General features: G+C 40.0%; 1 long non-coding RNA gene across 1 annotated transcript; it reads left to right on the top strand.

Annotated features, from left to right (window-relative positions):
- The first annotated feature begins 60,524 nt into the window (after window positions 1–60,524).
- LOC128853875 (uncharacterized) lies at window positions 60,525–143,430 on the top strand. Its single transcript, XR_008452686.1, has 3 exons — window positions 60,525–60,651; window positions 71,302–71,423; window positions 142,034–143,430. It is a non-coding gene; the product is annotated as an uncharacterized LOC128853875 (long non-coding RNA).
- Window positions 143,431–144,179: the final 749 nt, after the last annotated feature.

Genomic DNA, 144,179 nt, shown 5'->3' with positions numbered 1-144,179 from the left:
CACTTTGCATGTGGCACTAAACTAATTTTTCAAAAAATAATTCCTAACCACACCAAAAAATCTACTGGAAGAATTTCTGAGTTTGGAGGATGTCTAAGTAGTTTTTCTACTCCCAATGCACTTTCTTCTATAACAAAATAACTGGTACAAAACATAAAGTGCTGTATCTCTACACTTACCACATAGCCCATACCCTGCCTTTATACTAAATAGCTTTCGAAGACCAATTTGTACGTGGTGGACCTAATGAAAAAAATGCTCAGAATTTTTATTTTTAGGATACAAGTTGGCTACTTCATTATATACAGCAGTGTTTGCACACTTGCAATCAGTTAAACTAAGTTACTATTCCTCTTCTAATCCCATAACATGTATATCCCCCTTCACTGATGCCAAGTATTTGCTTGGCCCTAGAAATTTCACCAGCAGCGCACACAGCATTCACAATTCACACCATGCCAGTTCAGCTAATGCAAGTCCTCTCTCTGCTTCGTTTAATGGATCACCGAAGAGTGACTTTGGAGACTTATCTGAAAAAGCCTACATTGTGAAACTCGGGATTTCTGTTCTTGGATTGAGCTTTCTGTTGTTTTAAATCTATCCTGTTTGTTGTTTACTGAAGTTTCATTTTTGTAACTACAGAAAGTGGTCTTCTACACCAGGAGCTCCCACCTACCTGCAGTGGCATCTCCCACACACATTTGTGCCTAGGAGGAGCTTTTTGGGTGCTCAAGCCTTCAGCTACGTGCTTCAGGAATCTTTGCCTTGTGTTATATTTTTGCTTTTATTCTGATAGGTTGTATTTATGTGCACCCACCAATTCATTCCTTGTGCTTCACCTATTCACTTACTTATATTCTTATAAAAGAAAATTGGCTAGTCTTTCATTTGGATAAAATGGAATTCAAATCCTAACAAGTAGATAAGACAAAGAGGTATAGAGACATACAAATTGCTATTAAACATCTAAAGCTTTAGTGTGGCCATTTGTAATATGCTGTTAAACCTGAATATATTCCTTTTAAAATATTCTAAACTCAGCAATGATGTTCAAATTATAGAAAAAGTTAGCCATTCAAGATTTGTTAGACACAGACAACAAGTTACATATACATACACATTCATATACATTTAAATTCACCTCCTACTTATTTGGACCACAAGCTTTAACTTAACTTTTACTCTCAGAGTTTGCAGAACTTCATTGAAAATCAGCTTAAAAAATCATCAGGCAATTGAAAAGTCCTCTCACCTGATCAAGTGATAACCTTGCAGGAATCTGAATGGTGTATCTCTGACATCTGCCCATGCTTCTTGCAAACTTTGAAATATCAAGTCAGGTTTCAGATGCAAATGTAAACTAAGTGAAGTGACAGTCGGTGATGAAGAAACATGTGACAGGATTTCTTATCTGTGGACTGCATAACAGATGAGGGATTTTAGCAATCAGGTTTCCTCAGGAAAGGACAAGCTTGTTTAGTGTGTTAACCGCAAGAACATCTTGGATCTCAAGTCTTTTATAATGTGTCATTACCAATCCACCAACGGCAGACCTGGCCTAAGGTGGAGTGGTCACTTCTGCCATGTATTTAACACAATTAAATTCTGCCCTCTAACTCTCCGTCTTTTCTGATGTAGGTGTGATTTTTAGTGCTATACTTTGACTAGAAAGTATAGGGAAAACATGGCACCAAAGACTATTAGGCTAGGAGTAACTTTTATTTATTTTCTTCTCCCAGATTCCACCAAAAGGGATCTGTATTTTAAAACTCAAAATTTAAAATTAATTTCCTGTTGTCAGCCTGAAAATTCCATATTGCCAAGTGAATAATATGACCTGCAGGATCCCCATATTGTGCTATTTGCTCTCTGCTTCGGATCTGCCATCTATTTCTTTATGGACAGATTCATTAACAAAAACAACACACAAATACACAACTGAAATCTACACCAGAAGAAGACGAAAGCCTTTACCTGGGAATCCTGGAGACAAATGAGACATTGTGTTTTTGTCACCATGGAGATGTAATTGTTTCTAAAGCTTTTTGCTTTCATTTAGCCAATTATGTGATGAGTATGGGACAGGTCAGAGAGACAAAGAGGGGGAAAAGAACTATGAGGAGTGTGAGGAATGCTAAATGATCTGAAAAAATAATGGATTACAAAGATTTTGTTTTCATATCATAAGCAATAAAAAGGGGTAAATGGAGACACACACCCCCCACCAGTTTGTTCCCCAAAGTATCTCATAGTTTTTCTTTAGAGAAGTTTACATAATTGAAAATTGCTTGATACCAGGCAGTAAAGATAATTGTAATAAGAAGTAAAAGATATAAACTATAGTATTTATAATAGACAGATGAATAGGTGAATACATTATAGACATAAAGTGAAGATCTTGACATATCCTGGCAAAGACTCATATGAAAGTGACTGTCAAATCAAGGTTACCACTGCATTTGACCACTCAGCTTGACCAGATATGTTTACAACTTTCACTTGCATATATTTTACATATGTGTATCCTGGGAATCTTGAAATTTCCTCTTCATTGCTTATTTTTAAATCTTTATAGAGAATTAAATTAAATTAAATTAAATTAAATTAAATTGTGTTGGGCAAAATCAAGAAGTTAATCAAAGACAAAATCCAATAAAGTTTTTGCTTGGAAAGTACACCTAGAATTACATAGTTACACTTGGGTTGTATTTTTAATATCAGTAGCTTTTTCATTTCCAAACATATTCTATGATACATGCACACAAAAAAGTGTTCTTGAACAACGTGATTTCATTTCTTCATTTGTAATAACATAAATGAAAACAGTAAAATATGAATAGTAGGAGCGTCACCTGTAAGTAATAAAATGTCTTTCTTCTGTTGTGTTCAACATCACATCTATTTCATTGGCTTGAGAACATATATTAAAAATGAAAATGTGTAAAAAGTCTTTGCAAATTTGAAACTCAGAACTGAAATGATAGAAAAACATTCAGATGTTAGATGCAATTGCTGTTGTTTATGTCAACTTGTTGATTCCAGAAAATCTGGTTATCAGAAAATGACAGTCTTGATCACCTATCAGCAGCTGTTTTCTGCTATTTTCACAGAGCTTTCTCTTTGTTGAAAAGAAGTAGAAGGTGATTTTTATTGTATAAATAATTTCATCGGGAAAAAAAAAAAAAGTGGAGATATACCATACTGTGCCCCACTTCCATAGAAACAAGTCTTCTCCTGCCATCATAACCAGGTCAAACATATTTTTTACACCTTTACTCCCAAGAAGTTTGCATATTGTATTTCATGCCAGGTAAAGCTCACAATGTTCATTATTTTGGCTGTTCAGATAGAGCAGTGAGATCTTCTTTGTTTTCACACATAAGACGAAGTTCTGTCCTCTCTGTCATACAAGGACTCTCCAACCTGCCAAGCAAATAGTTCCAGCTCATACAACAGATGCCAACATAAAACGTCAGCAGTGAATCCTTTGAGTTCCAAGCTTTTAATCTTATGCTTAAGTATTTGCCATGGTAGGACTATTTTTTTCTTGATGATTATTAGGCTTATTTTTTTATTATCTTAATACATTGAAGCCTTATTAGTGCTCTTAAAAATAAATGTAGCAATGACAAGATATGGAAGTGTGTTTTTATATAAGGTTACCTGTGAATTTCAGTGACGTTGCTTCAGAAAATGCCTGTTGGAGTGCCTGCTGGTTAGGAACATCCCTTTTTATCAAACCGGAAGAACTTCAGTTCTTCATACCAAGGCTTTGCATTTTTTCTTCTTTTCAGACATTAGCAGGTTCCCTATGGCTGGATTTTCTTGCTTTACCATTTCTTAACTCTGTCAAGCTATCTGATTACAATATTAAATCATGTACAAATATAGCTTAGCTCAGTGGAGCTAATAAACTCACATATGTTGTCAGATGCAATGTGCTTGAAGTTCAGACATGCTATTAAATGCTAAGCAACTTCAGCCAAGATTTCCTTTCTGAGAGCATAAAGACACAGCAACTTGTTAAGATAGTTCCAATGTTATATTAGGCAATTGAAATCTCCATCTCTGCTTGTTTGCATGATGATGAGATTAATTCGAGCATGTGCAATTAGATCATTAAAAGCCAAAGGTTTTACCTGTCCTTTCTCTCTTCTTTTTAATGTAGCCTGAGAGCACTTTTATTGATATGTTCCACATAAATTGAGACATACTATGACTATATATCTTGACCTTTTCTCATACTATACTTGAGTTTAAATGATTCTCCTTCACAATAAGGCTTTTATGCCTGACGTTAAGGTATGCTCTGTGCAAAGGTGAGAAACCTCATCCTAAGTAATGTAAAATTTTATTTTCTAATGTACTTAATGACTAGAGTCTTGGACTCACCTCTGCTTAAAATTTCACATCTCCTGAGTAGTAGCATACCTGAAGTTTTTTAGCAGAGAGACATCCAAAGAGAAAGTTTTGCAGGACATGTGTGTATATGTTGGGGGGGGGGGATGTTCAAAGTAAGGAAATTTCAAGAGAAGAGGTTTGTACTAAATGACAAGAATATAGGTTATTCATTATCAGGTCAATACTAAAATGGGGACAAAATTCAGTCAGAGAAGCGTGGGGAAGAACTCTCTGCTATTTGTGCGGTTAGTTCATCGATGTCAAAACTCTATTGTCATATACTCAGCAAGTCCATATATATTACTTTCAATCTCTGTTTCAAATATGACCAGAGAGAATTGTTGTTTCTGGAGTTCTCTGGGTACATGCGGTTTGATCCAAGACCAGTCCGGTTAAAAGCAGTTATTTCTAGATTCTGTATCATTTTGAATTTCTCTGCAACATATACAGACAAAAATTCAATGACTGGAAGAGTATCAAACTGTGTATCAAAGTACCCAAGATCTGAAATAAATAATTGCAAATCAATCTATTTTTCTACTTCAGACAGACAATATACCCATTAGAAAAACTGACAGCTCATTCAATTTTAAGGGAAAATAATGTCAATGATGTTTGTAAACTGCCAAGTATTGATGTGGGGAAGGCTTACTAAGCATAATTTGTGGTCATTTCAGAATCATTCAAATAGATTTCGTGCTTGCTTGTCTAGGAGAGATCTCATCTTACTGTGGTCTGCTACAGAGTGCCAAGGCACAGTAAGCTTGGCAGCCGGCCAGTTTATACCACTTCTTTCTACTATATTTCATGTTTCCCATACAGAGCAGAACAACACATCCCCAACCTTGGTCACCTGGCACCTCCCTGGGAATGGGAACAGGCAGAGGTGGGGCCAAGACGTTGGATCAGCACATCCTGTGGCCAGGCAGGGCAGGGCTATGGGGAGCCTGCTCTAGGGGCTGATGGCCCTGGGGGGCTGACATGTGGTCCTGGGCTATAGGTGGGTGGGAAGCCCTGGCAGCTTGGGAGGGACCAGACAGGGCTGGTGGTCAGTGCCCTCAGGGACCTGATAGCAAAATGCTTTTATCAAGGAAGGTTCACTGTGAAGGCTGTCACAGTGAAGAAGACGAAGCCCTCCAAAGGCAGCAGAGCAAGCTCTGTGCTCACAGTTTACGCAGCAGCCGCGCACTGAATAGGGCTGTTGCTGGGGCAAGATTTTTAGAAGTTCCGAAGTGGCTGAAGTGACAGATCCCCACTGGCTGTGGCCAGAGAAAGAACTCAGTACACAAATCATTTATGCTCTTCAAAATTCAGTGCTAACTTTACCACGACCAGGTCAGAACGCGGAGATGTTAGAGGCCATGGATGGGTTAACAGCTATCTTCCTCCTCAACACCTAGCACAGAGGCTAGTGAACAGATTGACATTTTTCAGACTTTGTGGAGGGTGGCAAGTTAGAAGCACTGGACCCAGAAAGCAACCACTTACAAAATCAGCAAAGCATGTCCATTTGGCTTTTAATTGACTCCCTGGAGTCTGAATGATGAGAAATTTGTGTGTCTTTTCCTTAAAGCAATACAAAGACAAAAGAGAAAGGGGAAAGGGAAAAAAATAACCCAAGAGTTATACACAATCAGACAAGGAAAAGTAACCAGAGGTTTTAATATTAATGAGGAAATTCCCCGTATTTACACCACCAAGTTGTAATTTCCTTTTGCAATAAATAAATTTTATGATGATTATTACTATTGTAATCATTGTTATTTTTTTCTAAGAAAATATTTCAGTTGCTGATACTCTGTGCAAGGTGTAAATACAGTTTCCATTGTTTCAGTATTGGTTATTTTTTAATTATTATGTCTATATTCAATGCTACCAACACTCTCTGGAGTAGATTTTGTGTTCTTTTGTACAATCAGACGTTCCTGCAATGTGTTTCTGCAATTCTAAGAGTAAATAAGAGTATCAGCATGACTGAATAAGAGTATCAGCATGAACCTCTCCAGCTTAACTTCCACACAAATCCTGTGTAGTGCAGGAAACAGTATGCATTCTTTCTCTCTGCATAGGAAACAGTATGTGATCTTTCTCCCTCTTATTGTCTGTTAAGGTTTTACTGACCAAATGAAATTCCATGATGCTTTTTGTAAGTCAGTTTCCCATTGACTGGAATGCCTTAAATCCTTTTCTTCTTTCTTTCTTTCTTGCTTGTTTTCTCTTTATTTCCTCTCTCACTTGCTCTCTTGCTCTCTCTCTTTTGGCAAATGCTGACAGTTTCTAACAGATAAATCTGTCTTACAAACAAAATAAATAAATAAAAGTACAGATTTTCAGGGTCAACAAGAAGTTCTTTGCATCCAGAATGAAGTTAGTTGAGGGAAGGGAGGAAGGAAGAGGTAAGAAAAGACATGGAATGGAGGGAAGATGTTTACACAACACAATTCAGTGCCACACTGCCATTTTTGGAAGCTTTTAGGATCTACTTCCTACCAACTTATGATGAAAAATTGTCTTTCTTTTACTTTGTCTTTGAGAGAGGTAAATGCTCACTAGGCATTATACCAAAACTGATGAGAACTGGCCTGTTTGCATTTTAGAGTTTTGGTTTTGTATCACAGAATTTGGGTCTTATTTATGGACTTCCCAATATGAGAGGTGAGACAAATATATAGTTATTTCCACAGCACAAAATCCCAACTAAAAGATTTATATAACAGTGCTATTTCAATGATACTAATATTTTAAAAATGGCTTTCAGGTAAATTGTTTTGTTTTGCTCTACAGTGATTCCAAAGCCTTTGTAGGTCCTCTACAGGATACCACAATTCCTGCCCACTTGGCTCAGTCATTCTCCTCATTTCATACAGTATGCAAGTTTGTGAACTTAATTTATTTGTTGTCAATTTTTCTTCAAATCATTTGGTTCCTTATTTTCCTGTTCCCAAGATAGCTTAGTTTCTAGCAATGGCGCAGCTGTGGCACATCAGTTATTTTTTCAGCTGTCAGACAAATATATCTTCCCTCAGCCACCACTTTACTGTGGAAATTCTAGAAGATGTATTAGGTATACAAATGTGTTACAAACTATGCCATGACATAGAAAGAATAGATCTCCTGTTTGCCTGAGATTCCTTCAGCTAAAGTTGTTCACTTCTTCCCAGCTCTGTCTGGTTTTTGCAGCAAGCTAGTCTTTAATCTGCATCCAAAACACCCAGTCATTCTGGATGTCCCCATTCACTTAACAGAGAAGGTCTCTGCACCTTCTCTCCCACACTAAACAACACAAAACAACAAAACTTATGCTCTCTCAAGACTATGGTATTAATCTGCATGAATTTATGAATGTCGTAAGAGGTCAGGTAGTGAAAAATGTTTATTTAGACATATCATGCTTAATTTAATAGCTGGACAATAGCACAAGAGCAACTTCTGACTAAAATAACCAGAAGATTCTTACTGATTGACTCAAATGACTAGTATTGAAACACCTGGAGAGCTCCCTCCAGCAGATAGCACCTCAACACCTGATGTCCTGAACATCACAATCTATGAAATTAAATCTATGAATTAAATCTATGAAATTAAGTTAGGATGCACAAACAGCAGTTAATTGTAAACCTAAAAAATGGCTGTTAAGACACACAAACTAGCAGGACTTGTGTTTTCTTCATGAAAATGAGTGCGACACTTCTACTTGGTCTATATGAAACTTAAAAAAATAACATTTTCCCAAGCTTAATTGCCTTGCTAGCCAAACAAACAGAGAATGCACATTAAAAATATAAAATATTAATGAATACTAAGAATCTTTTGTGAAGAGTCAAGTCAATATCCTGCCAAGAAATTGTCCTGGTATAGACACAAAAAATGACTGGTTCAATCTAGGAATCATCCTAGCTACAACCAGATAAGAGAACAGCAGTGAAACATCTTACTAGTCAGTAAGAAATAGGATGGAAAATAGAATTAAATGGTCATTAACACATTTTGCAAGTTTAAAAATGTAGAATGATAAGGGAAGACAAAATAATCAAATATTAATACTTAATAAGTAATGGAACTCATATAATAAGATTCCAAAAATAAGGAACAAGAAAAAGTAGGCTGGACTAAAAAAAATGTTTAGATTAGGTGATAACTTCGTAAAGACGTGATACAGAAGAACACCAAATTATCACTGTCTATTTTTCTAAACCTTACATGTGGGGTAACTATATCAGAGCTAACATTGCTTTTCTCAGTTGCTTTTTTTTTTAGCCCCTGGCAAGAAGCATCCAGATCCACAGGTTTAAGACCTCTGACTGGGACAACATGTTTCCTTGTAACATTTATGAACAGCAACAGAACTGGTGTAACATTTAGTAATGAAAACAGATAATTTGCACAGTCTATTCCAATTTCTTCAAATAAATAACTTGGAACCGTCAAGAATATTTAATGTTAACATAGTTAGAGGCAATATACAACAGCTGGAAATCAGTTTAGAAGTTATATCTTCAGAGAGGAGACTATCCTGGAAAAGATACCTACATCCAAATCTAGACACTATTAGCAGTACTCTGTTGAAAGAGCTGACCTGATAGTTGGTTTTATAAAGGGTTTAGATGGCAGCAGAAGGAGGGAGGTACTCTTGCTTGTTGGAACTAAATAGAATGGCTGATACTACAGAGTCAGACAGAAAAAACTGAAAAAGTTCTGGCTAGTGCATTTTGCTGTTGTACTCAGGATCTATGTACTATCACATTTTAGAGAAACAAGTCTAAGCTAAAAACTCTGCTTTCTCACATTCTTTGTGACTTCTATGGTTAAAACAGCAGACACCTGATTAGTATGCTGGCTTCCAGTCGCATCTCTTCAAAGGATGATTTGCAAGGGGCAATCCAGGTTGGTGGGCTAAGTACTTTACAGCAAAAACCAGTGAAAGACTGGGAAAATGGCAATTGCCTCTGCAGAGGGAACAATTTACATAGAACCTGTTTCCTGTCATGGACAATTCACAAAGACCGCACTAGGGTCAAGAAAACAACTAAGCCCTACACCAGGACACAGGTTACGGCAGGAGCCTCCAGCAGAAGCACTAAATCACCGCTCCATGTCCTCCTATCACCCCACACTGCACTCACAAAACCATGTTGCAGGCTACAGGCTTTCCAGGTTACCCTCACAAGGCCTGTCACTGGAGCCTGACACCGTTTCTCTTCTTCCCTTATGTTTTCCTAGACCTGCTCTTGCTCACCTGTGCAAGACAGTGAAAGCTGGCAGAGTGCTACAAAGAGATGGTTCCCTTGTAAAACTGCACTAAAACGTAATCTAATGCACAGCTCAATGAAACATGGACACCCAGGTGTAACATCTGACATAGACAGAGTTACATTCTCAAAATAGCCAACTCCTACCCCAAAGAGGTCTTTCATCCAACTCAACTAAAGCAAGATAGTCAAAATTCTTTGAACTGGTTGCTCATATTAAGCACTTTCTTTGATCTGTGAGAATCTTTCTCCACCCCTATCTACTTAAGTAATTTCTTAGAAAAAATTATTCAGGAAACAGATATAGCATCTCAGTATTTTACTCATGTCGTACAAAAGAGACAGATGCACTTACTCAGGCTGATGAGCTGCACACTGATCATTGATTTCACCCACTGTGTGTATTTCTGTTTGGGAAATAGATCTAGTGCATTGTAATTCTTTCAAGCTCTCCCTTCTGACAATGCATTGTATATTAATGAGGTTAGAGTTAATCTGTCATTTGCAAATGGTGTGCTGCGAGTCAATAAAGTTTTGATAGGAAATAACAGTCCAGCTGGGATATTATTACAGAAAGTCAGAGGAATTTTCAGGCAGAATAAAGTGATAACGTTGCTAGCTCCATTGTCACTGTCCCTGTAGGGAGACAATAGAAAAGGTCCAAGTACCCCTGTCCCTCCCAAGGAACAGAGTTTCTGTAAGATTATCATTAAACTGCTAAGTATTCCTGAAAGTCCACTTGGTTCTAACCTTACCCTTAGGCATTACAGAGGTTTTGGAAAGATATTTCTTTACAAAATCAGGATACCATCTAATCTTCTGTCACATTTTCTTTTTCCGGGGCATTTTTCCTTGAAATAGTCCCATTTTAATTAGCAACAAGGCCTCCAAATGTAGGACCCCTCTTCACTTTTACTCAGTGGTGCAGCTGATTGAAAGGTGCAATTCAACAGAGGAGGGAGTGAAATATGGGCTGGCTGTAAATAGAACAGACATCTACAAGTAGATAAACAGGCATCTCAACATCTTAACGTTGTTGAGAAAGTGTGAGCCCAGCACACTTGGCTTTAATTTCCTGACTATCCTTTCTTCTCATACTCTGACTATCAGGACTGAATTGGAATTAGCTGGCTACCTGTTGTAGGTGGATATTAGGAAAAAAAAGACTGGCCTAAAGATGGTTGGTAGTCTTTTGTTGTTGTTGCAAAGGCAATCCAGCATTAAAGAAAGAGACGTTTAAAGAGACAGTCAGGATTGGAACAAGATCGCAAAGACACTGAAGACTGTGTTACGATTCAACTAAATAGACAGTGGTATCGCCCAGATTTAAAGTTACCCTTGAGAGTTCATCTAGTGAAACCGAAACCATCTGTTCTCTTTAACAAGGATATATTCAAGAACTGAGGCACTTGAGTCAGACAAAGTGATATGCATATTAAGAAGCAACATACTGCTTGAGTATTACCAGAATTGAAAATAACCATATTCAAGAATATCTGCCAAACGACATACATGTAAATCACATCTACTGGTTGGTAATGTAAAGGTACTGATACCAATCCAAGTTCAGAAATCAGACTTGCAGTAATTAAGCAGTGATTAAGGTAGAACCTCTAGATAGCCTAAAAGTATGTATAAACAGATGTGCTTTTTCCTGTACTCTGGCCAGCAGACCAAAGCAAAGATCTAAAACTTGGAAATGTCAGACTTCAAGTTGCCAGTGAATGCTTCATCTGTCCCTAGGAGAGAATGCATTGGGATACAGTCTCTAATTGCAGGGTCATTTACTATTTTACCTCTAGGATGGCTGCCTTATCCAGTATCTGAGACAGATGATGGTTGTTTAACAAGCAGATCTTCAATATTTTACTCTTCCTATACCATTCTGTGCATACTTCTAGGCTGTATAACATGAACACTTTTCCAGTCCTTCCTGGAAGGTAAAAGTCTTCATTTTCTCATGAGGATTTCTCACTTCTCATTACATGATAGTGCTCAAAAAATTTCCTGACAATATCCCCTTTTTATCAACTGTAAACTGAGGCAAAAATGGTTGAAAGTAAAAAGCCTGGTTTGGAGTCTCAATTGTTTATGTCTAAATGGTGGGATGGGCATGTTAGAGCCTGAAGCGTGACACAGGGTTTCATCCAGACTAGGCAAACCGCTGGATACCACAGAAGATCCCTCCAGATTGCTTTCCAGAGGAGAGCTCTTCTCTAAGGAGATACATCCAAGTCTTGCCCTGACAGAGAGGTAGGACATGGCTGAGATGCACAGCACCTAGAGTACAGTGTTAACCACTAGGACACATATCCTTTACTTTTTTGAGTGACTGGACTTGTACAAATCTCCAGATACACCAGAATGACTCCACTAACTTGTGTTGGAGCTGAGTCTACAACTTTTCTGCAAATCAGACATCAAGGCTTCAGCCAGTCAGTTAGGAAACTTGGAGCTTATAGTTAATGACAATCTGTGAAAAAAACAGCTTCACAAAGGTATTTGGACAACTAACATGCAGCAAAACACCTAGATTTCCAAGATACACTTGGCAATCACTGTAAGCAATCATCTCCTGTTTGGAGCATCTAAGTACTCAGAAATCTGGTCCTAAGTGATTTGCCAGCGTCATATATGAATTCTGAAGCTGAAGAAAAATCTTGTTCCTTAGGATGCTGTTGAACAGTAACAGAATACATGAAAAATAGCTCTGGAAGGGTCCTTGATTCTTACCCAGTCCATTCCCTTGCCTCCAAGCCTTGACTCCCTCAGGGCAAGATCAACTATTTCTAAATTATGTCTGGTAAATACTTTTGTGCCCTTTCCTAACACAGAATGGTTGTAAAGCTGAACTATATCATCATTATAAAGAACAATGTAGTTAAATGAAAGGTTTAAGAGTAGAAGTGAGAAATATATTTCAGGCCAAATCTTGCAGGAACTTTGACTATGAAACACTATGGAAAAAAACTTTTTTGTTACAAACTAATGGGTACATGAAGCGTATCCTATTTAGTATTCATTTCTATGAATCTGATTCGGTAATCCATGCAGTTACACTAGGCTTTGAGTCTGATTCCCAGTGGATTAAAATTATTTAATACTTCACCCATATTTGCCCCTGTATAGGAAAGGTTTAGAGATTGCACAGCCTTTAAGATACAGACTTCAGAAATAACACAGATCCTGTGACTGGAAATTAACTTTGTTTAGTTTAAAGTTGCTAGAGCATGAAGTTTGTTTTTGCAACTGAGACAACAAGCAAAGAGCTTTAAAAGAAAAATTAGAATGGCTGTACAGTAGGGGCTGGGAGGGAAAGAACTCCCTTCTATTAGCAATGTCCAATGTGGTGTGTGATAAAGGTGAGGGAAGATTAATCAGACTGCTGAAATGCTTCCCCCCACCCCCATCCCTTCCAAGGCACCCGACTCTGGCTGTACTGCAATATTGCATCAGTTCTACTTGCAGTGGTTTGGCTGACTGAATACAGACATGCTTGCAGGGCATCCAGCTACAGGGTAGTTTTATATAGCTGCGGATACTAGCCAGCTAGTGTAGAAGTGCCAAAAATCAGCTAAATGTTAGAATACAAATGTGACCACTGAAGAATTCATAGGTATAGTAACAAAAGTCATATATATACACACACATGTATAGATACACATATATACAACCATATATATTGATTCTATCTTACTCTCTGCAGCAGACAGTGAACAATATTTCTTCCTGCATTTTCATTCTACAAAGTGCCTTTTCTGTTTCTATAGCAACTTCTGTTGTTTGTAACTTGTAGTTCATGCTAAATATATCCTGATTTAAAAGAGGAAATTCTAAAAAGTTAGAATAATTGCTAAAGATGGCAATTTTAAAATGAAATAAAGTCATCGACTGTGCTTAATAAGTAGCCTGCTCACCATAAGAAACGCTGGATGTGACATCCATTATGTAACTTGTAAAATGGAAATGGGGCTTTTATTAGTATGTCTCAGGTTCTTTGTTACAACCTGAGTTACTGCCGTTTGAATGACTATGTAGCGTTCTCCATCAGAAATTCAATCAGAAAATAGTTCCACCTCTTGACATACTTATCTTCCTGTTGTGGGACCCTATCATACAGACTTCAGAACGATAAGTGCAATTAATGTGCTACTTTCTCAACTGCAATGATTGCAGTAGGTGTCCCACATCGCATGAAACCAGATTTTATGAAAAGGAGCCTTAGCAACGGGCAGCAAGATAACTGTGATGGATACTATTCTTTTTGTCCTCCTTTAAATGAAAAGTCTTTTATGGGTGATCCTTCAGCTCCAGATGATAAAGGTTTGAAATGGTCCCTCTTTTCACCATCAAATCTTTATAAGTACACATGGGTTTTGCAGGACAAGTAGTCTTCCTCTCCACGCTGTGCTGCTACACTTCGGGCAATGTAGAATGTTTTATAGTATTATGTATTCACAGAGAGGAACACATTCAATACAAGAAACATAGCTGTAAACTTTTCAGCTGCAGAATTGCACTACAGCGAGCAGTGCAAAAGGAATGTCCGTCCAGTGGGCTCATGGCCTCCAATAACTCCTCTGCTGTCTTCTCCACACCATGCCCCAACAGTGGCCTCCTTATGTGAAACAGAAAGGGCTTAGTATCTAAACATGGATGGAGCAGGTCCATCCAAACCTCTGGTCTGTGCCTAAGGACTTCCTTCTGAGAAGGCAGAGGAGAGAGGAATTGCAAGAAAAATGGGCAAACCAGAAGGTCAAATTTGTTAACAAGCAACTTCCTTCTTGTGTGCAATACCTAATATAAACCGGTGAACGCAAGAGTGAGACACTGCAACACCTCTGCTTTAAAATACCCTGAAGGCACTCCGAAAGATCTTAATTAATCTTTTTTCTAGCTAAATTGAATACTTGTGGGGACAGAGATGGCACTATATTTGTTCTGAACAGAACACATTGTCAGCAGCCAATAAATTAAACTGTAATAAATGGAGTCACTCTGCTGCTGTGCAGTTTTACGCAGACATTCCTACTGAGATCTTTACGTGTTGGTGTATGCTTCTCCTTGAACTTGCTCTGTTATCTACATCTTTCTCCAGGCTGATGATTTCCAATTATTTCCTTGTTGATCTCTGCTTTTTGCCAGGGGAGACACAAAAGACATCTCTGCTTCCCTCCACCTCTCATTACATTCTGCAGATTACTTCGGTTTATCCTTCTCTCTGCTGCTCCCAGCCATCTTTGCCTTTTAAAAGTTTGTTGGTTCTTTCTACATTATTCATACCTTATTTCAGCATGAACAGATTTTTCTTGCAAGGACATGTAGTTATGAGAAGAGATATGCAATTGTATGAGTATTCATCAAAAAGATTAGAAGATTAAGGACTTTTGGCATGAAGGAAATTAGTTTCCTTGCCTGTCCACTGGCTTTCCAAGTAAACTTAAATCATGTGAGTTAACTGTGGCAAACTACAGACTAGCTGTCCCTCTTGTCTTTCTTTCCCCCTTCCACAGTTTGCAGACCTGTCTCTTCATTGCTATTCTTCTTTACACCATCAGTCTTACAAGAGATACCAGGAGTTAAGTGGCTGCCAAGGTCTCATCAGCTCTAGATGGGAGCAGAGCAGGTATCTCACTGCAGATTTCCTTTTCCGACTCCAAGCCATTCTATTCTTTCTGCATTTTAATTTTTTGCTCTGTGATGCAAGAAGCAGCTGGATCATGTTATTTTAGATTGCCGCAAGAATTATCATCCAAAGAATTAAAATCCCCAAAGGTGCACAACGAGTCAAGATATAACATTTTTCTTTCACTAGCTTTGACTCACCCCCTCTGTCAGATGTTCTACATTGGTGCTGGCTTGTTTAGTCACTCGTATCTTAAATTCTTAACTGAGACACAAGGGGTAGCAGCATTTTCTTAGACAGCCATTCTCAGTTCAGGTAAATGGATACAGTTCTTAAGAAGCTGATGTAGCTACTTAAGGAGGTCAGTGATATGCCACATACAAGATTCTGAATTTTTTTTTCTGAAGCTGTAGGATTTCTGAAAAAATCCAAAGTTTATTTGAGATGTGCATGATGAACCTTTGGTAATCCATGGAGAAGAAAGTCATATGCCTCTTAGTGCTTTCGATGTCATCAGCTCTTTCACAGTAACAAATGTATTTTATAAAATGCATTTATATTAAAGGCACCTCCTGATTCAGGAAAATGCTGTGGCATATTTAAAATGTTGGCATTTTAATCTTTACTAAGGTGCTAAGTATTTCATTCAGAATATGGCCAGCATTACTAATAATGCAGCCATTTTTCTGCTCAGGGGCATTTTGGGCATCCTATACTGAGCATGCTGAACACAGGCTACTTTACTAGAGCTGCCAGTGAGTATTCAGAAAGTATTGTTCTACTACAGCAAATTCAGTGCAGCCACTAAGGACTGAGGCCTTGGTGGAAATGTGTCAGTTTCCTTTTCTATGTTCATCTCTAGTGATTTCTGACCCATTTATGTTCAAACTTACCTTTAAAAAATGTCACGTGCTCAGCACAGAAAAAGTGTGGCATCTGATTCCTCTCATCTTCTACCCTAAGAAAAGCAAATGCCCTTAGAACTTCCTTCTTGGCAGACAGCAGGAGAAACTGTTCCTGCATTAATGGAGAGACCTGAGGATGTCCTACCTTCATACCTAGCTCAGCCTCTGGACTAACCAAGGAAGGCTCTGCTCTCAAAGAAGTGAACCCTGGTTTTACAATGAGCCTAGCACAATCTGGAACAAGTCTTCAGCAGCTTAAGCAGCACAGAAATTCAGGCAGTATTCAGATACGATCCATTCTGCTTACTGCATCAATGTTTTAAGTTTTGCGAGTCACGAGACATGAGTCACAAACATATACCCAGACAGTCTAGCAAGGAAGCACCACCCTTCACTGACTCCAGAAGAGTTCATCTTGGTAGGGAGCTTAGAGACTTTCCAGTGGAAGGGCAGCTACATCTTATTGGAAGCCTTGCTTGGAAAGGCAAGAGCTACGTTTGTGGCTCTAGGACAAATGCATCTTTCAAGAAAGCTGTTAGAGGGCCATGCAACACCTCTGCCTGTTCCTGCCCCATGTCACACTCAGATTTCCACACAAGGACACTGCATAAATTCAGGCTATTTAGGCCTGATGGAAAATTTCAGAGCTTTTTTTTAAGACTCGTCTGCTAGATGCACACAAGCCAGAGTTAGATGAAAACCTACCAGTAATTCAGCTGGGTATAGGCTGTCAGGTAAGTGTTGTCTCACCTTCAGGGTGCACTTGCTTGTAAAAAATAGTTGGGATCCCAATCTGCCACCATCTTTGCTACATATTCACTGTGAGAAGTTCTACCAGCCTCAGTAAGAAATAAACAAACCAGCCATAATGAAAACCCTTCCTTTCCTCACTTGATTATTGGTAACATATACATATTCATTAGCTGAGTGTTTGGCAGAGAAAGGTGCTCCTTCCTTTCCCTATGCTTCAGCAAGTCTTTACCCTTTTCAGTCTGTGGCAAAGAAAACCTTTTTAAGTGCAGACTGTAACTCATCTAACTTTAGCCCTGATCAAATCCACATCTGGAAGACATTAGGATGCACTGCAATTTTTAGAGTGTGGGTGTCAGGACTCACTCATTCACTTTATATTTTTAAAAGTGATGCGCATGCTGTGTTCCAGACCACTTCTGGTACTTTGTACTTAAAAGTGTATTTTAATTTCTGTTCTATTATGTTGCCTTTTTCTTTTGGGAATGATTTTCTGCTGGCCTGTGATCTGCTCCATAATTCAAGTGGAAAGATTCTGAAAATAAAACAGTCTTCAATGCAAGACAAAATGTGCTTGTAAGTTTAAAAAATAAAAAGGATTTGTATCTTTCTCTGAAGTATAGTGATTTATAAGCTTCTGAGGGGGTGAGGAAACCTAGGTATTTTAGAAGGTGGGATGTATCTTAGAAACTGCCCTTTGGTCTTCCAATACCCTCATGAACACGTATCTGGAGGATTTGAAGCTGAGACCTAGGATATATATAATTGCAGAGGAAAAACATCTGAGGGCAGCTTCTGACAGATGATTATGTCAAGGAGGTGTGACTTCTGCATGCATCTTGGCCCTGGATTGCCTACTCTGAAAATGAACATGCCTGTTTTAATCAGCATGCCCAGGATAACAGGGCTATATATTTCACTTCTATAGGTATAGGGAAGATATCTGTGTCCAGCAGATCTCTGTGTATGAAAGTTCTTCTTCCTGTTGCTGCCCCTGACTGACCCCTTTGGCACAGGCAGGGCTTGGAGAGACATTTCAATCAAAGAGAGTCTCCTCTAGTAGAAAAAGGAAAGGCAGTAATTGATTCCTCTTTGGCTTCAGTCCGAGATTGTGTTGGCCTTTAGAGTAACCAAAAGTAGGCAATGGATGCGGGCTGTTCACTGCAGACACCTGAAACAGAGGCACCTAAGGAAGAAAGGCAGCATTTTGTCTGCTTCAAAGAGGAAAAAGACCCTGCCCTATCATCAAGGACACGCTATGCTTTCACAGTATGACCCAAGGAGGCTTTTGCAGATGCTCTGTGGGGATTTCTGACTGATCCTGACTCAGTAGGGTGAAGCAGCCCTTATTCCTCTCCCAAGCCCCTGCACTCAAAAGGAAGCAGGAACTACACAACCCAAAAGAGAGCCGATATGTACTTTGAGCAAATCCGAAATCTGGATAATTGAGGGATCAAGACTGCAGGGTGTGACAGAAAACACCGCTATTCTACATCCTATAGGTGGTCTTAGGCCTTTATCTTCACTAAAAGTTTCAGCACAAAGTAGGAGCCTAAACAGACCTGATTTTCACCCTACCTTAGTTTAAAGGAAAATAATGCAGAGAGAGGGCCACAGCTGAGCCTACAGAGGGCACCAGGACAGGAAAATGAGGAAATGTCAGTGTGTGTACCTGGAGGTTAACTCCAGGTAGACAGAGTAGTCTTCTTTGAATCCATGCTAATCCTCCACTATTGAATAGATTTATAAGGCAAATATTCTTAAAACTTGCTTGGCACCATTTCTAAACAGATCAGTTATTTTCATTACTGTGGCTGAGGGCTGTGAATTAGAAAAATTTTAAAGTGAGAAAACAAAAGGGAAAAGAGTTTCAGAAATCATGTCCTCCCAGGATGAGTGAGTGTGCTATGTTTTTAAATTGTTGAATATTGGGTGAACTTAAAAGGAGAGACCATTTCCATTGTTCCTGAGGCAAGAATCACTGGTGGTTTCCTTTGAGCATAGTCCCTTTGCACAGAGCGTGCAAAGCAGCTGAAAGTGTCTCTGCATCACCTCAGTCAGCCTTCAAACAGACTAAGCAGGATGTGTAAAAAGAAGCAGCCACTGGGTGTGTCTTGCCTGTAAGAAATTAATAAGGCTGAATTCATATTGCAAGTGCCTTTAGGCCTATTATAAGAAACTACTGTATCTTGTTTGGCAGGCTGCTCATCATGCAGTAATTATCTCCCTTTTAGGAGCACACTGACAGAAAGTACAGTCAAATTCTCATTACAGCCAGTGGCAAAACTGTCGAATTCAGCAGGAGTTGCAGCAGTGGATGCTAGCATCCTTCAGGCCAGGCTGAGAAGGAAAAGGGAGTCCTCTCCAGCAGGAACTGCAGCCTGGTAGAACTGAAAGTGCAAGTTGGTGAGCTATTTTTGTTATAAGAAACGAACTATTTCCGTATTTTTTCTTCTTTTAAGTTGATCAACTTAAATAGCCTTCCTTTCCTTAAAACTCCTCCATTCAAACAAATCCTTTCCTTTTCAAATATGCATACAAATGATGGAACACTTAGACTGCTGGTCATCTCTGCCATTAAAACACTGGCACTTCTAATCCTCCAAAAGGTACACTGTCGTGAATTCAGCTTCTTCTCTTTCAACTTCTGCATTTAATTAATCTTTTTCTGAAGGGCATGTTCTTGTTACACAAAAGAACGCCTTGATGGTACTAATGTTCAGCTGAGTGACCTCAAGTTGGCTAACAACTATCACCCTATAGTTTTCCAGCCAATTGTCTCCAGAGGTACTAGAAAGGATTATTTATTATCCCTGTCTCACTTGGTTAAAAAAAAAGACAATTATCCCTGAAAAATTAATTTCATTTCCTTAGGAAACATTAGAAATCTGAAATGCAATATTATGAAAATGCTGTGGATTTTAGACACAGTTTTAGTCTAGTTGGATATCAGTGCAGTCTTTCTAGTGCAATAAACATTGGTATAGCTGCGGAGCGTTTTGGGTTAAGTTAGTTTCTTTGCCATATGAAAGGGTGATAGTAGGTACTGAATGTGTTCTAGATCAATTAGTTTTATTATAACCAGACATCATGGCGGCTATAGGGCTTAATAAATCATAGCTCGATCCACTAGTGAATAATATTCTTGTTGTTGCTTCAGCACTTATAAAGCTACCATGTAAGTGCTGGACAAACACGGACCAAAAACATAGGCCATGCCACAGAAAACACGCACTTTAAATATGAGACAAAAAGGTAGCTGTTTGGTGACCAGGAAATATGAGACAGGAATAATGGAACTAGATAAACAGGATTAAGACGGCGTGGGAAGTCAGTGGGAGATATAGGTCAGTAAGATAAATATTGCAGGTGATCATATTTGTGCAAATCACAGTGAATTCACATGGATATTGAGGGGAAAATACACTCAAAAATAATAAAAAATGATAAATAGCCGGGGATATTTGTTCCATGTGAATAAGAAGTTTTGGTTGCAAATCTATGGGGGTAGCACAAATTGCCACTACATCTGGAAAAGAGAACATTAAAAAATGCACTTCTAGCTCTAGGCTATGGGCCTGGCAAGCCAGGGTAGAAGAGGCAACAGTCCAAAGAAGGACTTTGCACAGAGAAAAGGAGAGGGCAGAAAAAGAGCTCTTTTGAGGTCCTTTGCTTCCCTTACCCTGGAAGAACCATCTTCAGAAGAAGGCCTAGTTCTCTTAAGGAGAAGACTTCAAGGGATATTGAACATACACTTTCTGTAAGGAAAGCAAAAGACCAAGACAGATTTCTGCTGTGACTGCCTCAGAGTCCTTAAAGCTGAAATGTCTGGCCATGACTATTAGACATTTGGCACTTTCACAGTATAAACCTGGGAACAAAAGGCCCCAATTTCCTCTTGTGCACAATGGTATCTGTATCTCAAGGAATGAAAATGGACTTCTCCTCCCTGTCCCCATGCAATCTGAGGACCAGCTACAGGATTTGCACCTGCTAACTTTTCATTTTTTTCATTCTTGCACCTCTCTATGGGCCTTAATTCCTAATCATCTATGCGCTCTACACAACTTTTTGTCCAGCTGCATAGCCTTGCTTAGTTGTAACAAAGGATCTAAGGCAAAAAACTAAATGAAGCCTCTATGTTTCCCTTGCAGACAGGATGTCCTTAGTTCTAGCACAGGGAGGCAGTTAATGAAGAGGCTAGCTTTGTTTCATGTCAATACAGCCTATGCAAGCCAGCCAATTTTCTCTATTATTCTATGAGAATATGATTTCTTTCTGGAGTGTTGTGAATACTTGCTCTCTCATATGGATGGTTTCAATGGATCATTTCTCTAGGAACAGTACACAATTCTGCAGGGCACTTGACATTTTTATCAAGGATGTAGGGTGAAATTCGATCATATTTTATAAATACCTGTGACTATGCTATTAGAAACCAAGGTCCAGATAACATCAACTGCCAGAGCATTTTGTCCCATGATGGTTCATAGAGTGTGATTCTTAGGAGCAAAAGTGATATCTGTAATGTTTATAAACTCTGTGAGATGTGTTTATCTCCACCATAACACTGTGTGCGCATTGCTAGGCTGTAAACAACAATCTATGAGTATCAACCATGAAAATATCTTTCCTTCAAAGCTACAACAAAGAACAAAAGCCAATAGCTTTGAGGCCTAAGCCATTGAATTTTCCTGAGAATTCTTCCATCTTGCCTTTCATACATTTAACAGCTTATAAATTGGATTTGGTACGATTGACCTGGAAACCAGATTCTCTTGTATTTAGGTTCTTATCTCACCATCCTTGTCTCCTAGAAGAGCCTAAAGCAATACAATTAATAGTCTATTCCTGAAATCACTGATCTACACATCTGATTATTTTAGAAAGACAACGATTCAAATGCTTTTAAATTTGTAGTCCTTTACTTGAAAGAGTGGAAATACAATACTCGTATACAGAAGAATTCTATTTTAAAGAGGGATCAGATTTTCATGTGTGTCTAAAATGCTGTCTTTTACGAGCATTATGAGTGGTATATTCTATGTATGTGGAAGATGTACTCTCTGAAGTAAATCTTCACCTAGCATACTTATAAACCTAGCCACAGTAAAGGCTAATCATGGTTAACTGTGGATAGTGCCCAGGGGGGACAACTAGAAATAAACTGCCAAGCAGTAAACTCCTCACATAGTAGAACCCTCTTGAAAAGCTGATGCAAACATCCCCAGACTCCTAATTTATCTGGTTTCTCCTATTTTATTCACTTTCATGCCTCTTATAGATATCTGCTACATATCTGCTTAGCTGCATTAAGCTACTGAAGAAGGAAGACTTTGAAATAGAGAACTTAAAATGTTGAACAGATCAGTGATCATTAGACTGTGTAATTACCCAAAACAAGTAATTCTCTTCTATAGTGTTACTTATAAAATAAGTCCCAAATGGCATTAAAGAAAATTAGAAAATTTGCAAATAAACGCAAAGCCTGAATATCTCCATATTCTGTCAGTTCTCATTTCTCTGTGCCCTCTTGTTCAGAACAAGCATTCAGAATGGTATCTTGCCAGAAAAGTTGTCTGCACCACCACAGCTTTGGACAGAGATGTGAAATGGAAACTCATGTTATCTCAGGGAGCATCTCTAACCAGTGTGACACTTGTGTAAATTACTTTGTCAGTATTTCCACTTCTTATTGAATTCTAGGTAAATGGGTCTAGCTCACAGGTTCAATGAAGGAATCTCAGAAATCTCTTGGTAGAGCTGCTGGTTGGCATTGCACCAGTCATTTCTCAATATCCTTAATGACTCCTGCAGCATTTAAGGCTTCTGAACATCTGCACTGGCCCCATTTCCCCATGTCCATACCACAGAGAACCAGCAAAGATGCCCCAGCTGCTCCTCACCTCTTGGGATCTCTGCAGACAGTGAGTGTTAGTGACCCAGGCAGCAAATTATAATTTCAAAAAGGGACATTAATTTCAAAATATTTTATTTCTTTGCAGTTTCCTGAAAGGATGTGTTAGGTTTGAGCCAGATGTTTAGTAATCCTTGCTAAACAGGCTTGAATGCTTACATGTGCTTCTGTAAGAACAGACTTCTGCAAAGCCACAGGATTTGTCATCTACTACCTTTGTACGTGACAGAGCATCTTCACATCCCCCCGTGGATCACCAAACAGGACAAGTGGATGTTTACCTTCCTGCCTGATGTCTGGTGCTTGTGCTCCAGTTCTCAGTCTATTCTCTTTTTTCACTGAGGCTATATCTCTTCCTGACAACGAAAGCACTGAGGATCAAAGCCAGCTAAACCATAGGAGTGACTCAGAGCCCAAAAAATGTAGCTGAAAGTGGCAATGCAGAGTGGCTCACACAGCCTATATCGGCACCACCATCATTCAGTGCCCCCTAGAACGGATTTCTGAGGTTGAGCCCAGGGTGAGCTGTCCCCCTGAAGCTGGTGTCACAGGTATTAAATAGATGGCAGCTTTGAAGGGTTTATCTCCTCTCCATCTCAAAACAGAGAACAGAGCCCTGCTCAGCCCAGGGAGAGAGGAAAGAAAGGATCACTCCTCCTATTTGATCTCCTTAAAGATTAATTTCTCACTACGAGAGATTCAAGCAAGGGACTGAAGCTTCAGCTTTTAAGTGAAAATTTATGTTATGAGCCTTTCCTTTATTTGAGAGAGATTTGTTTTGTTCTTGCAAAGTCTTAGGAAGGATATCTTTCAAGGGTCTATTTTAATGGCAGATAGTTCTGGTTTAACCTCACTTTTGCAGCTTATGATGATACAAGAAAAAAAAATATTTTCCACCGATATTGCATATCAAAATATACCATATTCAATGATGGCATTGGATTCCAAATACTTATAGCATTAACAGAAAATTATGTTTGACAGGGGTGATGTGCATAATGCTGGCATGTTAATCAGTTCCACTGAGCAAGGTGTCTTTTGGCCAAAAATATCACTGAATTTATAGTATGAGTCTGCTAAGACCAGAAATTCTCTCACCCAAGACAGAGATTTTGAAGTGACCAGACTAGGGGGTTAGATGGTATTTAGACACATCAAAAGTCAAAATAATGTTTCCTACATCTGATTTCCAGAATATTTTATTAATCCTAAGTAATGAACCCAAACAGCAGGTAGTTTCATAAAGAACAAAAATTCTTCATTTTACACAAAGGAAGGGAATTCATCCTGGCTACAGAAAAAGCCAATTTCAGAATCAGAGCCTAACACTAGAGGCATTGGCTTCTAAACCTCAGAGAAGCCCATTTCATTTTGCCTAATTACGAGTCCAAATTAGCCATTAATGACTTCCCCAACTCCCATTTGCTTGCTACAGCAGGATAAAAATCAGAATGCCAGAGGAGAGAAAATTCGCGTGCTGGGACTCACAAAATCTGAAAAAGTAGTAATTTTGAAAAGCTGTTTTTCTTCTCAGATGCGATGGTGACAGCTGCCCTCAGAAAAACATAAACAGACGGATAGGGAATACTTTTGTTAGGAACTGAACCCAACATATATCTTAATAGTGTTAAGTCAGGTGTCCCACAGTAAAAGAAGAAAAATGGAACAGCAGAAGGTAATGAAATAAATTTCTCCAAGATCTTCCTCTTGAGGGATGAGGAAGAAAATACTGAAGGGATTTCTACATCTCTCTGCTTAGTTGCTCTTAAAGGAGGCTCCCAGCCACATTAACCTCCATCTATTTGGGTGTCCTTGGGGATACGGAGAAATGGTGCCATGGGCCAGAGCCAGAACACTGTTCCAGCCTTCCCTGCCCTGGCATCAGCTGTGAAAGTAATACAGGGCTGTGACCCCATGGAAACCAGGAGTCCAGGAGTGGAAGTATCCACTTCCCCACAAGGACAAAAGAATTGCCAGTCACAGATCTCTTCACAACAGAGGATATCAATGCCTCCTGCTGCCCCTCTTAAAGGCTAATTAGACTGGAAACTCTTGGCAAGTCTTTACAGGAACTGTGCTGCAGGGACTATACAGTCATTTCAGTGCTTCTAATAGAGGGACTTAACATACAGTACTTGCAGTATTCTTTATGGCATTTCTCTGGATCTCTTTCTTTCCTCCCTCTTTGCATGCCAATGTCACTATTGCACGCAACATTATTCTCATTTTCAGACTTCTGCTGCACCTGAGCACAAAAGAAGACAGGTCTGCTTCCAAGCACCTGCTCTTTTGCAACTGTGCTACAGGCAATTTTAGCTTGCTAAGTTAAGGAGCATGGTTTAGTTTCCATGTGCTTGCAGATGAGCCAGCAAACACAATGTAAGCTGAAACAAAACATCTCAACTCATTGTTCCAGGCAAGAGTTGCTCCAGCGTATTTTTAGGGTGACTGTATTCATGTGCAGACTCCCATAGCATGGCTGAAGTGACAGCCTGTTTCTTTAAGAACTGCTGCTACAGACCGTTACAATACAGCGAAACAAGGAAATTGCTGCAACTCCCTGCATGTTTGATTTCTTGAACTATCAGTAGAAATGCTCCATCTGCGTCTTCCCATCTGTACTGTGTGTTTTGGAAAGACAACATGCCAAAACTTCTCCTTTCCTCTATCATCCTCCTCCCCTCTAGGCTCTTAGTCCTCACCCCCTTCTAGCTCTCCTCTTTCTTTGGAAATATTGGGGAGAAAACAATGTCCAACGCTGTTTCTGTCTCTTGTTTTACTTCTAATGACCTTGGAGGGAGAGGATAAACCTTGCCACCTCCCTACTCTGCTCCACAAAAACTACATGGGCTACAAAATTCAAAGGTGCTGGTTCTGCCTAAAACCTGTTATACAGGCAGGTGAGTCTGAATGCAAAAAATTGTGTTGTCTTTCAAATGCAGTGATTCTGGGAGAAGAAAGCCAAAGTTTCTCTGGGAGAAAATGGGGTGCAAGGCCAGAGGGAGAGGAGATTGGATAAAATAAGACCAGGAAGCAAAAGGAAGCCCTGTAGGGTCAGTTTCCTACTGCCAGGGGAGAGATGGTGTCAGCACTGCTGCTCGTTGCCTCCCCCAGTACTGCTGGGCTCCTCATGCATCCCATCTCTCAGTCAACCCTCACAATGTCAGCAGCAGCAGTCTGAATTTGCATGGCTGTGCCACAGACAGAGGGAAACCATGGCCAGTTTGATGCTCCCAAAATCTACTCCTGGAGGCAGCTGCTTACTTTGTCCACGTGGCTAGCTGTTTGGAATATTTACAGATTCTCTTTGGATTTTATTCCCACACAGTCTTCTGACCACTGCATTCTAGGAGGTATGTCTGCTAATCCTAAAGTAATCCTAAAGCACATTTAATCAAAGAAGAGTTTGCCTGTCTGTATTATTTTGGCTGGAAAGGAGCAGAGGAGGAGCTAAGACTGTATTTCTGAAAAATTAAGAACTTGTGAATGTTTTTTTAAAAAACTCCAGAACACACTGGATTTGTAGTTCTCATTTATCACATGACTCAGTCACGTGGCAGAAAGTATTAAAAAAAAAGTGACTTTTCTTGCCACAGACATCAAACAAGTAATGAACAATCAAAGCAAAGTGCTTAAAAGGAACCCAGAATGAGACAACAGTTGAGTAGGTCAGCTCAGATGAACTGTCACAGGCAGGGAAAGCAGTCACAGACAAAGCACAAAACCCTCAAAAATGGCCCAGTGCCAAACACCAGGTAATCCCGAAAGGAGTCTGACCTGTAAGAGCTTTTAAAGCTCCTTCCTTTCTTAGATTGCCATCCAATAAATCTTTTGAGAACATACCTACATGTGAATGTGAGTAACTGTAATGGAAACTTTCAGATGTTTGCATTTAGAGATGTGCTCAAGTACTTTGCTGAATCACTATGTGAACGTGAAGAAGATTTAGTGTTTTACAGAAGGTAGCTGCAAAGACTAGAATGAGCAAAGGTCTCAAATCCTTTTTCCTGGGATTCTTAGAGCAAGCATGGTGTTTAATTGATAGTTATAGTTTCTCATCCCTGCTTCTCCCTCTCTCCCTTCCTCTTTCTTTGCCAGCATGAAAAAAATCATACTCACACAGACAGAGAATCTCAGTGTCCCGATCTGACCCCAACACTAGCAGCAATATGGGACAATGTTTAACTATGGAAAAAAACACAACCTCAGTGTGAAAACAACCTCAGCGGGCTCTTTGTTTAACATAGCTTTCTCTCAGAAGAGCAAGTAACTGTGTTTAACACTTATCAGGCACCAGCTTCTCTGATGCTGCACCTTAGTCTGTGTCCCTGTAGGCAGCAGAGCTGCAGATCACCTGGATACCAGTTCAGAGGTGGGAGCAGCCACCACATAATGGTGGATATTTCTTCTGTGAGAAGGTGCTTGGGTTGTGTCTCCACCGTCTGGTTGCCCCTGAGGTTATTACTGAACAGCAGGCTGTGTACCATAAGGTGCCGTTTTCATGCATGAGTAAGTAACAAGTCACTAGTCAGTCTTGTTACACCAGTGCTGCTTCTGCTAAAAATAAGTTCCCCTCTCCCAGTTGCTCCTTGACATATTCACGCTGCATTTAAGATAATGGTGTCCAACAATATTGCTTGGCTTAGCTTAGGATTTCTGTACCGAGAAATTTTTGAGGCTGGCACATCAGACTGTTTAACATCCTAAATTATAAAAAAAAAAAAATTATAAATGATGGTGTTTACTTAGGGCTTCACTGTGCGTGTCCTCAGTGTACTAAATGTTTCCGACATGATTCTCTTACAGATGCTGAGCACATGTTCCTACAATGTTTCACAGCTGCGTTTTCACCACAAAAAATGTTCTCCCTTGCATGAAGCACTCACTGGGCTTTTAAGGCAGTGCCCTTTGCTTCTAATAGTTATTGATTCCCTGAATGCAGGGGAATATGAATTCAATTAGCTGGTCATAGCACTGTAGTTCAGTCGTTGTCAGCATTTCCAGTATATAAGCTTCTATTTTCAAAGTTTATATAACATAACCACAAAAAATCAGTCTGCATTGAAGTTGGCATTTAAGGTCCTTTTACAGATTATTAGTTCATAAAATGCACTAATTACTTTTATTAGTTTAGAACCACTGCTTACTGCAAACATACAGTGTGTTTCCAACAAAAGTTTCTTAAAGATGGGCATTTCCACTCCAGGCAGTGCTAGGCAGTCATATTCAGAAGAAATTATTTTTCAAATTGGGTGAAAAATTGTTCACAGAGGCTTCTGCAGGCACTGCAGACTGCAACTCCAGAGTGCAAAAATTCCCCATTGCACAGAATGGGAGTAATGTAATAGCCCTTGAAATCAATGCCCCTTTAAAGTAGGTCATGACCTATCTCAATGTTTTTGACCAAGCTACTTACTGCTGTGTCTTTTCTCAAGAAATATTCACTTCTTCAGGTTTCCTCTTCATTCTTCAACAGCAGTTGGGCACCAGCACTCTAGTAAAATCAGTGTTTTTAAAATGGCAATGTTTACCTACATCCTTAACTTAGCTTTAAATATGAGGACATCTCCCCATCCGAAGAAAGGACTGCAGTCTATGCTGATCTCACTGCTGGCTCTGCAGTGACACTGTCACCTGTCTCCCTAGCTGTGTATTTCTGCCCCCCTTGTACTCACTCCAGCATTACTTTGCAGATAGGTTTAGAGAAAGGTCAGGCCAGAGGCCACTGACAGCTGAACTGACTATCCAAAGGTATCCTTCATGGTAATAATAAACACAGTCCAAAAGGTTAGATCACCAGAAAGCATACTTTTATATTTGCAAGTCAGCTAGGATCTCAGCAGTAACTTCCAAACAAAAGCAAGGACTTCCTACACGAAAGTCCTTCTTGAATTCTAGCTTAACAGTAACTATGAGATGCTGGTGTTCAGGTGGGCAATATCGTGCTTGGAACTCACTGGGGGCTGTAATCCAAACACCTTTTGCTCTCAGCAAAGGAAGGCACTTCCTAGCAGCTGGTTGGTGATATTGCAGCACTGAGAGAGCCAGACAGCCCTGTCTTTCTTGCTCCAGCTGAGCCAGGAACTCAGCATAGCAGCTGCTTCTTATCATGGCAGGACAACGCTCTTGTAGGAGAAGCTTTTAGGTTTCACCTGCCACTATGGTCCCAGATCAGAGCGACCAGGATCCCCCAGGTCTTACTGTGGTGAGCTTTCGTCCACATGAGAAGCAGCTGCTCTTGGCTCCCAGCTTCTGCGGAGCTAAGTGGTAGCCAGGTGAGCCTGAAACTATAACTCCTAAATTTTCTCTTCCTTCTTTTCTGGGTGTAACGATTCAAGTTGGAAAATAAGGAGTTTCTACTGTCTTCTAGAAATTGCACAAGCCTCCCAGCTGGAGGGGTTTTCCTCCTCTAGCTCTAAACCTTTGTCATATTATCCCCCATGTCTTAACTATACTTTCACCCATTTTCCACTCCTTCACAGCCATTCCCTCACTCTGTTCCTTCTCCAGTTCTCTGATAGGCAGCTGAAACACACTCAGCATTTAAGTGCTTGGTATTCTCAGTGCACACCATCAAGCTGCCTAGCACAGAAGCTGCAAGTTTAACATTCAGAACAGTTCAGCCTGAGATCACTTACCATCACCCAGTCTGCTCTGCTTGGGTGCGTCTCCACCTCACCCTGTCTGCAAGCCAGGCTAAGATGTGGGTATGAGGTGTGGACATCATTCATTTTTCCATGCTGTGTCCTATTTGTTTTCCACTGGAGGGAAACCCACTGAACATGCATGGTGAGTTGCAGCTGGTCCTCTGAGCTGGGCATCTTGGGGACAGGATGGAATCGCCCTCAGAGCATGTGCCCTTCAGAACAGATGCAGCCTGAATATCTGTTTTCAAGATGTTTAGCTTTGGTCTTTCTGCTATCTAATATTGCTTTTCTAGCTGCAAGTAGTATCGTTGAAATATGCAAACTTCTAAAATACCTAAAATAGCACAAATGTTTATAATATGCTTGGTATTAGGATGGCATATTAAAACATATTTGCATCTCAAAAATTTTAACCTGGAGCAGACTTGATACTATCTGAATAATTTGTTTAAGACAACATAAAATAATTCCCTCCTCTTCCAGGGGAGATATAATGCTTACAGAATCTTATCTTCACAAACAGAATTTGTATTTTAAGCTTGCAAATTAGAATTTGCACACTAAGAAGAGTCAAGCTGAAAAGGACTTAAGTATATGTGATCAGCAAAGGAAGAAAAAAATTGCTGAAATGTAACACTACTACCATGTTAATATGTGGCAATCTTATGACAAGTAAATGTATAAGGACTTCTTTGCCAATGCGGAGCATTCTCTATGGAACATTGATTTAAATATAGCTGAGCCTTTCTTTCTTTAGTAGGTCATAATGTAGCAGTAGTATGTCCTCTGATGTCCTCTACTTTCACAGTTGATACAGGGACCCAGCTAGAAAGATTAGAGAAAATGAGCGGCAAGTATAGAAGCAGTCTGTAACCATTGCCTTGACATATGCAGTGGTATAGGACCAGTGCATTTCTGGAAGTGGTAAGAATCATTATTAACATCATGCTAGGAATATGCACCCCTGTAGTCACTCAGCTGTGGATTAAGGTGAGAGGCACTGCAGCAGCACAAATTGTACTAGTATCATTAAGGCTGAGATGTCATCTCTATGCCATGAATGGTAGCCTCTCTGTTCCTTTTCGTGTAGGTGTATCTGTATACATACCAATATAATGACAACTATATATTCAGATTGTCACAATATGAGCAAAAGTAATGGCTAGAAAGGAGCAATAATGCTGTGTCAATTAAACAATATGCATTTAAAAAGTGCTTAAGTCTGAAGCCACATAATAGCTTGCAATCATTGAGAAGGGGTTTTAATAGCATGCTACTTAAATCAGTCTGCATCAGCTGTCCTCAGCCCACTGTGGAGTGAAGGTCTTTTTTTCAATGTTCCTGGATGGATCCACACTATACTTGGTTACTGCAGACTAGTGAGATCAGGATGACTTTCTTCTTCAGGATTTCCCCAAGTGCTCTTTCCCAACTGAAATGTAGACTCATTCCCTCTTAACAATACTGTGACCTTCACTGGTATTTATTACTTCCAACACATTTTTAAAAGGTTGGCAGGGAAATTAAAGGGATTTTTAATGCTGCCATATCTGCAATACATTTCCTGTAAGTTTGATAACGTACTTGTTAGAAGTTGTGTGCTTGTAAGTAATTTGCCACTCACCCATCCCTTTTGCTCACCCAGCCCTGTGAGGAGAGGTCAGAGCCTCTATCTTAACACCTTATCTTTGTATCCACATCGTCGGTCAGGTGGGCTGCACTGCTCGTGTCAAAGCTCTCTGAGCCAGCACAGGTTGCTGAAAGTAGCTTAAGCCTTTAGTCTAGGATGGCACCTAAAGATTTGTCTGAGACTATGCATGTGAGCGCAGGAGAAAATATTTGTGTGGCTGGTAGGGCTGGATCCAAGATAGTGGTACCATTAGCCAGGGTCAGACAATGGGAAAGAAATGATACAGCAGCCTCGCCCTGTCCCTGTCACTCCGCCCTCATGCCTCGCTCCCCACCACCCCCTCACTCACTGGATTTTGTACAGATTGTGTAGAATAGGCCTATAGAACTGCCAACATTTCCTCATGGCTGTGGAGGGGAGCAATGCTGCGTGGCAGCTGAGTGCCCACCCTCACACCTCAGCCCTGGCACCTGCCAGGGCAGCAGCTTCTCCAGCTGCTTCATAAAGTACCACAGAGGCTCTGAGGGCTTTTTTTGTTTCTTTTTTTTTTCCTGCTTGTTTTTATTGAGATTATAGTGGTGAGGTGTCAGACTTTTCTGAATGCTCAGAAAGAACTCTGTTCTGGCTCTTCTGTCTAGTCAGCTTGTCACTCCGGGGTCTCACATTACAGAGAAGGTGAGAAGACACAGCAGCAGTTGTCATACACTGTTGATTGTGTTTTATGGGGTCAGTAATTTCTAGCTCCTGCAAAAGCACCTAGAATGACTGAATGTGGGTTGCTCCTCTGGCTTGCTCTCCTCAGGCAGAGTGAAGGCAGTAGCCTTGTGAATGCTTCTGCGATGCTGGGCTCACTGCTCTTCTCACACCAGGAGAGCACGTGTCTCTCACCCACTGCAAATATCGACCAGCCTGTAGGAGGGGCAGAACTGCTTTTTTTTTAGCATAAAGAAGCAAGCCAAGCTTAATTTTCCTTTCATAGACTACCTTTCTTCTCTCCATGTTGGGCAATATGTACTACGCAGTTGACGCAGTTGGGAAAATTCCAGGAGAGATTTGGCATTGACATTGCTCAGGCTGACCCATGAAATGCCAGAGAGGTGTTAATGGTAAAGGCTGTTTCTGGTCACTGCTTGTGAAGCCCATGGAGAGGCACCATTTTCAGTCAAGTGCTTCCATTGCAGTGCTGCCTCCAGCCACAATACTACTCGGAAACACTGAGGATTGGAAAGTATGTGGGCATCTGGAAGTGCAGCCTAACCTATGAGTTCCTCAATATATGCAGCATTTTGTAAAATGGCTTTAGTATGAAAGGTAACTGCTAAAGCCATAAAAACACATGATTAATCAGGGGAAAAATGCATAGTGTATGTTTTAGACTCTCTATTTGAAAATTCTCTATGAATTTGAGTCTGATTCTCCTTGTGCCAGGAGATATGCCCTGGCCTGGAATATCTGCTGCACTGGGACTTCTAAGACATTTTGCCTAATTTAGGGAAATACAGAGAAAAAGGGTGGTCTCCAGATGATGGAGAGTCTATTGACCACTTCCATTCTTTTCATCTAATTCAACTGGAGCATTTTCTCAACCTTTACTCATTTAAGCATTTAATTACTTTTGTTTTCTACCTCTAGTTTGTTTCCATGATGTGTTTTTCTCCATTTTCAGCTGTTTACTATTTTCCCTTTTGAAAGACTTCCCAGCATCCTTTAAATTTGCTATTGTGAAGTTTCATCTGGCAAATCCCACCCTCCATTTTGTTTCCCCAGAGGAACATTTATATGTTAAATGCGTTAAAGTTCTTCTGCAGAAAATGAGAGTTTAAGCACAGAGGGATGTGAAAGGAATCTAGCACATGACTCAGCTCCACGTTCTCTCCCACAGTGCAAATGCAGTGAGTGAAATAGTTATCACAGCAATGTGCCATGGTGAGGGGGAGATACCACTGTGTGGCATGTCCTTACCTTTCTCCCGTCCAAATCTCAGATGGAGGAAGACAGCTTGCTCAGCTGATGTACATGAGCCTTCTGCTAGCATCCTATCCAAGCACTGACTCTGAGAAAACACAGTTTTTCCTTTATGTGCACCAGTTAGATGACACCTAGATTCAGCAGCATGGCAACAGACTGCTTGGTAGCTGTGTTAGAAACAAGCACTAACCATTTCCCTATGTAGCTGTCTCTAAGGAGAAGTTCAATATAAGTCAGTCCCTTAACATCAGTTTGACATCATCTTATGTCTTTGCCACATTAATTCAATTTATTAGCCATTTTGATCCACACTTTGCATTCTATTTAGGATGCCAGGGGACCTGTTCATCCCTAATGACTGAGGAAGCATTTGTGTTTTATAAGCTATTTGGGACACACCATAAGGAACTAAAAGTGTCGGGTTTATTTTCATTGTTAAATTTACCATGTACCCAATTCTCATGCCATTGAAATTGATAGCAACCTTGCCGGGGACCACTGCGACAGGAATGCTTTCTGGAATGTAAGGAGCCCCATCAAAGATGCATCTAACATGTTTTCCCCACAAAGAAGCCTACTGATGTCTTTATAAATAATGCATGGAGAATGTTATCAGGGTGGGGACAAAATTACAAAACGTTAGTTTGTTGTTCTGTCTTTTATCTCTAGCTAAACTTTGATCTCTAGAAAGTGTTTCTACTGTCATATGTAAGAGTTTCCTTAGTCTTTACTCATTAGCATATTAAGATTCAGCTGACTAATTTCACTCTTTTTCTTTGATCTTTTTCCTTCAATGTGAATTACTCTAGCTGAAGAGTTTGTACATGCCTAAGCAAAGTTCATCTTCCTTTCTCTGTACATTCAGACATTTGGAGGTTTCTCTGCACTGCATTTTTGCCTACCTATCCTTGCTTTTTCAAGTGTATTGCTTCTGCACTTTGCTAGGCTTTTCTTTCCAGGTGGTCTTTTGCTGTCTTAGGTATTCAGACTGCTGCAAGTGATGTGTCTCCAGAGCACTTCCCAACTCCTCACCCCGTTGTCTCTATGGATTACAAAGCCCTATAGGACAGTTTCCCTATTGAGGTAGGTATCAGCATCCAATCAGTGCTGCTCTATTCCATACTCTTCTTTGAAAGAATTTATTCGTTTGGGAGCCGGAGAATGTTGTAGATTTGTGAGTGTAGGGTTGGGAATCAGTAGTGTCTGTTAGGATCCAATGGTAATCCAACCTTAGTAACAAATCAAGAAAAGGTGTATCAGGTTGTTGGCTTCTTGCACATTTCTGCTTTTGAGTCTATGTCATTGCAATATTTGGAATTATGTAGGTGCCTGGACCATGCGCTTTGTTAGCTCCAGCCTATGAAAAATGGACACACTATGGCAGAAGATGCAAGAGAGGGAAGTGCAGCATAATACATATATGCTGGACAGTGGAAGCAGCCGCATCCCTCTCAGCATACTCCCTCAGCCCCCCGGAACACAGAAGATTAGAGACAGATGCACTCCCTACATTTCCCACCCACTCACTGCTCATTTGCTCCCGAAGGGAGCAAAGAAAACATATTTTCCTTGTCCCCATATAGAAAGACCCCATTGCTGTCAAATCCTCAACCTATGAGCATCATGTGCGTATGCTTGTATACACACATTCATACTCCACCTGCTTCTTTCCACATAAGATTCATGTTAACTCTCTGCGGAACAAAAGAATTTTAAGAAGACCTTGGAGACAAAGCAAGGATTGACTTGAATGCTGTTCACCCATTGTTCACAATTTCACAGTTGTGAAATCAAACTGCATATTATGGTCCGTGCTTCTTTTTTATATAGGGATGTACTACCTGTTCTCAGGACAGGAAGATATTTTCTCACAGGCCAATGCAGAACTCAGAGCATAGTGCTTTATCTAGATGGATCCTCACCATATGGTAGTTTCATGTGTTGTGTCTGCCAGATCATACTTGATGCTTAGCTAGAATTGTCTATCAGAGTTGGAGATTATACTTTTTCAGTCAAACATTTGTTTGTATTATATTCTATTAATGTCTTCCTCATGACTTGACATAGATCAGTGCAAATTAAAAGAGGAATGAAACTGCAGGGCTCTGGACTGGTTGGGCAATTGGCTAGAGAAGAAGAAATTGCAGACTTTCCTTCCTGAACAAACTTCAATTTTTTGGGACAAACCCATTAAGTGGTATTCTGTGACACAAATTGTTTTCATTCAGCTCTGATTTTTGTTCATTATCATCAACTCTTGTGAAAAGATGGAGCCTGAATTGCAGAAGTTAACCCAACTCAGTTAACCCAACAAATTTTTTTGAGAGGCAAGTATCCAAGGTGTCTGGGCAGCTGAGAAGAGAGTCTCTCCTCTAATTGCACACCCCTCTAGCCTCCTGCTATAGAAGAACTCTTCAAAGGGAATGTGTGAAGGGAATTATGTATTATTCATTTAATGTGCCAGTTCACCACCTCTAGCTATCTATGACCTAGGCAGCTGTTCATGATACACACCAGTCAAGGCAGCCTGATGCTGATCTTGAAAGATGTAATGCCGTGCCTTTCAACACTGTGAGTCAGCTTCACATACCATGACAGTTTTTGTGTGCTAATGGGTTAGCTCTACAAATATTTGTATTATGACCTTCTTTGTTACTTTTCTTTCCCTTTTCCACCCCAGGACATCTCTGACCACACTGGATTCCAGCCTGAGTGAACAGCGTTTTCTCTCCCAAAATGATGTCTGGTACAGACACACGTCTCTGACAGATGCTGTGGATGAAAGCACAAAAGCTCTCACCCACAGGGTTATTCCAAGCTCAGCAAATCAATGTTGTCTTTGCTGAGAAGCAGGAAGAAGGTCTGCATCAGTAGAAGATGGGTGAAGCACTCACTGACTCGTCGGATCAGGTCATATCATGGAATGCATCATGCAAGGCAGCCCCTCTGAAAAAGCAGTTTAACTCTGCGCTTCACCATAATGTTGATGATGGGATGCTAATTTAGCATATCTGTACCCACCTTCTTTCCATATCCAAGCTACAGGTCCTTTAGGCCAGATGAAGCTAACTGTAGGCTGGTACCATTTCATCTTGACATCTTTCATGCTTGACAGCCATTTAACTTTGTTACTTTGTGGTGCATCTTCTCTCTTGATACACTTTACAACAAAACTGCAGCTCTATTGTTTTTTCTACTAGCAGGCAGACACCACAATCCAGACACAAACTACTGCAGGACAAATGTAGGGAAAAATGATAGTTCTCTTTGCTTTAACTCCCTGTATGCATGGTGGCAACTACAAGTAGAAAAAGTCAGCCCTCTCTGCCTCAAATTTGCCTTCTCATATCCATATATCTTCTCTCAGTTCTGACAAGCACCATCCTCTTCCAGTTTTGCTTTTGGAGATTGTGAGAGCTCTGAACGTTAGTACTTTTTCAGAGCTCTATAGGTATCGACAGCTGTTTTCTCCCATTGAATGTGAAGGATGTGTGCATCCAAAATCTTGTATTTACACTAAAGCTTCTCATTCACTTTCATAACACTGGCCAGGTAAACACACTGAGGAAAACCAGAAAAGGGGAAGCTTGCTGTCCTCAAGATTCCTGAGTTGCTCACAGGGCCTGGAAAGCATGCTCCCTGGTGTTTATAGGATGTCATTAATATCTAGGGGTGAAATACAAAAATAACCCGAGGAGAAACTAGAGGGAAGAAATCACTTTATGCAAATGTAGTCAGAAAGTCTTTAGAGCAAATGGCTTGAGCTGGCTGGGAATGATCCAACAGCTGTGGAAGCTTCCTGTCTGCTTCTCAGTGGGAACAACATTGATTAATTGAGCATAGTAAAATCGTACGCCTGACGAACAGGTAAAAAATTGTTGCTAGAACTACAAAATCACTTCTGGGTAGACACACTGAGTGTGCAGTAAGCTACATGACATGGTGCAGTTTAACATATTTTAAAAAAAAGGAGCGTGGGCTCAAGCACTCTGTGGCGTATCATTCTAGATGTAACCATGACACATTATAAAAAGGAGGTGATTTAATATATTTTCCCCCTGTCTGGTAGCTCATGTTTGGCTCATTATTCACACATGTCTGAGACAAATGGAGGGAAACTGTGCTTTGTAATCTGCCATGCTGCAGGAGTGGGGAAAAGAGCAAACCTGCAAGGGCATGAGCTGGAGCTTGGGGTATCCCTGAGGGTCTGGTCAGGCTTGCAGGGGCTGGGGAGCTGGTGGTTTAGCAGAGAGGCTCATAGCTCCAGTCCTGGATTTACTCAAAACTGTTAGTGCTGAATAGCAGGAGCTGTAAATCCTGCCCTGTGGCAGAGAGACTCCCTCCACCAGTAAGGCCATCTGGAATAATTCTCTAACTGATGTAACTGTCAAAGGTGTCATATATCAGAGACAGGGGAACTGGTGAAGTCCTTCATCCTGTCTCCCTCCCCTCCAAACCTCACCTGACTGCCACTTCATTAGGATGCTGATCACCCCCACACTACATCTTTTATTTTAATGTATCTCAAGGGCTTGAGAGGCAGGGCCAGCTCGACTGTTGTGTTTACAGACATTGTCATGATGAGTTGGCCATTTCTGGCTCGGCAGCAGCAGAGTTGTTTTCAGACTCACAAAAATGGGAAAAGCCAGGCAGAAATCAATTTACAGTGGAAAGCAGGGAGTCTTTTCTGAAGCAACTACATGGATGGCTTACCCATGGGCCAAGGAGGTCTGCTGTCCCATGGAGTCAATGGGTTTCAGAGCACCGGTAAGATGGCAACCTTATACCACTGCCAGAGCAGATTGCTTTAGGTGAAATATGCACATTAAGCCTGGGAATAGAGGATGCCTGCAGCCCCGCGTGTGCTTGGCAGCCCTGAGAACCAGTGTCAGTCTGCAGAAATTAAAGCAGCCTCCAACTCTGCTTTGAGCGAGAGTAGCTGTGGGCTTAGAACCAGGAAAGGAAGAGCAGAAAGCGGGATACTCACCACTTAGTCTTTTCATGCTTTGTGCCAAGCACTGCAGTGCTGATACCACAGCTGGGTAGCTATCTTGTTTCCTTCATTACCGTCATGCTGCCAGTCCATTCAGGACAAATGTTGCTCATCTTTAAGAAGAGTAATGGGACATAGCAAAAAAAAATCAACACAAAAAAAAGTTCTATGTTATTGTATGTGATTTAGGCTTTTAAAAAACTATTTTCCAATACCAAAATACTTACACATCACTTCTTAAAAATACGTAACAAGAGAATCTAAATGCAGGGGAGAAAACCAAACCAAAACGAAAAAACAGTTAAAGGGCTTCTAATATGTCAGGCATAAAGCAGAAGTGTTTACTTTTAATCATCAGTAGTGTCATTGTAAAGTGAAGAGCAACTTCATTGCATCAATTCTTTGAGGTTTTATGTATGAAGAGCGTACTCGATACAAAGGCAACAGGCACGTGTGCATCATTTGCAAGATATGCATTTGCGGAATCATTCTTACAAAGCTTTTTAAAACTCTGCAGACCGTAACAAGTCAGCATAGTTAATCTACTCTTTAACAGAAGGAAGGTCCCAAGAAGAAAACATAAACCAGCAGCTTCCCTCAGCCAGACAGTGTAAATTACAAGGATTAGGAAATCTTACCTCTCTCTCAAATATTCTCACTGCCCTCTCCAGCTGCAGGTACACAGCAGTTTTTTCTCTCTTCTTAAATATGTTGTCACAGAGACACTACAACTGTCACTAAGCGGCTCAGTCTTGGTCAGCAGTGGGTCCATCTTGGAATTGACTAGTATTGGCTCTGTCAGACATGGGGGAAGTTTCTAGCAGCTTCTCACAGAAGCCACCCGTGTAGACCCTATCTCTGCTACCAAAACCTTGTCATGCAAACCAAATACCATCAGCTACTTAAGTAAATGTCATAATGTGTGGAGGAATAAGAAGCACTGAGTATCCCAACCTCACCAACACTCACAGATAAAGAAAAGTAAGTTTTTGCTGTAGGATCCTGGAGTTGAATTTCCTCCCAGTGAATGCCAGGGTAGGATTATATTTGGGCTGTAGCCACATAAATTCGTTGATAAATTAGATCATAGTGTTATTTCCAGGGAGTAATTTACTTAATCTAAATCCTGAACAATGTTTTTGACATATGTTTTCTTTCCAACTAATTTCAAAGAAATATTAAGCCTTATGGACATGCCTAAAGTTAGGTAGGGTAAATTCAGATTCTGTATTCTGGTCCATAAATAGCTACATGTGATGAGATCCTTCATCAGATCAGATCTTCAGAGCAGGTCTTCACTTCAGAATAAGTCGATGCAAATATGAATATCCACTTTAGTGGTTTAGATCCTTACTGGGGAAAGCTTCTTCTCAAAATTCTTTAAATGTAATTCCTTGATTCTTGTAAGAAGCAGCAGCAGGTTTAGTCAGTCCTTGCCTTACATTAGTAGAAGCCAGCATCTATGGCATCATATGATGTGGTGTTAAGGGTAGAATGGGACTGATCAGGTGACTATTATGTGAGTTTTAAAATAACTCTGCTGGGAATTCTATCTTCACCAACACCAGCCAAGTCTTATTTGACTTTTAATACTGAAAGCAGCATTGTAGCATTGGTCTTGTAAGAAAGCACATAGAGTTTTCTGGCAGGAGAAAAGACCCATCTTTGCTGCTCTGGAGCTCACACTATTGGTCCTGTGAAACAGCACTGACTGTTTGCAGGTCAGGTAGTTCCCACACTCTGCTTCAGGAGAAGGAATCAAAGTCATGGGCAAGTTCCATCTCTCTCTTTCTCAATGTTTTCTAGCCCATTCTTGATGGTGTACAATACTAGAAAAAGTTCCACCTTTTGGGCGAACACCACTGAGACGTTGTTGAGTTTCAGGCATCTTGGGCTATGCCTTATCAATCCATAAGCAATGAGGAAAGAAAGCAGGCAACAGAGGGATTTTTAAGAGTTCATTGAAGCACAAATGCTGAGCTACCCTTCATGTGTGTATTTTATTCCTTGCCAATATATACAGAGACTGAATGCGGAAGGTGTAGTGTTTTTTAAACTATCCCAAACTTAGAGATGTATAACAAACTTATAAGAAGGTTAAAAAAAAGTTTAATGTAGGAGACATAAACAGGCATCCATATATAACATAAAGGCAACTTCCTTAGCAATTCCACCTTGTAAAAAGTCATTCCAGAAGCAGCAAATACAACTGAGCCTGCTTTCAAGTATGCCATTGTATTACATTGACCTCAGTTCCCCTCAAAATTTTTTTATTATTTCCTATCACAGTACCCTCATAGCAGACTATGTCACATTTTTCACCTAGGTTTGCCAAGGGCTAGAGGCAGCCAGACTTGGTGCACACACTGCTGGATGCATCAGCAAATGCTGCCTGGCTAATGGGCTGCCACTCTCACTGTTGGGCAGACCCTGCTGCCAGATAATCACTGAAAATTCCCTGTCTCTTTCCCAGGCAATGTTTTCACAGGAATTAGACCTGGGTTCAAACAAGGTGTCACACAGCTAAGGATGGACAATGGATGACAGTAGGATTGTATGTTTTGCCCAGTGTTTGTCAATTTTAATTTTGTACAAATGAAGGAATTAACTTTTCATGGTTCTATTCTGCCTTTTTCCTCTTTTTCTGAGAAGAAGATTGCTCCGTAGTAGTGTCACATTCTGCTCCCTTGGAAGGGCTTTTGTAGTTTGCTCCATTAGAAAAATATCTAGAAACTCTTCCTCCATGTAATTCATGTAACATTATGTATTTTAACAGGATAGAAAAACTAGTCGCTTTGCAAAATCTGTAACTTACAAATAAAGAGACAGGTCCTCATTTATTATAGACTCTGTGTGCCCCATGGACTTCAAGAGGCAACACCAAATCAGAACTGTGAAGAATCTGACTCACAAATTTCAATGCAAATCACCACAGTCACAAGTTAATGCCTACCTTAGCAGTGCATTTTATACACTAACCCCATGTCAGAAAGGCAGCCAAGTGCTACGCTGATAATACTTTGTAGGCAGTCAAAGTGGAACCTTATTGTTTCACATATAAACAAAACTTTAAACAACTTAATTTTCCACCAATCTGTTTGAATTCTTTGTAGAGGATAATTTATAGCCAGGCCGGCTTGACTGTAATCCTATCAGCTCCTAGAGGTCAAGTAGGTGAGGTGCAAGTGTAGTAGAGGGACGCAGGAGCTAAGGAAGAGACGCAGGAGCTAAGGAAGAGACGCAGGAGTGTTACCAGTTTATTATATGGCCTGACTACTATGAACTCGCTAACTCAGGGACACAACTCTGTTATCAAGGAAAGGCCATTTTAATGAAAAATACAAAACTTTTTAAAGGATAATTCTCAGCCCCTGAGGATACCCATACTCAGTTTTAAAAAGTATACTTCATGGACCTGACTTACCATTAAGGATTTAATACTGATGGAAGTTTTAGAACTGTGCAGAAAGCAAGACTTTCCATCTCTCATCTTTCTAGAGAATGTGTGTAATCTTTTCTCACAAAGGTGTCTGCAACTGATTTGCAAGGGATCACTTAGAAGAATTGAACCTTGATCTTGGAAGTGCAATACAATAGAAATAAATGACAGGCTTCTTAACTCTTCCTAAATCATGCAGATATAATCTAGTCTCTAAACTTTTGGACCAGATTGGGAACTGCAAAACTCTATTCTGTCCCTCTCTCCTTTAAATACATATTTAAGAAGGAAAGAATGATAGTCCTGTGATTAATCCAAAGAAATGGCTTCAAGGGGAATCTCAGGCCAGTGGTAGGGTTGGAGATTGGCTTACTCAGTAACTGTCAATTAATAAGGCTTAACCTGACAATGCCTCCATTCTCCATCAATAAAGGGCAAATGAGAATTCACATCTCTTTTGTACTGTCTGTCTTAAAGCTTTCGTGATTTCGAAGGGCTTTGGGACTGCTAAATAGAAACTGTATATTGCACAGTGTGTACAGCCTTTATTGTGGTTTACTTAAAATTTAAACGGTCCCTTTGGTGACCACATCTACAAAGGTGCCACTTGACAAAGATCTAGAAAACGGTGGTTATTCCAGGGACATTAGGAGGGAAGAGAGCAAACTGTCCTCCTTTGAGGAGGACATAATGAGCTATAATGAATCAAAATAATGACTTTTTATGCATGGATCCTCAGTAGTTCTACTCATTTGAAAATGGCAGACTTTTATTTGTCCACTGATTAAGCTTACATTTTTTCCTACTTCTTCTAGACAAAGACAGTGAGGTTTAAACTTTCAAAAATCAACAAGTAAAACTGCTCTAGGCAATTCCCAGTAACATCAAGAAGAATTGCAAAGCTATAACCTGAACACTGGAAAGTCCTGAAAACCTGGCTGAGTTATATGCCATGAAAATAAAGTCTTTAATCAAAATCTTGTTAAATAAAGTAGTATGAACATAAAACTAAAAAAAGTATGAGCGACAGGGAAACTAAAGGAAGGCAGCGTCTGTCATTTTGTAGGCAGACTGTTTTCATAGCTAAACCTGCTTGTGCACGATGGATGATAAATACCTCATGCTTTCAAGGAGGCCTGGAAAAAAAAGGCTCTTTGAGAGATGCCTGCTGACTCTGTTGCCACGGCAACTGCAATCATCAGTGATAACCCAGAGCCTCTAGGTTATACTGTGCATGCAACCCTATTAGCAAGTCCCACAAAATATTCCACATTAGCAATAGATGAGGTCATCTAGTGGTCTAATCCCAAGACTTGGAACTTAATCAAAGAAGATCTAGATTCAAGCAAAGTCTGTTTCTGATACATGGTATTCCTATGTCTTAATGATACTCAGTTCTTGCAGATGCGTAATACCTTTCATACAAAAAATTTACCTGAAGCTTGCAGGCTGCATGTGCATTCAGCTGCTGCAGTCTGCACTTGCATGTTAGGAAACTAAACCACAGAGAAATCAGAAAGTTGGGCACAGAGAACTCAAGATCACATGCTAGGAATCAAGAATAAACACTGTTCTTTTGCTGTTCCTTATCTGGGTGAATATGTTTTCATGAGTCCAGCAGAACCTCTTCTAAAAAAATGTCATTGACAGGTTCTTGTTTCACTTCAAATCTGTGACATGTTCATTCTTTCTAATGCCTTTCTGGATGCAGAGGAGACAAGGCCAAAGTACAGAGGGACAAAAGTTGAATTTTTTTCTACTATCTAGCCTTAGATTCACCACTGTGAGGGAATTTCCTACCAGGCATTGGTGTCTAGTGCTGTCTTGCCTTATGTTAGCAAAGGAAAAAGTACATGCAGCTATATGCTTGCGAATGCTTACTTCCTACTAAAACCCTGCAGAGGGCCTGGTAGCATCTTTGGAAGCAATTGTGATTCTGGAGAAAAGGCGCTGTCATCCTACCCCAAGACACTTCAGGCTTAAAGCACAAAACTCACTTGTTACTTTGTATCACCCTTGCCTGTTCAGAAAATAGAGATAATAGTTCTTTTTCCTCAATTGCTGTGTGTTCCCTATCCTTGGCTTGTCAGCTCCTTTGAGCAGGAGCTGTCTGCAACGACACATATGCATGACATTTACCATTATCAGGCCATTTTTCAGCTGAAGCATCTCCTGGAGATGATAGTGTTATAACATCGGTAATTAAATAATTGCATGAAGCTGGTACCTCCCCATTCCATGGGATTCAGGCATGATTTCTCTTGCATACCCAAATAAAGGAAAGAATTTCTGCCAGAATGAAAATGAGCTCTGGTTCTGGATATAGGGTTGTTAGTACACCACATATGCAACTTTCCTTTCTGTTTAAGTGACTTTGCTTTTCCGTTGTTCCCCAGGTCCATTACTTCTGTACACATTTTAGACCAAGGAAGTATTTTATTCTCCTGTCAAACGCTGCTTTAAAGTAAATGAAAGCATTAATACGCCACCGTATATTAGCTCTCCTTTTGTTTAAGGCATCTGGGAATAAATGTTCAGATTGTTTGAGGGAGGGAGGAGAGTTTCTGCCTGCGGGCAACTTTCCGTAAATCTCAAACATCTTGAAATATATACCACTGAAATAAATTAAAACATTCAATACATCTAAACACAATTTTCACCTCTGGTAATGAAGAGTTCTCTGAATGGACTTATCATCTTAACGACTAGACTAGAGAGAGAAATATGTTTATTTCACATATTTTATTATTCCATTACTTTCATTTCAAAGTTTTGTGGTGAAATGTGGTGGAGAAATCTGGCTGTGTTGCAAGCAATGGAGTCTACTTTGTTATTTGTCCAATATAAACTGGTCAGTTTTGCATTTTCCGAACATCTCTTTAAGGGACACTAAACAATTACTGGTCACATTTATTCCAGGTTACTGTAACTGATTAAGGCCTGTCACTGATCCATTATACTGCTTTTCTGAAGCTACAGCAGTATAGTCCCACTATCATTAATATTCAATCTATGCACTTGTACATTTTCTAGGACTACAAACCGGATTCAAGTAGGGCCTGGGTATACAGTTAAATCTTTGCCACATTAACTACACTGCGAAGAACTGATGCATATGTGCTTGTTTTATGCTAGCTATGAGAATACAGGTGATATCTTGTTTCTTATAAAGACTGTTATCGCAATAATAACTCATATATCTAACTTTCTGAGAAAATCTGGAACAGGAGACTCTTATCTGCACTGATGCTTTGTACTATAAGACTGCATCATTTTTGATTTTGCATCAAGCAAAGCCCTGGAGAGGAAGTTGTTGGATCTTACAGCCTGAGATCAAATAACTTCTTAAATTCACTCACAGGTTTCATAGTGTATATCTTACCCTGTATGATCTTATTAAGGATAGGAAGCAGAGCTATAATAAAAGTACATAATATATGCAGAAATGTGAAGTCATGCCAACACTTTTTGGAAATGGATCCAAGATTCCATTTTGGTTAAGATGAGAGGCAGAAACTTTAGTCATTCAGCATTGCCTTAAGGCAGAGTTTAAGCAGAAAAAAAGTGCTGTGTGATTGCTAAAATGCATAGGCGGACAACGATGACTTCAGTTCCTCAAATAGCTACACTGTAGAATAGGGCAGGACAAAGACAGAGTGCTTTGAAATCCCCTGGTGAAAGTATTATCAGTAGGATGAGTATTTTAATTGCTCTTATACTGTTGATTAAGAACTTGAAACCTCTGAAACCACATCACTCTTGATATGGCAAAAAATTCTTGTAAAGGAAAGGGAAATAGGAAAAGAAAGAATATTTGTCACATTTGCTGTTATTTTCAATCCCTTCTCTTTGATACCCTTACGTCCTGCTGCCATTTTCCTCCTTGCCCCTCTTTTCGTTCAGTAAACTTAAAAAAAATTGTTTAAAACTTTGCAGAGAATGAGAGTGGAACAGGTTCAAGGTAAACTATAAACCCAGCCAGGCCAATTTTTTTCCTACCACTAAATTATCCTGCACATAAACCATTCAAGCAATTAAAAAAAAACAAAACTATTTTTTTCCCGAATGATTATTTTCATGTTAAATCTGCTGAGTTGGAGACCATAAGATTTCAACAGGCTGCAGTGCTCTTCTGTAGAACAGCTGGTACATTTTATGCAGGCAACAGACTTAAAGTGCTCTTTCCAAGCAGAAAGAATGGGTATTTCTGGAAGAGTGTTTTGAATGTTTTCATTGGGTAGCTCTTCTGTTTTACCAGTGAAAGCAGGAATACTTGGACATGCAGAATCCAGGGCAGATTTTGCTAATTAGACAACTACTCCTCTCCCTACCCGCCACCTCCAGCCTAGGTAAACTAAGGGAGTTTTAATTCCATGCCAGAGAATGCATTAAACACTGACCACCAACACCACCCAGATGCTGCCTGCTAAAAATTACTAGTAGGATTAAACTTTAAATATCTCCCATGAAGACTGTTTAACCATGAGGCAGCACTGTGTTCTGCTGCCTGAATTTCCTTACCTTTAGAGCTCTCTTTTTGTTACTTAACCTGTGTTTTCCAGAAGCAGCTTAAACCTATTGTGTCACACTTTGCCTTTGATATCTAATGAGAATAATAGGTTTCCAGCGTGCAAGGAAGACAAGCCTGGTGTTGAGCTGGCCCGAGGGCTGCCCCTGAGGGTACAGACACAGCTATTATCTTTCCTGTTAAGACATTACTGTTCCATAGCTCCAGGAAACATGCAGTAAAATGTTCAATTAAAGTGGATTACATGTTCTTAGCTGGTCAGCGGTAATACCTAGACTTGAAAATGTATTAAGGGATCCAAGAAAGAATGCTGTTCCATTATGAACCTCAGAGTGCTGCTTTTTATGCTTGTGGGTGCATTTTGCTTTCATATTCCTTTGTGACTTTTCCTGGGAGCAATCCAGTTTTACAGAATGGTTGCTTTACTACAAATATTATGTCCTGCGCAAAATCTGGTCTGAATATCTTTGCATTGCAACAACTTAAGCTAAGCAGGGCATTTATTTCCTCCCATATTCCTTCATGGCTTTTCATTTTTTATTATGTGCATCCAATTCTTTCATTGTTTGCCAGTACTGCCTCTGCAAATATCTGGGCCTCAAAACCTTTCAAGAGTAAGTTATCCAGGAAGCTCAATTCCATTTGTTCTCATCCAAGATTGTTTCAGTTCTGACATGACATAAGAAAGATGTAAGATAACTAAACACTACTGCAGTCCATGCCTTTATTTTCTGCTGTAGCCAGGAGACGATAGTTAGGGTTGCAAATATTGTGCCTTATTATATGGTAGGGATTGCTCTACATTTGCTTCCATAACGTTTATTACTGGAGGAAAAGAACATGGTGAGTGTTAGACTGGAAGGAAAAAAGGTCTGTTGGAGCAAGTCCCTGAGAACCTTTCAATTTATTCAAGTTCAGTGTTCTAGGAAGTCATTACAATGAGCTAACCCAAAAACTAGCTCAGCAGAAAAATGTGTGTAACTGGAAGCCATTGTATTAAAATCTTGGGGCAGATACAGTACACTGTGTTAATTCATGAATTACAGCTATTTGTTTAATCCCCTTATTTCCTCCTTTCAGCTTGGCATAATTCCTTCTTTTGCTCCCAGACACACAGGGCTAGGCAGGTCCATTACATTCATCCAAACGTCCAACAGAAGCCTGCCAGACTTATCCTTCCACTGCGTCAAGCTTTCTAAATGCAACAAGTGACTGTAGTTCTTGCTCTAGAGGAATTGTTTAGAAAAACAGCTCCTTGTTTTACGTTATCACCATCTGTAAAGCCCTCCTGATTCACAAGCTGACACAGAGGTTCAATGGAGTTCTTACCCAGTCCCTCTCTTCATAATTTTTAGCTAAAACCCCCTCAGGAATAAGAAAGCTAACACTACAGTAAATCTATCAGCCAGTGTTGCTGTCTCTTGGCATGGTGCGATATACAGAGCTTGCTCCATTTCTTCCTCTTCCAAACTGGAGTCTTCACCGGATACAGGAAGACATGAGCTTTTTTAAAATCCGCTCAGCATCAGAGGTGCAACCTTAATATGGAACTGGCAGCTGCTCCTGTATGAATACTTACATATTTTAAGGTATCTTTTGAATGGTACAAAAGATGGGGAAAAAACCCATTGACGATAACTATTCTAAGGATTCTCAACACCCCCATTACAACCGGTCGCAACCACCATCTTTTCAAAGGGATGCACCACCTTCGTTATAAGCCTGCAGCTTAAGGCTGGAGGACAAAGCTTAAAAGAGCAGCAAATGTAATCGATTATGGCTTCACTTAATGGAATGGGGGTTACACATAGCTTTTTGCACTTTAAGTGAGTGATAAAGGCACAAATTTACTAAATAAGCCTCTGTAAGTGTGTGGGGGAAAGGAGAGGAGTACTCTTATGGGAGGGAAATGGTGGGCTTCACACTTATTTTTAAGTATTGTTTCTATGGGTAACAGTTCTTAAGTTGTTTAGAACTATTTTACCCAAACCCAATAAAAAGTAATTAAAGAAAAACTTTTCCTTTTGAAATATTCCTTATACTCCAAGAAATCTCACTCTTACCCTTCCAGCTTGATCTTTCTGCATATATGAAAGTAGCAAATAACTGAATTATGTAATTGGAAGTGGTCAGCTGTTGACACAGCTATATTCTATTCCAAATGGAAGGAGAATGTTCATTGGCTCCCAGTAATTACTGCCTAGCTTCCTGAAAAGTGTGAATTTTAAAGATGAGTAGCGTGATCCATAAAATTGGAAAATCTTATCATATTTAGGAAAAGAAACAGTAACTGCTACAGAGAATTTCTGCTTCTTTCTTCTGCAAAAGTGAGCTTGTCAGAGCTAGAAGTGTTTACACTGAGGTAACTACTGTGATGGTTTTACACAGCCAGCAAACCTCTCTGGTAAAGATATGGCTCAGCACAGTTTTCAATGCTGGGACTCAGACAGAGTTTGTAGAAGCCCCTTTTATTGTGAATGCTCTGCATCTTCCCTGGACTTGTGGAAGTGATAGGGAAATTTTTATACTACATTCATCACATCTGTTTAAGCTAATAAAATATCTCCGAGAGATCCTTCAGTGTTCCAGGAACATATATCAGCTCATGATTTTCAAAGTAACTATTTTGCTAGAGAATAATGTGGTGCCATCATTACTGACCTTAATATAACAGGGGAATTACATGACCAAGAAGTCCTAGTGCCGGGGTCAGTTCTCACGGGAGATGAACCAGATTTTTTTGAGGGAAGAGGCAGCTGAGACACAGGGTGTGCCTATCTGGAACAGATTACATTTGCATAAACTGTGCTAGCATCTAGTTCAGTAAGTTCTTTATAACACTACAGTGAGATGTTATTGTAGCATTAGTTAAATACTGCATTTTCTCTTAGCGTGAGTCAGCACAGTAACAAGCCATTAGTATTAGTTAATGAAAACCAGGCAATGTGGGACCACAAGTTATCGTAACACTTCCTAGAAAACTTATATGATATTTCCAGAGGGCATCCTAAACTACTGGTTTTAACTGCTTCGCATTCCAGGAAAAAAAGATCACAAGCAATAAACTCTTGTAAACATTTTTTAATAGCTATAATTTCAGAATTAGGAGGAGAAAAAAAAGAATAGTAAAAAAGGATATAGTCTCAGTAGATGAACGTTGTTCTTGAGCTGAGATTTGCTGGAGTGCATAATGTCTCACAGAGCTCTGCACTAATACTTGGGATTTCTGTCTTTGCCACATAGCTGAAAGGTGGAAAACAGGAGAGATGTGGAAGAGGCTTTCACTGGGTAGTCTGCAGTTGCAGCATCTTTGTAAATAGCTTACTTGCAAAAGAGGTATTTAGTTTTATAAACCCAGAGTGATTTCAAACTGTTACGCAGCATGTGGTGTTTGCAACGTGCTGCCTTAAGACCCACAGCCAATGAGGACAGGTGAGACACAGGTAAACAAAGCAGTACCTAAGAACCGAGTGAACAGGTAGCACAGCAGGTCTTGGACTGTCACAAATGTTGCATTTCCTAGTAAATAAAAATATTCCCCCAAACCCAGAAGCATAAGAAAGGAGAACCAAATCCGTGTGGAAATCTAAAGACATCAGCTTCAGGGCAAAGGGTCCTTACTATCTGATGGGAAGTGGACACAAGTGCTTGAGGAACTGGAAATAAATGAGGTGTAGGTGTCAGGAATAAAACTGGAATATCAACTTTTAATGGTATTTGATGACTTCTACAACACTCTTATGACAAGTACCTTTAAAGACCTGGGCAGAGCATCTGTCTTCTCTCTTTGAAAGAAACTGACTGAATGCTATGAACCCTCCTAAGAAAAAGGCATTCTGCCAGAAGGGTGCAAATGGTCAGGGAGGTAGAGAATATCTACTATCTCACTTAGATATAGGAAAATTGGAGGGCATTTAGGAAGACCCATTTAGAGTCCTGGTCTGGGATGGCCTGGAATGAAGAAATGGTCTTAGGGATAGATAAGCGATGTTGGTCCTTTTTCGGTTGAGCAGCCCTGCTTCTTCTGTTTGCATTGGAAGTAAAGTCAGGCTAGCGGACTCCATAGGTTCATACCCCCAGAGAACGAAACAGAATAGAGCCTGTTTAGATTTTGTAACTGCCCCCTGACAGTAGGCCATGAGGGACTATGATATGAGATGCTGCCTAAGGCAGCTTCAGGTTACCTGAGCTAATAAAGTCTTACTTACTGAAACCACTAACATTATTATTGCGAACCATCTGGTTCAGGCTTTCTGAATAGACTGCTGAGAAATGGAGACTTAGCCCTGAGAAATGCTTCCACATTCCAGGGCCTCCTGGGGAAAAGATCAAGAGAAGTCAGCAGTGGTTGATTCCTCTGCTGAAGTTGCTGCTCTTTGAAACTATGGGGGAATACATGTGCCTAGTGACTCTGAGAATGTTAACACTGATTAAAGCATGAATCATGAACACTGGTCAAAAATTGAGAATAAGAGAGAAAATACTTCAGGTGGTCGTGAATTCTGTGACAAACCAGCAACCTGCACTCACAAAAAGTTAGTTTTTAAAAAAGACAGCTGTACCACAGTCGCTGTGACCTTAAGGGTAACGAAGCCTTATCTGGAATGTCAGGAAGAATTCAAATTCCTGTTAGTGCCCAGTAAGTGCATACTGGCATTGAAATAACTAAATGTATTTGGGGAATGTTGGCAGGCTGAATGTTGGAGTTCCCAGCTGACCAGAAGCAGCAGGGACCTCCGGGTTCAAAAAATCTCTCCACTGTCATTGGCACTGTGTTTAAAAGACACTTTGTACATGAGCTACACAGAGGACCAACATGAAATCATCCTGAAGATGAAATATGAAGCAATTACCTTCTTTGGTCCTGGCCAGCCAGCAAGTGATAGCTAAATGATGCAACACTGATAGAATGGTTAAAGACAAGATTCAGCAACCTGCATCAAACTTGGCAGATGTTTGCAAAAAGAAAGTGTTCAGAAAAGATACTCGGAAAGGAGTCTACATGGTCACAGCATTTCAGCGAAGACTCACCTTACTTTCTATTTTGGTTTGAGCTAAAGCAGAATCAATTTTCTAACTTTTCAGCATCTTCTAAGTAACTTTATTTTCTGAAAGGTAACGACATGTTTTTCCAAAAGTGTCTGTCTCTGGAAGTGATAGTACTTACTATGTATATTTATCACCAAAGTAATAAGGCACTGGTATGCATAAAGGCCATTGTATATACTTATTCCTATAGAAACTATGGCCATCCTTGAGTCTGTGGAATGCCAAAGCCAAAAGGGTGAAAATGGGTTGCACCTGCAGGGAGGAGCGAACCGTACAGGTGACCCAAAACTGACCAACGAACGGTTCCATGGTATATACGTCATACTCACTATAAAGCTGAGGGATCACAAGCCATCTTTCAATGGCTGGTGTCCAACGAGAACCTCATCCATCCTTCCATCCTTGATCCCAATCCATACATTCCTGAATTCAGTTCCTGAATCCAGCTCCCATCTGCTGCTGACAACAGCCTGGGACACTTCCCCATTCCTGCCCTGCAGTGTCAGCGGTAACATACTGTCATCAGCAGTTCCGTTTTGGATATTTATAAATATTTTATTATCTTTTTATCAATATTGTTGGTTTCCTTTTTATTATTATTATTGTTTAATTAAAACTGGTTTAGTTTTAGTTTCCAACCCACAAGTCTCTTTCCCTTCTCCCTAGGGAGGTGGGAATAACAAATGCCCTGCATTTAGGTTCCAATGAAACTGGGAGAGGACTAAACCACAGTTTTTTTCAGAATGGAGTGATCTCATAATATTGGCTTGTGAGCTGGTTTTACAAAGCATAGTACCTCTATTGCAAATCTCCAATACAACACTGAGCAAGGTCCTTTTCTCATCCAGGTGTGTCCTACCACCACCATATTCTGTCCATCTTCCCTGCATAGCTTCCAAGATCTTTGGGACAGGATCGTCTGTTGCTACAAGGCCAGTGATGCCCTCGCCAAGACTGTTTTACAGGCATCAGCCTCCTACAAATAACAGTGCACAGAATAGCACAATGCAATAACAAATCTGCACTCTGCATTAAGAGCTTATGCTAAGCTCTGTAATTAAGACATATGGGGCCTTATCCACAGCTTAGAGAAGTCAGTGGAAACACTGTCTTGTAGACTGGATGACAAGATGGTGATGAAGCAGATTTTATTTTAAGGAACCATTTTTTCTATTTGGGCATATTGTGAGACTTTCAGCAAGAGCTGTGCTACTAAAAGGCATGAAAATGAAGAACTGGGGAAATTAATAAAGTAAAAAAGAATATATCAGTGTTATAAATGCGCTTAAACTGAGATGTGGAAAGAAACTACAAACAGTACAAATGAGATTATGTTAGCGGGTCATGTTTTTGTTTGATGTTTTGTTTGGCTGGTCTTTTTTTAGGGATGCACCCAAAATCCACATAAAGACTTTCCTCCTCTTTGCAATGGGACATAAATTATCTTATGGATTAAAGGATACTGATAGACTCAAGGAAAAAAGAATCTGACTCCAGGTGATATAATTTCAAGTGAATTATAAGAAATAATTATAATATTAGAATAGGATGGAAGGTATGTTTTTATCAACAGTAGAGAAAAATGCCAGTATGCGCATGGAGTGAGTAGCTGCCTGGACCACTACATGCAGATATTTAGTAGATTTGTTTATGTGACATTTTGCCTGTTAACAGGAGAATAATGATTACTCTGGCTTTGCAAATCAGTGCCCTTAAGTGCTCTGGCCAGAAATTCATAACACAGCAATACAGAAATGAAGTCTTCAAGGAGTGAGTCTGGCCCTAAATGTTCTCTGGGCAGAGGGAAGCATTTTTCTTGCTCTCAAAATGACATTCAGGCACCCAGTTTCCTGTCTTGCAAAGTATATGGTAGGGGCTCTGAAAATAAAACATACAGTAAGCGTGGTCTGTTGTAACCCAGACAATTATAGGCATCAAAACAATAAATTTTTAAACAGTTAGGTAATATATAATAAATAAAAGATGAACGGGAAAGCACTCACAGCTACTCCCCTAATGCATCTGGAAAGTAATTAACTTTTTTTCCTCCGTTAAGAATGTAATGTATTATACCCTGGCAAAGGAGGAGCCTGGCTGTGCATTCCTGATGAGGATTTATCTGAGGTCAGACTCTGAGGGAACAGACCTGCCATCCATCCTGCCAGATCGCAGCACCCCTCCAGGACTGCACCCCATCCGGCTCTTCCCCACTCAGCAGCAAGGTGCCATGGTAGGCAGGGGGGTGCAGGGCTCAGGGTGGCCCAGGATGGGTGGCTCTGCCCCATGGAGGTACATGCCAAGCCCCTGCTGCACAAAGGAAGCTCGGGGCAATGCTCACAATCCCCTGCCAAGGACTAGCAGGAAAATAATAATGGCAGGAAGGGAATTACAGACACATTTAGAAGTTGACGTGCCTCTCCTGGGGCTCTTGGCATGTAGTGAAACCTAAATCTCCTTATAGCAGGGGCTGGCACAGCTGCCTAGTCACTAGAGCACAGGACTGGCATTCATCTGAGAGCTCCTCTTGGCTCTGCCATCTTCCTACAGCTATACCACTTCCAAATATTATCAGGCTGCAGCCACGCTGGTAGCTCCAGGGAGCGGGGAGTGTTGGAGGATCTCTGTGGCAGGGGCAGCAGGACAGACCCCCCCGCACCCCCCTACCAGGAGCAGCCGGGGTCACTTAGGAAGCCCCGGCACTGGGCATCTGGTCTCTCCCTGAGTCAGGGCCAGGCCAAGGCTGGGCTGGCACATGGACTCATGCGCGGGCCTGGCTCAGCAGGACAGTGGCCAGGCAGGACAGGGCTGTGGGCAGTTAGAAACTGGCCCTGCTTCACCATGGCTGAAGGAGCTGGCATGGGATCCTGGGCTGTGGGCAGGTGAGGGAAGCCCTAAAGAGCTGACATGGAGCAGTCAGGACTGCCATGAAGTTCATTCAGTTTATTTGAGCCTCTGGCTGCCGTAGATGTTGGTCCCAATTTAATTGAGGTCTTCTGTGACCCAGTCTTCTGCAGTTGCAGACTGCTGGGTCACTGTGTGTTTTCTCCCATGGGAGCAAGAAGAGCTCCTCAAGTATGTATTGTCAAAGCCCAGTTCAATGGAAACTTCTGAGGCTGGTTTAAAAAGGAGGGAGTTTGCCAATGTAGGTCATGCATTGACTTTGGCATCTACAACAGATAGCAGAAAATTGCTGTGCTCTGAGGTGTATTGCAAAATCAATGACTGCTAGAATGTTTTGGAGAACGGAGATGTTGCTGGGGGGCAACTTTTAGGACAGTAAGAAACCTAAATTAATTTATTTTTTCTTAGACGATCTCATTGACTGCTTTTGTTTTAGAACTGATGATGCTTGTAATCCATTGTCAGAGATACAGGTGGTGAAGGTGAGTGATTGGAATTAATGTGGATTAAAAAAAATCACACTAAATAAAAATTAAAGCAAGGACTGGACAAAACTAAAGGCAGCGTACTTCAGCAGACAGTCTTTTAAAGGTGGATACTAGGGATAAGATGATTTGATGGGTTGTATTCCATATCTGATTTTTATGGTGTAGATATGGGCCATTGCTCCATATTTCCTCACTTCCTGGTCTAAACCAGATACCATCACACATCATCTCATTTATACTTAAAGAATCCAAGTCACAACCACACACTTTTGGAGCTGATTAATTCCTGGTAACATCTGGTGGAGTCAGGCTATTATTAGAAATGAACTTTTGACATGATTTGCAGACGCAATCATACACAGAGATTAACTTCAATAAGCACAGTCCTGGACTGCATCCTGAGCAAGACACCGTGACCCAGATTCCTAGCTGCAGCTGAGCATCAGCAGAGAGCCAAGCCCCAAAAGATGAAAGCCTGACCTCAGCTCTCTGTGTGACAGCCCAGTCCTTTAGCAGAAATTAGAGAAACCTGTGCCTGCTGCCATCAGAGACAGAGGTCTCTAGAGGACACGAATGCCCTAGCCATGACTCTTTCATTCAGTAGTGCTACGAAAGTAGTCAGCAGGACAGAAAGTGCTAAATCAGCTTTGAGTTCCTGCAATATATCCCCTTTGCAGTCTATGCTCACTCTACAGTCTCACCATATTTGTGACACATAGCTGAAGGTCTAAGCCTGTCTGTCTTTTAATAACACAGATGGACACAAGATGACTTCTTGCGTAGACAGGATCCTTGCAAAACACAATCTCAGAGCATTCCTACAGATGTGCACAAGGTACTCCCGTTCTTCTGTCTCTGATATCTTTTTCCTGATGTTTATTGTAATCCTAAAACAAATCCATATAAGATGACAGCCTGATCTTAAAATTGTGCTTATAGGAATCATCCTGAACGCTCCACATGCTGTGTATAACTTAGAGGCAACTGTCTAGTTCTTGCTCTGCATATCCAACCTACACATAAAAATGTCCTTAAAAAGAGCACTGGTAATATCACAACATTCACCCTAAAATGGTAAGAAATGCTTAGGTTCATTCTCCCACTCCAGTGCATATGTATACTAAGGTATAATCTGTACTCGTGTGGTAAGATATTATTTGGTCCATGGAGAATGGTCTAATTCAGTCCCACAAATTTGGGATTGTCCCTTGGCTCCTTCACTCATGTATATGGCTTTGTCTCAGACATCTTTGCTTTCATGTGAGTTCATCACAGTGAAGATATCTGACACTGAAAAGCCTAACCAATGCACTTCATGTAAGGGTAGCAGTTCCAATGCCTGATTTCTCAAATTACTCAGTACCCATTTACTCTGCTTACATTTAAAAATCGATCCCAAATCATGCCTAAGTGACTCAGAAGAAATCTGTGCCCATGGAGTCTCCAGTATGTTTCCCACAAATCCTGCCTGCTGCTTCCTCCCATTCTGCCTCTCAGCTCCTCAACTGTGTTGAGATGGTTGGTTTTCTTCCTTCTGAAGAGGCCAATTGCAGCACCTTAGGAAATAAAAAGCAGGTGAAGTTCTGTAGTGTCTTGCATTAGGCTGTTCTTTGGCCCTTTAATGGAATAACCCCTCTCCAAATAGGTTTTGTTTGACTCTTATATTTTCTTTAAAATTTTTTCCTGATTTACACTGTATGCACCAATTTGGTTGTAATTGAATATAAAATAATTAACGTATAGTAACTGTCTTCTCTTCCCTATTGTCACAGTATCCCCTGGCACTAGAAAAAAAAAAAAAAACCAGCAAGGAGGCTTGACATTCTAAGGACATTTTTATTTCCCAATGAAAAAAAGGTATTTAGGCTATAATTAAATTTTAAAGTGCCTACAGTGGACTCCAGATGCCACATTCAGTTTTTGTGTACATAGGTCCATTCCAATTGACTAAGATCTGCATTTGAATCACAAATTAATTGATTTATAGCTTTGGTCTGAACCTCCAGTGCCTTTTATTTTCGTTATTAGAGAACAGCTTATTTTCAGCAAGTTTCTTTGCTACTGCTCTTGCAGATACCTTCTCATTTGAAGCCCCTTACAGAATTAATGTTATCATCATTTTCTGGAAAAATGTCATTCATTATCTCAGTCTTTGAAACTCTTGAAACATTCAAATCCATTTTAGTTCTTAGGCAAGCTGATGTCAAGAAAATTGTTTCCATAGTTCCAAAAATATTTCCATAACTGTATATTTTCCAATTAATTCCATAGAGGATTAGGAGGAATTAAAAAACTTAGGATTTTTAGGACTAGGAGCAGTTCTTTCCTTGTTGCACCAGATGATTTCCTCCTGAGATTTCAACCAAAATTCAGTACTGATGCACAAGGTTGTGGTATATTCTGTTTGATCTGTTTATAACCATATGTATTTCTCAAAGGCCAGGCTCCTTTTCAAATACCCTCAGACTCTCCTGGAGGTACTTAACACAATCTGCAATCTATAAAGAATGAAAGTGGATCTTGAAAAACAGTAAAATATAGCAACAAGGAAGAGGTTTCCCCCAGCAGCATGTCAATGGTTCAAGGAAAGAAAAGGTTCTGAACTCTAATTCCAATTCCGATGGCCATTCCATAAGTAATCTTGATCATCTCACCTCCTGTTTCTCTGTATCACAACTAAGACCATAAGGCAGGTTATATTAGGCCAAACCAGAAGTCCATCTATCCATGAATCCTGCGTCTGACGTCAAACGGTAGTAGTAACTTGAGAACAAAACATTGGAACAGAGCAAATATGAAACAGGGACATTCTATGCCTGAAGTGAATTGGCATCTTGTTGTTTAGTAACCATGGATGGAGTTTTCATTTGTGAACTTGTCTAATTGCTTTGTTAACGAATTTATACTCTTGGCTTCTGCAACACCCTGTGGCAATAAGCTCTGTTGTTTAATTATGCACTGTGTGGAGAACTGCCTGTTATTTCTTTTAAAACCTTGGTTTGACAGTTTCATTTGAAAGCCATTACTTGCATGGTATAAAAAATAATTTTGCTCTTTTCAGCATCACCTATGGTTTCAAAAATCATTCGTAGCTCATTCTTTTTCTTCATTGAAGATAACTGTTCCATTTAGTTTCCATTTTGGTTCTAGAGAAGATTGGAACTGTAAAATTTAGGTGCATCACTGCTTTATGTGCTGACTTAAAGACATGTTTTCCTTTCCTTTTGTGTTTGGTTTAGGTTTTTTTCTCTTTGTTCTTGCTGGCTTTTCTCTCTTTGCTAACTTCTAGCTCTCTGTCTGACTGCCCCTGAACAGTGAGTTATTTTCACAGAGCAACCTACACCAATCTGAACATCTAATTCCTTGCATGGTAGTATCTGATGTGGGACTTGCCACTCTCTATGTATAGGCAGGATTGTTTTTCTACACGTATATCAGGTTTTCAGCTGATAGAAAGATAATTTCACCTACTGCTTTATTGCCCATCACTCAGTGTCAAGCCATTCTCCTGCAAGTCTTCACAGACAATTTTAGATTTTATTAGTCCTCAGCAAAGTTTTCACATTTCTTCTTTGCTCTCCTTTCCAGATCATTCATTAATACATCGGAGAGGAAATGTTCCAGCTTGGTGGTAGCCCCTTACAGCATTTTCTGCACTGTGGTAACTGGGAATTCATACTCAGATTTATTTTCTGTCGTTTAATCACATATTATTGCATGAGAATATCTTCACTCTTCTAATTTGCTGTTTAATTTCTTAATGCATTTTTGAGGTGGGAATTTTCAAATGTGTTTTATCAGTGAGTTCATCACATATTCATTGACTTTCATTGATTTTAATGCTTGGCTGCATCACAATGAGCTTATAATAACCCCTAGAACATAAGAAACCTAAAATTTGCCAGTGTTCATGCAGATGTTCTGTAGATCCAGAAGTGTTGAATTATATGGAATGTGGTACCTCTGAGATGTGTTAGCCTTATTTTGTGCTGCTTGAAAGTGAGTGTCTTTAAGAATGTGTATGCCATTCAGGTTATTTCTTATGCCAAAATCTTTTCATTTAAATCTTGGCTGATTTCAACCAAATTTGACAGAGGTAATAAGGTTTGTAATAAACCTGATCTTCTAGAACTGTGAAGAAAGGAATGCTGGTGAAGGGTCAAGATCTCATAGTGCTGCCATGGAAATATTAGTTTAACACGAGTCCATGTTAGAGAAACTTGTTACACGTCAGAGACTGAGAGAAACAGAGGAAGACAGCTAGAAGGAGCAGATGGTATGGGAAAAATCTGTAGCTGTTCTGCAGCTGTAGTGAAAATCTTCAGTCAGATCTTATGACAAATTAGACACCAGAGAATCCAACCATCAGTCACGAAAGGCTTTGAAACAAGGCTTTGGTTACTCATAGGCCATCTTATTTGATGGTGATAATTGTTCAAAGTCCTTGGTGTAAACAACTCAGCTCTGACATTCTGCCAGCAGAGACAGCTGGCAGTTTATACATACTCCTGATTTAACAATTTAGAAGACATTTATCAATTAAAAAAAAAAACAAAAAAGGTGGAAGTGGGAGAACTGCTGGGGAAAATGTATCTGTTTTTTTTTAAATTTTGCTTTGTGAATGCAACTGATCTATGAAAATAAAACTCCCTGCAAAGCTAAGTAAGTATTATGGGACTATGGATAATAAGAATAAGAGAATCAAGAGAGAGAATCAGCACATGGTCAGATCAACAGCTGTTTTGTTTGAGGAAAGCTGAACCATCTAGGCTGAACTAGTCCAATAAATTACTGATGTAATTGCGATGATGCTAGTAAGCAAACTTAGTGTAACTAAAACCTTACAGTGTCTTCACTCTGCTGTATTCCCTTGTCTGGCATTCCTATTGACTTCATTCTTGCTGTTTTCATATGAAACAACAGTGCACCACTGGTTTTCCCTTTCATTCTAAAAGAAATCACTATAAACCCATAAACTGATGTTATATTGCAAATTCCATATTTATGTGCATAAATAATTAGCTTGCTTTAATAAACATATAGGCAAAACTAATACTTCTTAATGAAATTTTATTTCAGTTAAATATGCTAATTCTGTGACACTGAAATGCTTACTCATGAGGAATATCTCAATTTCAATAAAATGTCCAAATATTCTATTTTAATATTTTAAAACAAAATATTTTAATATTCATGTTAAAAACAGCTTCTGATTTGAAAGAAAACCATATTTTCATTGGAGCTTTTTAACAGGTTTTAACTTCGAAACTGCTGATTTCATTTTCAGCCTAGCAAAAAAAAACCCTATATATACATATTTGCTAAAAATATTGTCAGCTGGAGATGGTAAGTTTTACACTTGCCAAAGTATTGAAAAAAAAAGTAATTTGCATATATCTAGAATTCAGAGCTCTGGAAAATCATATCATGTTTAAGCTTTTTTTTAATTTAGAAATTTTGCTTCAGACCTCTCTGGCTAAAATAAGAATATGTAGAGTCACTGAAATGCTCAGAATTCCACACACACCTGCACAAAACAGAAGGATCTTCCTAAGAGAAGAATTTTTAACTTGTAACTAGGACTTGTAACTTGTAAATGGACACAGTACACAGTAGTCATGTTCTCTCTATCAGTGAGCAGCCTATTAACATAGTGGTATAAATAAATGAATGTTCTTCTAAGTGCAGAAATACAATACGGTATTCTTGTATGTATGTTGTATTCTGTGTTCTTAACTTCCCAAAACATTTTCTGTGACGTGGGTCTGACTAAAACTCCAACCCTGTCCAGGCAGCATAAAAGATCCCAGCTCGCAAAAAAATATTATTTCAAGGAACTGATCTTTATTAATCAGGCAGATTTTCCATCACAGCTGGCCAGATTTGCCAACATGTGACACGATATGCTACAGACACAAGCGCTAAGCTACCTGTCATTCATATTTTAAGCTTCCTGCACTGGCACATGGTGACAAAAGCCTGTTCTGCCTCTTGCTCTTATTGTGCCTCTTCCCCTTCTGCTTCCTGAGTGAGGAATTTTTTACTCTGTCATTTTCTTGTTCTTTTTCCTCTGAGGCTTTGGCTCTTGACTTCTCTTGGTCTGTTGCTTTTGCTGCTGAGAAATCATTGCTGGTTCTCAACAACTCTAGAGAAAGCTCAGGTAAGCTGTCATCTCTTCCTGTCATTTGCTGTCCCAGCAGCCAATGACTTAGACATAGGCATCTGGACTTCCATAATATGACTGTGTTCTCTTCACTAAAGTAGGGATACAGCTCTTCAGTGTACCCTCAGTGCTTTCTGCCTTTTCAAGGGTCTTTGGATGATCATACATGGGATTTTGAAAAGGGTCGCATGAATAATGTGTTTTTGGTATAATTCACAAACTGAGATACTCTGGGTGGGCAATAAGAAAGAAAATTTTGGATTAGTGTGAAAATGCTTTATTAGATACAAAAGGAAATGCTGTGTTGTGATTAGAGTTTAAAGCCCCTTCAAATAATCAGGGCAATTTTTAAACAACAACAGCAGCAAAGTAATTTTGAAATGAAATATAAAAATCCTGTGTTTGAAAAGGCCAGATAGAACATATTTATATCCTCAAGAGAATCCCCCTCTTTTTTCGTACTGAAACCATCCATTGTATTTATCTGAGGGTTTACAGACAGCTTGGCCACCCCAAAACCAGCTTCCATTTTTTATTAGTTTACCTTTCACCCACTTAAAAGCAAATATCCTACAGTGAGTCAACACTGGTATGTTTAAACCACTAAGGCACTTTAAAAATCCTACTCTTCACCGGCAAAATTCATGAGACTTCAGCCACTTTGCATGGAGAGTGTGGCACATGGCCGCAAGGACACTAGTATTTGCAATCAGCAAAGGGAACTCTGCTGCTGACATCGATTGTATCTGGGCAGTTGCAACTATGGTTTTTAGTGTTGTCAGTACATAAAACGTAGTTATGACCTCTTGTGTTCTTCTATTTAGTTTTTCATTCCCTAGGTCTTGGTGTTCTTAAAATTTCCACCCATTATTTTGTTCAGAATAGGTTGATTGAGGAATTTAGCGGTAGAACAAGACCAGCAGAGCCCCTCCTGTTTTCTGTCTTTTGCCTGCTGCATATACTAAATATCTTCATGCTGCTCCAGATGCTCTGTCCTCCTGTACTGTATTTCTCTATGATTTGAAAGTTAAATGAAAGGAGTTTCAAACCTTACTCTGCATCTAAAAATGCCAGCAGTAAAAGCTGGATTCAAGGAATTTAATCAATTGCCACGTACCTAACTGAACTGGGAAAAGATAGGCTTTGGGTGGTGGTCGTTTATGGATCGCTTGCAACAAAGAGTTCTAAAGAGCCTTCCTGCCAATACGCTGGATGCTAATAAAGCATCATCAGGCATTGTGCTGACTCTGAAGAGAAAAGACTAAACACTCTCTCCTGTAACATCTTAAATATACATTTAGCAGCTGCATGCACAAACTCTGACTAAACTCTTCCAATTTACAGCATACTTTTCTATCTCACACTTTCACAGACTGGTAAGATTCAGCCTTGACTCCCTGCCAGGCACAATATGAAGAATTCTATAATTATCAAACTAGTGACGGCATTTAAAAGCAAATACATTATCATGCACAGAAATAATCTCATGTCACCTACAGTGAGTTCCACAACAAGGACTGTCAGTTTGTTTGACTGTAACTCTGGCTTTATTACATTTAAACCTCTTCCATCAACAGACTCTCACGGCCAAAAAAAATATTCTCTTATTCATAAAATGGCATGTGGCTGCCAACGTACCTAAAGGTCATATAATGTCAGAGTCATTATTTTCAAATCACTTACATTCGTGAGCCCTACTTTGCAAAGCTAGCTATCCAAACAGTAATAAACACAAAATACATGTGGTGCTGCATGAAAATTTGTGCCCTACCGTTTAAGAAGCATGAAATAGAAGCAGTGAGATTCTTTCTCACTCGTCCTTCTCTCATAAGTGTGCAAACATTCTATTCAGCAGACTGTTATAATAAATGTAATTAATAGCCTGAACCCCTCTTTACCAGTATCTTTATCTCCATGACCCACTTGGTAATCCAAACAATGCTCTTATAAACCAGATTACCCATTGCAGAGTTGCCAGCTCTGTCAGACCCCGATCTTTTACACTGTCATGGATCAGAAAGATTAAAAGCAACTTTAAAAAGCACACTATGATACTAAGTGCAGTAACTTTAGCCTGTGTGCTACAGCTCAGATTTGGAAACTAAGCAAAGATTAATGTTTCAAATGATATCTGGATTAATGTTTTGAATGATATCTGAATTAATGTTCTGTCAAACAGCTGTGGAGACAGGGGTTGCTGTTTTCCATTTGTTTCATTTGGTTTAGTTTCCATAATCCAGATAGTTTTCAGTCACTGTTAGCAGCACCAGGAAAGCTATGCTGCATCTGCTGTCCTGAGCACTGTTAAAACTAATATTTCCAGCCACACTCAAGGTGGGAGCCACAGGTCACTGATTCAACAGGTTAACATGACTGACATAGATCACAATAACTCTAAGACTGATTGCATTTATTCGCTGACCTAGATCTTCTGTAGATTAAAACATACTCCTACCTTCACCTTCTTTACCCTCCCATTTCCTCTGCCATAAAAAACATAAATTGGTTAACAGATGAAGGCAAGTGGAAAGTTTCACATTTCACCTCTCTGTTTTCTTTTTCTCAGTGACAAAAGCGGTGAAGGAGAAAAGGGTCTGAGATTAAAGACATAACTGTCTTGTGTTACCTTAGCCAGCTGTACCATATATTACTCCTCCCTTGTGTTGGTACCTGGCACTAGTCTTAATATAACCTGTATGAAATCAGCCCAGGGATTAAAAAAGAAGGCAGACTCTAAATTTATGTATCCAGAGACGACCAGGTTTATCAGGACTGAGCTGCATGCAATGTTCTGTATGAGCTTCAGCCAACAAAAAGCAATTTCTCCTTATATTACTGTGAATTATTTACTACAACATCTTGAACTGACATCCAGATCCCCCACCCACCCACCCCCCTCCCATCCCCGTTCAGAGTTTTATTGCAATGAAAAGAAGTAAATGAATAGCAGGAGAGGAGAAATAAATCCCATTGAAATGCACTGGCTGATAAAATAATTGTCTTTGAAACAGTGCCTTATGCAAGAATAATTTTACCATTTGTTATAGTGCTGTATGGATGTACTTAGGACCATCTCTGACTATGGGAGAGATGTAGGAATCAAAGCTCCAGCTAGAGCACCCATGGAGCTGTGGCACTTTGTTTATAGGTTGAAAGAGAAGATACACCCAAATGGCCAGCTCTGAAGATGGGGTTTTGAATCCTTCCTATAAACTGTGGAGGGGTTTAGAGCTAAGATATTGGGCACATGCAGATAGATATCAGGGACACACTTTCTACAGCTGTTTTGCTTGCTCACACATGCTAAGGTCTAGGCACCCACAAAGTAAGCAGTGGCTGAAGGCATCAGTGACTCACCACCGATTTCCCCCATCTACGGTCAGACTGTTCCAAAGAACATTCAATGTGGCAGCAAAGTGTGATGGGGCAACGTCTACATCAGCAGTACACCTTCTCCTTCTCCTTCTCCCTGCAACAGTAAAAGCAAACACCTGATCCTCTGTGACTTTCCTTGGAAGTCTGCTCCTTTTCCACAGAGAGAGGAAATGGCTAGAATGATTGATGTAGATGGCGAAGTGTTGGGGCAGGATAGATGTTAGTTGGGGAGGGAACTGGGAAACTATGTTTCTCTCTGTGCATAAAGGGAAAGATCCAGCCTTCTGCCAGGATATATTTGTTCCTGCAGCATGAGAAGAGATTGAGGCTCTGCTGTGTTGCTTTCTGTGTCGCTAAGCCGCACCTCTGCAGATCACTCCCACAGCACTTGTGTGGTGGGGCTGGAGCAGTGGGACAAAGAGCAGTCCCATATCCTGCCAGGATGGGACATGGAGCAGTCGTGCCCCAAAGAACCTGCTTTAGTGTCTGGGCTGCCCCTGGACACCAGTCTCAGAACTTTTTGAACAGCATTATCCACATGCATAGCCTGAAACTGGAACCATCTTGGTTATCTCTGGTCTCCAGTGCCAGGGCCACTTATGGATGCTGGAGCATTCACTGGATTTATCCTTAAGCATGGAGTAACAAACAAACCTATACTAGAAAGTCTGGATTCTATAGATGCAGGCATGCCCATTCTGCCTCCCTTGCTTTGACTGCCAAATGCCAAAGGAAAAAGCAAGCCTCTGTGTCAACTCACAAAGGCAATGAAAACTTTCAACCATTCATTAGCAACACTCCTGTGAACAGACATGTGCGTCTGCCTCTGGTACCTTACGTAAGCCAACTTGAAAATGCAATAAAAATGAAAGAGAACTGTCAAGCTGAAAATTACTGTGCAGTTCAAAAAATTATGCCTTGTTGGTGCTGTCTTGGTTAAAGGAACAGCCCTGGGGAGAGGCTCTGAACCAGCTTGTGCTCTCACTCTCTGAATTTCCATGTCTTTTTTGGTATATGTTATGCAGGCACTCTTTAGCCTGTTTAAATTGAGGTAGTATAGTGCATATTTTCTATTAACCTGAGACTGCAGACCCTGTTACTTCAGTAGGTCTGTCCTACCTAAAAGAAAACAATCTCTTTCCTTATAGAGGCAGACACCAGGTGCAAAAGGCACTCACAGTCACTTACCTGCTTGTTCTAGCATCTCCACTGGCATCCATCATTTTGTACTCATTTATTTTCCTAAGACAAAAAAAAAAAAAAAAAGAAAAAGAAAAAGATTTCTTGATACCATCACCTCATTCAATGTGAAGAACAGGAAGTCTCGGGGAAGAAACATGGTAATACCGGGTCTTAGATAGGTCAGGCAAACACATAAATCTGGACTGGCATTAGAAGGTGATCACTTTCCTTCCCCTCCCTTTCCTCCAAATTGTTCCTATTCACGAAAATCCAGAAGGAAAATTCATAAAACTGTCTTCACAGGCAATAAACCAAAGTTAATGATCTGATGTAAAGCCACTGGAGTAAGAATATTTTCATATGGTCAGAAGAATGAAGCAGAGTAGGCAGAAATATGGCCTTGTGAGTGCCACATGACTTTATATGTTAAGACAGAACCTGGATCCTTCTTCCAGCTTTTAAAGGGGACACTGCCTAAATTTAGAAGTTGTGGAAATAAAAGACATTTAATGAATCAACACAGGGGTACTCTGAAGTAGAACTACCACAATAAGCAAAACAAACAGCCTCACTATCCCACTGAAATTAAATGTACACAACAAAATTGACTTGGGGTTAGCAGAGCTGCACTAAAGGAGGTATGTAGTTACTTCCTCAGCTGCTTCACATGCAATGCAAGGAGTGCACATGCCTTTTTTGTTAGGGAACACTGAGAATCAGTTGCCTTCTGAAAGCAATGCTGCACACCGCTTCAGATATGTTACTTGTACATCAAAAAGAATTAACATCCTGCCTCCACTTACACAAAGAGAGGAATCTTGTTTGATGCCAAATGGCCATGTGCACTGATACAGAAATAATGTCTTGGCAGCCAGCAGAAGTGAAAGGGAGCCAAATTACATCATTCACTCTCCTTTCAGTGAGGATGGAAGACTCTATTTACTACTTTGGCAATAGCCAGCACCACAGCTGCCGCTGGTCACGTGTAAGGAGAGCAGAGGAAAGGCAACAAAAAAATGATTGAATCCTGAAAGTCTAGGGATCCTCTCTGTAAAATGCCTTGTGCCTGTTGCAACAGTGTGCTATTCTAGAATTAAGGAAGCGTCTGTTCTGGTCACTGCTGTCACCAATGTCTGCTGCATGACCTCGGCCTGTCATTTCACCTCTTTTCTTTCCTTCTGCTCTTGGTCCTGTTTATTTAGCTCACAAGCTTTTGAAGGCAGAGATTGACATACCGTGTAAACTCTGTGCTTAGCTCAGCACTCTGCCAGCCTCATCTGGGCCCTATAGGCACTCCTGTAGGAGAATAAAAACATTGCAGCTATATTCCTAGTAAGAAAGAGAATACGCTGAAAGGGCCAAAAGGGGGTAGATTTTCCAACAGAACGGATAGATATGTAACATAGGTATTGCAAGATGGGAAATTCTGTCACTCCAGAGCACCTTTAGCTCTGCAAATACCTGAAGGAGTGGAATTACAAGGATAAGAAGTCACCAGTATGGCTAGAGTGAGCAGCAGAAACAGTTAAGCAGTTTATATAGTTTTTAAGGTAAAACTATCAAGGAGAGGAACTGAGTTAATATAAGTGAGCAAGGATAAATGCCTCTATGAGTGATTGCCAGATTTGTTTTTGTAGGAAGAGCCATCCTGCATAAATACTACAAAACAGGTCATTAAAAAAAAAAGAGAACAAGCATTTCACTCTGTGAAATGTTTCACATTAACTTTTTTGTCCAGTTTCTATTAGCAGAAAGCTCAAGTCTACATTTTCTTGTATGCTTCAAGCAACTGATAATTATCAAACAGCGAGTGAACCCATCTTATTTAAAACATATGCTCAAGTCATACAACTTGATTCTTGTTCCTCAAGCAAACCCTTGCAGAGCAGCAATGTGGTAGATCACTAATTGTGATTAAAAAAAGACTAAAATTACCCAAAAATCTAACGCCCTTCTCTCAGGATGGAATGCTGTGTCAATTCATGAAACTTTTGTTACATATACTTCAATAAAACCTGGTAAAAACCTGAAGGATTTGGCGGCTCAGGGTATTTTTTCACTTTTAAAACTAGCCGTAATCAGCCTACAGAGAGAAGCTGAGGACACTCTTATCTGCCCTTTCTCTACAGAAGAGATCCACAACTTCATTAAGAGAATCAGTGTATTTTGTAACTAAATGAGATTCTCTCTAGCTGGCAGGCATATTCTACTCACCAAACAAAGAAACTACACACAAAAATGTTCCGAAGGGAAATGTCCTTTAAAAAAAGTCATTGTAACACGATCAGAGTCTGCCAGAAATTACGACTTTGAAGAAGAAAAAAAAAAGACTGACAGGAATAAGGAAGCAAGCTAGATGCATGTGACAAAAATCTGTTCTCTTGACCTTTTTATTTCTCAGTTAATGCCTGTGAGTTTCCGCTTGTTACAAAACAATTGTCATGTTGTTTTGTTTTCCTGTATTCAAAAGTCACACTGCTGCCCTCCAACTCCTGCACCATGGAGCTGTGTTTAGGAATATGGCAGCACCCTCAGGCTTGTTTGCAGTGGACTTTAAGAACCTCACCAGCACCTGGAGCCCTGGAGAATAAAGCCTTGAAGGCTTCCTCTCAAAGGCAACAGCTCATCTCCTGATGTGCTTGTCCTTAGCTGCAAGCCTGACTGGGCCCATTAGGCTTGAGATGAAGAACTGCCTGAAAGACAAATGTGAAAAATCACAGCACTAAACCACTGGGAAATTCAAACTCATAGGAGCCAACAAGGCTGCTGATCTGTAAGAAGATATTCAGGCACTGATCCACATGCTGCATTCCTGCTAGGACTGGGAGAGAAAAGGGATAATAAGATATCAGATCTTGCAGGTGATGGTAATAGAAGATGAAAAGGGGGAAAAGGAAAGGAACACCAGTAAGATGAGGATGCAGATGGTGGTCTGAGATCCAGAGTAGTACTGCCCGTCATGTTTTACTTCTCTCCTTTAAGATATCCAGAAACAAGATGAAAATGAGAGTCAGAGATAAAGCCCCAAATAAGACTTTTATGAAGGACTTCTTTTTTTCCCCTGGTAGATTATTAATTATTGTATTTCAATTACCAAATAGAAGAGCAGGAATTAGCTAGATGATGAACAATTTCAATAATACATAAATTTAAAGAAAGGCAAAATCTACCCAAGATATCAAGCATGAGTTAGGTGTCGAGTGTGAGCTAGGTGTTCTCATTCTTTACAGTCAGTTGAAAGAGAGGCAGTTGCACAAGGAATTTCTTCCCAACTTCATTAGACATGCGTTCACTCAAAAGAAACCTGTCTAGGTGAAATGTTATACTTCAATACATCTATAGTTAAAGGACATGAATCTCTTATGAAGTTACTGCTAGCCTGCAGAGTCACTGCTTGATCTGACCCTAAGACTTCATTACAGCTTGCAAACAACAACACATCTCAGCCTTGCTCCAAATTCTTCACAAACATTTGAATTCTGAAAAAAGGGTTTACAGCATTTATGGAAAGATTAGCTGACCTGAGCTCTGACTTCATGGTAGAAGAAAAAACAGCCCAGAATAAGAAACATTTCTCAGTAAATCACTTAGTGAAGTCTGTCTGTCTGTTACTTCAAAAAAAACTTTGTCATGCTGATAACCTCAGTAGCGTATTATTTGATAGGAAAGATCAACTGCCTTTAGACACAAACCAGTTAGGGATTTAAATCTAATTCTGAGACAACCGGTGGCTTCCTGTTTATTTTGGCTGGCTCTAGAGTGGTTCCATGAGTGTGTAATCAATATTAAACTCTACTCAGAAGTCAGCTGCTAGCTTGTGCAGTCTGTAGCATTCTGGTATTATGTGATGTTAGCCTAAATCTCCACTAGTAAATGGACTGAATCATCCTCAACAAGTGTTCTGGAATATAAACATACATGGAAAACATGAGTGGTCTAATCTACAAGTGATGAATAAACATACCATCCAAGCAAAAAAAATGCACCTACCTTATCAAGCTCAAAATCCTCTTTTCCACTTATAGACAGGTCCAGGACTTTTAGTTCAGGGACAAATTTATAAGTTTTGTGTAGACCCTAAATAACATCAAGCCTAATAAATACCATGTTCTTCACTCTCTCAATATGATTTATGGATGTGTACATAATTTTTTTTAAGACACATAGTCCTCATGCGAAGTGAAATTTTACCATGATGCTATGCCAGCAGGATACATTGTTCATTTCAGAAGATAGCTGAATATTTTCTATATGCTGAACATGCAGCAATACAGAAGGCAACTTCTGTTTACCAGCTCCTGTAATCAAGTCAGGAGATGAGTAAAAGGGGTTAAATGTGAAATTTTATTCTCTTTATTTCCACGATCATTTATATCAGAGCTTTAATATTTTTTTTCCAAAGCCATAGACTTTTTCTGCATGTAATTCACAGAAGACCACAAAGACAGCTTAAACCTTAAAGCATCTTTAAACAGTCAGGACAAGGGCTGTTCATTGTATTGACTCTATAAGATTACTGAGGTAAAGCAATGAAATTGTTAAAGGAATATATAGGCTGAATATAAAAAAATAATTAATTTAGGGACACTCCCTGGCCTTATTTTTCCTGCACCCAGTGAAACAAGAGGACCACGGCTGCTCAGTCTCTCATTCATCACGACCCTGAAAGTTCGCCAAGGGGTCAGAAGGGTCAACCCTGTAAACTGTTTCAGATCTCTACCTCAGATGTCTTCACAGAGCAGGATGGTCTGCCTCTATACATTGATGTTTTTCAAATAACAATCATCACCTCGTCTGCAGATGCTCTACCCAAATTAAAACCACACTGGAACCCATGGAGTCTAGAAAATTCATTAATGGATTTGAGTGAAATTGCTGTTTTATGGAATGTAATTTCACATATGGGTAGCTACACTATCTTTGGAGTTCATGGTTGAAACAATTTAAAGCACTTCTCACCCTAACACAAAAGATAAGCTCATTTTATAAGCTTCTCAACTTCCTTTAACCCACACTAAGCACAAATATATAATGTGAACAGTAGTTTGTAAGTTAGATCATCAATTGGAGCTGAAGAAATATTTATTGTTGTAAAAACACAGCCCTCTTCAAAGTGATATGTGATGGCCTTCCATTTCAGAAACATAATCTAAGGCATCAGCAAGCTTGAAGTTGATTTGCCAGATATCTTCTATTACTGTGTGCTAGTTTTAAAATACTTGAGAGAGACTCTTTTACTTTCTGGAGATGTTTCCCCTCTCCAATTGTTGTGGAGCGTGACTGGCAAGTAAGAAGTTATCTTCTCTCCAGAGAAAATAACACAAGTGTGCTACACTGCAAAACCCACAAAGATTCTATGAATAATTTGCAAACCTCAAGTTCAAGTAATATTTTAGCGCAATATTGAAAACAAAGCGGTTTATCTTGCTTTGGTTTATCAAAGGTCTTAAATTTCTCCCCTCAAATCAGCGTCCAGTATCCAGTACCTGGGTTTCAATCATTCATTCAAACCAGGTCTTCTGCAAAAAGTATTTCTTACCTGATTCACTTTATAACTTGTACACTACATTCAGAAAATCCTATCACAAGCCATAGTCAAGTTTAATATTATTGAAATTACACTGCTAATGCCCGTATCAATTATGTTTTGAGTTTTATGTTCAGTATAGATATTAATGCAGTCTGGCTTTTCCATTTTTACTTCTGCAAGTATAATTTATTGAGACATAAATACCAATATTAAAACTATCAAATATACACATCAATACTTGACAGCACTGTGCAATTTAAGAGTTACAGGCATCTAAATTCAGTTACAGACCTTTCTGAATACTCACATCTTAACTGCAGACTGCAGCTCAATGGGAATTCTGGGGTTTGGAAGCAGCAGGCTGTCAAATAATATGGTACTGACATCTTGAAAGAAGCTTTTCAGAAGGACTAGGGAATCAACAGCACATAATTGGGACATAAAAAAATGCATGGTTTCCTTTTTTTCACTGAAAACTCACTGTTCACATGCAGTGATGCTTTTTCCCATATCTCAGTCTGTTTGGATTAACTATGCTTTTGGTGTTTTAATAATTCCAGAGAGATAGAGGAAAATGGGCTGGAAGGAACCTCAGTAAGTCACCCACACTGTTAGTACTCCAAGGTCAACTGCATGGAAGCCTTCCTTAACGACCAGCTTGTGTCTAAGATCCTCCACTGATGTGAGTGCTACAATCTATAGGTAACATTTTCCTTTGATGCGCTCTTCAATGTGTTAGAAAATTCTAGTTTATTGCATGAAGCTAGGAGTAACTGGTAAGCAATGATGTGTGGTTTGGGAAAGAGATTGCATAAGTGACAAAGCCTGGCCAAACAAAAAACTTGTTTGATTCCAAATAGACATTTTTTGAAGCATAAAAAAAAAGAAATCCCTCAAGGTAAAAGCTCACAAAGCAAGGATGCCTGTTGCTCAGTTAAAATACAAATGACAGTGAAGGCGGGATTGTCTAAAGGCTCAGTCACTAATACAAGCTTTTAACCTCAGCCCACTGTGAACACAGACAATGTAAATTGGAAGGAACTGTCCTCTAGTGTCTTTCTCTCTCCTTTGGCTACAGAGGGGACATCAGTGCTTGGCCCAAATGCTTAACTTACATGAAACTGCATACGGTGAATTCCAGTTCCAGTGTATGCAAAAGAACAGAAGACACCTAGCATTTGTCATTGTAACAAGGAGTGCAAATCTAGATTTTTGAATATCAATGGATGCACAGTGTCGCCTTCAATTTTAGGCTCTAAATAGTAGTGTTCTATCATTTCTTGTTGAAGGCAGAAGTTTTGTGTTGTTTTGGTTCAGTGAGCCTCCTGACAGAGACAGATGCTTGTACTTACCAAGAGGGGCTACCCCTAGCAAAAAGAGATAAAGACCACACTTAACACTGTCAAACACTTATGAATCTTTTAGTTCTTTAAAGCATAAACCTCATCATGCTCTCTAACTATCTCAATGAGCTTTTGAGCTCATAGCTCTATTGATCTTGTATAAAGTTTTTTCCTTTTTCTATTTGGCATTCCGCTTTTAGTAGGACTTGTCAGTGTAGTCAAGTGTGTATCTAAATAACCTAAGAAATTTAATGTCACAATTAATGAGGAATCATGCCCTCTTGCATCTGGATGCATCTGCCCTTAAACACAGAGCTTAGTCTGTGACACGCGAAAACTTCTGTCTTTCTATTAGAAAATTGACACAACTCACCTTTTCGCTGAAAAGGCTAACTAAACATTATACTTACTGTATATTCTGTGAGTCTAATCAGGAAAAATATTGCTACAAAACAACATTAGTATTATTCATTTATTTAAACATCCTCTGACAGAGTGAGGATGAAATACTTTGCACCAAAAAAGAGATCACCCAGCATTACCTGTGATTTCAAAGTACTGGTACATAGTCAAGGATTTCCCACATTAGACAACTGGAGCTGAAAATGTGTTGAACAAACCACACTGACCCAAATCTGACAGCCTTGTGCCCCGGGGGAAATCCCGACTAACAATTTCAATGACAGTCTGTTGGCATTTTCCAGCTTTAGAAAGCCTGCAAGCAAAGAAGATATGGCCAAAGAAGACAGATACCTGAAGTATCCCTATCAAAAAAAGGCACTGTTAACAACATAGGTGAAGGAATGTATTTGTGAGTGTTGAATAGTTCCATAAATCCAGTTTTGGAAATATTTGTGGGAACAGTTGCATTTTTTCCCCTCTTATTTATAGTTAGTGTTCCCTAGATGAAGGGGAATACACAAACATTTTAGGATTCTCTTCTCTCTTTTAAGATTCTAAAATGCAGCTGGCATTAGTCTGCAGCAACACACTAATGTGGCTAACTTTGACCTCCTTTTAATGTATTTTAGATTTCAGTAGTACTCATCTAATTTTAGCCAATTTGGCCAAGTTAAAATGAATGTGGCACAGACCACAAAAGGAGCTATTCATTCACCAGCACGAGGCAGCTACTTTCAGGACAGATGTTTGTTGTGGAAAAGTTAATGATCAAATGAAGTTGTCAGCAAAAAATGCAGAGTTACAGTCCCTTGCTGTCTGGGAATTTATTCGTTTCAAAGCATTATCAGTGGTACATGAAAAGGTGAATTACTAAAGAAGCAAATAAAGATTGTCTTTAACTTATATTCTCTCTATAACAAACAGAATAATACTTCGGGTTTTGCCTGAGGTTGTGCACTCCTATTCTCGCCCACTCACACATCTTCGTTTCACCTGATGGCTGGAAAGGGAGATTGGGTTTTCCTTTGAAGTTGCTGGAAATGAGAATAACAACACCTTGCTGCTACTTAGCCCTGTTTCTGGCAGGCTCAAGCTACTTCACAGAAGCCATCAGCATCATAACCTCCCCTTTAGCAACGTGGAGTCCAGAGCCCAGCAAACACCAAGTTGTGACTAAGCACAGCCAGCAAGTTGGTGGGAGAAGCAGGAGGAACCCAAAGTTTCCAATGGTAGCGTTACTTCAAGGATGATGTGATGAAAGATACTGTTCATCCTCTCTCAGAAAGACTTCATTTCTTTTCCAACGTACTCCACATGGAAGACCTGAAAAGCTGACTTGCCCGTCAGCTCAGGGGTTTCCGTCAGATGTTTGGGCTTCATTTTCTCACACATAATGTGCCCCATTTGCTCTGCTTCTATCATTGCCCTCTAGACACTGTAGCTTTTTCCCTGTTTAGCATTCACCCTGCTTAGGTATCTATCAAGAGAAACCATGCTTCCTGTCATCCTCATTCTGGTAAATTATTCAAGCCAGGCTCTTCTAGTATCACTTCATGTATTATGCTTTCCATTTCCCTAAGCATCTTAACAGCCCTTGTCAATCACAAGCTCTACTTTAAAGCAATCCTTTTTTTTAACATGGGCAACAAATTTATATTACACCTGCCAGTAGGATATGCATACACCCCTCTCTCTGCAGGAAATAACTCACCTAATCCATCCTGGGTTTCCAGAGTCTTTGCCTTTTCCATCACATTGGTGGCGTGTGTCTTTATCTTGTCTTTTCTCTTCCTATGCCATCCTCGTAGAATGGTCTGTAATAGAAGGCATCTAATGATAGCAGGTGTTGTTATAACTCTGATGTCTATATATGATTTTGCACTTTGTATTCTGAAACTAGTGCAGTTTCTACTGCTCTGTCCTTAAATTCTATCTGTAAAATATTCTGAATGCCCTGTCTGCACCTAGGAAGTGTCATCAGCGTCAGATTAGCACACTCTCACTTTTTATATGAAACAAACTACATCTCTTCCAAGATAGCCCTTGAAGAAATCCATTTCTTCCAGCCCAAGATGTCTCACTCTTTCTTTGCTCTCATAGGGAAAACAGTGATTTTCTCCACCATTAAGGACTCATGGCTATATGCATGCTTGTGTGAGAGAGAGGAGGAAATGAGGCAGAATCCGGAATATTTGTTTTCACACTGATAATCATTTGGAACTAATGGACAAACATTCACAGTAAGAAACACAACAGAAAAGTCTGAAGGTAACTGCAAGGCAGAAAAATAATGTGACTTCAATATAGGCTAACTGCAGCAGTGCATGGCAGTGTTATCATTACCAGAGGTCATTAGTAGTCTATACACAAAGCAAGAGAGGGGATGACAAATGAGAAGGTAAAAAATAAATGATCATTTTGGAAAAGTGCTTTTTTCAGAGAGCTGCATTGCAAGGGGAATAAGATCTTTAAAGGAAGAAAAATATGGTGAAAACTTGTGATCTGAGAAAGGCAAGAATCTTTTAGGTACACTAAGCTTATGAGCAACACGGCTCACTACCTACAAAAGTCCAGATAGATCACGTACATCGCTTTTCCCATGTCCACTGCTGTGGTTATTCCATCATAGAATGTGGTCCCTGTGGTCCCCATCTTGTTGTCCATTGACCAGGAGGGATGAGGAGAACAATTGTCAGTGAAGATTGAGGTAAAAGAGTTGTTGAATAACTCAGCCTTCTCCTTGTCTGTTGATACAAGATCACTATTTTCCTTCATCAATAAGGGTAAGCTTTCTTTGACCTTCCTTTTCTGGTTGACATACCTACAGAAGCTGCTCTTATTCTTTTCTTCCTTTGCCAAGTTCAGCTCCAGCTGCACCTTGGCCTTCCTCACCCCATTCCTACACAAGCAGGCAGCATCCCTGTACTCTTCCCGGTTCCCTGTCTCTGCTTGCACTGCCTGTGCCCTCTTGCTCTTCACTTTGACCAGCAGGTCACAACTCAGCCACACTGATCTTTTTCCTTACCTTCCTGATTTTCTACATCTGGGGACCAAGCACTCTTACACTCTATGGAAAGCATTTGCAGCTCTGTTCTGCTTCCTTGTCCCTGAGGACTGTTTCCCAGGGGGTCTTACTGACTAACTCCTTGAAGAGCTAGAAGTTTGCTTTCCTAAAATAATGACTATACTCCTTGCCTGTCCCATATCCCTCAGGACCTTGAACTCCTATAATGGGTGATCACTGCAGCCCAGACTGCCTCTGATCTTGACGTCACTGATGAGCTTACTTGCACTGGTGATCATCAGGCCCAGTATTGCATCCCCTCAGGTGGGGGTGTCTATTACCTGGGTTAAGAAATTATCTTTGATGCACTGTAGGAATCTCCTGGATTGCCTAAATCTTGCCATGCTGCTTTTCCATCATATGTCAGGGTGGTTGAAGTCCCCCGGTGGGATGACAGCTTGCGAGCATGAAGCCTCCTGTAGCTGGAGGAAGACGGCTTCATCAATTGTCTCCCCTTGATCAGGTTGCCTATTGTATGCACCAGCCACCAGGTTCCTTTTGTTACCTTGGTCTTTCATTCTTGCGCACAAGCTTTCAACCTGTTTATGGCTATTCTTCACTCTTTACGCATTTCTTGATACAAAGGGCAACGCCTCCACCCCTCCTTCCTGGTCAGTCCCTTCTGAATAGCTTGTTGCCATCGATAGTCACATTCCACTCATGGGATTCATCCCACCAAGTTTCAGTAATGGCAGTCACATCATAGCTTTCCAGCAGCATGGTAGCTTTTAAATCATCTTGTTTGTTGCTCAAGCTGTGTGCGTTTGTGTAGAGGTGCTTCATCTGGACTGTTGGCCACATCACCTTCTTAGTGGAACATCCCCTTTTCCCTTTAAGGTGTTCTGTGGAAGTTTCCTTGCTGGCTCCTACTACCTCAGGAGACCCAGCCCATCTTTGCAGGACTTCAACTGCACCACAGCATCCCCAGCACGCCCCAGGGCAACAGGTGGAAGGCCCAAACCAGCACTCCATTCCTCCAACCACAGCATGTCCTCTCACAGCTTGTCACAGGCAAGCCTGATATTATCCGCCTTCACATCCAGTTTAAAGCTGTCAATGAGCCCTGTAAGCTCCTGAGCAAAGACCCTCCTCCCCCTTTGAGAAAGGTGGCTCCCATCTAATACCTGTAAACCTGGTGCATGTTTATGTGTATAAATGAGGTTTTTGAACAACCCAATGAGCTGAATTGTTAAGGTGGGGTTCCGGCTGTTGCCATATGAAACTAAGGGCACTGGACTGTGCTTATCACATAAGCATTTAAAAGAGAGAGTCAAAGAGAGAAATACCATATGTAGTAATCAATATCTAACTGGAATAAGGAGAATTTTCCACTGGAAATGCCTAACAGTTACCCTTGACTATGGTGTTAGATTAGACACACACACTTTTTATGCAATTAAAATTAAGTAAAATAGGCCTGGGCACGTGTAAAAAACAGAGATAATATTTATGCATCAGACAGTCCTAAAATACAATCTATATAATATTACTGAACTACTAAGGGCCAAGTTAGTTTTGGTACCTGATAGCAAAGATTTTACTAAAGGCTTCAAGAGTTATCATGAGTACTATTGACCAATAAGAGTGGTTTCTGGACCATAAAAGTCATTAAAACTATAATAATAAAAGATGTACATGTAAGAAATGCTAGGGAAAATCCAGCTTGGCTTTTGTGAATGTCACACAGTCCTCAGAAGGGCCAAGGATCAAAAAGCTTTACAGCTGATACAGTCTGCTTGGATTTCCAGAAAGAAATAGCAATGAGAGCCTCTGTCAAAGGGTCTTATGAAAATGAAGTATTCATGGCATAAATGGCAATAGTTAGCAGCTGTTTAAAAAAAAAAAAGTGGAGAATCATTTGATTCTTTACAGTATAATGTCATCACTCATGCTGCTATGAACAGATAGGAGATGGGTCCAGTGCTCCTTCACATATTCATAAACATTGAATGAAGCAGATAAGAAGGGCACTGATAACATTAACTGATGCAAAATTATTCCAAAAAGGCTAACCTGAAGGTGACCATGAAGTATTTCAAAAGGTCATAAGTTTTTGCATTTAATTCCATGTTAGTAACTGCAGTGTGATGCAGAAGGCTAACATTCCACTTACATATGGACAAACTGCATGTATATACATGTGTATGTACATATATGCATGTGTGTAGAGGTTATTACACATAGGCAGATAGTAAATTACCTAATGTCATTTAATAAGAATAGTTTGAGTCCTTCAAGATTCTTTGAATACTTTGAATGTTTAAGAACTATCTAAGAAACAAAGGATATTAAGAATTATCAGGAAAGGAGAAGAGAAAAAAACCAAATAACATTATGCTGCTGTATATGATTTCTGTCCATTATATAATTATTCACCTCACTCATCTCAAAAGTGTGTACTGTAACTAAGACAGAGAAGGGAGGGAACAGGTTTTCTACAAGGACAGTGGATAGACTAGGTGACAGATAATAATACACTAGATAACAGACGACAGGATGGAATATGGCTGTGGTACATATGATGAACAGGAAATTATTTAGTCACTGTTTCTCACAATACAGCAGCAGGTAGACTGATAATGAAATTATCAACCAATAGTTTGAAAGCAGAGAAGTAAAAAATCCTTTCACAGAAGGCCAGGGAATTAATTCTCATAGAATCCTGTGGAAGCTACACCATAAATTTGCTCCTGGGTGTCAGTGAGAGTCACCGAATGCAGGGCTACTGGCAACTCTGGCCTAGAAACATCCAGTCCAGGTCAGAAAAATCCCCAATGAGCAAATCTCATAGCTGCCAGTACGTGCTGGAGAAAAAAAACAAACCCTTGCATATTTGTCCCTTCTCTGAAATGCATTTTCCAACAAGCATTAAAGCCAAGCTCTAGAGGCCACGAGAAAACCTCATTGGGACATGTATGTGTTTGCAGTTTTAGCATACTTGAATGAGGCCTCACCATACAAATTACCAAAATGTCTCCAATGCATTTCCATAATTCAGCATTGCCTCTTAGAGAGGGAAAGAGAAAAGAAGACACACAGCTTCCCTGTTTCCAGCTCTTTTCCTCACAAAATAGAGATTGTTGTCATTCCTGGTTTTGATACTGGTACTTCTGGTTTATTTGCACAAGTAATCTCTTCATTCTGTCCACAAATACAGGAGCCTGCCCTTTTTTGTTCATTTATTAAAACAAACAAACCCCATAATCAAATAAGGTCAGGTCAATTCTGTAAAAATCATATCCTCGGATGAAATAAATTACTGTAATATTACGGGCTTCAGTGGAGCTATGGCAATCTACAGCAGCTGAATACTGCCCCAGAGCAATGATTCAAGTTGTCAAGAAAGTGAAATGTTACAATATTGATTCAGGAGAGTCTATTTGAATTTATATTTCTAAATTCATTTGCTCTCAGATCTGTTAAACATGGTAGGGAAACATTTCTAGAATGCACTTAAGTGAAAAAAGTCTAGACTGGGATCCAAATTCACCAATGCATTTAAGTATTCTGAGGCAATCTTGGGCTCCTGTTTTATGAGCCTGAATCTCATGATGTAAGATTACTTCAATAGCCTATTTACCAAATGTCACTCATATGGATAAACATAGTCCTAAACATTACCACTGTTAGTTTTTGGTAATGATAGTATTCCAGTAGCACTCATGGGGAGTATTCACCAGCAGACCTATGGACACACCCTGCATTGAAATCTCAGAATTTATAGAGACAATATAAGGAGTATACATGAAAACTCCCCCTTCAGACCAAGCTTGTCCTGGTGACCCTTCTGTTCTTTTGATTGTATAATGGCTAATTTCCTTCAGGTACCTCAGTAAAAGTGTTTCCTGAGAGGGATCATGAAGGAGTAAATGACCTTGTTATTCAGTTTTTATCAGCCAATCCATCCATAAAGTCAAGATGAAAGAAGGTCTAAAGGGATGTATTTCGATTGTCTATTATAAATATGCACCGCATTCTCTCCAGTAACTATAAAGTCTGGCAGCAATGTTGGCACCATGATTTGTGTTACTCAGAAACTGAGGCAAGAAACACTTAGATGAGAGTTTGGGGTAGAGTTCAAAGATGAGACGCCTAAAACACCATAAAATAAATTACCCTAAATGAAAACTGGAAAGGTATGTAGCTGTGGTGCCAAGGAGAGGTCATGGCCCAAGATGAGGGAAGAGGATCATGCTATTTAGGCACAGGATAAGGCCTCAGTCACAAGGTTTCTTTTCAAGATCTGCCACAGGTCTCTCATGTGATTTTGGATGTGAGCTTACTCGTCTCTCTCAGTTCCTCATTTATGAAGTTCTAGTCATATTTCATTACTAATGTTTGTCTTGGTTTTAAGTACCCAGCTGTAAATTTTCCAGGGAAAGGATAGCCTTTATACTTGTGTATATGCATGTGTGAACGAAGCTTTCTATAACAGAGCCCGGTTTTCAGCTGAGCCTCGAGAAGGTTCCATAAAACAAGCTTCAGTTTATCAATGAAGCATGATTGTAAAACTGTAGGTCTGAATGACATAAAAATTACAAGACCATCACTATGAAAAAAAAGGAAAAAAATAGATGATAAAAATAGAGGGTATCTTTAAGATAAATATTACGAAGATGGAGCATTGCCTTCTCTTTATGTATATGTACTTTTGACTCTCACCAGGTCCTCAAAGATATTTATATTAAATGCATTTGAGAATCCAAGTCATAACCGTAGACAGTCTGCATGTATCAGTATTATGAAGAGCACTGTTAACCTGTTAATTTACTTAAAGTATTTGTAACTGGCATCTACACTTACTAGCATCATAAACAAGTGGGAGAGGAGGACATTTTTTCTCCTCTATCTATGTATTTATCTTGTCTGTTTGGCAACATTTGGAACCAGACCAAAACCAATTTAAGTCAATATTCAGTTTCATTTGTTCTCTTTATAGACCATTTTCCCTCTTGGTTTGCGTGGGTATTTCCAACAGCAACAGAGAAGAGAAAATGTTTCAAGGCAAAGCAAAGCAAAATGTGGTTATGTAACAGCAAATAAAGGCTGGAGGTTTCAAGGGGAAAATGTAGCTCATGAAAATAATTTTAAGAACTTATCTTTACACAGACTGCTTCACACAGTAAGTACAAATCCCACACACAGACCAATACACAGTGTAAATACAATTGCATCAGTGCTTATATGAGCACGATTTATTTTATTAGAGAAGAAGGAAAAAGCTTTGATAGTACTAGACCTGCATGCATGTTACATTCATGATCCTCTTTCTGTGATTTTAGCTTAAACATTTGCATCTCTCCTACATCCTACATGTCATGCGAGTGGTACAAAAACTGGATGTAAAGCAATGCTATCTCTCCCTCCCACCTCTCACACCTATTTAAGATTGTTTCTCTTCTGAACTCTTTTAAAATCTCAGAAGTTGAGGGATGGTCAGGCTGACCACTAGAGATAGATTTGGTTCTAGTGATAATCTGTTTATTAGTGGTTTGACTGAAAAAATGTGTTCTGTTTTCTTTGTGGCAACTGTTAAAGATGAATACTACAAAGCTTTAGCAGCAGTCAATGCAACCCACTCTGCAGTACAGTAGTTAGGAAAAAAATCACTGAAATCAAATGAAATGCATTGCATTAAAAGCACTTTTAAAATTCAGCTTTTGGAGGTGTGTATCTTCTTAATGGTTCGCTGGTTACTATGGGAACGAGGGTTTTCCCCTCTCCCCCAGGTTTCGCCTTTAGCTACATGCAGTGTGATGCTGCTCCATGTCATTCTTTGAGCTGGCTGAGACAGCATCTAACACTTTTATTACAATACATGTATAGCCGCCTACAGAGAATGAAAAGGCTGATTTTCTTCTTTGTGGCAGGAATGGTGTTAAAGAACACAGTTAACTGATTGTAATAGATAATTTGTTCCAGCCAGGTTTATTGGCTTATTTGCTCTTTCCTTCTTTCCCTTCTTTTAAGTATTAAGGATCTTAAACCTATCACAGGTTTTGATCTCTCTTAAGAAAATATGAGGTTAGAAAGCAATTGGCAGTGCAATTAGTAATGTTAAATCAGCGTGAATTCAAATCACTTAACTTGCTTCTTAGCAGCTGTTACCAGGAATGTGAATTAGAAGTTGTTATTAAAATTGAACTATTGAAAATGAAAATATTCTAATCAAAAGACCTTCAGTTTCAGGCCAAGAAGAACATAGGCTGCTTTTAACATGGCAAGAAATTAAAAATTTAAAAAAAGAGGGCCAGAACATGAGTTCAATGAACACTTTGTTTGCTTCCCTTTCAAGACACTGGCAGCTCTACAGCATGCAACTGCGAGGGTGGTTGCAGTGGCACAGTGAGTGTTCTTACTTCTTCTTCCTTTAGTTCTGATGAACACTCAGCTAACTGCTTAGAAGAGGAAGAGTACAAGAACTGCTGTGTCATGGACCACTCTCCTCTACCTCCACCTCCCGCTGAAGGAGGGGAATATACATACCAAATACGCCTGAGTCTCATTGAGGAAGGTTTCTGCTGTCATTTGCTGCAATGTTATACTTGAAGGAGGACACTAGACTCATTTATCTCTGCCCCAGGCATGTTGCTCCCTACATCTAGCAGAAAAAGGATGCCATAACTGTGGTTTTTTTCTTTCTCCTATTTTTTTTTTAAATAATGTCATAGCTGAAGGATGAGCAAAATATGCTGATTCCTCCAAGTACTGCAATCATGCACAGTTGCATTTTTTTTTACAGCAACTCCCAGCCATGGACACATTGCTTACAGCTTTAGGGCTCTATTTCTGCCTACTAGTCTCCTGGTACGGTTGCACTCACTCAGATTTCCCAGTTCACACTTAATACTTTCCGACTTGAAAAGCAATTGTTTTCTACTGGCATTTTTTTGTCTCATTTCCATTCTATCTTCCATCTCATTTTACTTTGAATATTCTTTTACAGAGAAGTTGAATCAGATCAAATGAGCTTTGCAGTTTGTTCTGAAGCTGCTGAGTTCAACTATTACCCTGAGGCCTTCTCAGGACTCCTAAATTTGGGATAATGCAGAAAAACTCTTTCCATTACATCTCACTAGCTCCATCACAAGTCTTGCAGTCCTTGACAGCTTATCAGTGGCTGAGCTGTTGAAAGCAGCCTGAGGGGTGGTGGGCTGGAAGGGTCGGGGTGTTACACAGCTTGATGGCCAGGGACAGTGCCATGGGGACCAGTGCAGTGCTGTGTGCTAAAGTCCAATTCATAGGCTCTGTTAGGTTAATTAAGATTAACCCGCTAACAGATCTTACGTTTTCTTGCCATTTTAGTAATTTTTGAAGTAGGGGTGGGAGAATAAATGTAGTTAAGACTGAACTGCTTATAGCCTTCTCATGCAAGTTGCAAGGTAAGCAGTAGCAAGCCGTGTAAGTAACAGGACTTTCAAGGCCAAATTCACCAACCTGTCATACTAATGTCCTGCCAAAGCATCCCTGTGGGCCTCCCTGGTGGACAGAGTCTATAGCTCTGGCTCCACGAAATTCTTAGAGACCTCTTGTGCTAGGGCTCTTTGATTGGCTCAGTCGCCTACCTCCACGTACCCTGCCTGCTTTTTCATGATGCCACACAATCAACATCGCACATACAGGGTGCCTCAGGTGTTTCCTACAAGGCTCTGAATCCACATGTGATAAAGAAACAGAGTGTTTACGAGCAGCCTAAATTCAAGTCAAGCTCTTAGGAGACAGGCTAAAGATGATCCTTCAGGTTCAAAGTACACAAGGTCCTGGGAAACTCAGGAGCAAAACAAGTATAATTGAGGAGATCCTGCTGCTTTTCTGTTGCTCCTTGAGAAACTGGGGACCAGATGAAACTTTGTGCCTTAACTTCCAACAATCTTTCCTCTAAGGCAGCATTGAAGAGCAGCAGAGGTTTGTGTCCTGTGCTTTTTCCTACAGATTGCAATCTCCACAAATACTCAAGCATATGAAGGCTGTATCTCAAACTCTAACACACCGGGGAGGATTTCAGAACCAGGCTGAGCAGGTGCAATTCTACTGATAACTCCTACCTGCACCCAAATCTCAATTTGTCACCAGTGCAACCATACCATGGCAAAGTACGCTTGGGGAACACGTGCCATAATGCTGTTCAGAAAGCACTCTGTGAAGAAGAAAATGTCTGTTTCATTGTTCTATTTGGTCGTACATGACAGACCATGGAGGAGCTTCCCTATATAATGTTTTAAATGAAGTAACCAGTGGAGAGGGGCCCAGTTTAATTTAGTTTTAATTCTTCATGAAGTTCCCACTAAGGAATACTAATGTCACAGTGGAGAACGAATCACTCCAGTGTGTCACACAAAGTCAAACCTTTTCATCTGACCTGAGAGATATTTTCTCTTAACCATATCACCACAGTCAAAAGGAATTATAATTAATTCATAGAGTGAGAATATAATTAACATTCTTAGAAAAGAACTGACTGCTGATACACTTATTGCCTTATGAGATGATTTTTCTTAGAAGTAATAGAAATAAACTAAGAGGCCTGAAATTCTCTTTTTTATTATCCTCATGTGTAGGACAATCACATTTGCCACTTGACAGGCAGACTTTTGGAAGTATAATAAAAAGCTGTACATCAAATAAAAATACAGAGTTGGCTATTACAGAAATTGCGTCCTTCAGCATTAATAGCTGAAGAACAACCAATCCTCTCCATCTTCATGTCTATCTATACAGTCAAGTTCAAATTGATTCTTTTACTGATTTATAGATATGATATAAAAAAATCTTGAAGGCTGTTGCAGGGACACACTTATTTGTATCAACTATACCATCATCAGCTGAGCCTGGATTATTTTTCCTCCAGCAGTCGCACTGCTTCTTTAGCAGAGGTAGCGTAATTCATAACCCTAGTGGTCACTTTTTTCTCCCTTGAAAAGTTTTAGCAGTAATTGTTTGGGTGAAGACAGATGAAGAAAAGAGGAGTAGCAAAAGCAAACCATGAAGACTTCAGTAAGGAATGGCATTGATTCAAAACTACCCGGCTCTAATTTTCAAACATAACAGCAGTAAAACCCCCACAAAATTTAAAGAATATGAAACAAGGAAAGGGTACTAATGCTTCTCCTTGAAGCTGGTGAGGCACTGGAAGATGTTGCCCAGAGAAATCATGGACACCCCATCCCTGCAAGTCTTCAAAGCCAGGTTGGATGAGGCTTTGAACAGTGTGGTCTAGTGCAAGGTGTGCCTGCCCATGGAAGAGGGGTTGGGACTATATAACACATAATGCTCCTTCCAATCCAAACCATTTTATGATTCAATGAACTTCTTAACAATGCAGTTAATACTGCTGCCCATTATATAAAAGGAAAAAAAAGAAAAAGCACCAAAAACATGTCTTTTCTGAAGATCTACTAAACAACTGAAACAATACTATTCTTTTTAAAAGCCTCCTAACCATGCCATTTCAAATCAATCTTATTCATTTGAGATCGTTACCTTGGTGTGGAAACCTTCATGGTACATTAATGCACTCCAGCTTGGTTGTCTTCTATCTGGAAAGCCATTTTAGAATTCACTTGACTATGACAGGCTTTTGCGCAAGGTTTTACTTCTTTAATGTCATGTCTAGTCTCCACCATGAGTTAGAAAGGAACTACATCCCTAGTTGTCTTCTGTCTGTCTGTGTTTTTCGCTGTATATGTTACAAAGGGGCATAAATTACTATAGAAATCTAACATCTTCCTTATATGGCTGCAGGGAGATTTTCTTCATAATAGATAAGGGATATATTTGTACTGCATTAACGTATTAAGTCTTTCCCTAGCTGTTGCTTGCACCTTTGTACATGGTTTCCTCTCTAGACAGGTTGTAACTCCATATCACTATGCCCAAGGGACCTGAGCATTCACGGAGCATCTTTAAAAATCAATGATCCTTTCTGGGAAGTATTAAAGCCTGAGATCTACATTAAGTATCAAGCGTACGAATAGTAATAAAGCTTCAAGGGGACATTTGAGTCTGAATAGAAGCCGAGGGAGAAAAAGAGTATGGAAGAAGACACTTGTCTGCAGCTCAATATCCTTTTTGGGAAAAGCAGTTCTGCACATGGACCTTGTCAGAGAATCAGTTCCCATATGACAGATGTGGAAACTGTCAGATAGCTTTTCAAGGGAATGTTATTTATATAGACCATCTCAAGATATAAAAAATATAGATATCTATAAAAAATATTTTCTCTTTTAATTTTTTGTCTATAACTGTCCCTAATATACATTATTTACTCTCTTAAGTATGTATACTGAATTACTTTGTGGCTACCATGAGTCTAGCTAACATCACAGATAACTGTGAATTGTCTGGCAAATCACCACATCCCACTTTCAAGAGAATGTCTAACTAATCTGCAGGTGTCCAAAACCTCAATTCAAAAAGAAGCACTAAGGTGAGGCACCTGGAAGACTTTATGAGATCTTCTCAAGCTTTTGTTCTGTCTTTCATTTATAGATACTGATGATGTGACCCACAGCCTGACTGGTTATCACCACATCCCCTTATCTACCTCATTCTGAAAGCCTACTGAACTATTTGATGTTGTCCTTTCAACTTTCATATCCCGTGATGTTCAGAAGAGATGACCTCTTGTTTCTATGCAGAAGTGGAGATCTGGCTAGGGAGACCTGACTGTTTGAGGTCTATGTCTGAGTCCTAAGTATCCTTTCACACCATCCAGCTGTGATTGATTACCTAACAAAACATGGCAGTGATTCATGAAATTGAGCAGGCAGGTTTCTGAGCTCACTCTTAGCTATAGGGAAAGACACCACTGAACAGAAGGTGAGACATTACCTCAGTGGAAAACTGAAGAAACATCCATCAATATTAAATTTTTAATGGATTATCTAGACATTTCCTTGAAGGGTAACAGAGATTTGGAAACAAAGCATAGTTAACTACATGTATTCATATGTATTAAGAAAGAAAGAGAGTGCATATGGCTGCCTTCCTTCGGATTACTTCTGTACATATCTTAACATTGGCTAAATAGTAGTTATGCTACATTATCTCTCTTAAACTTTGGACAAAGCAGGTTTAACTTCTTGTAGGGTGAAGAAGGCAACAGAAAAACCAGTCCCAGTGCTGCTCACTGATGATATTTTAGGGAATTTTGTCACCATGGCATTTTTTTTTGACATTCGAGGCTCTTGCACAGTAGTAAAAACTGAGGGGTGCTTGTTCCATATGTGTCAAGAACCATATTCTGGGAGCAGCTTTCCATGTGAGGCATCTAGCATTCACAATTAGCAGGCAGATGGAGTTTGGTTAAAAATCTTCTGAAGGCTACCAAGCCTGCTGGGTTTCTTATAGCTAAAAGGAAGAATTAGAGAGGCACAGTGATGCATTTCCGTATTTGCTGTTGTTCTGTATTATGTTCTCTACTCTAGAACCATCTAGACAAGTTGTTTCCTTTAAGCGTTCTTCCTTTCTTTCTGCTAATATCACATTTGAAGCCATAGTCTCTCTGCATGGGATGTAAGTGCTAGAAGTAGTGTGAAAGTAATTAGATTTTAATTTTTTCTGTTCAAATCTGATCAAAATCAGAATTTCTCCTTAATTGCTTTCAGCTATTTATAAATCAATCTAGAAATTACTGAAAACACTCTTGATTGATAGAAAATAAAAAACTGAGGCAGACAAATGCTTCCAAAAAAGTACACAAGGTTTCAATTTTATGATGGGGATGGTGGCATTTGTTTCAAATAACTAACAGAGCAACTCTGCATTTTACCAGATCTGTCTCTAAAGAGAAAAATATGAAATTTCTCCACAGTGTTGATTAATATTTAATTGTCTAGATTATCACTTTTTTTCAAGCAACCAATTAAAATGAGTTTTCTTCTGACTAGTGATACTTCAATTTAGTCTAATTTTAACTGTATTAATAGCCAAAATGTCTGTTGATCATTCCTGATATTTCAAATGTGTTTAAAATAACTCTCATTTTAGGATTTTTGACTTCTGCTCATGTATAGTTGGGCAGTAAGGAGGCTGAATAATAATGAGGATCTAAAGGCCTTGGATGAAGTTTGAGTCTCAAGAAGTACACCAAACTTTCACACACCCTTCAAATTAAAAAAGCAGCATAATGGATCCTTTTTCTGATATGCTCCCAAATGTTTTAAATTTATTTCAATGTATGTAAAATAGAGTAATATAGTAGAAAATATTCACACTATTACTATAATTTTGTTGTGCTCCTCAGTCTTTAAACTGGCAGTACATCAAATATCACCTGTCATGGGCTGAGACCTTATGGACCTAGGTACATTACAGACTCTGAACAACAAGAAGAGAGCCTACCTCAACAGCAGTGACAGCAGTCAGTTGCAAACAGATAGACAAACATCCAGTAGTAATGAAAAACTAATGAACAGTGCAGCCTAAATGGCGTTCTGTCTTGCAGGCGCCCAAGACAGGGAGAATTTCAACAAAGTCTCTGAAACTTCTGGGAACTCCTCCTAGGTAAAATGGACAAGACAGAAGTAAGCTGTCAAGATGACGATAAAATCTGGCTCAACAGTGTGGCTGCCATGTAAACTGACTTTACATTTCCAAATGAGAGCTGGCTGTTGGAGGCATGACTGTAGAAGTCATGTCAACCACAATATGAATTTTAAATCACAGAGAAAAGGAGCTGTTATGGTCAGTGAGATCAGAAATAGATAGCAGTGATGAATTCCTACATTTTAAAGCAATTTAATCCTTCTTTTAAAAGTGATTTAAATCTCATGTAGAAGTCAACTGAGCACAGATAAAGAGTCAGAAGAGTCTGCAAGTTCTTGACTAATATTTTGTAAGACGAACATGAAAGAAAATAGCAAGGGGAAGGGACAGAGCCGCAAGTTATATGCTGGCAATAAAGCTAAATTGGAGGAGATGGATCAAAAGACAATGATAAGTAACATCAGTATGGCAGGAGAGAGGAGGAGCCAATTCCTTTGTAAAAGAGAAAAAGAATAGCAAGAGGACCATCAGGCTACTGCACTTAGCACCAAGACGGGGAATGTGAAGGAAGGAGAGGACCTTCTGCAGACAAAATATTAGGCAAAGGGATCCTGTCTGTAAGGACCAAAAGTCAAACAAAACGGTCACACATTTGGGTTGGCTGTACTCCTTTCAGACACGGCATGGACAAAAAAGGAAAGGTAAAGAGAAGAAGCAACATGAAGTGGGGAATGGCAGTAGAAGGGGTGATGCAATGATATGCAGTAGTAGAAGGACATGGAGAGGAGACCTGCAGAGTAATGGATTGGAAGGCCAAAGGTGGGGGAAATGTTGTCAAAGACAAGAACAGGCACACACTAAAATAGATGTGAATAGGAATCGTAACTTGTCTGGTGGGAGAAGGAAAGAGATTGGAAGGCTGAAGAAAGAGAGAGCTCTCATGAGAAACTCACCAGTACATGAATTGTAAGAAGATGAATGGGATGAAAATGGAGAGACTAGAAGAAAAGGGAGAGGAGACAGGAGAGAGCAAGATTCAGTGAAACAACGCAGGGAGTAGTAGAAGCTAGGAATCATTACAAACAAGTGAGCTTAAAAATCCCTGGTGTCTACAACCAGCATCTTCTCTTTGCTTCAGGAGAGGTGAAGGGAATAGCACTGTTTCGACTTAGATCTCCCTTGTTTGCCAGCAGGTGCCATGCATGCAGCACAGTGCTTGCTCCAGAGAGGGGGAAATTCTCTTTAGAATGTAGATAGCCCACTGTCTACATTTACATAAGTGGTTGTGCTTCTCAGTCAGACAGTTTATGAACAACACAATCCTGACCAAAATGAAAGTATCTCTTCTTGACAGAAGTGTTAACACCAAGTGATTTTTGCTATCTTCCATTCAGGGCAATGGGCAAAAGAAACTTTCAAAAGTATTCCTATGAATTTTTCAGAGTAGGGAAAACAAATAGTCCAGATATGCTGCAATTCCATCAAGATCCCACAGGCAAAATGATATCAATACATCTCTCTGAAGAGCTGTTTTGATGGCATTTATTTGTCCTCATCAGCTGCTGATTGGAGGGGGAAGAAGATAATGTTCAGGAAACAAGCATACTAGAGGGGTCCCATTTTGTGCTTTGGGATTTGGATTTGTTTGCAGTATTATCCATTTCCACCAATTCAATCCTCCTTGCACATGTAGGTTCAGCCCCGAATCAGATTTGTCTGTGCCTTTCTCTCCCTATACTCCCATTGCCTAAGGAGGCAACACAGTGAGAAGTGTGAGCAACCGGTAATTTAAGGGATTCCAATTCCATGCATCAGTGCTTCCTCAGGAGGTCTTTTACTTTATTTGCACTTGTCTGTAAGCCGTTTGCACCACATTTAACTCTGACAGAAACAATACTATGCTTAAGTACTACTACACAAATGAAAGTGTACTTGGGAACTGTGAAGAGAATCTGCAGGTTTTAAAAATATCCACAGTATTCCCAGGTTTTTAGTTTGGGCTGAGCAATTTTTGCTTTGTTTTGTGAAAGGCTGAAAGTCACTGCTTCTGTCTTCCCAATGCTATCTTCTTTCTTGTGCCTTCCAGCTCTGTTAGCTCACTGACAAATGATACATATTGTACTGTTTGTCTGGAACCCCTCCTACTTCTTGCCTGTATCCTGTAGCTCATCTAATGGAATAAAGACAATGGAAGATTTCAGTTTTTAGTGCTGGACACAGGCAGAGCAAACTCTTGCCTGCCAGAGACCTGGAGCAGCCCTGCCTTGAGGCATTTTTGGTGCAAGCCAGCAAAGTATGCTGACTTCACTAGGGGAAGCTTTGGTCCTAATATGAAACACATCTCTTCCTCAAGAAATTCCTCCAGGATGTGACAGTGGTGTAAAACCTGCACGGCTTCCCATGAAAAGCATTCCCCAGCCTACCATCTGGAATGCCACTCTGCAACACAGCAAGCTGCAAAATGTAAAACCTGTCCCCCACTGCTTTGGCAGTGAGAGTAGAACAAGCCCAGTAATTTGAAAGGCAAACAGCAGCCTCCTTATTATATGATTGAGGTAACCAAAGATAGGCAAATAACAGATAAGGTAGTTTGCTGACCAAAAAAACAATTTAGCTGGCTTTGGCCAACATCATGGGAGACTAAGTAATGGAGGAGAAATTATGCTTTATATTTTTTTCTTACACACACACACTGGTTTATTTCTTTAATCTTACTTTTTAAAAAGCTTAGTAAGATGTAGGTAAATCCATTTCAGATAGCTATATTAAAAAAGAAAACCCAAGAAAATGTACATGTTTAATGGAAATATTTCACTTTGACCAAAAATCACTCACTAAGTTTTCCCCTTAATTCATTAATAGTTTTATATTAACTAAAATCTGCATTTTTCATTGAAATAAAAGTTGCTGAAGTCTGGCTATGACACACTTTCTGCCACTGAACATTTCAGAATTGGTAGATATAGCAAGTTTCAACTTACACATGACCAACAAAAAAAATGCTGATTTGCTTGGCACTGCTGAAAGGCCGTTATGAAAGAACTTATGGGGAGAAAATGACTATTTCTCCTAATGATAAAAGATTCTTTCAGTATATAATATGTCTTCATGATATCTCCTGTTTGGCCTATTTAGTATTAACACATAAATGCCCTCACTGATATCAACAATGTTGTTAGCAAATATTCCAGAGTTAAAAGTAGAAATGTTGAAAAATTTATCCATAACCTTAGCCTCCTTTTTCATTTACCAAGTACTGGTGAATACATTTAGTGTTCACTAATGCACTTATTGCCATGAGTTTTTCAATTAACCATCCAGTATGCATAGCAAATATTCACAGGATTTTAAGTTTGAATATTTGCTCCATGTTTTACATTATCTGGATAAGTCAGGACTTCCCAGTCCTGGTGCATACGCTCATGTACTCCCTTGCAAAAGAATTCGTGACATAATTTCTTTGTGTAAATAAACTTGTGAACAAAGATTCAAATATAAGTAATAGTCAGCCAACAGCTGATCAGCATCAAGCTAGGCACTCTAGTAAACAGCACTTACGAAGGATTTGGCTATAGCAGTTCTTATCAACTTCAGTCAATATTTTCGTAGTAGAGGTGACTGTGAACTGCCTCTTTTGTGTAATGTGCTAAACAAGTTAACAGTGCCTTTCTGGGGCAGATTTTTTAAAGGTCTTTCAAAATAGCTAGCTATAGGTTTTGCCACAAGTAAGGCCTGTGAAAAGACTAAACTCATCATGGTTTCTTCAGAAATGGAAAGAAATCCCCAGTAACGCTAAATGTATGTCCATCCTGAAAAGCGAACACCTGATGCCTTGCAAAACGCACTTGTAAAATCTGTAGCAAATTTCCAACATCAAGGAAGAATTTTTACAGAGAGTTAAAATTTCAAGCATGTTGTTCATATGTATGGAAACATTACCAACAACTTATTCTGAAGTGACGTGTAGCAAAGCTCTGAGTCAAGCCAATCTGAAAAGCCACCTGCCTGTGTTTAGCTGCCCCACTAAGTCACTCTAGCTTTTTGCTCAAGGGTCAGGAGTTGCCCTGAGCAATGTGAGGTTTGAAGCAAGAATATTAGTGAGCACATTGCAGGACTCCAAACTCCATACCATGCTGGCACTGACATTAACATCCCAAGAGAGGAAGGCTTGGCTCTACTGAGCATAAACGACGTACCTTCATAGAGCAGCAAATCCACTAAGTGAAACAGGGAGAAGGTGACAAAAAGCAGCAGGAATGACAAAAAGCAGCAGGAAAAACAAAACTCTTTTGCCATAACTTTTGTCAGGTTGTTGAAAGTATTTGGGTCTGTCCAGCCTTTCTTTCACTCTCTTTTCATTTTTGTGTCACTTTATGTTGCCACCCATTTCTTGATCTCTCTTCCCTTTTATATGAATTATTCACCCTAACACCAATTTACTACAGAGTAAACAAATCACTGCAGTAGTCATTATGAAAATATAAATCACTGGTTATCTGTTCCTGCATGTGTAGGCAGACAATGTGCTGAAATGGAGAGATTTATCTGCTGCATAATCTTTGGGAAAATGCCTGTGCCTAATACAAATCTGTAAAAGTGTGATCTCACCTGGTGTCTCTCCAAGGGGAGAGGAGGATGTGGAAGAGCAGGATCGGTTAGTGTTCTTACAAAAGAAAAACAGTTGCTGAAAATGTGTCCAGGTTAGTGTGAAAAGCAGAAAATATTCCACAGAGGAATAGTAAGAAAGTACAAGCCAAGAGAATGAAAAAGCAGTAACTCAAAGAATGAGGAAGAAACCTGTTAGTTACAAGCAACTTCCCATACAGTCTTCCATTACTCAGGAAGAACCAAGGGCAAGAACTGGCACATCCTCACTGGCTTTATCATCTCTCAAACTGCCAATTTATTATATTTCCAGTAATGCAGATGATACACAGAGGCAGAAAATGTACAAATATGAAAAATAATAATTCCCAAAAGATAAATTCCATTCAATAAATACTCCAGGTATTTTACTGTATTCTCTCCTGGAGAAAGCCAGCAGTTGGTGAAAACATCAAACCTATTTGACAAAATGAATGATAGCTTGGATTTGTTGTTGATTGTTATGGAGATAAGGTTCGTGTGCAGCCGATAGTGAGAATGAGGGGATGGAAAGTGTCCTACTGCCAGTTCCCTCAACAGATCTCCTTCTTGGATGGAAAGTGCAGACAGGAAACCAGCATGAAAAGACGACTGGCAGACACTCTGACATACAACTTAACGTTGCGTTGCTTGTAGTATTAGTTCAATCTGAGACAAAACCTGTTCAAGAATTTCATGTACATATAAATGTCCTGCTGCAGATCTACCAAGCAGTTTTGGTGAAACTCTGCTGGGTCATACTTCCCCTCAAACACAAAATATACTTCACCTTTTTCAAATCAGGATCAGAATAATACAAAAATCTATTGGTGCAACAAATCTCTGAGCTTCCCATCCCTGTTCTCTACCACCCTTGTGGAATATCTGCTACCCAGGCAACAACATGGATCTAGAGTCAGGTCCAGACTTGCAGCATGATCTTTTCTTCAGGTCAGTGGCTTTGATGTCATGATAGAGGTAGTTTATGTCATTAATGCAAATCCATTCACCTGAGAACCTTGTTTTAATTCAGCACTGTGTCAGGTGAGTCAGGTTTATGGTGTATATGTAGCAAGCACAGCAAAACTGCATTTATGTGCATGTGTAGCACAACTGTGTAATACACGTGGTAGCTGGGGCCATCTAACACCTTTGATACAGTCCCACTTTAATTTGATGTAGGGAAGTATTTTTATTAGCCACTGCCTGTAAATCTTTTACTCATTTTCAGTGTCTCATTTATGACCTGTCACACTCATGTAGAACAGTAGCTAGGAAGATGCTTACCCCTCTACAAGTTCAGACAGAAACTGGACATCTGTATCTCTGAGGTGCCATCCAAATGCCATTGGTACGTGCCCAAGTAAGTCCCATCAAAATCAGCCGGAAAACTGTGTACATGCTCATGAGAAAGGATTTACTGCTCCATTTTTGAGCAGTGCTTTGGAACTGGGAAAAGCTGATGGTGGCAGTTACTTGACATTGGCACAATGGAAACATCCAGGGAATTGGGGAAATCTACTTGTACTTTATTGCTGAGGTTTGACACAAATAAATGAGTAAATAAGTATGTTGAGTGAAAATCTCCCCCACTCTGAAAAAGAGATTTCATTTAACAGCAGAAGACAAGCAGCTGGGAAGTTTTCTCAATGAAAAGGTGATGTCATTATAAAGTGCTGCACATGCTTCCTGAGATCTTCCTGAGCTTCATCTCCTTAGTTTAGATCCTATTGATCCATGGTGCTCTTCAGAAAAGCTACCTGAAACTTAATCAAGACCAGGCTGTGTTTGCTGTGCTTTGTGTTAACTTCCTTCAGTATTATTGAACAAGTACTTCAGTATTACTGACCCAAAAGTTTTTTCTGAACAACCAGAACAAATGTTTCTTTTGTTTTCATAAAAAAATCCCTACATTCATATTTATCTTAGGAAAATTTTCCAAAATGGACCCAGGAAGAGGAAAACACTGATAGAAAAATACAGATGGGTATTTCTAGCCCTAACACAAACACTTAAAAATTGTTATAAAGTAAATTACCTTTGTCCCAGGCATGTTTTAGGATTTTGTTGTTCAGCTCAGTGAACTGGTTCACATTTACTATATTGCTAAAGTTGTGACTGCAATAGAAATTACACTTAATGTATCTAGAGGATTAGTTAACTGGGCAATATAATTCAAAGTTTGAAGTGTATATGCATGTATATAAATAAATACATACAGAGGCTCATAAAGTTTTTCTTTGTGGAAGATCTTTGTGGGTTGTTACTTCTTACAGGTAAAAAGCAAGCTTCTGGAGAGTGTAATTGGTTTATAATTGCATTTGATAGGGAATAACTTTTTAGAAATAGATTCTTTTGTTTTTCACATTCAATGCTGTTGAAACTGAATACAAAAGACATCTTTTAATGGTTGGAGAAAAGGTAGTTTTAAACTTCCGCCTCCTCTGTGGTACTTGGTTTCTAGCAAGATAGAAATTTTTTGAAAAAGGGAGGCGAGCCCTAGTACCATGTTTTCTATATTCTAAAGCACAGGAACAAAGAAGAGGGGTTTTTTTTAAGAGAAATTTCATGAACATCTGAAGAGAAAAATAGTTTTGTCTTTGAAGCACCTGATCTTATTTAAGCATCAGATTTACATCTTCTTTACCTTCTGATTTTCCAGTCTCTGTAATAATACAGAACTGAGCATGTGCTATCTCTTTCAGCATGTTTGAGATAACAGGAATCACAGCTTCAAAAAATTAGACAAAGGATGACAGAACTGATCCGTGCCAGTTGCATAATTGTTTCTGGATTATCAGGAGGGGATACCCTGACAGCAACCTGTAGACCACCCTGGGAAGCTCCTCTGCCAGCAGTTTTCACTCTCTGAGGCTTCTCTGCCCCAGCCTAGTTTGCCCTAACTAGGTAGTTATCTGTTCTAGTAAATCAAAATTATTTTGAAATGCAATGGCATAGGAAGTGGCAGAGAGCAAGATTTGGCCAAGGTTCTTATGGGTAGAAATAACTAAAATGCCTCATTACTATTTACTGTAAAAGGAGGTTGATGTTAGGCTACAACTTCTGACTCCTTCAAAGTAACAACAACAAAAGGACTGTACAAAGTACTGTCAGCATCACAGTAATGGTCCTTTTCTGACCCTTCCTCTAGAGAAAAGGAGCAAGGATGAATAATCTTTCCCTTAAGGAGTCTGTGGAGTGCTGAGATTCCATATAGAAAATAACAAGGTACACATAAATATCACTTGTGCCAATACTTCTGAAAACCAGCCTTATCTCACTTCCAGGCAACACTATGACCATCAGTAAATTCTGGGCTTCACTGATGTAATTGTATCACACAAACTGGCAGGTTATCAAGCATCATGTGTTACGTGATATAGAATAACCTATGATGAATCACTGCCACAAACTCTGGCTGGCTCAATGAAACACCAAGGCTAAATCTGTGCTAGTTTATTAAACAGTGCAAGACTGTCTCTGGACACTGAGACTGAAGCACATCTACCAAGCTGGCACAGAGCGGTCCCTGGTACAATTCAAGCTGTCTCCAGGTGAGATCTGGGAAACATTCCCAAGAAACAGATTTAGAGGTTTTGAGAGGGTATAATGTCATGGATGTGGGCTGAGCACCAAAAGCTCCAGGCACATTCAACTTCCTAGACAGAGAAGCAGCCATAGGGGCAATCTGAGATCCAAAAATTGAAGAAAGTATTAAATTCTCCACAACACGTTTATTTTTCTCCTGCATGGTTCTGTGAACTCGTCAAATGTACCTACTGAAATTATGGTTCCAACTTTGGGATTGCTTACATTTGCTGTAAATCACAGCAAATGTCATAGTTTTTGTTGCATTATCTCCTCTGACTTCAACTAAGTTTCATTGAAGGGAATTTTTGTCAGTGAGAAGTTTCCCCACTATGTCTAATCATGAATACTCTTTATTTTATTTTATTTATCTAATGGCAAAAGATATTTGCCATTAAAATGTGGGAAGATGTGCTTAACACCACCTACCTGAAAACACTGAAATAAGTTTTTTCATGGTCAATTACTTATTCAATGGTATTCTGTTAAAAAAAAAAAAAAAGACAAATCTCTAAAGGATCTGAAAACAATTACTTGAGTAAATAATTGTAGATGAGTTGTATTACTTAGTTTTTCTCCTCTTTCCATTCACACAGTTTCATATCCAATTCATATTGCAGTCAGGTAAGGTAACTTGTCATCTAACCTACAGATGACAAACAAATATTTGCTTTCAAGCAGCTGTGCTGGTGGTAAGGTTATCACCCCTGCTCATGTCCATTTTTTTTTGCTACCTATTAGCAGAACTGCTTGTCTGATATCTCCCTAAGAAATTTAGTTAAAATGACCTCTATGAACAAACCTCTACCACTTGATTTCATTAAGCTAGCATCCTTTTTGGACTGGAGGAAGCTAGGGAGTATTCACATGAGTGCCTGTGCTGACAGATACAGAGCAATAACGTCTAGCTGCAAGGTAGTGTCAAGAAAGTAAGGGCAGACTCCAGTGAACATTCTTTTTCACCAGCGAAGTTCAATATGGAAGACAGTGTCTATCCACAGCCAAAGTGACATAGTTTTTTAAATGTGACCATGTCAAGATATGACATCACACTGCATAAGAACAATTGTTTTTTTCTCACTCCAGAATGCTACTACTGTGCTAAATGCTGGAGGGAAATACACGTGTATTTCCAGATATTATGGAACTGCGAAAGGTTAAGATGCTTTTGATGGTAGGTTGGCGTTGGTTTTCATTTTCTTGCTGCTTTGAGGAAAAAAAAAACAAACATCAAGACAAAGTACTTAATAAAGTCACAATTAAGGTAGTTTTCTTTAAGTGTCAACTTTAAAAGAGGAAGAAATCTCTCCCTAAGTTCCACTTGTGTCTACACTGAGGAGGTCATAAATCCTGCAGAGCATATTTCTTATTTGCATTTTAAATCAACAGTCTCAGATTTTGCTGTCATTTTATTCCACAAAGTGACAAAGGAGAGCTGTACATTTTTATATACAGATTTGCTTCTTAAATCACTTCATTTCAAAATAGGCTTTCAGAGAACAGTGGCCCTCCCTGCATTAAAGGAAGATGGTTTAATTAACAAGTCTTATACTAGAATTTCTTATCCTAAGACCTTACTGCATTTTCAAATTACAGAGGACCGATTGATTTTTAGCTATAAGATGAGGAGGTATATGCCATCTTAGAAGGATTCCAAATGTATACTGTCTTTTGAAAAAAGTAAGATAATATCTCCTTCCAGGACTTGGCATTTGACCCTCCTGTATGTAATAGATATGCAGTTTGATCAGAGAATCCCCAGCCTGAATTACGGCTCCAGCACAAAGGTCAAGAAGGTCTGTCTTATTGTCCTGTCCCAGCCTTTGCTTTTTGCTGCCAGCACCTCCTAGATGTTCTTTCCATGTGGTACAAAGGTCTCAGTTTAAACACTGGTGCATGACTTAAAGTTGTTTGTTAGACTGGTCTCACTAGACTTCTGAAAAATCATGTTAGTGGTTTTCTGCCATAATAATAAAGAATGTGCATGTTTTAGATACTTATGGATATTCCTTACTCTAAATATGCAACTATTCTACAGTTGTATAAATACAAGATACTTTTCAAAATAAGATGCTGCTTTTCGTGTTTTGTCTGGAGGAGAAAGAATGTCCTGCAAGTCTATTTAAGCCTTGGATCTTTGATAGCTATTCTGTCCAAACAGAGGAGGCAAAATGAAGCCACTCATATTGAGTAGAAAAACGACACCATATTAAATATATTAGTCTAACATTAAATATTTCACTATTTATTCTGTCTAGTCACTCCAAAGTGTTCTTTTCTGCTAAGAAGGGCTAGTGTATGTCTAGACTGAAACACTTCTGCCATGAAGCATTTAGATGAAACCTAGGGAGCTGGTGTCCTCAGCTCTTACTAGACAGTAGAGCAGTCTATAAACTTCGTGACCCATTTTTTTGGTTCTATTAATTTTCTAATTCCAAAACAGGGAAAGAATTGTTCCAAAGTCTTTCTCCCAGCTCCTATTTTTCAAGGGAGTTTAAAAATATGAAAATTGAGCTTCTTTTTATGGGAGGAAAAGCCTAAGATCCTTGGCTGCTGTCCTTTTAAACCTGATATAATTAAGTCCCAGGAAAGCTCCATCTTGGCAGTAGAGAATTTGATTTTGATGAATAATGCTTTCTCTTTAAAGACAGAAGTGTGTCTGCAATAGAGTTCTTGGCTTTATAAAACGTGGTCTTGAAGAATGGAGCCTGTTTGAACTGCAACCTCACCACATGCCATAGCTGGATGAAGTTTTGTTGGAACAAGAGCAACCTCTGGAAATGTGTTCCCTTTGTATTTCTCTAGCTTTTTTTCACCTTTTCTGAAATGAAAACTGTGACAGACTCAAACTTCACAATACTTGGAGCCATAAAGCTTGTGGAGCAGCTAGACAAGCTCCTCAAGTCAGGCTCAGCAGCCTGCCACAACCGTGACCTTAAATAGCTTTATTCAATTAGTCAATTCAAGCCACAGTTTAAGCGCACAGCAAATTCTGACTTCAGGACAGCTAATATTAGCGTACAAATGATGTGGCCGCATAATGCAATGCATTGATCCAATATAAATTTACTCTGCCAGTTCAAATCTGCTAAAACAACAGCCAGAGTACAGGCAGGCTTCATACTTGTATCATGTATTCACATCACACTGCTCCTGAATGGGTATCATCAGTCCTGCCAGACCTGACAGGAAGCCAGCATAGACTCTACATCATAGAATCATAGAACGGTTTGGATTGGAAAGGACCTTAAAGATCATGTAATTCCACCACCCCCCGCCATGGACAGGGACACATTCCACTAGATCAGGCTGCTCAAGGCCCCATACAGCCTGACCTTGAAGACTCAAGGGCATCGACAACTTCCCTGGGCAACCTGTTCCTGTGCCTCACCACCCTCATGATGAAGAATTTCCTCCTTATGTCTAGTCCAAATCTTCCCCTTTCCAATTTACAGCTATTCGCCCTCATCATATCACTACAAGCCTTTGTAAAAATTCTCTGCCCAGCTTTCTTGTAGATCCCCTTCTGGTACTAGAAGGGTTGCTATAAGGTCTCCTCAGAGTCTTCTATTCTTCAGGCTGAACAACCCCAACTCTTTCAGCTTGTCCTCAGATGGGATGTGCTCTAGCCCTCTGATCATCCTTGTAGCCCTCCTCTGCACCCAACTGTTCCAACAGTTCCATATACTTCTTATGTTGAGGATTGCAGAACTGGACACAATACTCCAGGTAAAGCAGAATAGGGGGGCAGAATCACTTCCCTCGCCCTGTTGGCCACGTTTCTTTTGATGCAGCCCAGGATACATTTGGCCTTCTGGGCTGTGAGTGTGCTTTGCTGGCTTATGTCAAGGTTCTCATCAACCAGCACCCCCAAGTCCTTCTCTGCATGGCTGCTCGCAATCACATCATCCCCCACCCTGTATTGAAACCGCGGATTGCCCTGACCCAGGTGTAGGACCCGACTTTCCCTTCTCTTGCCTTCCCTTGCCTTCACTTGCCTTCCCTTCCTGTCTGCCTGCATATATTTAACACAAGCCTCCATTTTCCCATGAAATGGTCTGGAACTGCTGTCCATCTGACCATCTCTCACACTGTCTGAAAAACATCCATGAGGAAGAAGAGAAAAAATTCAGACTTCTGATCATTTTCACTTGGACTAAAATATAGGGCTGAGGGACAGTGTAATACTGATCACTGGAATGGTGTAGTAAATAGAGGGCATTTACAAATATGTAAAGATCTGTCACTTACACAGAAGTCCTGACTGCTACAAAAAAAATGAGATTATCCATCAAGCACATAGTTCAGTGCTTTCATTTTAGCAGCAAGAATGACTTGTAACTGTTAGCATAATTCCTTAAAGGAATAAACCCACTAGCATGGATCAAAAAAATACCCCAAATGATAAAAAAAATTATAAGATATGCACTAACATGGACAAATAACCCCTCACTTAAATGCTTCATGTTCCTGATGAATTATTTAACTGCAGAGAAGATACAGGTCTTAACAGGGTTCAGCAGATCTCCTCATCTTCTTTAAAGGTTCTGCAGTCCTTCCCTCTTAGGTGGCACCAGTATTTTTCTGGAAATACGTGTGTCAAACACATCTGAGAACAGAAGCTTCTCAGTACACATTCGAATGAGAAGTTCCATAGGGTGGATTAGGAAGGCACAGCGACAGCCCTTCTCACACGCCAATAGGCAACCCCCTGTGAAGTCCAGCTGTATACATTGTTTTTACCCTTGGTTTCAGAAGGAAAAAGGGAGCAAAATTATTCATAGTACTAAACAATGGCAAAAAGTGAGGAAAAATTTACCACCATCAAGATATTGAAAATCTCTTTTGATGACAGACGTGCCCATTTGCATCAGTCTTTCTCCACACAGACCATTCCCCTGAATAAATATTAACTTTTCTGATCAAGCATCAAGCAGTTATTCACAGAAGCCTCATTCCTAACATAATGACACTGAGAAAAAGAGATAATGCACAAACCAAGTATTTTCAAACCTATGCTGGCAAACACTTTGTGTTCTTTATGGGATGGTTTGCTGCGACGTGTTACATTACTATAATACTATTACTTGTCATATTACTGTGTTTGGAACAGGCTGTCAGCAGCAGATGGACTATTACTGATATGCAAGTAGGTGAGATACAGTGGCTGGGCAAATGAAATCATTGTTTGCAGATCCCTGTGCTAGTTTCTCCTCGGTAGAGAATGATTACAAAGTGGTAGGAATTCCTCAATATTAAATCATCACTGATTTTTTATAATACAATATAAAAAGTAGCGCAAACAAAAATTACTGGTGAGTCATAGTTGTGAAAGCCATTTCTATGCAGCATTAACATATGTATTTACAATAAGTTATAGGATGCCCAGAGATTTAGCTGTGAAACTCCCATGGGGAGCCATATGTGGAATAAATCTATGCACGTCTTACTGCAAATTTACTTAAGCTTTAAGTGTTTGGGTAACTTTATAGCTTGAATTTACATGTAGAGTTTTAATAGCTAGATTTGGCAGATTTTAATGCTTTAAATTAGACAGGAAAAAATCTTTTGTCTCAAAAGAATGGTCTAAATGACATTTCCCTGTACAGCTGGCTTATTAACAAAATGATGCAAAATAAAGCCAATTATGTGCCTTTTTCTTCCCTAATGTCAGTGGCAAAGGGGTCCTCTGGTCATATCCAGTCTACAATGAGGAAGAGAAGGGTTCAGCCTGTGGGCAACAGCATCTTCACAGATGGTAAGCAAAGCGGCAGCACACAAACAAACTGTGCATTGTGTGTTTGCTAAAATGAGGTACCCAGTCAGAATGTACAAGCAGTCTCTGCTGAATTGAGTCAGCTACAGGGAAAGGAGAGCCACTGGCTGGTCCAGTTCAGGATTAATTATTGGTGTTTATAAATTGTCATCACAGGTGCTCGCACACACTCATTCACCAGGGAAAGGTGTTGGCAGTAAGTTCTTGCTGTCCTTTCCTCCTTCTGTTTGTGTCTTCAAGAATAACACCTGATTAAGTTTCATAGAGACTATACATTCATGGCAACTTAGCTTGCCTTCAGGCCATCATTCTGCATCTCTTAGAATTTGAATCCTGAGATGTAAACAAAGGAATCTTGGTAAAAGGTACCAGTGGATCACAGGGCGCAAGGATGGATACTTATGTGGGCAGCACGGACACAAACGGACTGGTGAAGCTTAAGCTGCCCTGTTCATGAAGGAAACTGTGGAAACAGCTCACCACCGATAATGCCTGAACTGCTCATACAGATGTGAGCACCACAACACGCTGATGCAGAAGGCAGGTGTAGCTTGGAGAAGATCATGTCTCTCTCTCTTTTCTCATTCAAGAAACAGCCCAGCCATGAAATGAGGGGTTATATGCCTGATTTTCCAGGCCTGAGAGTCCAGGATAGTCCTAACCTGAAGGATATGCTAGCTCTAGAAAGGGATTACATACATGTGGGCCATCTCCATTTTTTTCCCTGCTGCGATGTCTGTAACATTCCCAGAACCTCGTGGCAGCAGAACTGTACCAACAGGACTCTACCAGTAAGACTGCAATGTCTGTTTTGAACAGAACTGCATTAGACAACTTTATGCCAATGAGGGTGCACCAAGCTGTAAAATTTAGCATCTTTGCCCTTTTATAATAATTTTGTGTTGGTTTACCTGCAAAGCATTTAATCAAAGAGTGACTGTGAAGAACTCTTAGTTTAATGACTGAAAAGGTTGTGGGTTTTGTTTCACTTTCAGCCGAGGAGATTTACCTCTATGTGAACCGAAGTGAGCCAAACTCTGTTCTCATGCCTGGATTTATATCAGTGGGTCACAGAATTTAGGCTGATGATCCTGCAGAAGTTTTTAAAGAGTTTTCTTTCTCCTTTTTAGTTCATGTTTTTTACCTTTGGTTCTACCAAAATGCAGCCAGGGCTTTGTCAGTGCTGTAATATCCTATACTAGATGATCCCGTACTCAAACTTCTTCATCCAGTGCAGACTCCATGAACTAAGACCTTCTTAGGTGCTGTAACTTCTGTATCCTCACACAGAAATGCTACACAAAGAAACACTCTCAAGTTGCAATTGGCTGCCTTCTTCACTTCGGTCCCATATAATCATCACATAAATGTAAACCTCTAAAACTGCACACAAAATTTAGGTTCCAGACAAAAAAAATCCCCTTTCCCATTTTGAATAATTAATTTCTCCAGCAGGCTTCTGCCTGTTTATTATGTACATCCTAATTGAAGTTAATTAGCCATACTGAAGTTTTCAAGCTAAAAATAAAACATCCCTGAAGATGATATCTATGCCCTTAAAAACACTTTGCGCTGGCATGCACGAATTCTGTCTTTTTGTATCATAAGTAGCCAGTGAGCTCATTTCCTCTCGCAACTTTCACTTCTCTCTGAATTTGCATCACTGCAGGTACCCAGGGGGTCTTGCTTGATGCCACCTACTTAACACATGACCGTCCTTTTTAGCCAGGACCTTGCTGCAGCAAGCACTGAGCTCTCACTCAACTCCAGCAAGATCTTGTTCCAGTAAAGCCACGTGGGAAAGTTGTTTCCTGGGGAAGAAAGTAACTTTGTGTTGTGATGTCAGTCTTGCACTAAAAACAATCACTGCCTGACTATCGACTGAGGGGGTTCCCTATTTAAAAAAATATTGTCCTCATAAGTTTTACTTTTAAAAAGAAATCTCCCTGGTAATTTCTATGAAAGTGCTTGTGCTTTCTGTTATAAAAATAAAATAAAATAAATAATATAATAATGTGCTACCATTGTACAACTACAAGATCTAGCATTTCAACATTGACTATTAAAACACCTGGCAATTCTAAGACATATGCTCAATACTAAATGTTGGAGAAAAAAATCCACAGCTTTTCCAGTTAATATATCAAAACCAGCTTGTGGATGAAACATACATAATTTAAGATTCTTGCTTTAGCCTTACACATTTGGATAGGATTTTTCAAAATGTAAATGTTATTTACTGTGGAAAGGCCATTCTGCATCAGACAAAGTCCATTTAGTCCCATCTCCAATACTTGCTCTTCCCAAGGGAAGAGTATGAGCAGGATAAGTACATATGATATTCTTCTCATGTTCTTCCAGTCTCCAAGTGTTTTCACATAGAGACAGTTAATGTGCTAGAACTGGTTTCTATGTAATTGGTAACACATAGTGCATTTATTTCTTATGTGTTTGTCCAGTCTTGCCTTGAATCCATGTCAGCCTTTGAAATTTCTTGTAAAGTTATCCGCTACAAATGAGAAGGTTGTCAATCTCTTTCTTTTTCTTCTTTTTCTTCTTTCTCTTTTGCTAATTTGTTCAATTGTTTTAAAGAAAGTTGAGATTTAATAACAGAAATTCACTGTCAGGTCTTCAAGAAAGACACCATGTGCTGAGAGAGCTGGAAACACTAGAAAGAGGGAACAAACCATTAAGGCAAAAACAGGCTTCTGACCAATGAAGTTTAAGAAGAAACTGGCCTTGCAATTGATTTCATAACCCAGTGCTGAGCTGCTTCTAGAAGTTTTATTTGAAGCATTTAGTGCTGGTCATTGTTAGAGGCAGGCAGACAGATTACACAGACCTTAAACACGAAAGTTTCTGTGTTCCTGTTCCATCGCTTCACTTTTAAGTATTAATTAACCAAAGAAATAGGATTTGACAAATGGTTGGTTTCCTTCCAGAACTAAACTTCTGCCATTCAGATGAACAAATGTTTTATGCATTGACTTAAAATATGTTCCTTCTCTTATTAATCCATGGCAGTGAAGTGCACATATTTTCCCATACTTGCTCCTTTGTGTGTATGCTTTCAAGCTTTCCCATCCCTGCTGGCTTTTCTGTAAGAATAGAGGCCCTGATAAAGCATTTTTTAAAAATTATATCCTCTTTGGCCCTGTTTTTCCTCCTCCTTGTCTTTTTTGCTACTTTGGAACCAGCAACTGCCCCAGAACCTGCTGGAGGGAAGAATACAAATTCCTGCTGATGACAGCTGTAATGTTTGCTCCTCTTGAACACAAGCTGAATAATGTCCAAACACAAGACCTCAGTCTTCATTCTTGTCATAAAAGACTATCTGGGCTGTGAAAACACCAGGACAAGTCTAAGCAAGACCTCAGACCTCCCTTCTGGCAAACAAACCCTTAGGCTATAGGAAAACCATCCAAGGGCTACAGGAGTAAAGCGCATACTACAGTATTTCTAGATGCATCAGTCACTGCAAGTAATGAAACTGTTCTCATCTGTCCTAAGACATACGGTGGTGATTGTGCCTGTGACAACCACATAGGCCAGCTTTGCTGGATGCACCACCACATTAAATAGGAGATGGTCAGAGAGTGACCACAATTACTGAACCTCTGACCACCCTCACTGCTGATTTCTAAATGCCTGGTGGTGAGCAACCTGGCTATGCTTACTGCAGGAGAAGCTCCTGGAAGGCAATGTAGATGTAACTGACTATCACTACCCTGTATGGTTGTCCAGCACTATTCCAGAAGGTTTTGAGTCTCAAAAAGCCTTACTCCACACTTCAGTATAAGCAACACATGCCTCTAAGTACCTACAAAAACCCTCTCCTCAACTCAACAGGCTGTAGGACAGCCCTGATGTTATTTCAGATAACTCAAGCTGATAAAACGCATCCTAACAATTACAGCTTAGGAGTGTTACCTGAGGCCAAGTGTTGTGCGATGCTCAAGAGGATGCAAACCTCTTTGCGACACTTGCCAAAGGCAGCTGCTCCTTCTCTGCTCTTCTACAGGTGCACATCTAGATGATTCCTGCTCCAAAAATCAAATCTTAACTCTCAATCCATCTTACTACGGGACTAATTTTGACACGCCACTGGTGGAAACACTTGGACCACACTTGAGGTAGAAAGCTAGAAAACATGCCTGTACCCTGCATCCATTCAATGATCTGACAGCTGTCTGCCTGACTCTGTGTTTAGCAACACAGTCACAAGGGTTAATTTTCAGGAGAGGTTTATCACTGTGGATGCCCATGGATGCAGTTTTGCACAGTGGAGCCTTGGGGGCAATACATTTTGAGGTGTCACAACTCAGCCTGAGAACAGAGGGTGCAGAGGCTCTTCAGCTGCTGTGTGTCTCAAGGTAGGCATTAAAAACATAGAAGACATCTAAAATGAAGATGTTTTAACAGATCCGCTCCTTAATTATCTCTAAATTGCCAGTACTAAAACTCAGCTGCTCTACCAGGCTGATGTAAAGGTTAAATAGTGGCATTATTAAAGTACTTTAAAAAGGTAATTAATCAACATTTTTATTTTTAGAGCCAAAGCTAACCATTAAAAGAAATCTAAAAGATAAGTCTCACTGTCTGGGCACTTGCCTACCATTTATTCTTTAAGCATATCCATTTCTGCTTTTTTTTACCTGCATCACAAATTCTCAGTTAATACATGCCCTATCATAATAATTGCTTTTTTGTGTCATTTAACACATTATGTATCTGCTAAAATCTCTCCCAGGCTTATTCAAAGTGCAATTGAATTCAAATTGCAGCAGTGACCACCCTAAAGCATTTCTGTTTGGAGCAATTTCTCTTCCCTCTTGACAAGAGAGTGGAACTCGGCAAAAGCCAGAGAGGCCACTGTGCTGAACAAGAAATCACAATTTCTGTTCTTTGGGGAATTCCAGTATTTTTTTTATTTTAATCCCGGATCAGTTGAAGGAGTGATTAACAGAACTTTCTGTGAGACAAAATTGCTTCGAAATTCTAATGTAATTTCAGAGAGGTCTGCTGAATCATTCAGTTTCTGGGAAATATCAGGGGGCATAATATAAGGAGGGAGTAAAGGGTCTCAGTGAAGTTGTAGTACACGCGCAAGCAAAGCTGGGAACGTGGATTACATCTCTTTTGAAAGACCTACAGAAACCTACAGATTGATGCTGAGCACAGAACAAAATGGCTCCCTTTTTACCTAAAAAAGTGAAGCTGTGATTTGGTTTGAACAGCAACGCAATATTTCACTTTGATGGCTTGAGGAAAAAGTGAATGTTTTGGTCTAAGTAGAAAATTCCCTTTTACTTACACATTTCTGGAAAGTCTTTTTACTTACAGCAAAAGGACAAACATTTAATAGAAAATTCCCAATCAATCTAATAAAAAGTCTCAATGACTGAGCGCTGAGATCTAGACAAGAGGCTCTCCCAGCATCATTCAAGAATTTTAGCCCCTAGCCCTTAATCTTATTATCTACAGTATTTTTAACTGGAAGTTATTGTTTAGGAAAAATCTCTGTTTTCAGAGGCATACATTATTTCTGGAACAGCTGAGTGCTGAAAAGTGAACCTGTGCAGAATCTCTGCTGTACAGGAAACAGCAAAGGCTATGGTCTTGAAGTTTTCTTCTCTTAAAAAGAGCTGTGGATTTGACCTATACGTGTACGTAATATAGACCTAGCTCAAAACCAGGAAGATTTCTTCTCCAACAAAAACCATTGATTTTCATAGATAACTCAAAGTGATTGAAGATTACAAAATCCTATTGATTCTTTACGGAAATTTTAGAGGTGTTTAAAAAAACATAAACTAAAAATCCAAATATTTCTTTCCAAGCCTTCCATACCTGAGATGAGAAGAGCTGTCTCGATGTCTCCTGAGACGTGTACAGCCAGGACTTTGCTTGCATTCATCCCTGTGGGTCAGGGTCTTGGGCCAGACTGGGTGTCCTTTGATGTACCAGATGCCAGCTTTTTGAAGATGACACAAAGTGAATTGAGAACTACTAATTCTGGAATGACATGATGAGAAACAAACTGCCCATGGCAGCACAGCTCCTAGGGCATGGTTAGCACCCTGTAGTTCCTGGAATCATTACAGCAATTCAGTTTCTGTTTTCAGGCAGCAATTCCCATTTTGAAATACGAGTTTCAAGCATGTTTTTCTCCTAATTGTCCACAAAGGAATGCTTTTGGCAAGAAGACCAGTTTGTCAAAAAAAAAAAACCATCTACTTACAGCCAGAAAGTTTTATAAAATGAAGATGTTTGACTACTCCTGCTTTGATACAACAATAATTTCACTGTGCTTAAGGTAATCAGCCTTCAGACTGGTGCCTTCACTGTGCCAACTTGATCTACGCCCAGTAAATAGATAGCATTCACTGACAAGAGTGAAAACGATGAAACGAGATATGACATCTTTGAAGAGATGAGAGTGGGTGTTTATTAGCAGTCTAAGTGTGAATTCAGTAATGATACGCTTCACGTTTGCTATTAGGAAAACACATATGGGAACCGTTCAGGCTGCTTCATCTCCCAGCACATGCAATTTCCACACGCAGCTGTGTGGCAGAACCGGTGGGTCAAGCGGGCACGCAGAAGGTGTGTCTCCATACAGAAGACCCAGAGAAAGGGCTCAGGGTAGGGACATGAGATCCCAGAGCAGGGAAAAGGCAGCAGAGCATGAAATGGGAGCACAAAAGAGCAACAGTCATGCTCCAAACCTCAGATTTGCCAGACCTGTGCAATAAGCAATCACTTAATTACTTAACATTTGTGTTCTTTAGAGTGAGTGAGAACATAAGCAGAGGAGAAGGTCAGCACTTAGGTATAAACGATCCCAGCCTGCCGTGTCTTAGAGGGTAAAAGGGGCCAGACATACCTGTCATGTGAACAGAACGTGTTCCATTACAGCCCACAAAGATGCACTGATTCACACCACTTGATTTTGCAAACACTAATTTTGTGGAGGAGAATATTCCCAACAGGTTGAGGGAAGGGAAATGTACACCTTGTTCACAGGACACCACGGATAGCGCTATAAAATTTCATTTAAGCTTGGCCGGAAGCACTGTCAGATGTCATTCCAAGCAGCCTCACTAAAACCTGTGATATTTTGCATGGAGAAAAGAGCAGTATTCAGGGAGACTTAAAATCTCTCCACTTAAATTCTGCTGCAGAGAGACTGGGCATCCCTCCAGCTGCCTACCTAGGTCCAGTCGAGCCATTGCTCCTTCATATTGCTTTATTATAATTTTTAAGTTTCCACTTTCTCTGAACTGAAATCACTGAGCAACACCAGTTGTCTCTAGACTTTCTCTATTCCCAAGTACTTCTGCTAAGTGCTCATGATGCTCAATCCCCTCTGTTTTCCCTCTTTAGGCTTCTTCGTATTTTTTCCCGTTGAAGGCAGGCAGTGTTCAGACATGAGTCCTGTTCAACAGGGACTGGAAGGAAACAATATTTACGACAACTTTGCCTCCAAGCAAGGATAGAAATACGGTTAAAATAGAGTTCAGTTGTCTCATCATAGTGTCGTACAATCAGTTGCTCTTTAAAATGGATCCGAGCTAGAAACCATCCCACTGCTTGACATATTTCAGAAGAGTGGTAGCACCTGCAGAGGGGAGAGTTGGGGGTTTGGGAGGTCAGGGCAGAGGGCTAGAGACTGAGCCAGCCAGCCATGCTGACCTCACACCCCTTACACCTGCCTTGAGAAACGCACACTAGGTCAGCGAAACACACTCATGGAAACTTGATCACTTCTTTTGGTCTTTTTTTTTAATAAAGGAGAATAAAAACATTTTTTTTTAAAAAAAAAAGGATATTACCTCCTGCAGGAGTGGCAAGAAAAGTGCGGACAAGAGCTTTCATCTGCTGTCTCCCAGCCCCAACCCTTGGTGCCCCTCTCAGAGAGAGGCATTTGCATTGCCAGCCTTTGCCTCTGCTTCCTACCTCCAACTTCACCATCATGCCAGGCCACAGCTGACATAGCATGTATCTTTTATTCACTGCCTTCTTTTTCTTACCACACTGCACATTTCTAAAGAATTTTACTTTTCTGGCTGTGTATCATCTTTCTCCACTTTGTAACTCCGCTTTTGGATTTATCATAGATTTTTTAAGCTGAGGCTGAACAGCTGCCTTCTAGTAACACCAGCCACATCCCAAACCATCTCCAGCACCCATTATTCCTCTCTGATGACCTTTCTCAAGTATTTTGGTGGAGAAATACAAATTCCCACAAGCCTCTCCTTTCTCCTTCTCCCCACTGCATAATTAGGCTACCTCAGGGCAAGAGAGAATTAAGTTATTCAAGTGGGAAGCAACAAATATGCCTATCCTGTATTTAGCTGGCAGGGTGCAAGAGAAAGTATTTGTCACAGCTTTTGTAATCTCATGGTTTCCTCCCCAACAACCTACCCACAGCCAGCAAAAAACAGGCCTGCCTAATACTTATACTAATACTTATTCTGCAACTTACTGAATTTTAGCAAGTCCTCAGAATGTGACTTTCTCAATAAAAATTCAGCACTTAAAAAAAAAAGACATTTAAAAAAAAGATACTTAGATACTTTACTACCAAAATCTGATTCTCATTATCTTGTTTTCACAAGGTTTTCACCACTATTGTCAAGAGAAACGGGCTAAATAACACACATGGAAGCAGAGTCAGTGCCAGGCTTAGCTGACCATATCACTTTGAAGAATTTGCTTTCTTTTTTTTGGTCTTTTTCCTTATAACGTGAAATCTGCTTCCAACATCAACTTCCATGTTGTTGCAGTTGCTCACAGCACCTCTATTTCCGTCTGGAGAGCTGATGTTTCCTAGAGCACAGCACTGTGCACACTCCAGCTCGTTTGTTATAACTTACAGTTTCGTCTTCCGCAGCCTTGGGCCACTGCACAATGTAAACAATAGCTGTGTCTTGAAAACCATCCAAAACAAATGAGTCTCAGTGCCTGTGCTGCTCTCAGATCTGTAAAGAGAGCTTACTGTATGCACAGCTGGTTTAATCCTGTGAATAGTCTGGAAAGTATGATATAATGCTCATTTCTAACCGATGAGTCCTTTGTTGGAGTCTTGCTAAAGAGAACTTACCCCCAGATTATTCTTTGCTCTCTGCAGCCTACTGAATAGTTGAGTATTTCTTGAGTTAGGGTTTTCAGGGTTTTTTTCCACAGTAAAATTAACCATCTGTAACAAGGAAAGATATATTAAAAGAAAAAAAAAAAAGAAAAGCAAATAATCACCCTCCATCATTATGACTTGGCAGAGCAGTTGTAATAAGCAGCTCGAGCTGGAGTCAATATTTGCCAATGCTCTGAACATTCAGAGGCATGCTGTGCACCTGGGATTTTTACTAATACTTCCTGGATACTCATATTTTTCTTTTTGCCTCCAGCACAGTTTCCTGCTGTCTGAATAAACTCCTCAGAGATGCTGGTTTTGCAATCACCTGTGTTTTATAATTCAGTGGCCGTTTATCACTCCTTTGAGTAATCCACAGTGGCATATACTGCAATCTTCTGCTACAGGGTTGTCAGGTGTGGAATCTTCCCTCCACCTCAGAGCAGCTGGTTTGATGATCTTTTCATGCTAGAACCTCAGATGACAGTGCTAGGATCTCGGTACGATAAGAGATTAATGTCTCCATGACAGGATAGGCTTTAATTTGAATGAGTCGACCTAAGAGGATAATCTGGAAAAACAGCAAACTCAAGTTAAAGACTTACATTTTTTTCCTCAAATCAGTCTGGGTCATACATAGTAAATAAGATTTATTTTGTGGTTGTCATATGGGTTTTTCTCATCATCTGTTTCCTGCTGATGAGACCCCTTTGTACAGGAAGCAGACTGCCTATGAATCCCCAAGTCATAGATTTTCATTGCGTATTATTACATTTTACTGTATTTCCTTCATTCTGGTCTTCAAGGTTACTTTATTCTTCTACAAAATATCCTTGGCTACCTCTGTGTTGACAAAGCCTCCTAACTTCCTTTACAAATATCCTTTTTTTATTCCAAGGTAATCTATAAAAGACATTGAACATTGCTTTCCAAATCAGTCCTCAAGGACTGACCTCCTCCCAGCCCAAACACTTCTTGTATGGTACCATATTTAAAAAAAAAAAAAACAAAAAACAAAAAAAACCCCACATCCAGCTAAATTAGATCTGCTTATTTCTTGTCTAAAAAATCAGTAATCTCATCAAAGAAAAATGTGAGACATGTCAGACAAAATTTTTTTATGAAACCAAGTTGCTTTTTGACAGTTTATCTTCATATATTTCAGCATTCTTTCTTTCAAAATTTGTTCTTTAATCTTGTATACCACTGAATTCAAACTAAGGAGTCTGTTATTACTAGAGTCACTTTCTCCCTTTTGGCAGTGTAGACAATGCATTTACTATTTGCTACTCCTATGGCATAACCTCTCAGTTTCCCAGTTTCATTTTCAAAAATTTTGCAATTTCAGTGCTAGTTCACTCAGTGTATAGGATGGACACTGGCCATCCAGGTGATCTGATCCAGCTGCTTGACCTCCATGAGTTTTAATTCCAGCTTGGATACAGTAAATTGTATATCCTTACACTCATTCCACTAATCAGTATTTGTGCCCTGACTTATTCAAACAGAAACCGTTTTCTTTCTGAAAGTTGAAGTATTCATTTAGGTGTAATACCATAACATCCTCTTAGGAAGACAGCCTCTTTCATTTTTCCTTTTATTGGCTTTCACAATGCCACATGCTGTTTGGCTAACCCAATACTTCATCAGAGGTACAATTTTCTTCATTGATCACTCCTTTTCTCTGTTCCTACAGACTTTTTCCTACAGATCTTTCTGCTGTGATTATCTGCTCATGAGCTTTCAAGACTTACTCTCTTTTTGGTCTTGCTTTGCATGCAAGTCCCAAACCCTTTTTTTCTTTTTTCACTTCCGTAAACAGGAGGTCATGGTTGAGTGGAGGTGTTTCTAATGAGATTCTACAGGGACTGGTCACTGGCCTTAGGCTCGTGAATAGCTTTTTAAGTCTGGAATTAAAAATCACCTTTACTTTCAAAATATGCAAATGAGAAGAAACTAAAGAGTAGTAAACAAGGAAAAGGAAAGAACCTGGTAGAATTAGTGTGGTCCTTAGATGTATAACTGGAATAAATGTAGTGGTATTATATTAAATTTCTATTTGGGAGTATGGAAATTGCCGTTGAATACAGTTGTGTTAGATAATACAATGGAAGCAGATGAATGTGGGAAAATCCGAGAAGTTCAAGACTGATACAAAACTGGAAGTTTTTCTTTATTGTGACTGATATAGGGTGGAGCCAACTAGTGGCACACACATAGCTCCCACATCTGTAAGATTTTGGCTTATCAATATGTCTGCCAGTGGCAACAAGCTATGATGAAGGGGTAGGCTGGACATGGGACAACACTTCATGTCTTCCTTCACACTACCTTGTCCAGCTTCCCATAATCTTAATGCATTTTTTCTTCCATCCTTCTCTACAAAGCAGAAAACCTGTCTCACGAAGCCAATCTATCTCTGAGATGCTCTCTCCTGTGTGCCCATCTAATTACCTGCAGTTGTCTCCCTTTCCAGTGGAAAATCATTTCCTCTGCACACTCTAATCTCCAAAGGATCTCTGCCCGTGTAAGTAGACACCTCCACTGGCTGTAACGTATCTCACGTGATGCTACTGCAGCCTCCAGTAGGGAGAGATAATTCACTCTCCTGATCTTTACAAACTTTAGAAGGTCAGCTTGTCACCTTTTCAAAAACAGAAGAGAGCAAGTGTCAGCTGCTAATAACAATCTTTTAAAAGGCAGAAGTCCTCCAAAGATTCTGTGTACATCAGGTTTTGCTGTGTTCTGAGATGCAACAAGGCGGCTCCATTGATCATCTCACATCCCATTAAATCATTCATTGTTGAACTCCCTCTACAAAATCTCTTTTAAAAAACAGAGACTATTTTGTATTATTTATTACAAAATCTTGTTCTGCCAACAGCAAGACTCACTTCATACAGAACTTCAGTAATGGTAAACTAACTGATTTACTACAGACTAAATGATTTACTGGAATAGCTCTTACATTTTTAATAGCTCTGTCTGTGTGCCTGCTGCTATTTGCTCCCTGCAAAAGTGGCAAATGAAATACAGGGCAGATGTTCTGAAGGCTGAAAAAGAACACTAGAGTTTTTAACAAAAAGCTACATCTTTGAGACCTCTGCTGGAACAGAAATCCCACTTTTAGGTGGCTTTTGATGAATAGAGTTTAAACAGGGTAGGAATTATTATTGGCCCTACTGTTGTCATTGCATCACTTGGCAGACTGCTGACCACCGATAATGAGGGATCTTTCCCAGCAGAACAAGAGTTTATTCATTCAGACTCATAGATTAAATTTTTTCTACTAAAATTCAAATCTAAGTATTCATTTAGACAACCAATTCATATTTTTTTTTTAAAAAAAAAACTATCTTAGATTTAAATATGGTTTTATGCTTTAAAGCTTCTATACGAGTACTCAATTTTCTCTTCATGAAGTGGACACTTATTCCAGTGGACTGGAATAGGAACAGAGTTACTCTGTTCAGAGCAGAGAACTGCTGACCATCTTCATTTGAAGCAAATGCTGAGCACTGGAAGTTTGAATTTAAATGGGCCTACAGCAGAGCATAGACTGTCTGATACTGTATGGTACAAAGGTACAGGTAAAATTCAGGTACAGGTCAAATTCAACCTAAGTCCTACTCTTCTGGAGTCCATAGATCAGTACAAATTTGGTTTGATGTGTTGAAAGTGAAGGGAATCAGCTAGAGACTGGTTGCAGGGGTTACTGTTTATTCATGGTTCACAGGACCTGCACAGAGAAGTGGAAGTAGTTAATGCTACCTGGTTCCTTGAAATTCAAAGCGTTAAAACTCCAAATGTGCCAGGCTTCAAATGTGTCCAGCAAGAATAAACAGATTGTTTCTACTATTGTTTCTACTGACAGCTGGAATCGTGCTGAGCAATAGATGAGGAACAGTTATATCACAGCCTGATGGCAGTATTTAAAAGATCCCACAACTGAATTGGTTATTTCCTCTCCTAATCCCCTGCAAAGCTTACATACATTGCAGCTTTAGGCACCAAAGAGTTCTGGACATAAAGCCCCATGAAAACAGTATCTCCTTAAACTGTTTTTGTCTCAGCTACTTATAGACCCTCCTTGTAACCTCGTTCACTGCCATGCGTGACACACAGATTTGAATTCAAACAGCTTAATCTCATTTTAGAAAGTAAGTCCAGGCAGTCATGGCAGAGAGCTGCTGAAAGCATGGATACTTGTCTTTGCTTTTTGATATAAGTCTATCCTAATGCCATGCAATTTCACACCAGGATTGTGCTTCACAGGGGCATGTACTATGATGCTACTAATGCAGAGAAGGTTTGTTCAAGCAGGCTTAGTGCTACTCAGTAACCTACACTAGAAATGATGTCCTTTTCTTGTAGCTGCTACGTTCCTTAAGGTAATGAATAGGGAAGGAAAATGAAGGGGAAGATACTAGAGCATTAATTTATTTCCTTAGGACTCAAAGTCATGGTATTCCATTACAGGCTGTGTAAACAAAATTGAATACCATCCCTGCCACCAAATGTAAGACTTGAGTTTTAGACAAGAAGGAAGACACACAAGATGATACACAGACAGGAAACTGAAAGGAAGCAGGCAGCAAATACCCGTCTGTCGGTAAGCAGTATATCCACAGATGAGCCATTCCCAACATTTCAATTAACTCACAAAATGATAGCAAATTCCTTTACCTCTCCATTCTTGTTCTGGAATATTGTAACCACATACCAAGACAAGAATCAGGACTCCATGTTTCCCACCAGCTTTCAAAAGAAATCAGTTTAATGTGGTTAACAATCACACTTAAATATGAATGAATTGCAGTAAAGTGCAAACCTGGTTGTTCAATTATAAAATATGTCAAGGCCTTCCAGGAGTGATTAGCACCATAACGTTGGATAAGATTACCAGAGGCATGACTGACTAATTGGCAATGCGAATCTTATTTTCAAATGCCAAGCAGCATCTTATTGATATGAGTTGCTATACAGACAATGCATAGCACTTGGTAGCTGGAGGCACGAGTATCTAAGGGGTTCATCTGTATCTCAAACAAACAAACAACATCCTAAGGGTTTGCCAGCTGACTTGCAAAAATCACAACCTACAAACTTACTGGGGTTAAAGTCTCATTTTTGTCCCTCGATGAAGGACTGCTAGCTGACGACGTTGTTGCTAAAGTTAACATACTTTTTAACGGCCAAAAATTATATATGTATATACCAATTTTTAAGGAAAACAGACCTTTTAGATGCTGTAGAGACACAGTCCTAACCCAGAGGAAGCTGAAACAGAGCAATTGGTGACAGGCTTTGCTGCAATGGAAATGCTTTTTTGCTGCCAGCTGTTTACTCCCACTCCTTCAGTTTCTGATTCCAGTTTTCTGATTCCAGTTTTCTACAGAATCATCTCATCTGAGCTTTATGACAGAAAGGGTGGTACTGCCCCTCCCCCAGGGAGAGCCTCTGTGTACATCATTCAGATACAAAATACAAACAGCTGGAGAAGCAGAAGGCAGAAAGTGACATCACATCTGTAATACAAGGATAGTACTCTTACTAGGGTTTAACAGCAGGTTTTCTACCTGTGTGAGTTATGTAATAAATCATGAGAGAGCAGGGGAAGATTGCAGAGAAGTCCTCTTCTGAAAGAGTAAGGAGAGTCACTTGATTAAAATAAAATATGCTGTTTAGCAGCTGCTGCTCTGAGCTGCATCTGCACTTGTCCTACAGGGTTTCAGAGGAAGGTGGGATGATGTCCCACACCGGACAGTGGCATCAAGTAGTTTCTTAGCTTATCTTTAAAGACAGCATCCACATCTTCACGTTGTCACCATCAAACTGACTGATCAGGAAGAAACAGTAGATGAATTTTACTTCAGGTAGCTGGAAAAAACCCTGCTGGAAGGGCTGGCCCACTCAATCATCTTTGAAAGGCAGGGGTAACTGGGGCAGGTTCCTCAAGGACTAGAACAAAGCGTATGTCATTGCTACTGTCAAGAAGGAGGAACTGGGAAACAACAGACTGGTCAGGCTTCAATCAGTGCCTGGCAATGTGATGGGACAAATAATCCTGGTAACTGTCTCCAAACATTTTGGAAAATAAGGTGATTAGAAGTATTCTGTATGGATTTCTGAAAAGAAAATCATGACTGACCAACTTGATAGCTTTGACTGGCTCAGTGGACAAAGGCAAAGTGCTGGACATTGTTTATTTTGGGTTTAGTAATGCCTTCAACACTGACTCCCATAACATTCCCTTTTCCAAACTGATTGAGCATGGACTAGGGAAGTGGACAAAGAGGTAGGCTGGAAACTGGCCAAACTGCCAGGCTCAAATTGCTGTAATTAGCAGCATGAAGTTAGCTGGAGGAAAGTCACAAGTGGTGTATCCCAGGGGTCTGTAGAAGGACCAACAGAGTTTATAATCTGCATGATCTAGATATTGGAACAGAGCGTGTCCTCAGCAATGTTGCAAACACGCAATTGAGACTGACACACCTGATTATTTTGCTGCTATTCAAAGAGACCTCAACAAACTGGAGAGATGGGCTGACAGAAGCTACATAGATCTCAACAAAGAGAAAAGCCAAGCCCTGCACCTGGTATTAAATTATTCCATGTACCAGCACTGGCAGGAGTCAACAGTCTGGAAAGCAGATTTGGAAAAAAGTGCCCTGTGGGTTCTGGTGAACACATGAGCCAGCAGTGAGCGACTGCAGCAAAGGAAGCATTGTCAGCAACTTGATGGAGTTGATCAGTCCTCTCTACTCAGCCCTGGTGAGAAACACCTCGTATGCTGGGTACAGTGCAGGGCTTGCCAGCAGAAGAGAGCCAGCAACATACTGATGAAAGTCCAGCACAGCGTCACCGTGATAATTGAGGTCTTGTAGTATCTTTCATATGAGGAGAGACTGAGAGCGTCAGGACTGCTCGGCTTGGAGAAGAGGAGACTTAGGGGAAACCTTAACAATGTGTGTAAGTACCTCATGGAAGAGAGTTAAAGCAGATCCAGGCTCTTCTCAGTAGTGCCCAATGAAACAGGACAAGAAGCAATGAGCACGAATTGGAATAAATAAATAAATTCCATCTAAACATAAGAAAATAGTTTTTTACATTGAGCACTGTCAAACACTGGAGAAGATTGCCCAGGCAGATTGTGGAGTCTCAGCCCTTGGAGATATAAAAATTCTGACTGGATACAGCCCTGAGGAACCTACTCTAGCTGACCCCACTCTAAGAAAGTTGTTGGACTGGGTGAACTCCAGAGATGCCTTCCCACTTCAGCAGCCCTGTGATTGCAGAGTTCTAGTTAAGCAAGATGAATCTCATTATGTATCTGTATAGCAGTGAGTCTGAGCTTGGGTTAGCGGGGAAGGCAGACACTTCTGGAGTCTCAAAAGCATCTTTTCTACACTGGTTTAACATTGAAATGGCCAAACTGTTCACCTAGTCGTGATAGCACACCAAAGAAAGAACTCAGTGCTCTAATAAACCCATGAACAGATAAGTACAAGTATTTTGCAGTGATAAAATATTTTCTTAATATATATAGTTTTCTTAGACTAGATATAAGGAGGAATTTCTTCACAATGAGTGGTGAGGCACTAGAACAGGTTGCCCTGGGAAGCTGCGGATGCCCCATGTTCAAGGCCAGGTTGGATGGGGCCTTGGGCAGCCTGATCTAGTGGGACGTGTTCCTGCTCATGGCAGGGAGGTTGGAACTAGATAAGATTTAAGGTCCCTTCCAACCCAAATTATTCTATGATTCTATGATCATTCACCAGTGTATACAGAGTTCTCTATGAACATGGTGGTAAATGGATTTCTCCAGTCAGCTGGACAGACACACATTACTGAATTAATGTTCCTGTACACTAAAGGAATTATTCTCTTATTTTATAATTTTAAAAAATATAAAGCATGAGTGCTCAATATCTTGTTTAAACTATTTGGTTTATATCGGTCATAGTCACAAGTATTCATTCTTGTCAAAATACATTCCAGAAAGTGTAACCTTTTAATACTTTGAAATAGGTATGCTGTAAACTACAAATGAGCTTGCAGTCACTGCCAGAGTAAAGTTCATTCCAAAAAGTTTGTTTGCCCTGTTGCTGTTCATGGACACTGAGCAGATGGTTTATGTTTATTAGTTAAAAGCAGCACGTAGTCTTTTTCCTGATCTGCTTTCTGAATTGCCTTCTTTTAAGTACATAGTTCTCCAGTTGTCTAATGTGCACAGTGTCTGTGGTTATAAATTGGAGCAAATACATACTTAAAGGCAAAGTTGTTTTTATATCAGAACAACAAGGTAGAATTAAGGCTATTTGACATGCTCGCCAGACATATCTGAATAAGTTTAATTTTATTTAAGTGTTTTCAAAACTCCTAATTTACAAATCAGAATATTAATTTTGGGAATAATCACAAATTTCATCTTTCGCTACTAAGACACCGAATTGTATTTGTAAATTAAAACTCGGTTGACTTAACTTGTTATCAAGGTATATTAAAAAAGATCTTTCTTAAACACAACTTCATTGTTTTGGCTCCTAAGTCTCTGACGAAGATGAAGTTTCTAAATACTTTTTGGAAGTGGAATATAGATATTAAACACTTCCTCAGAACAGGATTAGATTGAGTTTGTATCTATTCAAACCAAGGACTGGTCTGAATACTTACAAATATTGTTTTCCTCCTTATTAGCATCCTATTTATATTCTGATTTTGGCTTTGTCTTTTCATTAATTCTAGGATTTGCTTAGATCTTTTGAGAAGCATCACAAAATTCAGGAAAAAGTACTAGAAATTTTAGTTACCATCCTGTGCTTGCAAAGATTCAAACAAAGGAAAGAGTTTATAACAAAGGTCTGGACTGAAAGGCATAGAAAATGATTTAAATAACTGAAAATGCCACTTTTTTAATAACAATCATTCCTTATGCAACCTCAGTTTCATCATCTGGAATTTCTAGTGTAAATTATTTCGATCAATGTATGCCAGAATGAGCAAATGTGTGAAATGGAACTGACAATAAGACTACAATGAGTAATTCTCCTTGAAATGAGACATTTGTCTCAATGAGTAAAGCCCCCTGAAATGACACACTTGTGAAATATGATCTCAAGCTTCCAAGACACTCCAGCAGCACTTTATATATTATGGAGAATGTATAGTATTATTATACCATATTTTATTATGGTATTATTATACCATATATTCTTTTGTATTCTTTCTTTTTTTCATTCTAAGACTTTTGAGTACCACATAAAACAAACAAACGAAAAAAGGAATTTTAAATATTAATAAGAATCTCGTTTACTACAGTGTCAAAGACATATGAGAAATAAAAATTGAAACACCTGGCAAAAATATGTTAAAACATAGTGACTGAAAAGAAAAGAACAAAACAAAACATAGCAAAGCTAAAAGGAAATAAATAATGGATGAATTAGTGGTTCCTCTTGCATTGTTAAAAACACAACAGAGGATCAAATGACATTAAAAGAGAACCAAACATAAAAGCTTCTTTCTGGAAGAAGAACTGTCAACATTCTCAGAAACCATCTTTAATTCAGCAAAAACATAAAAAGGAAAAAATACAAACAAAAATTCGCATTGTTTATTAAAGAAGGTTTGGAAGTTTTCCCTTTTGGGTTGACTTTCTGTCAAGTTAGTAAGCTTGTTCACCTAGGGGTTGAAATAGGAACATTCTATAAACAAAGTCAAGAAAATATGTTGAAAATTTATGCAAAAAAAATGTAATTATATAAAACTTGTTCATCTTTCATGCAGTCTCATGACAGCTGTTACATTTTTCAGTATGTCTAGTGATTTCCAGAGTGATGTTTGCTCAGACACTGACTGATTCCCTTTGCCCCTCTGTTTTCACTTTATTTGATTCTCATAGCAAAGTTGAGGGGTCTTTTCTTGCTTTTATTAGAGTCTCTTGGAGTTTTGCCATCTCCTTGAGTCTCACTTTGATGAGAAAAAATTTGGCTCTTGCTGCTGAAACCCAACCAGAAGCTATTTCCAATGTGATCTTTTTTGCACAGTCATTTCAGTACCTGGGCACAAGAATAATGTAGGTACATATAATCCAGTCTCTGTTCTCACTGGTGAGTACTTGTGTGACAAATCCTATTAAAACCCACTGATATACTTAAACCAGCACTTTTTTTTCATTACTGTTATTTCTGGGACAGTGAGGCTTATTGGTCAGACTAACAGTCTGAGTGAACATTAGACTTTATTGCCCTTCTGGAAATGAGGAAGGTCAGGGAAGGTTCAACACCACAGCCTCTTCTCATGCCAGCAGGTCAATGCAGCCATCTTCTCCTATAATCTTGAGTGATTTGCTGCTGCTGTTTAGTACATCAGGGTTGAGGATTTTTCCTATTCTTATTCCTCTTTGCTTCTGAGGGCAGGATTCAGCTGCATAAATGCAAGAATCTGAGATTTTGTTTGCTGGTTAGATATCCTGACTGGCCCCTAGCTGGTTTTCCAGAAGGTACAGCTAGTAATTAAGCCATGTGTAATGTCTCACAGTCCTCTGCAAACATTTGCAAATCATATGTGAGTGTATCTAAAAACCTTACATGCTTATATTTAGGCAAACAAATCACACTGTGGTTGACATTTTCACTTTAAAGTTGGCTCTTCTCAATCTCCAGGTAAGATTTTGCACATAGAAATTCAGTGACACTCTTAGTTTTGGTTTAAGCTGGCTCAGGAGCCATCTGGAAGATTATGGTCACAGGCATTCTACGGCTTACAGAGTAGGAACCAGAACCCAGAAGAATAATGGGCATAGGATCCTGTGCAGAATACAGTCTGGGATGCAGTGATCGCTGGTCATGTTCTTGGTTGAGAGGGCACATTGCTGGGGATTGTACAAACTGAAGTCAGTGGGTACGACAAAGGCTGTTAGTTAAACGCAAGGGATTGCTACTTTGTCATGAGATCAAACAGTTAGAAATGGCCAGATCCGCATTACTATAAATTATATAATTATAGAAAAAGGATGGAATTTAATCCTTTCTGTAGACTGCTTGCAACCACAGCAGTGATATCAGACTGGAAGCTCTTTGGTTGTTTTTCCTTCTCTCAGGTTTGATCAGCTTTTGAAATCTGCTTCTAATCAGAACAATAGGACATATGAAACCAGATCCATGAAAACAGATGTATCTATATTTGAAGAGACAAAGGGGTTCCTGTGGTAGGCAGTGTTGAGTATATAATCCTCTGTATCACCAACAAAGACCCATATGTCTTTACAGAGCAAGTTGTTAACATTTGGATTTTCTCAGTGATCTTGGGAGATTCTTGCTTATTGATCTCCTCAACTCAGCTGTTGAAACCCTTCAGAAGAACAACACAGACAAGGGGACTGGGAAACAGCAGGAAAGAAAAAGTGCCTTAGCCTGTAGGAGTAATGGAGGAAGGTATAGACAAGAAATAGTCTTTCTCTCCCTATGGGAGAAAACACACTCACCTTTAAACATCTCAACTTCTTGAGAGCAGGGCTGTGCAGCACACCACTGGAAGAATATTTTTCAGATATACAATATCTGTTGGACTACTGCATGGAGGAGTTTGGATTTACTAATATCAAATAGAGCTACAAAGCACATGTATTCACTAACAAAAAGAAGAACAAAGATAGCTGTTGGCAATGTTAACTAAGAGACACGTTTTGTAAGTAGTTTTTATACATCATTGTGAAGGCTGAAAACGGAGAAAGATAATTCAGCCTACATAACAAGCCATGGGTATTACTGCCTCTGCAAAAGACAATGATGGACAACAGTTATGTGCCTTGAAGTGAGCCTTTACATAGGCTTTCCCCTTCAGAGCTGCTCAGAGGGTTCTTTGTTCTGCTTTATCAGGAATCAGCTCAATCCAAAGCCTCAATGCATCACTTAAACAGGAATAGCTGACAGAGCTCATGAGAGGCTGCTAGGGTTTTCCAAGAGTTCACGACTCCTAGACCTCCCTACCCAGCAGCAGCTGCCACCCTGACTTTCCTCAGTGTTTATTTGGGAGCCCCCCAAAAGGTCATAAGCATCTCCCTCAAGATCTAGAAAATCTCAAAACAAATCCAGAAGCTGCAGTGCCTCTTGCCTATCTCTCTTTGCTCCACTCAACATGGTAAATTAGGCCTGTGACATAGCACTACTGCCCATGAAGAGCAAGGGGTGGTCCAGCTATCTACCTCAGAGATCCCTCTACAGCTTGGAGTCACCTATGTCTGAACATCAGGGAAAGATCTCTGGCATTTGATGGAGACACATTTGTACTAAACACTGGGCTTGCAGAAGAATAAAGCAGGAGAACCTGGATGCCACCTGGAGCAGCAGGCTTACAAAAAAGCATGCAATGCAGACAGCAAAGAAAGAAGCATCGCTTCTGCTTTACAGATGGCCAGCTGTAGCATAAACTGACCAACGGATCTGTGTGAAGCTTATATAGTGGTTAGGGATCCAGTGAAGAACAGCTCAAAACCAGGTTATGACAGCAAAACTGAAAGATATTTCATTTAATTTCGTTTCGTTTATTTGTTCTTTTTTTCATATTCAGACAAGATTGCTAAGTTACATATAAACATCATGTATATATTTAGACAACACATCTCATGTATACAGAAGCATATTAAAGGCTACTGTGGGACTTCAGAAACATCCTCCACACATCTTTCAATTTTCATCACACAATGTCAATCTTTATTATCTTTTCACAGCTGGCACTTTTCCACTTTTAGCAAGAAAAAATGGCTGTCTTAGTAGATGAGGGGAGAGCAGTGAATATTGTCTGCCTAGACTTCATATAATAATAGAATTGTTGAACCGCCCATGTGCCCCTGCTGTAAAGAAGGGCTAATGATATCCTTGGCTGCCTCAGGAGAAGTGTTAGCAGGAGATGGAATGAAGGGAACCTTCCCTTCTACTCGGCACTGGTGAGGCCGCATCTGGACTTCTACATCCAGTTCTGGGCTCCCCAGCACAAGAGAGTCACAGACATACTGGAGAGAGTCCAGTAAGGGCCACCACTAAGATGATGAAAGGACTGTATCATCTCTTCTGTGAGCAAAAGCCGAGCGAGCTGGGACTACTCTGAGCTGAGAAGGAGAAGGCTCAGGAGGGCTCTCATCAATGTGTATGAATAACTGAAGGGACAGTACAACAAAAATGGAGGCAATCTCTTTTCAGTGGTGCCCAGTAACAGGACAAGAGGTGATGGGCACAAACTGAAATACAGTAAGCTCCACCTGAACACCAGGAAACATCTTCTTACTATGAGGGTGATCAAACCCTGGTGCAGGCTGCCCGGAGAGGTTATGGAATCCTTGGAAATAATCAAAAGCTACCTGGACATGGTCCTGGGCAATATGGACCTCCAGAAGTCCCTTGCAACCTCAACTATTCTGTGATTTTGCGAAAAATTGTTTGAGCCTAGATTTTGATTGAGATTTGATGAACCACCTTTTTTGACAGGCGATTTCCTTTTCACAGGTTTTATAATATAAATATTAAAAATGTGAAATTTGGGGGCTTTTCCAGTTTCCAGCAATACCATTCAATAATTCCTACTAATTTCCTCTAAAAAAGTACTCGAAACTTAAAATGTCTGTGCTTTTCAGATTACCAGCCCTTGGAAACATTCACAATTTCAGTTTTCTTTCCCTACTCTGCACAGGGAAAAAAAAAAAGTAAAATCTCAAAACCTCCTCTGACATAAAACAAATAATTTCCTTCCCACTCCCTATCATTGAGTCCCCAAGTGAAATACTGGCACCAACAGAATCAACAGAAGATTACCACTCACAGCTGCCTTAGGCAAGGCAATATCCTTATAGATTTTATTACGCTCTCCATTTTATGTATAAAGAATTTATTTTTACACTGAGAAAATCTTTCAAAGCAGTGAGCTTTCTGAAGTTTGGTCTCTGTGAAGTTACCAACCTTTTTAATTGATGCCATGAAGGCACTCCAGTCTCTTCAGTACAATACAATGAATTTAAACAAGTTAAAACAAACGCCAAAAAACTTTATTCATAAGTTCTCAAACTCTGACTCCTAGGAATTATAAGCAGGTAGTCTTGCTGAAACTATGATTATATCCACAAAGCCTGCCTTTAGAACCTTCAGGTGAGGTAAAATTTCACCTGTCCTCACTTTCAATTTGATAAGGTTTTTTGGGTGTTATTATACATATTTTGAAACCTAGGGATGCATAAATAGAATTTATTACACTCTTGAAAGGATACCATTCAGCCTTCATGCTGAATTTTCTGATGTTAAAAGATTAAAATTAAACATTTCAAGCTAGTGTAATTTTATTTTTATATGTAATCTATAATATAGACGTATGAAATAACACAGTGTTAGTTACCTTGTCACAAAGTTTCACAAGATCACAAAGCATATTAGATTAATGTTGCTCAACTTCCTCCTTTCATTAGGAAAGGACTGGTATAGTGGAAACCACAGCTGATGTTGGTTCAAGGAGCATGACTCAGGGTAAAAGATTTGCCTAAGTTGGCCTCTGGCTTAGTGAATAAAGACAGTGCAAGAGGTAAAGAAGCCCTAGGAGAAATAAAGGCAACAGATTGATGCAGTAAGCTCTTTAAGGTAACATCTAATGTCTGAAGAAGGGGTCATATCCTGACACCCCCTGCCCTGGTAACACACACACAACATTATGTAGACAGTCTGTCTGTTTAAAAGAGTGGTTGTAGTGCAAAAAAATTATTCAAAGTCAGCACCGGATGTGTAAAAATAGTGCCTGCAAGACAACTGGAGACACTTTTCCAAGGGACAAAGTTGGAAAGGTGCTATCACTAATTAGATCTGAACAATAGAAAAGTGGTTGATTACTTTTAAAGCCTTAGAGGAATAGGCTTTGGTAGACCATATGGTCTTCTGTTCTGAAACACTCCTGTCCATTTTGAAATAAAGGTATGTACTTTGCCCTCCAGAAGAAGAATAATTTGGGTGCTAGGTGTACAATGCATCTCTTCTGTCAATGTGTAGACCATGCAACATCTTAGTGAAAGAACCATATGAAACGTAGAGAACGGAAAACATCTGTCAAAGCACATGGTGTAGAGCAAGCCCCCTGCAGCTCTGCAGCCACTGCTCGAAGCCGGAACTAGGAGTAAGACATACATGAGTTGCTAGTATAACAAAAGATATTTTACTGCTTAATTCAGTCTCCAGAAAACAGCACACACTACCGCACAACTTCTGAAGTTCTTAAAGTTTAATCCCATAAACACATGCTCATTTATTAGCCCAAAAAGGTGTGAGAAGCCATGTGTAGCTCACAACTGCAATGTGTAATCCACCTATCAGCTCATCGACCAATAACTTACAGTTGTGGTGAGCCTCCAGTGTGTCTCAGTCCATGTACAGCTTAGAAGGAACCCCATACAGTTGTCAGCAGTGTTATCAGAGACAGTACATACACTTGCTTTGGCAGTGTTGTTCTAGCCTGTCATGATGATTGCCCATCTACGTCAGTGCAAAACAATGACATTAATATTCTTCTTCTCTGCCCCTCTGTAAGCTGCAGATGGTGCTGCTTCTTCTGCCTCATTACATGATGATCTGATGAAGAAATTCCTAAGGTCATGCGGATACCATGGAAATATTTCATGTGCCATTGTGTTTTGCAGCTACTTTTGTCTTTGCTGTTGATCATGACTCCTTGTAATCACTTTGTTGTGCAAGGCAGGGGACATTCTCTAAAAGCTTGAATTGTCTGCAGACAGCTCAGTTAAATTAAAGGACATGGTAGGACTGTTTTGTTAGTTTACTCTGCATGCTTATACTTTTGTTTCTCTTTCTAACCACTCCTAAATGTTCATACTGTGATTATAGTACCAATTAAGTACTACTGATCACTTCAAGAGCGACAAACAGTATGCACATTTTGAATTGACCTAAACAAAATTCAAGAAGATAGAAATAATTATTTTGCCTACCTAACACCTCTGATCCAGTGCAAGCTAGATATTAAACCTCTAACCAAGACGCAAATTTTGTTCAAAGGTTATAACTACAGCAACCAAAGCTATTGTCTCACATGGTCAAGTGCTTTGGAGGAAAGGAATAGAAGTGTTCCACAGAGCAAACCTAATGAGCCCACTGGCACAAGTGTAACAGAAGAGTAGTACAGTCTGCACCCTCTTTCATTACTGCTTGCAAAAGAATTGCCTGGAGCTGCATAGAACATGTATCTGCAGCTGCTGGCAGCCTACATAAGGAGAGAAAGCTCTTGATGTGCTCCTGGGAAAAGACCACCCTTCCTAGGGTCAAGCTGTCTCACCATTCATCCGAACAGCAAGCTAGTCACCTGCCCACCGCCAATCTACAGTAGGATGGCACAGCAAGACATCCTACAGGACAAAAAGCAGTAGCCACAAAGGATCCCAACAAGGCCTTACCAGCAGATGACCATCCCACCACCAGGCAAACCTGGAGATGATGGCCATGCTCAGCCAATAGTCTAGATCACCAGGCAAGTTGACGGCAATGAGAAAGGTTCAAGTTCAACAGAGAAAGTCAATCCATAGATCAGGTCTTATGATTGCCAGGCACTCCAGGTAAGAAATCATTCTGTAGGTCTTGGTTTGGATCAACATGGCTCATGACTAGGCAGAAGCATGGCTATAACTGAGCTGCAGACCAATACCCCAACAGCAGCACTCAAGCAGATATTAAGGGGCCAGAACAGGGCTTGAATATGTTCCCAGGCTTATGGACAAGTGGTGTAGGTGGATGTCGCAGGTGATGCTGGTCTGGCAATTAACACCTATCAGTGCCCTCAGAGTGCCATTTGGAGGGTAAGATTTCTGCATGTTTTTTCTACCAACAATGTGTGCAAGTAACAGAGAAAATGGTATTCTGTTGGTATATTCAGTGTATTTTTTTCACCAAAGTTTGTTGGTACAAATGATTAGTGCATTCTATCGTCAGAATAACTGTCAAAAGTGATCCAGGAACAAATAATTCCAACAAACTATCATATTCTAGTATAAGACACCTACATATCAGGTGCCTAGGTCTTTTCAACAGAACTCTACTTTTACTATTTGGTAATTTGTTATTTTTTTTAGAGCCTACTATCTACATGTACAGTGTTTCTACAGTATTGTTTTTCTAAATAACGTGATATGATAAAGCTCATTTTTCTCAAAACTACCATGCAGATAAAAGAGCAAAACCAAAACAATATGGGAAGGGGGAGGAAGAGAGAAGCTGTCCAAGCATTACATAATTTTTGCCTTAGTTCATTAGTACTTCAAAGATGTTTTGTAACTCTTTTTGGATCTCATTCTTGTCTTTCTCTAGGATCTCTCCACCGTGTACAATGTGGCTCTGTGATGTTAAGGAGTCGTGTACCACTGCAGTAACAAATTATTTTCAGTCTCATTTTTGAGCTTGTATAACCATGCTTGCTGCCTGTGTGTCTGCCCTCTCTGTCCCCAATTACTTTTGATTCCCTTGTTTCGTAGTCTCCATCACATTTGACAGAACCGGACAGATTTTACTGGCACAAAGTTCCCACAAGCTTTGTGAAAACAAGTCGGACAAGAGATGAGACAAAATTAAGTCAATCTTTATTAGGCATCAGAGAATCCACAGTAAGCTCAGGTCTGAGCATTACATACTTACTTGCACATACATGTGTTTACAAAGAGAAGCTAATTTATGCCAGTTACCGTCTTTTTCCTGGGGAAGATTATGTTACAATTTGAAAAGTAAAAATGTCTTTATTCTTCCTTTTGACTGTTTCTTTAAGGCCTTTTCAGCAACATTCATTCTTCAGCAGAGAGGTGAGCAACATTGCAACACTGTTGGATTTGCTCCTTTGTATACACTGATTGTCTTAGGCACTTACATCACTTCACACACGCTAAGATATCAATCCTATTTCAAGAAGCTGAGTGTGAAAAGTAACATTAGGAAAGCTATAGGGGGAATTCTTGGGGGGTTTAGAGTAATTCTACAACTACCGTTGCAGAGGAACCATCCTGCAACACAGATGTCCTCCTCTGAACTCCTACAAGCCTTCCACGGCCACCAGTGCACAGGGAATTGTCACATAGGGTTTTCTGCTCTGCCTCAGAGAGATTCCCGTTGATGCAAGGGAACACCATAAATTCAGGAGCTGACTTTGAAGTAATGTCGTAATTATGGGTCCAGCCCATCTGTGAGAACCTGGGACCCTGTGGTTGCTTGATCGGTATATGTAGGTGAAGCTAATTCTTCTTTGCTTAAAGGGACACCCTCTTTGCTGGGCCCAGTGACAGAATTCTGGGACCTTAATGATTTCCTGACGCTACTTCACTGATATTTAATTTAAAAATTAAAAGTGTCCATGTTACTTTTGTCTCTTAGGACATGTGATCCTGTAGAAATAAGCAGAAAGAAGTGTTGCAGGTGACAATGACAAGCCTGCTTCCTCACCACGCCCAGCATGATTCAGCATAGGCACCTTTCTGGGTGGTTAAACCTTCAGCACATAGTTATATAGAGTGAAAGGGAATAGTCTTGCTCTCTTGCTATTAACATGATTTTCCCTGACTGTCATCAAATTCTTCATCACTTGGCCTCTAATAAATCAGAGGAAATCCCATAGGCATGCATCCTGCCTTCCTTAATTTAAATGCAGATTCACATGCTTGCTCACCAATGCACTCAAGGTAGTGCCTTTACTCTGCCAGCACACAGACAGCTATATAGAAAGGTCGAATCAGCCACCACTGGTATTTCTGATAAACAGTATTTTTCAAATGGGTAAGCATTCACAGTCAGGGAATACCTGTCCAGAAAATGAATGATAAAAAATGCCCAATTCTTCAATATTCAGGAGGATAAGCTTGTCTTTGTGATGACTGTCTTAGCAAGAAAAATAATAATTAAGTCATGAGCATTGTCTCTGGCCCAGATTCAGGAAGCTTGTATTCCACCTAGCTCTCTATGCTTGCATTACCTCCTGGTATTCTAGGGCTTTCAAAACAACCAACCCAACAACAAAGACTGTACAGAGGCTCCCAGTGGTAATTCAAGGCACTCCAGTCTAGTCACAGCTTTGAGTCACTAACAGAATGGCCATCCCACTGTCAGGTAATGGAAACAGGGCAGAGAAAGGAGCTTGAGTGCTCAGGTCTTGCCTAGCCCCAGAGGTACCATGTCTGCGACTCCCTTGGGACTGAAGAAAGGCTAATGATAGATTTTTCTCTTCTGTCATTTATTAGGATCACGTAGATCATTTGCATTGTTCAGCCCTCCACACTACCTCGAATTTATAAATAAGCAGTTCACCCAACCCACAGTTTGCTAGGAAGTTTGCAAATCCAGTAGACCATGACTACCACAGATCCGTATTCCCAGGTCCAACCTGCAGTGAGGCTGAGCATGTTTTCTCAGCAAGCTCTCCCCTAAGTACATACATGCACTACCCATACACATATACAGTACAGGATAGGCACACAGAGCTAGCGATCATACCCTTACAGAAATACCCATACTTGCTCCAGTTGCTCTGACATGTGGTCTCAGTCTAGTTGCTTTTAATAAGGAGATAGGACAGACTTTGCTAATCAGGTGCAGGGCATGGATAGACACACTGATCAGCCACTGGTCACACACAGCTGACCCTTTTTGTCCCCTTAACCCTCTATTCTCCCACACTTTTTCCTCTCCAAACCACCTTGATCCCTCTCTTTCCGCACACTTCATTCCTCCCCAAACATCCCATACTGTCTTATGCAATCCCAAATTGTTTTTCCCTTGAGTCCCATTATGTGTCCCATATCCACAGAGACAGCAATCCCTTGGGTCTGCAAGGCATTCAGGAGAGTCTGTTCATTGATGCAGTGGGTGGACATCCTCCTCAGCCCTTGGGGCTGAGGGTTTTCTGGCACAGCTAGAGTGGGATGACGATAGTAATAGGAGCTCCATTACTCTGGGAGACGGGGATTCCCATGCGCACCGTTGCCTTTCTGTGGTCCTTCATCCATATGCATGAGTGTATGTGCTGTCTGTGGGAATGGAGATTTTAATGGCTGATGGCTCCCCTGTGATGGGTGTGGAACTACTGGGCTCAGGGTATAATTCAGGTTTGCCTGGCTGCCATTTTTCCTCTGTGCTCCTTTCTGTGTGCAGAGATGAGCTTTTTTTTTATCACATAACCTGACAATGTCCTGCACATATACATTCTTATATTACTGTTCCTGATAACATTGCCCTTTATTGTACATCTTCTTTAGTCCAGTGACACTCCTGAGAACAATTACCAACAAAGGAGAAAGATTATTCACTTGAGTACCAGACTAAGAAAAGGATTATTTCTTGGTAATAAAGGTCTTCCTTAACCTCCAGTCTTTGCTTAGGCCATCTGCATCTTGAAGCAAAAACAGAGTTTGCAGCATTTAGATATATCCTATTACACTGCTGTGCTAACAGGGCAGCCACAGAAATGCTGTAGCCCAACATCTCCTTTGATGTCCCTGGGTAGCTCTGATACACAGGTCAAATCGGTATCGGTGCTAGGCTGCCTTTCTGTCACTGCTCTCAGCCAATGTGAGCAGCTGGCATAGGCGAACTCCTCAGAGGTGCTTTTGCTTATATTGGGAGCCAGCCTTTGAGAACTTGCAAAGTAAGAAGGTAGAAAGCAATGTAGCCCTTTCCCATTTCCTAGCCTGTGTGACAGAGCTTGCTCAGATCCGCGGTGTGGGATCCCTGGTTCTCCCCTACTTATTGCATTTACTGTGACAAAAAGGAAAGAGGTGAATCACTGTGCATCATTGTGCCACCACAACCTCTATGTTTATATTCCTCTACACGTACCATGTAATAACCCTGAAAAGAACAAATGTGCCCATGAACACTATGTACTTCTGGTGCAGGGTATAAACTAACTAAAGGTCAGGCTGAAACAGTCAAGGTAAACCAAAACAGAGTTCCCAGAGCTGATTTCTTCGCAGCACAAAGGTAATGGAAAGAAATGAAGAATGTTGTTAGATCTGCACAATAATTCAGTTATTTCTGATATTACGTTGATTTCTATGACAATTTGTTTACTGACATAGACAAGCTCTTCTTGGTCTCTTTGAACTGAATTTCAACTTCACTCAGAACTATCAGGAACAACTACAGTTATATATCATGGATCAGGGTCTCAGACGGCATCAGTCGGGTAGCTCCACTGACTAGCTAAGAGGAAGTTATAAATGCTGTTCATTTCATTCTGTACTAACTATGGCTTCTTTCTTTGTGTTCATAGTGGTATCAACACACACTTTCCTTCCCACATTCATATTTTGTGGAATCACTTGTCTATCGAGTTTTGGTTGTCTTTTTCTTTTTTCAGACAGTCAATTATATTCTGCTATTTACTAAGCAGCAATTGTCTTCTGATTCCTGAGTTTAGGTATAAAAATGAGATGTTAACTTGGAAACTGTCTCCATGAAAACATGCCTGTGAAAGAGCAGTCATTCTGCATATCCTGGAAATAGCATGACCACCTGCAGAGCATGGACGGGACTGTCCTGCTGGCAGGGCCATGCCATCTATCGAGGCCCCGAAGAGCATGAAACTTCATTATTGTCACTGCAATGTTGTAACTATCTCATTATCTCCTTACCAGAAGGACCAAAGTCTTCCTTTTATTCTGACTTGTGAATGTTCCACACTAACAGCAGATGATTAATCTCTAAATATGGATTTTAAGATCCACCTTCTGTTTCTTAAATAGCTTTAGGGACACAGAAAGCTCTCCAACTTTTCTATTTCAGAGCTCAGTTTTTTATCAGCCTTAGTGGAGTCTGCGTCCTCACACATGTAGTCACTTTCTGATGAACTTGATAATTCATGTAAAGAGTTTTGATACAGCCCTTCAGCTTTCCAGGCCAGCTTCTGATCTGTTTATGGAGGTTTATTATATCCTTTGATCTTAATCTTTTCCCCACCAGACTTCGCTTTTCTGTAACAGTCTGAAAATTACAGTCTCAAAGCTACAAACTGAACTCCTGTCTCAGTATCCCAGAGGATCACATGAACTTTCTTTAAGAAGTCGGTAGGTGCAAAATGAAACCCTTTAATATGTGAAGGCAGCACTTAATCGACAGATAATAGAAAAAGTTCAATTGACTTTATCCAGTCTTATTTGCTGAGCCTTGTCCTTTAGCTTGTCAATATTTGTCATGAGTAAGCCTGTGCCATTCCCTAACTTTATCTAAAGGTTTTCCAAATCATTTCAGGTTGATGAATCTTAAACCTATTATATGTTTTATTCACAAGTTTTCTAGAATTTTCTGGAATGTGATATAGCACACATTAACATCAGGTAAGGCAAAATATTCTTCCACGAAGTGTGCAGACTCTGAATGTAAAGGCGCTAACAGATACATAAGCCATTTAGCCATGGATAAAGTAGATACCATGCAGGATCCAGTTTCTTGAAAAAGGTCATCTTTCATTATGAAGACTTCTTCACAGCTTTCTAGTGTCTCAACTTCAAAAATGCAACCAAAAAGGAAATATTAAGTCGAAAATAGGGTTTTCACATAGTTAAGTGAAGCTACTTTTCTGGTTTTGTTAGATTGAAAGTCTATATGCTGCACAGAATACAGTCAACTGCATAGTGTATATACTATGTATTATTGCATACATTATACACTGCATACATTATATAGCATACAATAATGAATATACTCTGTATGAGTAATTCCATTTTATGTTTCTCACTAATATGTATTTATTGTACACTTAAAATAATATTGGTTATTTGTGTTTTGTATATATCTAGAAGTAGGGAAAAAGTACAGTAAGATGATAAATTTCTGTTAATGAATGCCATAGAGGTAAATAACTAGAGAACTCCTTAAACCAATCTTCATATCTTTTAAGTATTGTTAGGAAGGAGGGGAACATGCACCAAAAACAATGATAGAATTGAGGCAGTGGAGAATAGATCACCCTCGTGTAAGGGTGAGAATAACTATGAAAACCTGAAGGAGCTCTAGAAACCATAACAAGCAATATCACTGGGAGAAAACATTAAGGACAAGAAACAAATTTTGCAGGCAATGTGTAAAAACATGTTTTATTCAAAGAGCAGCTACTTTTGGAAAACATGGTCAAGCTTTTCTGCACACAAACTATACTTCAAGAGCAGACTAACCACTGATATAAGAGGCAGCATTACAAGTTCGTGGAGAAATACTTTCTGTGAAGGAAGAGAGGAGTATCACAAGTTCAGTCATTCATGGCAGCGTAACTGATGTTGGACACCTGAAGTGTGTAAACAAGACCCTTACATTTTTTTCACTGTATGTAGGAATTTCACATCATGCAGCTTTGGTTCCCGTACAAAAAGCATCTCTCTTAATTAGCATGCATATATCTTTAAACTACAGGTTATACAGGCTATTAGACAGAGGAAAGGCAAATTAACAACGAATAAATCTCTTTCAACAGCTGCTCATGGCCCAGTGAGTTACAGCACATATCTGGAGCACAGCTGTACCCGACAGCGTGTGTGATGGAAATGGTGTTCCTGGTCAGTCCTGCCTCATGCTCCAGCAGTTCCACTTGCACGCAGACCCACACAAGCTGTGTAAACTCTCCACCCCTGTGCCCTAACGTTTGCTCTGTTAAGTCGATTATCTGAATCATTGTTTCCTTAACCCCTCTTATGCCTCCTGAAAGCATGGAGGAGGCACATATTAGTTCTCTAAAAATTTGGGGCAGAAATAGATGTGACTAGAAAAGGAATATGTTCTCTCTCACACAAGCACATGTACTCCTCTCCCTCATTCGCATGCCTCTCCCTAATTTTGATTGTTTGCAACCAAAATTGAGTGAAATACACAAAACCCATGTGCATTTCAAAACTGAGGCCAGCTGCTCCACCTCAGTCCCAGCTGCCTGCGCACTGCCATTGAATGCCCAACAGGCTACCCAGAAATCCTGGGAAGAGTGAGCAGTGTCTGAAGCATCATATTGTGTAACCAGGGAGAGGAGAGGAGAGGAGAGGAGAGGAGAGGAGAGGAGAGGAGAGGAGAGGAGAGGAGAGGAGAGGAGAGGAGAGGAGAGGAGAGGAGAGAAGAGAAGAGAAGAGAAGAGAAGAGAAGAGAAGAGAAGAGAAGAGAAGAGAAGAGAAGAGAAGAGAAGAGAAGAGAAGGGAAGGGAAGGGAAGGGAAGGGAAGGGAAGGGAAGGGAAGGGAAGGGAAGGGAAGGGAAGGGAAGGGAAGGGAAGGGAAGGGAAGGGAAGGGAAGGGAAGGGAAGGGAAGGGAAGGGAAGGGAAGGGAAGGGAAGGGAAGGGAAGGGAAGGGAAGGGAAGGGAAGGGAAGGGAAGGGAAGGGAAGGGAAGGGAAGGGAAGGGAAGGGAAGGGAAGGGAAGGGAAGGGAAGGGAAGGGAAGGGAAGGGAAGGGAAGGGAAGGGAAGGGAAGGGAAGGGAAGGGAAGGGAAGGGAAGGGAAGGGAAGGGAAGGGAAGGGAAGGGAAGGGAAGGGAAGGGAAGGGAAGGGAAGGGAAGGGAAGGGAAGGGAAGGGAAGGGAAGGGAAGGGAAGGGAAGGGAAGGGAAGAGAAGGGAAGGGAAGGGAAGGGAAGAGAAGGGAAGGGAAAAGAAGAGAAGAGAAGAGAAAAACCCAAGAAAATTATCCTATTGCTGCCTAGAAATCAAAGAAGAACTTGCAGAGGCAGGGCTCATTGGACTGATGTAAATCACCATAGCAAGAACGGTATTTCCCTATAGTTACTCTGTCAGAAAACACTGCTTATTAATATTAGAAAGTAGAAAAATTAATCAAGAGTGTTGTTATTCTAGTACCTTGCCAAAAAAAAAAAAAAAACTGAATACATAAATAAGCACCCAGCTCATGCATCTGCTCTGCTCTTCCAAGGACATTAATTCACACAGGATACCCCATCTTGAGCTCCTCCTTGCTGTTCCTCTTCCCTTCCTCTTTCCCCACCTTTGGAGCAGGAGGAGACTTTCTCACTCAGGAAAGCCTAGACTCAGAGCAAAGAAAAACCAGCAGGCACCAGCTCCTGGTCTAGGAGAGCAGAAATCCTCACTCCCCGGTTCCCTACATTACCCTGAACACTTCTCCCAGGGAGGAGAAGCAGCCTTTCATTTGAACAGGACATTCAGGAAGTTTGAAAGGATTTTTTTTCTGCCTGTGGATTTACAGTATCTGTGTACAAATCTGCTCAGAGGCTGAAGCCGAACTGCTTATGCTGAAGCCCAACCCTTCTTCATAGGGGCTATTTCATGAGAGTTTTCCTCCATCTGGGAGGGCAGGAAGAGGCATTTTCTCTGCAGCTGCTCCCCATGAATCAGCTGGCAGTCGCATTGCCCGTATTCTTCCTTAAGGACTTTTAGGACATGGTGTTCACTACATTGCGAGTTCTAATCACTCAGAGAAATCTGAAGATTTGTTCCCAGTCAACAGCCTGTCCCCTGGCAGAAAGAAGCTGGGTTTCTGCACTTTTGTTACATGTTCACTGTAGGTCACTGCTTGTAATTTCCTAGTCCCAGTGCTCAGGCTTTGTTCTCCCACAATGTCTTGCTTTTCTCACACTTCGCTGGCCTTCTGTGTTTCACATTAGGCAATCAGTAGGATGACAAATATGACAGCAGTCTCCAGTTCAGCCTCTTGAGTATTCTCAGCCAATATGCCAGAAATGTAACAGCTTTTATTTTTTGTTTTCAATAACATTATCTAGATGGTGGCTATTGGCACCTGTTGAGCTTGCCTGTTGAGTTTGCCCTTATATCTCCATATAAGAAGATGATGATAGTAATAAAATAATTATTTGAATAGCATTTATGGTTTAAAAGGAGTGATTTGATGTGCACATACTCAAGTCCAGACCTGAAGCTCTTACACCCAATTAAAGCATCCTGCACTTGGGCATGCATTAAAGTTAGCATACAGGAGAAGCAGATTTACTTGTATTTTCAGTCTGGTCATAAAACTGAATCACTCTTTGCCTCCAGCATAACCCCCTTACAGCTGAGTGGCTGGAGAAAAACTACAGAAGAATCTAATAGACTAAATCTCTTCTTTACGGAGACCGTACATGTCCCAGCTAATTTAGAAAAGGCAATTTTCTGTTTATCATTTTATCACTATGACTAGCATAGTACAACAAAGCTTGCCCCAAAACTCTCAAGCAATGTCAGGGTGTAAACTGGATACACCAATGTGGAAGAAATACTTTCATTTCCATGATTTTAATATCTAGTTTGTAAAAACACTACTGTGTATCTACAACCAGGCCCTGACAAAGAACTGACTTTCCAGGTTGACCTTAGACCTACCTTGTCTTTGTTGACCTGCCTAGCATTCACTGGATCTGACCTGTGGATTGACTTCCTGGCTAGACCTTGGAGCTATTCCATCACCATGAGCTGGCATGGTGATCTGGGCACTTCGCCAACCTGCCTGTGATCCTGTGTCCTGCCCTGCTCCCTCTCTGAGGGGAGTGGGATGGGCCCTGGCTGGTGAGACCTTGTGGGTCCCTATGGACATCCCTGTGGCTCTCTGGTCCCGAGGAGCTTCTGGCCCTTGCTGCCCACTAACATCATAACTTTGTGAAGCACATCTCCACGATTTCCTCAGTTAGTAAAAAAAGCAGTGTTTATTTTGGGGTTGCTTGAAGTTAAGCAGAAGCTTTAACTAAGGAGTGTGAAAAAAAGCCACAAGCTGGAACTAAAAAGGGGAATACTGCCAAGCATGGATATCATCTAAAGACTTCCCAGAGGACTGACTTCCATAGTAGATAACTTCACCCCCTTAAGAAGCGTTCAAGTCAGATTTCTTCAGTTGTTCATCAGAAATGGAAAATACTTGTTGGTTGGTACTTGCACCCTTTCAGGGATCTCCCTGGCTCTGAAAATGGCCAGCACTTAAATGCATAAGGCAGTGATACAACAGAATGGAAGCCCCTTGGTGCATGTCTTAATCCCATTAGTCAGAATGGGGAAATCTGTAGCTGAACTGCGGCAGGATTTTAGCCAGACAAAGATTTAGTTTGTTTGGATTTTCCCATGTTACCATTGTGTAATCCCCTGTACTCTCTGCAGAATGATTTGAGGTCTGTTGTTTCCTCTCCAGCATTTGGGGCTGCAGCCAGGACTTACATTAAAGAAAAATGTAGCTTAGATCATCAGTCATGTAAAGTCATTGCCACCCGATGCTTCCTGTGATCTCTTTGAAATAAAATGGTTAGGGCTGCATTTCAGCCACCCCTAGTGTCCATAGCAGGGGAAAAGACAAATTTTAAGAGCAAACTGAATTTTCACATCTTTAAAAGGTAATTCTGGGAAACAACAACAGGTTCCCTTTCCTCGAATGCCTAGAGTCAGGAGGCTTAGCTTTCAGATCCTTTCCTTCCAGTGCCCTACATAAAGTGGGTCATGCTAGGGTTGTGTCCAGAGGAGTTATTCATTGACCTTACTGATGCAGCCCTGCAGTCAGGCTCATGCTGCATAGTTCAACCGTGGTGCCTTGGAAGAGTTCCTGCAGAAGGGGAAGGAAAAACAAAGCATCCATTTCACTGCTACATGTGTCAGTTCAATTCACACTGGAAATGCATCTCTTCTGTACCAAAAATCACTGTCAGAAGGGCACTGATTTACACATTCAATGGCAATTGTGGAAGAAGTAAATGTACAACATACAGTTGCTTCATTAGATGTAAATTGCTAGTAGTTTTGTGTCCTTACTAGAGGTGCAGTGTTTAGGATAAAAATATCAATATTTTCACTAAATACTGTAAGTTAAATTATTGTGCACTGCTTTCATTTTCATCTTTTCTTCGTATGCTGCATTTAAAATTGCTCAGTACTTGAGCTTATGAGGTGGTCATTTTTACATATTTTTTAATCTGTATCAAGGCGTGTCTCAGTTTTATAATGCTTAACTTCCAAAGGAACCACAGTCTCACAAATCCCATTGGCTTCAAAAGCATTTAAGAGTTCTCAGCACCTCTGAATATCAAGTCTATGAATGTCTGTAACCACATTTTAATCAGCTATTTAGGTCTTCATGGTCAGTGCACACACCACCTCACACAGCTCCCAGAGGAACCACCTACAGATGTCTCCCTATTTCTATGGCAAAGAAGGATTATAATGAGATTGCTTGCTCTCTGCCTTTCTGTCTAATATTTTAGTGTTTTGGAGAAAAGGGAAAAATCTTCAATGCCAAGTTTTGCTGACGGCCTTGCTGCCAAAGAAGATGTGTTTTTTTCTCTAGTATAGGATGAGCTTGCCTCTCTGGTTCCTCACTTGTTCTTCCAGGCGTGCAGTAACCATCTGCCTGAATGCCACCCTACAGTCACAAAAACTGTAGAATGCAAATACGATATGCAATAAAACCTCCCAAAGAAAGGATCCTGTGGGGCGTGTGGTAACGTCAAAGCTCCTTGGGAGTGGAATGCAGCTCTGAAGTTCCCCAACATGGCCTTATAGGTTAGATAACCTTGCTCTGTCCAAGCCTCATTTTAGGCCAAGGCATACAATCCAGGTGTGAGTACCTCTTACACGTTCCCCTTTTTGTTATGCAAAATGGATGAGTGTCTCCCAGCAGGTACAGCAAGTACTGCCCTCACTTCTTATCCACCTCTCAGCTCCCAGGTTCAAACTCTAGCATGGTTAACAAGGCAGCATCTGGAAAACTTGATGCTCCGCAGGTATGTAGTGGAGGAAACACAATAAAACGCCAACTCCCTTGGCACAGTCTGCCATGGTAGCCAAGGCAATTTGTCTCCCTGTATTACCATGAGAATAAAATACCAATCTTAGTCCTTCATATATAAACATGGGTTCAGATTTCTGCAAACTGGTCCATTCTTTGCTTCCTCAGGCAAGGTGCATTTCCTAGTTGTCAATACTGAGCATAAAGGTTGAAAACCTCTTGACTTGAAAACAATAGCTGACATCCCTGTAATTCTGCCACATGTACGCTAGGCACAGTTTTGATTAGATATGGTAAAAGCTGATCCGAAAGATGACTAGACACTCCTCAGGGAAGGTATGAGAGTGTTCGGGGTTTTTTTAATGTTTTTGCTAACATCTACATTCAACAATGCAATGGAAATGTTTACAGAATAGAAGTTTAGCTGCCTTATAAAGTGGTTTGGAGTGCTTCTGCACTGGGATCAACTTTTGGAAAATTACTCCAGCTGCAGCTCTGGACTTTGGTCCTTCATCCAGCTGATAAAGGCACTTTCCTTCAAAAGCAACATGTTGCTTGGGCTGCAGGCAGACAGCACTTGTGGGAGTCTTCTGGGCACACAGCTGTAAAGCTACTAGACAAGATTGGTTTGGAAGGCTCACTTCATTCAGGTTGACCTAGAAAATTAGGTAAATCATGTAAAGCAGTTGTTTGCCCAGCTAAGCATCCTTTTGGCTTCCCTGTTATCAGCTAGATCTGTTCAAGGCATGTCTGCAGCTGCATTCACTCAAGGAAGCAGAAAGTAAACATTCATTAAAAAATAACTTAGATTCCCTTTAAATTCAGCTTGTATTTCCAGAGCAAAGTCCTGAGTTGGATATACACAATAAGCATTTGTGACACAAAATCAAGAAGATTTATTTACCCTGAGGAGCAGAGATGGTGCTGTAGTCTCTCTTCTTCCCTATGTCTATCAATCTTGAATTGTCTGAGACTCTCCAGTTCAGTAACTGATCAAGCTCAGAAGTGGCTCCTTTTTCTGTAGGCCTATAGCTATATATAGAGTAGCATTCTCAATATCACATGAGCGGTTTTTTTAAGCAGCATTTGAAGAAATTCATGAGTCACCAGATGACTCCCTTTGAACAATGAGAGCTTTATTCACCAGTAATGTAAAAATGTGACCAAAGCTCATAAAACACACTCTACAGAAATTACCTGAAAAGGCAATAAAAAAGCTCTGCAATACATTTCCTTGATTGTCTTTGTCTTTACATACTTTATAACAAAGGAGTCGTTTTTCATGCGGGCTACATTATTTTAGTCTCCAAGTTTGATGAGTCTCTTAACTGACAGACCTTGAGCTTTGTGGGTTTGGTTCAACATTTTATAGAGAGCGAGGATGATATGATGGCTGATAGGTGCTTAGACTCCCAACTCCCACTGTAGTCCATGGTGTAGTAGATAGAAGTTTTGATTCAAGTCCATCTCTAGTAAGCATTTATTGATATTTATTAGCACACTGCATTTTTTAGTTGTTAGTCATGTTTGGTGTTATACTACGCTCCCCTCCCCCCAAACTCTCAAACTTGTTCTGCTGTTATATCTGCTAAAAATTCAGCGGGGGCAGATAATTCTGTCTCAAGTCATAGAGGCCACAAGTGGGAGTTGTGCTATACCCTCTAAAGCGGTAATGGGGCACTGTTATCATTTGTGTTTTCATTGTGGCAGGAAGGACAAACAATGGTTTAGAGATCTCACAATCTTGCAATGTCAGGCAGATAGATTACTATGTAAAATATTGCACAAAATCCTGAAAGGAACTTCAAGTCAAACTTGGTTCAAATTTTAGCTAGATGAGCCAGCTGGAAAATCAAAGAGGATAAAAATGGAAACGGGGTGAGGGTAAAGCCAGCATTTTTCCTCCTAAATCGTGTCTGTTGATTTCTGGCAGACACAAGTTGAGTTTATTACAGCTTTTCAAATATCCCCAAGCTTCAGGACATTTTTCTTTGCTATTTCTTTGCATTTATCACCACACTATTAGCTGAGCTTCCCCAATAGCTTGTGTCTAGAAGCCAGCTGGTCCTGCTCCTGAGAGAAGCCCCCATCCCTCACTACTCCAGGCAACCCCGGCCCACAGAAATCTTTCTTACTGCTGCTTTTCTTTCCCATTAGGATCATACGCACACCATATTTGTTGGTTTGAGCAAACACCCGCTCTAGGAAGAAGAGGCTGGGAACAGAAGGATGAAGGACAAGACTCTGGCCCCTTTGAAGTCTGTTGGAATGCTGCCATTGACTTCAGCAGGGCCAGGATTTTAGCTGGAGATTTCCTTCAAAACCAGCATTTGTGTCACATCTTTAACATGAATGTTACAGAGAAGAATCGAAAGGAGGGAGATGCCATTCTCTCGGCAGCGTTCCTTTCTCAAGAAAACAACTGCTATGCCAAGACATAGCTATGACAGGAGAGAAATTCCTGTTTATCCAAGGTTGTTATCAAGGGATGCCCCTGACCCCAGAGCTGACTGAAGTACAGATCAGAAATGAAATTTAGCAGAGCGGGCTGGTGGTGGGGCCACCAAGAGCTATTTTAGAGGCTGGCACAAGTGCAGTATTGCAGTTCTCTCCCACCCTGACAGCCTCCAACCAACGCCACACACCACTCCTGACCCATACTTCCATGGCACTCCTGACCCTCTAGCTGTGGCAGTCACAGGAGGAGGGAATATCTATAGGTCCCAGGAACCAGTGCAGTTAATCAGCATCTTCTTGATGGCCCTTACCATGAAGCCACAGATCTTTCCTACACATCAGTGGCTATTGTCTTGGACATAGCCACTGAATGACACGAACCACTTCAAGGGATTTTAACTGTTGAGTACCCAACACAGCAAGCCAGAAAGCAACTGTGATTTTCCATCAGAGACTTTAGTCATCCTCCTACGACTAGAAGACTTTGAGTTTGCTTCAAAACCTCCATCCCATCTTCAGCTTCACTCTGATGCACTCCTTTCATCAGCAAGCTTTTGAATGTTTCCGCAAAGCAAAGCCACAAGGCAGTGAACCAAACCAGTCACATGTGTTAACCAAGCAGTGGCAAGTGCCATTAGAGAATGCGTAGGTGTTAAGCAACAAATAGCACTAAATCCACAAATAGCTTTTATCCTGTTTGCTGTATCTCATACACACAAAGAAGTGGCTGCTTATTTGTTGCCTGGCTTAGCTTCTGCTTGATTTTGTCTTTATGAAGGATTAAAAACAAGTTCTCAGCTTTGGCTCACGGAAAAAAATAGTTGTCATCTTCATTAATTACCATTCACAGCCTGCTTCACCTTTGATCAAAGCCACAAGATTCAGAAAATTCACTACAACACACCTTCTGATGACATTAAGTTTCAGATTAACAATCTGATGCAAAAAAAAAAAAGGTACCTCAGATTAAATGACACTCTCAAGTTGTATAACACATTGGATCTGGTATTTTCACGTTCATGAGATATTAAACCCAAACATTTTTGTCATATTTGATCATTAAACTACTTTCTAATCAGTATGGTTCAATTGTATTAATACACAGCTCCACCTCCTCCAAAGTCTCCTGGTCACCATATAACACAGTCTCTGGCTATAGCACCTCTCCAGTGCTAGTACTACAAGTACCCAGACATTTTACCTAGAACATTTTTCCCATTAATTTTATAATGAAGAATGGCCTCCTGCAGAATACGCAATTTGACTTGATTGCTCTTTTGCAAACAACATTCTTTTGTAAACAGACAGGAAGGAGAAAGGAAAAAGAGGACAATTACCACTATGTCTTCTAACACCAGAGAGGGTGGTAAGTGAAACTTCCAGGTAGCAGCTTTGTACAGAAAAGCAGAGCTGGCACTTAAAGCTGGCAGTTAAATCTCAGAGCCCTTTTTACGGGACATTGAGGGTGTCTGAAGCTCACATGAACTTTACAAAGGAATTGTTTATATTCAAGGGGTAGATCATGAAGAAATATTAAACAAGCCGTTCTCTTAATCAAGTGCACTGCTACCCTGAGTATGCCAATTTCAAGAAAAATAACTATGCTAATAGCAAGTTATCCTTCCTATGAATCTTGGTAAGTATTAGAGAAAAAATACCCAAAATGTATCCCTGATTTATCAGTACTTCATGTAGGTCTGTGCAAGAGGTAAAAAAAAGAATGGCACCTGCATAATTAATTATATTTACTGAAGGAATAGTTCAAAAGGCTATTGTTAGCATTAGTTTCTTGCATTTTTATAACCTCTCACTCTGATCATTTTAATTGCCCTTTTATTATATTTGT

Source organism: Cuculus canorus, chromosome 1 (genome assembly GCF_017976375.1).
Source record: "Cuculus canorus isolate bCucCan1 chromosome 1, bCucCan1.pri, whole genome shotgun sequence".
Lineage (NCBI taxonomy): Eukaryota > Metazoa > Chordata > Aves > Cuculiformes > Cuculidae > Cuculus > Cuculus canorus.
Note: the sequence above shows the minus strand (reverse complement) of the source record. Positions and strands in the feature narration are given on the sequence as shown.